Source organism: Curcuma longa, chromosome 19, assembly GCF_044706935.1.
Source record: "Curcuma longa cultivar G26 ecotype Majalengka, Jawa Barat chromosome 19, ITB_CL_G26_1.1, whole genome shotgun sequence".
Classification (NCBI taxonomy): Eukaryota; Viridiplantae; Streptophyta; class Magnoliopsida; order Zingiberales; family Zingiberaceae; genus Curcuma; species Curcuma longa.
Window position 1 is genome coordinate 6,373,567 of NC_133879.1, and position 144,179 is coordinate 6,517,745.

The window sequence follows — 144,179 nt, forward strand, 5'->3', positions numbered from 1 at the left end:
GAGTCAATGCAAGCCGATTTCTACTCCTATGGCGTTAAATGAAAATTTTCAAGTCAATGATAATAGTGAAAAGGTCGACGCCACTCTCTACAGAAAGTTAATTGGTTCCTTGATCTATCTCAACACAAGACCGGATATCACACATACAGTAAGTTTGCTCTCTGGATTTTTAAATGAACCAAGCAAGATTCATTTGACAGCGGCAAAAAGGATTTTAAGATACCTTAAAGGTATAAAGAATCATGGCATTGAATTGAAAAAAGAGAACAACTGCAAGCTTATTGGGTACACAGATAGTGATTGGGCTGGATCAATTGATGATCGAAAAAGCACCTCTGGATATATTTTTTTCCTAGGATCAAATGTGATATCTTGGAGCTCAAAGAAGCAGAAATATGTAGCATTATCTTCGGCAGAAGCTGAATATATAGCTACAACAGATGCAGCTTGTGAGGCAGTTTGGATCAGAAGAATTTTGAAGGACTTAAAGTTCAAGCAAGATAAACCAACAATAATTCATTGTGATAATATGTCCGCAATTGCCATGACAAAGAATCCAGTTTTCCATGCACGATCCAAGCATATTGAACTACGACATCACTTCATTTGAGATTTGGTTAATCAAGGAGAAATAAGTATAGAGTTTATCAAAACTGATGATCAACCAGCAGACATCATGACAAAAGCTGTTACCATTGATAAGTTCAACAAATTCAAGAAGCAACTCAAGATTACAAATTAAGAGGGGATATTAAATGGTATTAATTTGTAATCTTTGGGAATCTGATTTGCATGGTCAAAAACTTGGGAAATCAAAGAATGCATGGTCAAAACATGGAATCCAAAGAGGTGTGTCACTGCATGTTACTTCATTGCATGGTCAAAGCATCAGAAATGAAGTGTTAGTATTTGCATGGTATCTGCATGCAATCTTTGAAACTTGTTCAGAGTTAATATGATATTTAATGCATCATGTTACTTTTTGCTCTATAAAAACAGAACATGTGAGTTCTTGGAGCTAAGTGAGCGAGAGAGGAATTGTAAAGAGTGTGCTGTAGCAACTCCTACTTCAATCTAAAATCTCATTTCTTCTCATCTACGCTTCCGTACCCAATAGTGTAGTGCTGTAGTTTTCTCGACCTTGTCGCAAAGCTGTGTTGGTTGTTCCATTTCTCTCGTGCCCGACACATGCTCGGTCGACTATCCTCCTTGCTCACGCATGCCACACGCTCGGCCGCCACGTGGGGCGGTGATTAAGCTCACCGTGAGCTCGGCCACCTGCCACGTGGGGCGGTGGTGAATCTCTCCGTGAGATCGGCCCCCCGCCATGTGGGGCGGCAGCTGATCTCTTTGTGGGATCGGTCGCCTACGATGTAAGTCGACAGTGGACACCGCCTGCCACGCAAGGAGGAAGGCGAATCGTCTGATCAACGATCGGATGGCCAAGATTTCAACCAGGTTTTATAAATAGGATGGGTTGCAGGGCTGTAGATTTAGATTATTGTAAGCCTTTTGTTGTCCTGCAACATTGTCGTGTAAGTGTACCACATATCCCATCTCTGTTCATCATATTACACTAGGCTCATGGTCCCCTGGTATGAATCTACCCCTTCTACGTTCTGTTCGAAGGCGAAAGGAGAGTTAAAGGTAGTCTTCGACATCCCTACTGATCATGTCGTGAAGGTGCTCCTACCCTATCAATGACCTCAAGCTCCCCCATCAAGCTTCATTACTTTCTTTTCTGACCAATTAATTGGGGGTTTACGCTTCCCAATTCCTCAATTTTTTCAAAATATAGCCGCCTATTTTAATATTTCCCTTCTGTAGGATCGTTAGAACATGCTAGAGGGGGGGGGGGGGTGAATAGCATGTTGCATGCTTTTCGATTTTCATAAAACTTCAAACGTGTAAGGAAGCGAAAACAGAGATCGATGCGGAAACGTAAAAAGCTAGGGTAAAGAGGTGACACTTTTTGTTTTTACTTGGTTCACAGCGCAACGCTGCTACTCCAAGGCCCACGGTCCTTGATGTTGGGATGTATACAAGAATCCTAGCTATCTATGTAAATAAACATTCTAAAATGAGAATTATTCTTTGGTCAATGTTTGCATTTAGTTTTTATGCAAGTGTCCATTTAATCTATATTGTAGATAAACATGGTGTGCAGAGTCACACACAGAAGACCATGTTATCAGTTCCTTGTAGATTATAAACAGTGTTCACAACCAAGATGGATTGGACAAACCATTGGACTGGTTGTAGTGTAATTTGGTCTTAGTCTGTCTTGACTATAGAATTACACTAGTACACTTAGTGTGTATTGAGCAGGACCACCTGAGGATTGTTCGATTTATACTGACTATATAATCGAACTAAACCTCTGTTACTATCGATGTACATGCTCTTAATCCCAATATAATAACAAACACATGTACTTAGTATATACTTCTTTGATTCATCAACGGGTGAGATTTAGAGCGATAGATCAAAAGGCCCGATGAGTTGGGAAGTAGTATTATGTACATGGTGTGTTGTTGATTATAGAAGGAAACTGTGTCCTATAATCTAGGCTGATGATGTCCCCTTGAGGAGCTCATAAAGGATTATCATGTAAACCCTGCAGGTGGACTTAGTTCCGCATGATAACAAAGGTTGAGTGGTACTACTCTTGGATTAGAAGTTGATTAAATTCGAGTTGTCAGTAACTCATTTAATTGACGGACATACGATATCTTAAACACAGGGAGATTAATGTACTTATAGTAAGAAGGAGCCCATAATATAATATGGGATTGGTGCGGTAGTGCAATAATAACTCTCTAGTGGAATGAGTTATTATTGATGGACTTAAGCTGTGTGTTCAGGAGGAACATGGGAAGCTTAAGCCCATCGGAAGACCAAAACCAATTCCTCCTCGAGGTCCCTACTGTAGCCTCTGGAAATCCTCGAATCCACCTCAGGAAGAATTCATGGAGACCTTCGGAAGAATTCTTGAAGACCTCTTGGAGACCTTCGGAAGAATTCTTGAAGACCTCAGAAGACCTTGGAAGACCTCCGGATGAATTTGGAAAGAATTCTGAAAAGAATTCTGTGAGAAATTTCGGATAGGAAATTCTATTTATAAAAGAAAATTTCTGAAATTTTATTTAGAATTTTTTTGGGAAAAAATTCGGATAAGAAAGAAATTTTTTATAAGAATTTCCGCTAAGAAATTTCGTCTCTTCTCGTACAAAATTTTATTATAAAATTTTGTGAATTAATTTTGTTAAATTAATAAAATATTAATTATGGAATCTCGTTAAATATTAGCGAGATATAATTAAAAAGATTTTGTTAAAGATAAGAATAAAATTAATATATGTTAGGAAGTATACTGAAAAGACTTGTCTTTTGTATAAACATTTATGAAATAAGAAATCATGTTTTGGTCAAATGATTGCAATAGGTAATTTTGCAATAAAGTCCTCTTAATTCACATTGTAGATAACTTGGTGTCTGTGAGACACAGAAGACCATGATTATCAGTCCCTTGTGAATTATAAACTAAGGCTCACAACCAAGATGGCTTTGGACAACCCATCGGGAACGGTTGTAGTGTAATTCGGTGACTGTCTGTCTTGACTGTAGAATTACACTAGTGCACTTTGTGTGTATTGAGTAGGACCATTGAGGTTGTTCAATTTACTCTGACTCACAAATTGAACAAGACCTCTGTTATTATAGATTATGCACTCTTAATCCCGATGTAATAAATGGGCATCTATAGGTAGTAATTATTGCTTTGATTTACCAAAGGGTGAGATCTTTCCGTCAGATCAATTATTCCCGGTAAGTTGGGTGATGTTACTATCTATACGGTGTGCCATTAATTATAGAAGGAATCCGTGTCCCAGTAGGGCTGATGATGTCCCCTTGGAGAGCTCATAAGGATTGTCAAGTCAAATCTTGCAAGTGGACTTTGGTCCGGCTGACAATAAGGTTGAGTGGTACTATTCAAGGTCTTAGATGTCGATTATTGAGTTGTCAGTGAACTCAGATAATTGACGGACATACGATATCTTAAACACGGGGAGCAATGCATAAAATAATAAGAAGGAACCCAAAATGTAATTTGGGGATTGGATTGGTAGTGCAACAATGATCCTCTAGTGGAATGGATCGTTGTTGATGGATGTAGGTGTGTATTCGGGGTTGAATACGGGATCCGAAACCCATCAGAAGGCCAGATCCAATACCTCCTCGAGGTCCCCGCTGTAGCCTAAAGTCATCTTCAAAAGGATGCAATCAATCGGATGAGATTAGTTCTCAGCCGTCGGATGAGATTGAATCTCGACCGTTGGATGAGATTGGTTCTCAACCGTAGGATGAGTTAATGGATGAGATCAACTTGTATCCGTGGGATTAGATCAAGTTGCATCCATTGGATCAAAATAAATAAAGAGGAATAGAAGAGAATAGATTAGAACCGTTGGATGAGATTAAGTCGTCTCCGATGGACGAGATCTATCCGGTTCGGTTTTAATTCTCTTTGGAAGGAAGAACCGGTTCACGAGGTGAACCAGAGATGGTTCATGTGAACCTCACGCCCAAGACAAGGAATCATGGCCATTGGATTGATGAGATCAAGTTATATTAAACAAGATTATATCGTAACCGTTAGATGAGATTAAGTTGCATCCGATGGATGAGATCTCTTCGGTTCAAGTTTATTTTCTTTTTAATATAATTAAATCATGGAAATAAATCAATATATGGCCGGCCATAATTAGATAAAGATGGAAATAATTATTTTTGTTATTTCCATAAAGATCTAACGGCTAGAAACCAAGCAAGCTAATCTAAGGGCCTAGATTTAAGAAGTTTTTATAATTTGGAAATAATTCATGGAATTAATTCAAATTAAAATTATTTCTTAATGGTTAAGAAAGGGTGCTTGGTCTTGGGCATAAGGCTATAAAAGAAGGGCTTGAGGGGGTGGGCGGCAAACACAACAACAAGAAGAGAAGAGAGGTGGCCGGAACCCTCTCCTCCCTAACCTAGCTAGCCGCCGCCCCCTCAACCTCTTCTTCCTTCTTCCTCTTTTTTTTCTTCTTCCACCGCCCCTTCTTCCTTTCTCTTTTGTGGTGGCCGAACATCCCCAAGGTGTGGTGGCCGGATCCAAGCTAGGAGACAAGAAGAGGCCAAGTTACAGCAAGAAGAAGAAAGGAGATCCAAAGCTTCATCGGAGGTTGCAGTTCCTTAGTTCCTGGAGGATCGTTGTCCACCCAACGTTCAGGAAGAAGACAGGAATACAGCGGAAGACAGCGAGGTCGACAAAAGGTTCTGGTAAATTTTATTTATTCCGCAGTTTTAATTTACTAGAATTAGTTAAATAAACCGTAGACAATAATTTAGGAATCGGCGATCCTGAAGGATCGATTGATCTAGTCTTCCTTATAGACTTTGTCAATCGATCCAAGGCGGGATTAAATTTTTTTTGTTCTGTGGGGTTCTATGTTCTTCGGAGCGGATAGAATCCGGATCGCAGGACGGAGATCCAGATCGTCAACAGAACCAATTCCTATATATAGAAATTTGATCTTTCAATATATAGATAATAATAGATCAAGCTAACGGGTTCCTTAGGGCCGGCGGCCACAAGCAAGGAGAAGGAGAAAAGGTAGAAGAGAATACAAGACTTGGTAGCTTGCTAGTTTACCATCGGAAGGAAAGAGTTTTGGAGGAATCATCTCGAAGGAGCGTTGTCCACACAACGTTCGAGAAGAGGAGAGGACATACAGCAGAAGTGAAAGGATTCATCTTCTCCTTTTAGACATCCCAACCAGAAAAGTCCCAGATAAAGTTTATTATTTGGCTTTAAATAAATTGTTCCTTTTATCTTGGATCTTGTAAACCAAACACAAGAGCCCAATGATCTAAATGCGTTGATCAAACCTTAGTTTGATTAACTATGAGGGCAACTTAAATCCGTCGACTACTCCCCTGCAAGAGGGAACGGAATTTCATCAGAACAACTCCGAGTCTTAACTTCGGATCTCTAGTGAGACCCTGAGTTAGACCGACGCCTAATATTCCTCTTGGGAACGCGTCCTCACCCACTCTCCTCGGGAGAATTTACTGATTGCCAATTGAGTCCTCCTGACTCGTTGGACTTGTGCTCGGCTCTGTCTTTGCCCCCCAGGATTTGCGCTGCAACTGATCCTCCTAATCAGCCCAGTCTTCCGCTGCAACTTGGTCCTCCTGACCAAGCCCAGACTTCTGCTGCAACTTGGTCCTCCTGATCTTCTGCTGCAACTTGGTCCTCCTGACCAAGCCCAGACTTCTGCTGCGGCGTGGTCCTCCTGACCAGCCCAGACTTCACCTGGTGCACTTTGACTCTGCCAAGACTTCATGCCTAGCTGCACTAGGACTTAACCTGTCTCCTGTAAACTCAATTTCAACTTGGTTAGTCAAACCACATACTTAACTTGATCCTAGTTCCATAATCAAAACTCTGGTTCGATCTGCTAGTGCTTCTTGCACTAACAATCTCCCCCTTTTTGATTATGGCAACTTAAGGTTTCAAGTTAAGTTATAAACCACAACTTATATTATGCATCACAAGTAACAAGCATTCACAATTTATATTATGCATCACGAGTAACAGGCATTCATAAGTAAAGAAAACATGCATGTGTGTTACTCCCCCTGAATTCATTATTCTCCCCCTTTTTCAAGGAATTTTAAAAATCTCTAAACATATAAAAATTTGGCACATATACTATTTTAGCTAAAAATTTAACTTGAACCTTTTTATTTCTCTCCCCCTTTGACATAATCAAAAAAATATATAGTATTTTGTGGGTAGAGTCCAAGCGTAACAAAAATTAGATAGAAAAAAAAAATTTCCTTTTTGGGGCAAGTGTCTGACTTAGGTTCTAGCTAACTACTAGAAAGTAGTAGCTTGACCCAGTCAGCCAAGTTAAAGTGTATCATCCCAATTTAAAAATTTATCTTTTATTTTGGGACACTTAACTTGATCAATTTGAAATTAAAGTCTAAGCTTTTGGTTTGATGCACTGACTTATAGCATCTTTTGGCTTAGACTAGAGGCCTATACATCTCACACCGTTCTAAGTTTGTCAATCACAAACAAGGTATCTAGTGTGCTTTGTGAGATGTCCACCTAGATCTATAGGTACATGCTTTCTAGGGGGTTTGCTTCTAGTCTAGGGCTAAAACATTTCTTTTCTTTATTTTTGAAAAAATAAATTTAAAGAAAAATAAGTAAAGTTTTGAAAAATATTTATAATAGATTTGAAAACCATGAGTTTTTGAAAATCAAAAATTTCTTTTTCCTATTCTACTAAACATAACCCTAATTTTCTTCTAAGTATACTGAATTCTGATTCAGGTAGTGGTTTAGTAAAGATATCAGCTAAGTTGGATTTTGACTCGACGTAGTCGAGTACAATTTCTTCCTTAGCGAATGATCGCGTATGAAATGATGTTTAACTTCTATATGTTTGGTTCGTGAATGATGTACAGGATTTTTAGTTAAGTTTATTGTACTTATATTGTCAATTAGAACCTTTGTATTTTTATATTCTAAGTTGAAGTCTGTTCGACGGAAATATAAATCCGTCGCTAATAAACGATTTTTTTTAAATTTTTTTTCTTTAAATTAGCGACGGATTTTATATTTCCGTCGCTAATTAGCGACGGAAATATAAATCCGTCGCTAATAAATATTTATTTTTATTACTTTTTGATAATTTATTAGCGACGGAAATATATTTTTCGTCGCTAATTAGCGACGGAATTTATAATTCCGTCGCTATTAATTAGAGACGGAATATTAATTCCGTCGCTAAATTTAGCGAACGGAATATTAATTCCGTCGCTAAATTTAGAGACGGAAATTTAATTCCGTCGCTAATTAGCGACGGAATTTTTTATTCCGTCGCTAAAGTGACGTCAGCGACCAAATTTTACGCGACGGCCGATTTCCGTCGCTATTCGGTCGTTAACCTGTATTAGCGATCGAATAGCGACGGAATTGGTCCGTCGCTGTCCGTCGCTATTTTCGTTAATTTTTGTAGTGTTTGGATTCCTTTTCTCTCTCGCATCTGCATATAGATTAGATGAAATGAGTCTCTATGAATGTAGTGCAGTGGTAAAATACCTAAGAGAATAAATAAGAGGATTAAAGTTTAGAATTTTAATAGAAATAAATATTTTGGAGGTCGATCTTTAAATATGTATAAGTTGTATTCCGAATTTATTCAGTAGACAAACTAGGAAAAATGTCATCTACCTCCGGAATTAATTAGGCAAACCTAGATATTTGGATTATAAAAAAATAAAATAGATTTGATGAAATGAACTTCTAATATTATAGGACAATCAATAGGTTGCGTAGTTAATGGTGTTCTTAGACCTGGTTTAAGTGTAAGAAATTGTTACCCTCGGGGCATGGTTGAGTTGGTTGCTACGGGGCAAACTGCTGAAGTAGGAAAAGGTTGAATCTCGATAAAGCCGAGGCAATACCCTCTCTATAGTAGTCAACTGTAGCTTTCCAATTTACCTCCTCACAAATAATCGTAGAGTCGACCATGTGGGACTGTTGGGGTGGTGGATTCAACTTTTTACTGAAATGAAGTGTAAGAAACTGTTAAGGCAAGAGAAACCTATCTCACCACCTCTTTTGTCCTAAATTAAAACCTTAAATTTTCTCTAGCAACACTATTGATGTGGTGTTTCACCTAGAGCACAAAGAAAATATCTTAGAAACATGGACAATTGGAATATATATATCGGAATAGAAGCACATATCTCAGAATATTTCCAAACGGACGTTGATGTTATTGAGATCAATTCTATAAAAGATTGCTCATGCCCATAGTTATAGAAAGTCACACATAAAATCTTAACTTTTTTAAGTCTTTAATCTCCTTTCTTACACAAAATCCTAACTTTAGCGTTAAAATGATTTATCGTGATCCATCCCCAATGTCATTCTAAATCTCTTTTTTGAGTATTTTTTAGTCTCTCCATCTCTCCCAACGGCTATTTCCAAGAAGCACGTGCGTTAACTCATTCGTTGGTCGGTGACTTGATCATCTATGGTCCCCCTCTAGCGAATGCATCGATCCTAACAAAATCCTTACCTGAGTCGACTCCAGGCTGAGTTGGCGGAAAGTCGACGCGCTGACTTCCAGATTCCAGCTGACTCGGCTGGACTCGACTCCAGAACCCATCTGAGTCGATTCCAGACCTGAAAATCCAATTTTTTATCTAAAATTCACATTCGTTTGACTTTTCCTTCCTGTAAAAGATGTTAGCTAAAATAATAACACGCAAAGGATTAAGTTGGTTTACCGAACCAACTCCGAGTCTTAACTTCAAATCTCCAATGAGACCCTGGGTTAGACCGACGCCTAATGTTCCTCTTGGGAACGTGTCCTCACCGACTCCCCTCGGGAGAATTTACCTTATTGGCAACTGAGTCCTCCTGACTCGTTGGACTTGTGCTCGGCTCTATCTTTACCCCCCAGGATTTGTGCTACAACTGATCCTCCTGATTAGCCCAGTCTTCCACTACAACTTGGTCCTCCTGACCAAGCCCAGACTTTTGCTGCAACTTGGTCCTCCTGACCAAGCCTAGACTTCTGCTGCGGCGTGGTCCTCCTGACCAGCCCAGACTTCACCTGGTGCACTTTGACTTTACCAAGACTTCATGTCTAGCTGCACTAGGACTTAACCTGTCTCCTGTAAGCTCAATTTAACTTGGTTAGCCAAACTACATACTTAACTTGATCCTAGTTCCATAATCAAAATTCTGGTTCGATCTGCTAGTGCTTCTTGCACTAACACCTTCAACAATTTGCTCCTAACTCTTTTCATCTTCTCTGCGGGGTAGTCCTAGTATTCAGAGTCTACCAGATCCCACTTAATCCTACTTTCTTCCATTCTTTCTTTTATCTGAAGAGAATGGAAGAGAGCGTCTTCTATTTAACCGCTAAACTTGGGTGTAACTTCTTAGCCAATTATCCCACTACGCATAAAAGGTGGAAGTCACGATTTTTCTATATCCAACCCCCGATACCCATACATTTTTTGAGTGTGTGGCAGTCCGAACTACCGAATCAACCTCCTTTAATATCCGACAAGAAGGAGCAAGTGTTTATTGAGGTTGGTCAGTTGTTGAAAAGTCTGAAATTTGACATGAACAAACTCGTGAATGAAGAAGGTTTGTTATACCACGGAGGCCTGAGTCCTATCAAAGCTGACTTACCTCAACCACTTGATACGTGTCTGTATTGGTACTATATCTGTGATAACTAACTTAGCTTTCTGTTATATTTTGCAGAAGCTGTCTGGATGGATGCCTCGGTGAATAAGTATCTCAAGTGAGATAAAGCTGTCTTTGAGGAGTGGGTGACCCCTAAATGTGTTAGAGAAAGCTCATATAGAGGCTGAGCACACATGTGACGGACAGACCACTTCACCCAGACATGAGGAGCCTGCGGTTGTCCGAGCACTAGTGGGAGAAGGCAATTCTCCCTCCAGGCCGCCAAGGCCTAAGAGTACAGTGGACTGGGAGAAGGCAAAGAAGAAAACCAAAGTGGGTGAGTGTTTCGAATCCGACCCGTAGAGTCGATCGGCATCGGAAGGGAGATGTCAGTCCCCACAGCGGCTCCGTGAGTTTCTCTTGACCCAAGGAGATCTACTGAGGTTCTTAAAAGCATCTTGACCAACAACCGCCCTAATCTGTGTAAAAAGGTTGTCCCTCTCAATCTCGCTCCCCAACAGCTGAGGTGGTGACTCTGACACCGAATTCTTCTAGCTTGGGAGCAGCTCCTGCCACGGTGTCAGAGTCACCACCTCAGCTGTCGGGGAGCGAGATTGAGAGGGCCAATCTTTTTGCACAGATTAGGGCGGTCATTGGTCAAGATGCTTTTAAGAATGTGGACTTGATAGAGTTAAGTTGGCGGGCGAATAATTCCCTACTGAAGGTATGTGAGAAAAAAAATAGTGTGGCAAATGTGGCATTTTGTGCTTTCTAATAGTGGATAATTTTGCAGCTATGGGCAGAACATTTAGAGATCCACGGTCGCCTACCCCACCTGTTTCAATAATTCCAGAGAATGCAAGGGTGATTGTATGAGTTAGAGGGTATGACCGCCCGACCTTCCCCTGACTTAGAGGCAGTTACAGCCGAGCTGAAGACAACACAGGCCGAGTTAAGTGGGTACATGCGAGAGGTTGATCAGCAACGGCAAGTAGTTACCAGTCCACAAAAGGAACTAAGAAAGGCCGAGGATAAAACCATCACCATGGAGCAAGCGCTGAAAAAGGCCGAGGACAAATCCATCGCTATGGAGCGAGAGCTGAGAGATCAGCTGTCCGAAGGTACTTGGCAACTACGGCGAGTCGAGGAGGGCATAACCACTCTTCAAGCCCAAGCTATCGAGGCTATAGAAGATCAGGGACGATTTTATTCTTTCTTATAAAAGTCCAAAGTTTGAAAGGGAGTCTAGCGCAATGGTAAAGTTGCTGCCGTGTAACCTGGAGATCACTGATTTGAGTATCGAAAATAACTTCTTGCAAAGTTGGATAAGGTTACATATAATAGATCCTTTTCCGGGACCTATTGGCAGGAGTTTCGTGTATCGGGTTGTCCTTTTTTTTATATATAAAATCCAAAGTTTAAAATTTCAAATCGTATTGGAAATTTACTCTAACCAGATTATATTATATCGTGCCGCTAAGGTTTGGATATTTAGTTAATTTAATTGAATTATTAATGATAACATGAATTAATTTTACTTATATGTATATGCTATTGCTTTTATGTAATTAAATTTGTGAACTAAATTTCTTTAGTTAGGGAAAGATGTTGAATATGAAAATTTTATCTTCTTTAATTGTGCATCGTGATACATTTTAAATTTTGGACAATCAATTAAGTTGAACTGAACCAACTTATTAAGTATGGACTTATAGGATTGGGATCTAGTAATTAAGCTTTGGGAGACTTCATTGGGTAGGCACAAAGATTTTGATCGTGGCTTTAAACCAAGATCGATTTGGACTTATAACAACTAAATTATAACTAAACCAAGTTCATACTTCATATGAGCTATTCTAGGTGTGTCAATTAAATCAATGAAAAATGTCAATTTTTAGATTGGATATAATTTTTTATTCTTTTTCTACACTTCATATTTGTGCCACTTCACCTTATCTTCTTTTCTTACCTTGTAAAATCACGACCCTATCCCACTCACATTTGGTCGTTGGATCCCTTCCATGTTCATCTCCCCTCTCTTGTACAATTCCTCTCTCTCACTTAATTTTTCTCATGTGGCCTCTCTTTCACCCACCCAATCTCTCTCAGTGGGATTGTGATCTCCCTTATTGCACGCAATTCCTCTCTATCCCAGCCAGTCTCTCATGAGAAAGCCTCTCTCTCCCACTAGATCTTTCATGCTGAAGTCGCTTTTTGCCATTTAAAGCATCTCATGGAACTCGCTGTTGCCTCCTCGCACTACATCCTAGTCTGAAACACCTCGTGCTACATTAGCATCATCATGAATGTTTAAGTGACATGTTTTAAGATTTTAGATTGTTTCGTGTGCCATTTAGTGGGCAAAAGGAAATGATGTTCCTATAGTTTAAAATCTTATGTCGTACCAGACGGCATAGGCGAAATATATTATTCCACCCGCCGATCGACGATGCTGACACCGGCATGCTCTGCGTGAGGTCACGTAGAGGTCCCGGGGCCTCACGGTTGCTCCGCGTGAGGCCCGCGGCTGCTCGAGGCTGATTTTTTTATTTATCAATTTATAAAGTTTTCTTTATGTTTTTTAACTTATAATTTTTTTTAATTGATAATTTTTATTTTATTTTTAATGGTTAATTCTTACCCTTCTTAATTTTTTCTTCTTTCCTCCCATATTTTAATTTCTTTTTTTATTTCTTTCATCATCAAATACATGAAAAAATTTCTTTTTAAATTTTTTTCTTATTCTTTTCTTCAAATACATAGTTTCCTCCATAAACTGATTAAATTAAATTAAATTAAATTAAATTAAATTTAAACCTACTTTGTAATGACTGCCCTTCTTACCNTATTCTTTCTTATAAAAGTCCAAAGTTTGAAAGGGAGTCTAGCGCAATGGTAAAGTTGCTGCCGTGTGACCTGGAGATCACTGGTTTGAGTATCGAAAATAACTTCTTGCAAAGTTGGATAAGGTTACATATAATAGATCCTTTTCCAGGACCTATTGGCGGGAGTTTCGTGTATCGGGTTGTCCTTTTTTTTTATATAAAAAATCCAAAGTTTAAAATTTCAAACCGTATTGGAAATTTATTCTAACCGGATTATATTATATCGTGCCGCTAAGGTTTGGATATTTAGTTAATTTAATTTGAATTATTAATGATAACATGAATTAATTTTACTTATATGTATATGCTATTGCTTTTATGTAATTAAATTTGTGAACTAAATTTCTTTAGTTAGGGAAAGATGTTGAATATGAAAATTTTATCTTCTTTAATTGTGCATCGTGACACATTTTAAATTTTGGACAATCAATTAAGTTGAACTGAACCAACTTATTAGGTATGGACTTATAGGATTGGGATCTAGTGAGGGTTAATTAAGCTTTGGGAGACTTCATTGGGTAGGCACAAAGATTTTGATCGTGGCTTTAAACCAAGATCGATTTGGACTTATAACAACTAAATTATAGCTAAACCAAGTTCATACTTCAGATGAGCTATTCTAGGTGTGTCAATTAAATCAATGGAAAATGTTAATTTTTAGATTGGATATAATTTTTATTCTTTTTCTACACTTCATATTTGTGCCACTTCACCTTATCTTCTTTTCTTACCTTGTGCAATCACGACCCTATCCCACTCACATTTGGTCGTTGGATCCCTTCCATGTTCATCTCCCCTCTCTTGTACAATTCCTCTCTCTCACTTGATTTCTCTCATGTGGCCTCTCTTTCACCCACCCAATCTCTCTCGGTGGGATTGTGATCTCCCTTATTGCACGCAATTCCTCTCTATCCCACCCAGTCTCTCATGAGAAAGCCTCTCTCTCCCACTAGATCTTTCATGTTGAAGTCGCTTTTTGCCATTTAAAGCATCTCATGGAACTTGCTGTTGCCTCCTCGCACTACATCCTAGTCTGAAACACCTCGTGCTACATTAGCATCATCATGAATGTTTAAGTGACATGTTTTAAGATTTTGGGTTGTTTCGTGTGCCGTTTAGTGGGCAAAAGGAAACGATGTTTCTATAGTTTAAAATCTTGTGTCGTACTAGACAGCATAGGCGAAATATATTATTCCACCCGTCGATCGACGATGCTGACACCGGCATGCTCCGCGTGAGGTCACGTAGAGGTCCCGGGGCCTCACGGTTGCTCCGTGTGAGGCCCGCTCGAGGCTGATTTTTTTTTTATTTATCAATTTATAAAGTTTTTCTTTATGTTTTTTAACTTATAATTTTTTTAATTGATAATTTTTTATTTTATTTTTAATGGTTAATTCTTACCCTTCTTAATTTTTTCTTCTTTCCCCCCATATTTTAATTTCTTTTTTTTTTCTTTCATTCTCAAATACATGAAAAAATTTCTTTTTAAATTTTTTTCTTCAAATACATAGTTTCCTCCATAAACTGATTAAATTAAATTTAATTTAATTTAATTTAAACCTACTTGATCCTAATCATTATGTCTAGATTTTAGTTAATCCTGAATTGATTTTTATTCAATTTTATTTTTTAAAATATTAGTTTAACCTAATAGTAAGTATTTATAATAATTAAATATCATAATAATATTTATAATTAATATATATTTTAAAAAGTGTCAAAATCGTATCGGCATAGCACAATACAATATTGAAATCATATTGTTTCAATTATAAATCAAAATTCCGATACGGCTTGAAATTTTAAACCATGGATGTTTTACATGTGCTGACCAGATGGAAGGAAATTTCAAACATTGCAAAAATCTAGACTTGTTTTGCTAAAGTTATGTATCTCAGGTCAATAAAAGAGATGACCTTTCATTGTGTTCATCTTTTATTCAAGAAACAATAACCTTTGCTATTTGGAGATTTTCTATTCTTCATGAAAGTGCTATCATATCTGAGGCACACAAATTTATTCTTGAACTATGCCAAGTCCCATGAAATTGTCAGCTGAGGCACATGGTTCTTGCTTGTGCAACATTGACAAACCCATTTAGATTTATTTTTTAATGATCTAATTAGCATTGAGCAATATACTTTTATATATCATGTCGTGTTCATTATATGCTGGTGGCATACAAATTTACAGTGACAGAAGGCATAGAAAGAAGCAGCGTACAGATGGAGGAAGTGATCTGTCTGAAAGCTTTAAAGCTTCTGATGATTCTGAAGAGAGGAAAAAGAGAGGCAAGGATCCATCCTATGATGACAAAGATGATCTTGAAGAGCAGGTTTAATTTATGTTGCCAAGCTTTACTTTTAGGATATTGCTACTTTTTTTTTCCTCATTGAACTTCATGCAGTTAAAGCAACTCCAGTTGGATATTGAGATGCTTGATGATCACAAATACCAACTTGAGGTAAATTTTAGGTTTATCTTTGAATTTACCATTTTGTTTGTTCTTTTATATGAGCCCTCTCAAGAGTTCATTGATATGTAACTTTTTTCTTTTATACTTTAGCTGTTACTTTCCTGTGCTATTAGTTCTTTGCTATGCATCATCAGCCATATTAATTGCACTATGGTGATATTTTATTTTGTAGCTACTGCCACTTGATTATATATGCTGAATTCACTTTGTATTGTTCTTATTTATATAGCTCTTGTATTTTTTTTTTGCTTAGGAATTTTATAGTTGAAATCTTTTGGGTTGTAGTTCTGGCGTTACAATTACTACTGTTTCCATGGAAGTGGCTAATGTAGAGAATGAGAAGGAAGATAAGATGGGTTTCAAGAAGGATAATTCAACAATTGATAACAAAAGCACATATTAGAATTCAAGAACACTTTAGAATAATGGAAACCTTGACAAGCCATACACAAATAAATACCTACTGACAAACATACTTTCTATAACTAAAGAAACTCCTTTGAGTCCTTTAAACAAGGCCATTAATTAATTAGAACAAAACTTGATAAATAAAACATTAGTTCATTTTCCCTTCATTTCAAATTCATTAAAAGGAAACACGTTCAACTTTCACTTTTTAGGAAAGGCAAATATCATCCATTTTTTAGGATTTTTCAATGGTAATTTTTTTTTATTAATTTTTCACATTGAATGAGAGTCCCCTGTTCTTGTTGAATTAAGTAAAGCTGAAAGTTCTTAGTTGGAAACTATTTTTATTCCTTTTAGACACATGTACAAGTTTCTTAATAGATGAACTAGAGCATTAATTCCATCTGCAATTGTTGTTAGAAAAGGGATCAATTTTATATTTATAAATTGTATCGCCACACTTATCCATGTGGGTCTAATGGGTTTAGATCATCCTAGCTTCGACAAGCCACTTCCCCATGATGACTCAGAGGAACGAGCCATTTTTTAATTAAATTTGAGATAGGGTATTATCTTGTAATTCAATTGATTTTTCATTTAAATTTTCAATTATATTATTTTCAGAGTTTTGATTTTTACTATTAATAACAAATTTATCAAGTGCTGTTCGTTTTGATACCACATATTTATATTTAAAAATATGTTCCTACTATTTTATGGAAATAAAAATATTTTAAAATTAAATAATAATAAAACCTAATTTATGTCTTATAATTTTAATCTAATGATATTTCAAAGTTTGACAAATGACCCACTGAAATTTCACATAATTAAAATATGAGAGTAATTTAGAAAGTTTGAATAAAAAAATCTAAAATTTTGATAATAAAGCAGAATAAAAATGAAATATTAAGATAAATCACAAGTTTTTAATGTGAACTGAATTTTATTTTTATATATTAGACCAATGCACGTGCACTTATCCATGTAAGACCAATGAGAATGGAAACATATAAGCTTCAACAACTATAAGAAAGAAAAATTTGATATTCCTGTTCCATCTGCTAGGGCAAAATGCTTTATTTAGTACATTGTTAAAAGTAATTTAATGCTAGTTAAATGAATTTCTGAATTGTCTCAGAAGGCACATTTGAGAAGCAGATAAACAGAATTAATGAACCAATAACAACCACCACCATCAAGCCTTTATCCCACTATGTGGGGTCGGTTATATGGATCATTCTACATCATTGGGGCTAGGTCCCCTACTATATCGTCCTTTATATTTTGGTTTAAATAGAATTAATGAACCAAAATAGAAATAAAGGCAATTAATGTAAAAAATGTTTATCTTGCAAAGAGATATCCTTGTTATATTCCCTGCATAGTCCGTCTAAACTTCCAATTTTTTTGAATCATATTGAGGTCCTATCCTATCTTGAACCAAATTGAAGGACCCGTTCTAGGTATAAGTGGGCATCTATAATTCAAAGTTGATAAACCAATCTAAACTAAACCAAGCCAAATAAAATTGTTTTGATTTATTGGTTTGGTTTTCAATTTAGATACTATGTCATATTATTAGTTTCAGTTTAGTTTGGGTTTGAACTTTGCACAACTGTTCAAACCAAACCAAACCAAACCAGTAAGGATATACAATATATGTGTGTGATATATTCATATGTATGTATGTATGCATATATGTATATTGATAAATCAATATGTTAATTATTATGGATTTTTATTGTTATTTACTTTTTGTGTTCTCTAATTAATATAAACCTTAAATTATAAATCTCAATAAGACCATTGTTTGGAACTAATTTTTTATTAATTTTTATTTATTTTTTGAATATGAGTTTCAAACCAAACCAAATTGAAAATTTCAGTTTCATTTCTAACTAAACCAAAATGGTTTTCTTTTTGATCTTTTCAAATCAAAATATTTTTATTTGGTTTGGGCTTACTATACCAACCAATAAACCAAATCATGCTCCCACCCCTAGTCCTAGGATAGGTTGGGTTATGTTTGGGTCAATCAAGATCAATATGATCTTAAAGAACAATTGGTTCAGTTGTTTTTTTTTTTTGTTTAAACTTCAAAGTGAATCAAAATTGTTGAATTGATTTAGCTTAGTTAGATCCAAGAAATTTTTAAAGGTTAATGGGAAATTATTCAACTCTTAAAACCCTAGGTAGTCTCTATTTATTTCATATATATAATATGGTGTTGGCACTTTGCATCCTATATGTTATTTAGGATCGACTCCTTAACATTTACAATTTGCTTTTGAATACTTTCCCTCAAGTTGGTTCAAAGAAATTGTGGATGTCACGACCCAGAGGCGTCGTTCCTGCACATCGGGAGGTACCTCACTCGGTGACAATATAAAAAAGAACCCCAATTGAAAATCAGTACGTCAAGTCTCTGAACAACTCTAAAGCAACTCAACCAAGGTAGTATTAACTCTGTGCCTGCAAAACTAGAAGCCAACAAATGTAGATAGTTAGCCAAAGGCTAAGTGGGTAATCAGAATAGATGTGCATGAATGTACTCTTAATTAAAAAGCCAAGAAATTAGAGTTGATCATAATTTCATATTTTCATTTTAAGTTCTTGTATAATTCTCCATTGTACATAATATATATATATATATATATACATCTCGTTATCATTCTCTTCATTTATTATTATCTAAGCAAATTATATCATCACCATTATTATCTCAATATGGTTAAATGTTATAAGCAATATCAACATTTATATAACTGATTAAAAAGTGCACAATATGAGCCAATATCATCAGAGTGTAATCAGATCTCATATATCTCTAGGCTATCAGCCTCCTCAGAATATACTGTCGCATACATTATCTAACGTACGGGCTTTCTCTCTAGCCCTCACCGGTGGAAGACAAGTTAAACACTGACCATGGCCTCTGCACTACCATAATAATATGTGATCAGTCAGTGCTCTGGATCGAGGGCTACATCACGCCACCACTCCTCAGGTGTACGGTCCAGTACTCTGATAAAACTCTGGTATAAAGCTAGGCTCTTAATTAACACCTTTTAATTTTTTTATTATTTTCTCTTATCTCATTTCTTGTTATATCTCTTTTTCATCGATTATCATCAGCATTATATTCTCAATAGGTATATTAATCATTTGGTCTAAACGACCACTCAGATCAAATTATTTATTGTTCACTCATGTAGGTATCACAATCATGTTTACAAGTAAAGGTGAGTATCAATAGATAAAAGCTAAGTATCAACAGGATGACATATTAACAGTAAGAACTAAAATAGGTCAAGTAATGTAATGATAAGTATCAACAGGCAGAGTAAGTCAGAGTATCTCTTTAAATTTTGAAAACATCCTTTCCCATTTTAATTAACCCCAGATGAAACCCATGTGTGAACAGGAAGTAAAGCAATTATTTTTACCCTTTTATGATTTAATTCTTTTAACCCTGTTTCAGTATTTTAATTATCACTTTAATCCCTTTTTAAAATAGATGTATAATTATACATGATCAATTTTAGTCTAGTTATTCATGCACAAAAATATATACAGAGTCAAAGGACAGAAGGTACCCACATTTGTATCTATCAAGCTTCGAGTATCAACAGATCAACGTGCTCCACTCGAATCAGTATCTACACATAATATTAAATAATTAAAATAATTAAAATATTATCTCATAAAAATAATAACACACAAATCTAAACATTTGAACAACCCTAAGTCAAATATTCGCTTCCTCGTAATATTTTCCATCTCGAATACCTCCATCCCCTTACTCTTCTCTCCGTAACCATCCTGATTAAAAGATTTATATCTTCTAAGGGCTAGGGTTGTTGGCTAGAGAGAGAGACGGGTTGGATTTCATAGATATAGATAAAGGAAAAGGGAAGTGTTGCCGTTTCCTAAATCAATCAATACCAAATTAAAATCCTAACCTATTAAACCAGCCAACCCAAAAAGGATGCGGAAAGGGAAGGTAAAACAGAGATCGAGAACCTTACAGCTGGGATCGCGAGCGCGGCAGTGACATCGCAGGCAATTGGTGGGTGACGTCGCTTGGACGCGGTAGGCGGTGAGCAGGGCGCGACGACGGCGATCGCGACGCGTGGTAGAAGCGGCGTCGGCAACAGCATCGCGGCACAAAGCAAAAGGGGTGGTCACGTGGGAGAGGCAGCTAGGGTGAAGTAGGGTCACGGTGTGCTAGGGAAGGTGCTCGGGTGTGGGAGGAGGCGTCGGCAGAGAGGGAGGCGGCGGCGTGGGGAAATAGGGATTTAGGGCTAGGGGTTTTTTTTCCCGCCTCCTTAAATCGCCTCCTCACGATTTCTAGTCCGAGGGAGGCGGAGACCACGTCCCTCGTGATCGCGACTTCGTCGGGCATTTTTTTTTTACCTATTCTAACAGTGGAAGCTTAGCACATTATAAATATATTTGATTTTTGGATCGCCTAAGGATTTAGTTTGCCACAATTAGTGGAGATGACAAATGATGTAACAATTTCATTGGACTACTGAGAAAATGACAATTAGCCTTTGTTTCTGGTTAGTATTTGAACTGAATTAGAAATTATGTGCATGGCAGCATGAGTTCACTAAACAATTTCATTAGCTCTATGGGTAATTTAGTCATTAGTTTGATCTAAATGGTCTCATATGTGGATAGGATGGATGTCTGATAACCTTATACTTTGTTCCGACACTTGACTTGCTATGACAACCTACATTTTACTCTTTAGGAAATTATTACCTCACAGAATAACTCGATGCTTTGATGTGGATTGTTATATATGGGGGAATCCATCGTATCAATATAAGTATATTTGACAATTTGAACAAAAACCTTAATTCAAGTCCTTAGGTCATTCGTCATAGAATTCCCATAGTTGCCATCTGATAATATTTTACATGGGGTCTCAGAAAAAGTGACCATTTGCATTCACTTTAATTTGGTGTTTAATCTAAGTGAGCTCACATACTGATCAGGTCATACTCTTATACTATACTCTATCTCTGCACTTGACTTAGTTCTTTAGGAAATTAGATTACCTCTTAGAAGAACCTAATAGTTGGATATATATGTGTGTATGCATCTATCTATCTATACACACATATAATAGTGTATCAAATGATTTATGCAATTCAAAGCAAATAGTTCATTTTAGAAGGGGCACCCGAAGCTTGCAACTCATCTTTATATGTATCAAATGATTTATGCAATTCAAAACAAATAGTTCATTTTAGAAGGGGCACCCGAAGCATGCAACTCATCACATGGTTCATTCAAATAATATCATATGACAGTGGTGTTGTAGTTCATCTTTGCTGTCCATAGTGATAGTGGATCCAACAAATTCCATTTTGGTAAATGAGCACCATGTGCATTGTGGTTTTCCTCCATGATTGAAAGAGATTCCCTCTAACATCAGAGTCCAAGATGAAGTGTGTATTATAATTGTTTCTTCAAAAGTAAGTATGATAGTAGTTTCTTCAAATGTAGCAAATATGAACACATCTGAACCCTTAATGCCAAGATTTGCCTTCCCCACTGTCTTTCTACTATGAGCTCTCTAGCTAGTTTCTCATAATATCCTTCAGTAATCCAATTTAGCTCTACCCTTACCATATGCAAATTTCCTACCTTGCCATCTATGTATTTATGAAGGTGATCCACTTTTGTTCTTAACTTCCTCCACAGGACTTGTTGGATGAGAAAATAAATGAAACACACAAGCTTTCTACTCGAATAGAGGATCTTGAATCACAACTTCATAAAGAACAAGATGATTGCAAAAGGTTGTAAATATTCCTAATCCTGGTGTTTAATCATATTGTATTTTCATTGTAATTTTGAAATATATATATCTTTATTTATCCCCCCCCCCCCCCTTTTTTAACGAGATGCAGGGTCTCTTTGAAAATAAAATGGTTCATCAAAGCTCATGGACGTTACATAAAAGCACAAGAGGAGCTAAAACGGCAAGTATAATTTTTAAAACAATAAAATTCTCTTCACTTCTACCTGTTTTAATTTGAAAAATGTGTTTCATTGGGATATGATATTATGTCTTCAAACTGTATTCCTCGATTTTTTAGCATTCAATTGCCAGATTAGCCCTTTAGTGATTAGCGGGTCTTGCACTTGGCTGGTTGTTTGCTTTAAATATTCTTTGAATTTGACACCTAATACTTAAGCATTGGAATGTGATGCTGAAACTTTTATCTACTTGCAGGTCACAGACTCGTCTGCAAAAGATTGGAGATCAACTTTTTTCAGATACCCTAAAACTTAATGCTTATAATATGAAGATGATCCAAATGTTAATATTATTAGTGATGGGGAGGCTAATGCTAATGGTAAAATAAGCTCAATGAACAATTATCTTTTAAATAATGTTTTATTTGTCATGAAGAGACCATTTAAATATCCAGCTAACTAGCAAAGAAGTAGAAAATGGTAATTTGATGATAGATTATGGTGTAAGAAGTTTTGAACTGGCTAAATTGTTCTACGTGTTGTAAAGTATGTCTGTTGTTTGTTTTTGGTTAATTTAATGTCTTGTCTTCCTCACCTTCACGGAAGTAATTTTGAGCAATTTAAAGTTCTATTGACATCGTGCTGCTGTGTGGGGCGACCCCAGCACTCTCTTTTATGGTTAAATTTTGGCACTGGCAGTATCATCATGACGAATTTGTTTGCATTGTTCCGTTCCATACTTCTGGGTTTGTGTTGTTCACAGTTAATAACTAATATGTATTGGGTGTATAAGGTGAAAAACTTGATGTCACTTGAGGCTGCTGCACTGGTACTAATACTATTCTGTGCCTAGGTTGTATCCATGCACAATTGAGATTTTGAACCATGCTTTTTACAATATGTAGTTGTTCCTAATCGATTAACTCTCATTTGAGCATTTCTATATTGAGATATAATTTTACAGTATAGAATAAATTATGTTGTGCTGCATGTTTATTCTAGACTACAGTATGCAACCTCCAGAGAATCTTTCCATACTGCATCCAATACACACCATATTTCTATTCTCATAATGGTGTTATCATTTTCTTGTTGCAGGTAATTCAAGGAAGCGGGAGATGACTTTCAGATCAGAGAAATTACAGCGGTCTGAAGGACCTGCACCCCTGCCAGAAACTACCATAAAAAAATTGAGATGATGAAAGCAATCCAAAAAAGAAACAAGTCATCAGTAGAAGATCACAATCACAAACAAGGAAGAAATGCTTCTAGCATTCTATCTTTGGACAAGGTCAGATGGAGCTTTTCACGGGTCCTTTTTCTTCCACATCTAATGCATTTAAACTGTTTACTGGGTCTGGCACAATGCCATCAATATATGAATTTAATTTCCTAACATATAAATGGTAAAGTTTGACAATACGACTAGGTGTAAAAACTAATTATCTTAATTACTTTGAATGTATATTTTCAAAGGTACAAGTTTGAACAAAATTGAAGGATATTTTTTTCTGTTCTCTGGGATTTTCTTAAAAATATATATTTTTAGTTTTCTAAATGTCCTTGCAAAATTTTCTTTTATTCAATTAAGTATGCTAAGGCAACACCTATCACTAACAGGGTAAGGGTTCCGAAGTGCATCATACCTTGCCTTTGACTGGTATGGCTGCTCATGCCTTAGATGAACTGTTAGAAGCCAATGAGTTTGATGAGAAATCTGAAGCTGCAGAAACTACTGCAGTCAATGAGAGTGATGATGCCAGGCATTCAACCAAGACTACTTACATACCTCCACCACCTCCTCTGACGTCTCAAAATGCATACAAGCAGATGATGTTGCAATCTATCCTTGTAGGTTCAGACAGTTTTAATGTTGGCTTTTAAGGTGGCCTCATGCATCTCATAACTTTCTCATTTGACAATCGCAAATAATTGGGCAAATTTGGCTTGATGATCATTCTATTTCATTGGTTAAATCAATGGATGGAGTTTGTCACAATCTTCATCCTATAGGCCTTTATATAGTTAACACAATTTCATTTTTGAAAATTTCAAAGGGCGTTCTCGTAAACTTAATGATATCAGTGACCTGCCGAAAGAATTCCTTTTTATATTGTACTTGGCCATGGAATTTAAACCTCTTGCCTCTTGACATAATGCTAAGGCTTGGTATACTTGGTTGGAAAGATAGGAAGGGAAAGGCAGGGGAAATGTCACAGGACCTGCATTTTTTTATGCCATTTGTTTTTCCCTCCTAGTTTTCCATCCAAGTATCCAATCTCAAGTCATCTATTTAAATGTTATAGTTCTGATACGCATTATCCTTTTCCAGTACGAGGGCGATGATGAGGAAGTCGACGTGGAAAAGGTGGATTCGGAAATGTTGGACATAGACATCAACAGTGAGGCGGATATCTAGCTCGTATGATGTTATGCTCGGTTGGCGATGAAGCTGTATGCTGCCTTGCAACTGTCTATTTACCCTTTTTTTATTTCTTGTTTAATTCCTCGTGGACTGGTCGGTAACCAGGAAGTAGTTTAGCAACTGAAGTAATCTGTTATCCTCGTGCTCATTATTGCTAATATACACATATGGCGACTTGTGTGGTTGCGTTGAATGTTGTATTATTTTTGTACCCCCCTGAGTTGTCATCGTTACTATAATAAATTCAGACATTTATGAAATTATAACAGTAGCTGTTTTTCGTTTCAAACAAGATTTAAGAATTCAGATTTCTTGATCTGAACTATTCTATTCACATCTTTTTAATACGAGCTGGAGGCTTCAGTTGTCTAAATTGTTAAATATTATTCTAATAATTGATTACTGGGATTCATCCTCCAATTATACTCAAATTTGGTTGCCCATAATTAAAATTCGACAAAAGTGCATCTCCAAAGTAAAATTATTGCTAATTTGTATCTGAAATTTGCGTGGTTCAACAATATTACGGATTTTAACTTCCACACCAACTGTGGAACTTCCTTGTGTGTCTAGGAATTGCTAAGCGGAACTTTCATGTTGCCTTCCTTTCTCTACGATGATTTAAGATTTGAAGTATTTTACTTTTTTCTTCTTTTTGTCCTTGAGTATCCCTTGATGAAATTGTTATTATTATTATCATTTTTCCCATGGTATCTGTTACTCTCAAGTGCTTGAAAAACATACTCCGAGCATGATGCAACAGTAGGACATTTAATAGATTAATAAGTATTGAATTTCAAATATGACGCATTATAAGATATTTTCTTTCAATAGGATGGATGAAATATTTGAGACGTTGACGGTTGGATAAAGAGTCGTTCATATTTTTGAATTTACCTAATGGGCGAATTAAGAAAGACTGTTCACTTTCAAGATTAATTGAGTTCAAGACATCAATACTTAGTTTATAAAAAAAATAATAAAAAACCTATTTGAAGCATTTCACTATTTATTTATTTATTTATTTTTGTCCTTGAGTATCCTCTCGATGAAATTATTATTATTTTAATTATTTTTCTCACCATATGAGCATGTGCTTTTCTTCTTGTGCCGCAAATACTATTGCTTTTGCTTTACTTTTGATGTTTTGGTTTGATTTTTCGTAGAGTTTTATTTGACAAAAAAAGTACATCTAAAGGATTGGATTTGAGATCCTTCAATACCTCGTAGGTGTCTACCGTTGAAGTCCAAAGAAGTTTACGAGGGAACACCTTCAAAGTGAATCAAGCAAGTTTAATCTATGGTTCCTAATTTTCTCACCAAGTGCAATGAAGCCATTATGATTTGCTTAAATCATCCATTCCATGCATTTAATTGATGTTCTCTCCATCTTGCTTTGCTTTGTGAAGTTTTGCAGTTGGATAATTAGCAAATTCTACAATCTTTTCCAAACAACTTTTGTATTTAGAAATTAATTCTTCATTTTGATTAATTCCTCTATTGATAATTTGCATTCAAGTGCTATAATAAGCTTGACATTTGCTTTGATTTTTTTTTTTCACTTCTCCACTCAAACAATCCAGATTGATCTCCTCATCATTCTTGTCTCCTCATCATTCTTGTCAATGGGAACTTCAAATTGTTCAGTGATGCCCATTAAAATTGTTAGAAGTCAATAGTAAGTAATATCTTACTTCAATTTTTTTGTGTTGGATTTCCTCTTGATTAATGAGTTTAGTACTCTAACATGTTGGGTTCAATCAGGAAGCTCATTAACAAGTCAATGGCTCGAATAGGTGAGGTGACGATATGGCGACATAAATCATGTCCCTTTTAGATTCTCGACACACCCCTTCGACTGTCAAGGCATCTTTTTTGATGGTAGATGCATCGATCCTCCATGACATGTATATACTTCCTCTACATGCCTAACATTAATTCCTTGTTATTATGTATCACATGACTAACATTAATTCCTCATTAACCTATTAAAACTTCTATCACATACATAATATCCAATTAACTTGACTTGTTGAGACTTTGTTCACTTGTCTAACATTTAATTAACTTTTATCTATTTGAACATCCACTTACTAATTCCCTATTGGGCTTCCTATTTGTCAAGTGTTAAGTCAACATTGACTCACTTTAACACTTTCATATGCCAACTCCTTATTAGATTTTCCATCTATTAAATGTTCGACCAACTTTATCGTACTTGGACTCAAGATTGTCAAAATCGCGAGTCAACTCGGCGAGTTTACGAGTTTACGAACTATTATTTCAATTCCGTGTTGAATCAGCTTAAAATCGGGCCCCCCTTGTAAACTCGTAAACTCGCGAGTCAACTCGGTAAACTCGCGAGTCAACTCGGTTAAACTCGGTAAACTCGATAAACAAAGGAAATCTTTGTTTGATGTTTCCTTTTATCAAATTTGGACAATGGAAGCTTATTTGGTGTATCTATTGGACTATTTTTGTATGAAATTTTAAATTTGTCATTTTGTAACTTGATGTTGAAACATAAATTTTGAAAATTTCATATCTTTTCATGTTAAATTTTCATGTTTAGTCTTTTTTTTATATGTGAAAACATGTTGTTGATAACTATATTTATGCTTTTTTATTAGATATGTGAAATAGTGATTGTTCTTATGAAGTTATGATCAAATATATATTATTTGACATTTTATAACTCTTTTTTGGATTATCTGTAAACTCGTACGAGTTTACGATACGAATTTACGATACGAGTTTGTGCACCCCTAACCGAGTCGACACTAAAATAGCGAGTTTGACAACCTTGCTTGGACTTCATTCAATGTTAAATATTCAATCAACCTTGACTTACATATCATATCCTTCATATTGATACATATTGCTCAAACATCAATATACCAAACCTTGGGCAATCTAATAGGAACCAATTACACTAACCAATCACCCTTGCAAATTCACTAACAATCACTCCTTTATATAAGGTAGAGTAAACCTTTTACAATCTTAGAACCTTGTGAAGGATTACAAGTCTCTCCTCTCAATAATAAATATAAATGAAAGCTTAGGAGAACAATACGAAGAGCTTGTAGAATAAATCCAACACTTGGAATCTTAAGCCCTTCGAGTGTTATTCAACTTAAGCAATAGGTCTCCACAAAACCACAAGTGTTTTAATGCATTCCTATACAAGACAAATAACCTTGAAAGACTCCAGAAGAGATGATCCTATGACTTTATTTTTTTTCCACCTCCAATTAGTTGGAAACACCTTTAATTGAGTCATTAAGCAAAAATATTTATTAAGTAGCCAATGAGTCTTTAGGCACTCCACTGAATTCTTGTCCAATCAATTGGATTTAGATATAATGGACTAAATCCCAAACAAAAGTATTTTCTCCTAACCCTTATGTTCAATCAATTTTGAAGTCGAATGAACACTCAAGTCAACTGAGGTTTCTCTCCTATCGACTAAATTTGATCAGAGATCCCAATTTCACATAGCATACACTCTCGTAAGCTTACCAAAGTTTAGGATTAAGCTTAAGTATTGACTACAACTAGAATTTGTTGTCCTTTGGTCAAAGACCTTGCTAGTCATACACATCATTTTTAATGATGTTGCAAACCCCAAGATTAAATTTCACTCATAATATCTCATAGCTCAAATTGCTTTCAGGTCTTTAGCCTTATTGATATTTTATGTTGCCCTTGAGTTCACCTCACATTATACTCTCAATCTTTCGGATGAAACAAGCCCTTCAAACTTGCTCCAACATATCATCCTTTGTTGTTCACCTACGAATTCCACCAATTGTTGTGCTACCCTAGAGTATGTATTGTTACGAATTTTCGATCCCTCATTTGCGCGCTCCATGCAGTGTCTTATGTGCTCATCTCATTATAGGTCATCAAGCTAGCAATCATTTCATGCTTCTCGTCCTAGAGTCCACCTTACAACTAATCTTTGGTCCTTTAGATACTTCAAGCCATCCTTCACAAATCATACCAAGTCAACCTTAACAACTCGACCATATTAAGTCATGAGTTTTATAAGCTCCATGTGCACTTTGCCAAGTCTATGCACATTTGATGTACACATTAGGATAAACCTTATATAAAATCATTTTCAAATACATCAAAATAACAAAGTCAAAACTGATCACTTTGAAGCATTATTTGATAAAAATTGATTATTTAAAAATATTTATAAATCTTGTCTAGTTGAATAATCATGATATTAAAATTAATATTTTTATTATATAAAACTATTAAAAATATTTTTAAATAAAAATATTATTAAAATTGATATTTTTATTAAATACTATTTAAAATTTTGATATTGATATTATTATTTTATAAATAAAAATTTGATTGAACTCAATTTGCAGGCCATGTCGAGCCTGATCTCATGCAGGATCGGGCATAACCTAGTTTGAGTCTGTGTTAACTTGAGCTTCTAGGTTAATTACTACCCTAGCACCTAATTTGGACCTAATAGGCGTGTCAAGTTGAGCACAACACAAGTTATATCAAGTTATGCCACAAGTGACATGACCTAATTTACAATTCTAGATACAACCTATGTCGTAGCAACAAGGATCTATAAGGATAAATCCATGATCTTAGTGAGATTTTATAGACTTTGCACATTGACAATATCTTTAAAAGGTTATAGGATTTCTTCCCATGCCTCATGGCATAATCATCTTTGAAAGCATATGTCCTAAAACACAACTTGAAAGAAAAAGGATAAGTTAGATATCTTGTATGTTTTAGCAACTAGATCAATCATCATGATTTGTATTACATATGGTGTATCATATGCTTTGAGCATACGCACTCAATACCTAGTCAACCTTAGTGAAGGTAAATATAATTTGGTTAAGAATATCATTAAGTAATTGAGAAAGATTAAGAATTTATTTTTAGTGTATGAAGATAGACAAGGAGACCTTATCATAAAGGAGTTCATTGGTGCTAGTTTCCAAGCTAACCATGACAATTTACGTTCATAGTTAGTGATGAGGTAGAAACCTATCGTCTCATTTGAGATCACTGACAAAGATTTAGAGATTGTTGAAGAGGCTTCCTTATTTCGACGTGGTCAACTCTACAAGGAATAACATGCATTAGAGGACTCGTCAGGAGTTACCTCGACGAGGTGCCTTCGTTGCCTAAGTTAACATGGTTCTTTAAATAGTATAATATAAAGGGGAAAAAATAAGAGAGAGTGAGATAGAGAGAGCCAACCCCCTTTACTTGATATTTATTGGTGCGAGAGGGCAAGATACCTTGGAGATCATGGGAAAGTTGATATTATATCATGGAAAAGTGGAGAGTACATCCTAAGAAAGTGGGGAGCACATCATGACGACCTATGCCTTCTTGTAGTTTGTTGAGTTTGGCTAAATAAGTTCGAAAGGCTCGGAGAGCTCAGCCTAATGACTTGACAACTTGGCCGGTCATACTAGCTCGGTAGGTTGGACTAGGTTAGTAGGTCGAACTAGCTCAACAAGCTGACAGGTTGGCAAATTGGCAAGTTGCCAAGTTAGCAAGTTGGCAACTTAGATCAACTCAGCTTAACAACTTGGTAGCTCAACAACTCAGCTAAGTGGGACCTAGATAATGGTGACTCAGCAAAATGATTGGGCTAGCTCGACCGAGGGGGGGGGGTTCATGTAGGCACGTCCTATGCTGACCTAGACCAGGCCAGATACTAACAGTATCATGAGTCCCCCTCCAAGTAGAATTGAGGAGCTATAGTGTGCAAGATACGATTAAAGTATTTAAGTTATAATGTTGAAGTGGAGCTGAGAAATTAGGTTAATATGGTCGAACTTGAGAAAAGCTAGAGGAATGCTTTCCCTAATAGTGGATCCGGAAAGGCGAAAGGCCGAAGTTGGGGAGGTTGACAACTAGTAACAGAGTTGGAGGAAAATATATAGATTTTATTTAAAATTAACCAAATATGATCAAATTTGGTATAAAGATGCCGACCCTAGAGTCTAATGAAGTTAGGGTGAACACTCGATCTATGACTAAGTCCCGGTCAAGAGAGTATGATGAGTTGACCTTCTAAAAGGGATGGAGATCTTAATCTATGACTATGTTTGAGTCGGGAGAGTATGATGAGTGATAATTGACTATTTGATCGGGTAAATTATGATTAAATTGGGCTATCTTGATTATATTTCTTATCAATAAATTAGATTTTGGGTTGATATTAATGTTGGGTGAATTTTTAATGCTTAATCTATTTTTCCTTGAATTATGAAAATTTTTGGTTATTAATTTGTGTATTGGATTTTTTTTCAGAAATTAGGATGAAGTTAACACTATTTGGAGGTTCAAATTGTAAGAAAATCAATCTTGGCTCGAGTTCAAGTCAAATCAGATTCAAAGTGGTTCAATCAGATCCAAAATCGAAGGGAAAATCAAATTGGCTCGAGTCGGGTTCAAATCAGAAATCAATTTAACCCAAATCAGATTGGATTCAACCCAATTCAAATTGGATTTAGCTTGAATCGGATTAAAGCTAGCCAAATTCAATTGGTTCAACCCACATTTAGTTGGTTCAATAGCCCCATTACTATGGACTCAAGCTAAGCCCAGATTCAAGCCCAACTCAGATCAAACCCGGTTCAATTTCTTTAGCCGGTTCAAGCAAAGTTTAAAGGCTAATGTCGGTTCAATTGCAAAGGGGGCGCGGTGACATTCTCTTCCGCGATTTTCCCAACCGCAATCGAGGGTTTCCAAGCTTTCTCCTCTGCGATTTTTCTCAGCCGCCACCCAGGGCTTGCGCCAACCACCGTGTTTCTTGTCTATGACTTCAGCAAGTGCGCCGATCTTCGCCGTCCATCTTCATTGTCATCGGAAATAGCAGGTAGATGTGTTTTTCTGTTTCTTAATCTGATATTCTGTTTGTGATTTCAGCAGGTATGAGGTTGGAATAGGAGAGGCTTCGTGCTTTGCTGCTCCATTCGTGTTTGCCGTGGGTGATTTCTCCGGTGAACTCATCATCACTGTGTCATTGTCTTTACTGGTGCTGGACTGTTTGGGGTTGAATAGGGAAGGAAAAGGAAGGATTTCCCTAACCCTAGCATAACTAAACCCTACTTGCAATATTCTGTTTGATTCTGTGGTTACATGTAATTTTCTTGTTTAGTTCTGTGTTTACACTTCAAAACCCCCATGAACATTGTAAATTTTGTAAATATGTTTAATCATAACCCTAATTTCTAGATTAGTTTTGATGTTAATTGATTGTTGTTGTCTCCTCTAATCTTAACCCTGATCCTAACACTGATTTAATCCTAACCTTAATTCTAATTCTAACCCTAATTCTAATTCTAACATTAACCCTAATTGTTCACCCTAATTCCTAATTCTAACCCTAACTTCAACGTAATCTTAATTGCTATTACTAATTCTAACAGGTTGTGTAGTGGTTATATGAGGTTATTTAGGTTATTCTTGTGGTTGATGTATGATATATTGTTTGATTAATGTTTATGAATAAACCATTGTATGTTGTATGCTATTGTAACCTAGTTGTTCATGTGTTTGTATATGGGATTCATGTTGTATGTATGTTGATTGTGTGTTAATAAAATGATCCATGGAAAGTGTAACAAGTTGTATAATGATTTAGTGTATAGATTGTGTATTATTCTATGTTGTGTGTATGAAATTCTTGTTGTATGATATTACATGTTGTTGTATGATCCATGATGTAGAATTTATGTTATTTAATTGTATATGTTTGATTAGTGTTGAGCTGTGTAGGGTTATATTGTAATATTGTATGTTATGATTCATCTTGTATATTGACTCATGTTAATAAATGTAATTTGTATAATAAAATATTTGATTCATGATTTCTGTGTTGTTGTAATATGATAAATAATTCCTTGATTTGTGTGCTTCTGTAAATATGATTGTATATTGGTTGTTGTTGGTTATTGTAAATCATAGAATTTAATTGGAATAATTGGAGTTGTAAATAGTTAAGAATGAATAAAACACAATAAAACCCTCGTGCCAAATGTCTAAAATAACATCCTATCATTGAGTCCGAGAGAGACGATCTGGACCTCCCTATTCTACTTAAAACGATAATAAGAAGTTTGGTAATAAATAATTAATTAATTTTGATGGGTGTGAGTGACAAAACAAATAAGGAAAAAATGTATATAAATAATTCTCATACAAAACAAAGCACATCAATGAGTCGATCCTTCAAGAGGGGATGGAGAGTTTGATCTACGACTATATATGTCCGAGTCAGAAGAGCATAATGAGTTGACCCTCCGAGTGGGGATTAAGAGCTCGATCCGCGACTATATCTATTTTGTGAGAGTATGATGGGTCAACCTTCTTGATGGAGAGTTCGATCTGTGACTGTGTTTGAATCAAAAGAGTTTGATGAGTTGACCCTCCAAAAGGGGATGGAGAGTTTAATCCGTGGCAATGTCCGAGTTTGGAGAGTACGATAAGTCAACCCTTCAAGAGAGGATGTAGAGCTCAATCCGCGATTGTGTGCGAGTTAGGAGGTTTGATGAGTTGACCCTTTGAGAGGGGATGAAGAGCTCAATGTGCGACTATATCCAAGTCGGGAGAGTTTGATGAGTCAACACTCTGAGAGAGGATGGAGAGTTTGATACGTGACTTATGTCCAAGTCGGAAGAGTTTGATGAGTTGACTTTTCGAGAGGGGATGGAGAGCTCGATCCACGAATGTGTCTGAGTTTGATGAGTCGACTCTTTGAGAGGGGATGAAGAGCTTGATCTACGACTGTTAGAGTCGAGAATTTGATAAGTCAACCTTCTAAGAGAGGATGGAATGCTCGATTCATAACCATGTCTGAATTGGAAGAAGTATAAGTAGTTAAGCCTTATAAACGATCAGAAGCATCCCAAAAAATTAAGAATCTCTAGTTCATCACATTGATAATATAAAAATAAGAAAAAAATCAAGGAAGAAGTTTTTCTTATCAGGGATGCCCACAAACAAATTTAGAGCTTCTGTCGACAATGGATTATCAAGGAACCGTATCAATCAAAATAATCAAAATCGTTGGATTGCCCTAGCGAGTATGCTATAAAATCATCTCGGTCCTTATTCCTTGGTCTTGCTGTAGTTGTAGGATCATCATTCCGCTGTGATAGTGATCAATAAATTGACCTCATCACAACAAATATGATTAGTGACAGCATAAAAGCAATAATTTAAAATTGCACAAGCAGTAGCAATAAGTAACTAAGAACCATGAAACTAATGTCCCTTACAAACAGTGTAGAAAACCCCATAGATAGAAATACCGAAAAGGTCATGCTCCTGGTAGAGGAGCTCGATCTCGTGGTGATCTAGCATCTTTGGAGAAGTCAAGGCGGCCGGGAGGGCTATGATAAGCAATCGTGTGCCATACCATGATTATAAATTCAATTTAATTATCGAACTCCTCTACACTAATGTAGCATAGGGATGACTGGGATCATCTCCTAACGAATGTAAGATAAAATGATAATATTTAAGATTATATTATTTGTGATTTCGAAATTGAACCGAATTAATCAATTTTTTAAGAAAAAATAACTGAAATTCTGAAATAACCGAACTGATTTTTTAATTCGATCGGTTCAATCGATTTATTCGATTTAACTAAATTTTTGCTCACCCCTAACTGAATGTCGTGAGGCGAGCAGAGCAACTGTTAGTCAACGATCCATATGTTCACTAACTTATTTTAAATTTGTAACATACAGATAGGTGTGATTATGATTGATGCATGCATTAGTGAGTTGACATTCTTACAAGAAGAGTAACCTACAGTAGATTGTGATGGTTAAATTATCTCAAATTGTAACTTCGATCTATATATTTACGTTGGTTTGCATTCCTATACTTTTTTCTCATTGATAGTTCATGATCACTCAATCTCTACTAGTTGTAGAATGGTTGGAATATTTTCACTATATTATTCAAAACTTTCTGAATTCTTTTGTTGGACCTATATTTATCCACTATGCTTGATGTACCAGAGTGTTGGTCTATTAGGTAGCAATGTGTGAAAAAAAGGACGTACTGATGTAGTTCAGATTTGAGATGAGATTGCTAAGACTGATGTGAGATTACTAGAAAGGATAGAATAGTTAGATATAATTTAAAAGATAATAAACTAAAGCTCTCTTTGACTATCTACAAAGCATTTTCCTTTGAATCATGTTTCTTCTCGATGCTTGCCGTATCTACAAAGGGATCAGATCTGATAGCACCAGAAAAATTGACTTCCAGTGCTGCAGTTTCTAAGCTTCCATCTTCATCTTTGCTGTGATTTCCCTAGGACAAGGCTACCAATTCAGAACACTGATGAAGGGACGACAACAGAGGGTTGCGATCGCTGGAAAGTTCATCACTTTCCATTGGGATCGATGGTTTTCCCAATTCGTTCATTCGTGCCCAAACAAGATGTCTTCTCTCTCTTCCTTAACTCATTGTCAAACCCTATCCCTCTTAAGGGGCAAGGCGGCCTAGCTGGTCCTGGGTTTGGTCGGCGTGGAGACAGTGTAGACTACCAATTCAGACCTAGCTTCACCATCCTCGAGATCGATCTCCAGGTCGGCGATGGCTGAGAGTTCAGCACGAAGCGGGGAAACTTCGAGCCTTCTTGGAGTGATTTGAAGGCATGGTTTGATAAGGAAGTGGAGCTTGTGAAAGGCCAAGGAAGGGTAAGATGAGGACAACGAGAAGGAGGCGAGACGAAGTGAGGAGTGGCGAGCTTTTGGGAGGCGAGGGTTAGTGATGGCGCAAGGGTTAGCGATGGTAGTCATCTGTGGTGTGAATTCCAGAGAGGGTAACGGTGGCGGAACTCCATCTCCAACATCGCGGCGAGGGAGGAAGGTGAGGGAGGCAGTGGGATTCGCTAAGGTTCAGACTTCGGAGAGCGAGGCAGAGGGAAGCGAGCTGGCGGACATGGTCCACGACCTCGATATAAGATATTCTCAATGACAATACTTTTTAAAAAACTGTTATCTTTGATCCAAAAAAAGCGCTAATAGACAACACTTTCTGAAAAAGCATTGTCTTTGACTCAAAAAAGCGTTAATAGACAACGCTTTCTGAAAAAATATTATCTTTGATTTTTAAAAGACAGTGTTTTTGACTAAAAATGTTGTTAAAGAAAAAAGACAACAGTTTTGGCAAAAAGTGTTATCTTTCCAGTGTTGTCTATTTACTTTTTTCTTATAGTGGGGGGTCATTTATGATCATGTGATGATCCCTAGGGTCAGGAGTCATCCCAGCGGATCATCTACTAGAGTAGAAGCCCTAAAGCAAGAAAATATTACATTGAAGAATCGACTCTCCATATTAGAGCAAGAATTTTAAGAGTCTTGCTAAACCCAGTTGAGATACGAAGAAATTGGGTGAGAAATGCGAGGATTCATGGCTCGCATGAGTCAAATGTTGCAGCTGCCACATGACTTTGACTCTCAAGAGACTCACAACCCTCACGACCTTCAGGACCCTGATCAGTAACTACATGAGAGATATGCTAACATTTTTAACTTTTCTTTTTTATTTAATTATCACTCATGAACATACAAATTAAATTTATTAATTTTCATAATAGATACATATCCTTGTTTTATTACTAACTTATCTTATTATATTTTTTATAGGATTCAATACTACTAGTTGGATATTTTAGATATTTCATAGGTTGTGATTGTATTGAGACATTTAATATATTATCATTGTATTCAGGTATTTGATATGTTATCATTGTATTCAGATATTTGATATTTGTGTTTGTATTATGATTTAATTAGTTTAACATGAGATATTTGATATATTGATTGTATTCATTTGATATATTTGATATGTTGTGATTAGATTGATTTAAGATATTAAATTTGTTAAGTTGTATTGGTTTAACTTGTATCGTGATTAGAAAGATATTGAATTTGCTATGTTGTTGGATCGATTTGTGATTGTAGTGTCGTTTATTGAAGTTATTGGATTGTATAAAGGGAAGCCCGGTGCACGAAGCTCCCGCCATGCGGGATCCGGGGAAAGGATCCATTGTACGCAAGTTATTGGATTATATGTATTGTCAAAATCATCACCTATGATGGTTTATGATTATTTATGAAAATGTAAATAGAGAACTATGATAACTGAAAGATGTTGTAAAATTTTACTTGCTATTAGCGATAGAATTTTTAAATTTTCATCGTTAATTAGCAACGAAAATTTAAATCATATCTAAAGTTAGCGACAGAATTAAACATCCGTCACTAGATCAGAGATGGAAAAATACATTATGATTATAATTTTAGCGATGAATTAAAATTTTTATCTCTACGATTAGACGAACATTATATATTCCATCGCTAATTAATGACAAAAATAAAATTCCGTCACTAAATGACATCAGCAATCAAATTTTTAGAGACGAGAAAAATCGATCGCTAAAGCTTGTTAGCGACAGATTAGCGACGAAAAATTTCATCACTAATATTGATTGTTTTTGTAATGAAGTATTGAATGCTCTTTGAGCCAAAGTTTGCAATGACCTAGCTACAACTTTAAAATACAATCTAGTTAATTTGAGCTTAGAACTGATCATGGTTTATAATACACAACCTGACAAAACTAACTTATCTCTACTATTAAGCTAATAGATTTAGATTAATATTAAGTTTACTTGGATAGATATAAGATAGAAGAGAAGATAAATGAAATGAAGACATCATTCAAATAAAATGGAGAATAGAAATGAAATGAAGAGATCGTTTAAATAAAATAGAGAAGAGAAAGCAATTTATTTTAATCTAATTCCTCTATTTTATTTTTGTTCAAAATCACCGAAACTAAAGGAAAGTGAAATTAGCATCCAATGAATATAAGTTTGAACATATATTATTTATGCTCAATCCCATCCAAGTAGAAGAGAATAGCATAGAGAGGGAATAAGATATCATTGGCAACTCGAATTTTGGAGAAGTCGAGGCAATGTCCTCCTTCATCGTGGTTAGCATCCTGCATGCTTCCAAGTAGAAGAGAATAGCAATTTACCTCACAAATGATCTTGGGGTCAAATGATCTTGGGGTCGATCGTGTGGGGCTGCTAAAGTGGCGAATTTCACGTTTTGTTGAAAGGAATAAGATATCATAGTTCTAACAAGAAGTTATATCATATATTGCGATTAATAAAGTAACAATGTATATCAATTATAAAATGCCTTTCTAAATAGTGTCTTTGCTAATGAAAATTTCAAATATAATGTTCTTACAAGGAGCGCTTAAATAAGTTCTCTTAACTTTTGGAAAATATATTTTCCTTGTGAAACTATCTAACTTAAATACATTAGAACACCTAGCTCTTTTTTGTATTCCCCCTTCATCTATCCTACTCATGGGCACTTCTTTATCAAAGTAATTTGAAGCAAGTATATCACCATCAATGGTTCTATTCTTTTCATAATTTCTACTTTTATTCCTAATTTATAATTGATGCAACTCACATTTGTTGTCTATATTTTGAAAACAAGCTAGCATTGCAACCTTAGTTAAAAATGATGAAGATAACTCATTGAATGTAAGGTATATCAAGACATATTGGATATATTATTAATGCCAATATTTTTTCAAAATAATCTTTGTGTGTTTAAATAGTTTATGAGTTACATTTTACAAATTTAACTCATTATAAAATCAATAATTTATGTTTACTCAATGTAACCTTTGTTTTATTAGACCAACATATTTTGACGTTTAGCTATATGCTTGGTCAAAGATATGTTTAACTCAAGTGGTTAAGTTAGCACAATGTGTTATATTTATATGATGTGTCAAGTTGGTCAAAATTAATTGGATACTTCATATAAGATGAAGTTTAAGTGAGTTAAAATTGATTAAAAATTGGTAGTTGAGAAAGTCCAACATGTCTAGAAAAGTTAGTAAATATGGAAGTCTTTATATTTCAAAGTGAACCTAATCTAAGTAAGAAGAAGTCCTAGAAAATCAAAATGATCTTAACAAGGCAAGAGAAAGTTATGGTGGATTAAAGTTGACATAAGAATAGACAAATCGAAAGGTCTTGGAAGGTAGGTCAAAATTGATATAAGGTTGAACAAGTGGAAGTCATAATAAATCAAGGTCGACTGCGATTCAGATAAATAATGAAATCTTAATGACAAAGACTTTTGGTTGAGGAAATCCTAAAGGCTAGGTCTCTTGGTTAGTGAAGTCATGGTAGATTAAGAAGTTAAGACAAAATGATAAATCCATACTATGTAGATATGGAAGTTCTTAAGACAAGACTCTTAATGAAGAAAATTCTAGAAGTAAGGACTCTTAGCTAGATGAGGAAGTCTCGAGGGTGTGGCTCCTTGGCAAAAAAGTGTAAGTAAGACAAAAATCTACGAAATGACATATACTTTAGGGTTTTAGTAGACTTGATTTAGGTAAGGACTTGGTTTTAGAGTTGATTGAAGTTGATAATCTAGTTGACTAAAGATTGAATTTAATAATTTAATTGATTAATCATTAAGTTGACTAGACAATTGACTTTGACTGATTTGTTAGCAAATAAAATATTTTCATTTGTAAGTTAGTTGACTAGACAATTATTGAGGTAAACTTAGTTGACTAAAAATTTGAAAGAAAACTAATGCTATAACATGATAAGACTACAATGACCTATAAGTTATAGTAGATCAGTCTACTAAATGAAAGATTAATTAACTCAAGTATAGTTAGATAATAGATTAGATGTATGCACAATAAATTTAGGTAAAATAATTATGAGATCAATTGATTGAAATAAATTGACAACCCACTAATTAGGGGAGGGGGAATAGTAAGTAATTGTTCAAAATAAAAAATAAAAAATAAAAAATAAAAAAACAAAAAAACAAAAAAACAAAAAGAGATTTTAATAGTGCACAAGTAATTTAATATGAATGAAAATAAATAACAAGAAATGAAAATAAAGTAGAAAAAGAGAATATTATTCATTTATTATAATTGCTATTATATTTATATTTATATTTTATTATGTTGTACATCATATCATATATATCATAGTATATGGTTATAAGTCATTTATAAAGAGCTTTATTTGGATAAAAAAGTTTTCTTTTGAAACATCTTTGTTAAGCTTGAGTCTTTCAATCTATATATTTTATTATATAAGTTGATTTATGATTTTAAGTTAGACATTATTTGCATGGTAGTTTAAACACAATATATCATGATATTTATTAATTTTAAAATAAAATTAAATATTAAATTATATTTATTTTTAAAATAAAATTATAAATAATTTTTTATTTTATTATTATTATTTTTTAAATAGATGTATATATTTCAAAGATTATTATTAAAGAGTTGAGTTGGATGGACGGGCCACGATAAGTTGGCCCATCCAGAGGCGGCGGCTAGACTTTGGCCCACAAATACCTAACGGTGCCTAAAGAAGCTAATAACGGCTCGCAAAATCTCAATTCGAAAGAGGGCGTCCGTTCTTGGGGCTGCGATGAATACCTCGTCGGTGGAGAGAAGGTGAGTAAGGCAGTGGGTGAAGACGCTAGCAGATTTCCTCAAATCCAGGTTGACTGCTGAGGTCGATCTCTCCCTACTTCTTTCTGTGTGTTTTTTTCCGTTCTTTTAACCTAGGGTTTTTTTTTTTTTTTTTTTTTTTTTTTTTGCAACAGATCCTATTGTTTCTGCGTATCTCTTTGGGTTTCTATCTTTTTGCATATTCATTTTATACTGAAGTCTGGTCTTGAACTTGAATCTGATATTTCTTCTTTCTATGAAATCTTTTCTTTCTCTTAAACTTAGGGGTTTCCTTTTTTTTTTTTTTTTTTTTTTGCATTGGAATCTGGTGTTTTCTTGCACGGGAATTTGGCCTTTCGTCTTTTTTATGATTTTTTTTTCTTTTCAAAATAGAGTTTCACATTTTCTTGCATTGGAATCCGTTTTAGACAGCAAATCATTATTGAATTTGTATGCTTTAAGCACTAACGCTACCTAAGAACTTAAAAGTGAATGTCTAATCCAATGGCTTTATCTGGATACTCTCATCGTTCCACATCCATAATTTTATTAAAAATTATGAGGTGTGCAATTTGTTTTTTACATCATCTATATGAGAAACCGTAGCAATTTTGTTACCTATTCTATGAAAGTAATGATTACGATGTGTATGCAAAGGTTGTTAATAAATTAGAACAAGATTTATAGAAGCCTAGTGAACCAATGTGTTCCATCAAGGAAATATGAGTAATAGATTATAAACAAAAGTATGAAATGGATACGTTGAATCCAGTTTTTTATTTTATAGATGAAGGGATCAGAAACATTAAATAGCTAAAACTACATGTTATAAATGTCGCTCTTAATCAAGGTTCAAAATATCGAGCCGTATCGGAGTTTCGGTCCCAGACCGAAACGATATAGTTTTGGTACCGTATCGTACCGTGCCGGTATAGTTTCGGTATTTTTAAAATATAAAATATATTAATTAAAATAAAAAATTTAATATAAATATTTAAAAATAAAAAATAATTTTTTTTGATAATTTTGTAGGTTTTAATAAAGCCTATTTAAATTATCCCAAATAATAGCTTTCAACTATAGCTAGAAATTGATTATTAAAACCTAATTAATCCCTAAGTTTTAAAAACCACAAAAAAAAATCGCGGACAGTGCGTGATCGGTACGCGCGGTCCGATCGCGCGCTGTCGCCGACCCCGGGTGGCACCTCTGGCGGTGTCTCCGACCCCGAGCAGTGCCTCCGGCGGAGTCATCGAGCTCAAGCGACACCTCCGGAGGCGTCGCTGACGCCTTGGGAGGCGTCGCCGAGGTCACGCGACGCCTTGGGAGGCGTCGCCGAGGTCGTGCGACGACTCCGGAGGCGTCGCCGAGCCCAGGCGACGCCTCCAGAGGCGTTCCCCAACCGAAATTCCTGTGCCGGTGTCGGTGTCGCGGCGAAATGAAATTTTTCACCAATATTGTCCGATACGGCACGAAATTTCAATCCTTCCTCTTAATACGGTTTATTGAATTGGTGTTTGAGGGCATGAATACATTTAGGAGCATTGCCAAAGCACATAAGACCTTGTTCTATGTCATTCCAAGATCTCTATATCCATTAGCTACTTTTGTGTAGTCAATTTTGTGTATCTATGTCCTCAAACACCAATTCGATACATCGTATTGAGAGTAGCAGATTTTTGAACATAGAAGACTTAATCAATATTAAAAAAATAATTTTTTTAATCGATTATTACAGTGTAACAATCGATTAAAATTACTGTTCTTGGTCATAGTTACAAATTTAAGCGATTGTTATACTATAACAATCAATTAAAATTTTTTTAATGAGGGACAAAATGGGTATTGGGTATGTGATTTGGTAATTTTGAAAGTTACCTAGGTGATTTGGGTATTTTGAAACTTTGGCAATATGGTTCAGTAAATTGCCGTGTTTGTTATCTTTATGTTCCTCTTCTAGTTTTCTTGTTTTTTACTTTTATTTCTTTTCGTTTTTATTGGATTAATTTTCAGTACAAACTATCATCATGTTAACATTACTGCACACTTTCATCTTTATGCTTTTTTTGTGGAAGGTGATGTTTATGAAAAATAATGTAATCTATTACATAGTTGATTTCCACTTGATAGTGGACGTAGTTTGACCTTGTGGTTTGATCAGCTAGGTTAGCATCTTGATCATTTTGTTGACCAAATGCTTGTTTAAACTTAATTTAGTCTAACTAATCTTACTAGAAGCAACTCCTCATTATCGACTTAGACTAGACTCTATCTTGCATTGCATCCAAGGCAATCCAAAGAACATGACTTTCATTAAATTAACTACCTATCTAGGTTATTGGCCATCCTTGTCTGCCATATGGTATCTAACTCTTGGATTTTTTTAGGACCTCTAATAAAAAACACAATAAATGCCACTTTCATCTTACATCATTGTAGAATGGAGCTTACCTACTAGCATGAATTTCATCCATACAACATAGAGTTGGGGAGACAACATCTCACCCTTTATTTATAGGGCACTCTTCTATAACCTATAAAACCCTAGGCCTTTATTTCATCCTTGCGAGCTAGTGCCCTTCCCCCAAAATGATTTCCACAACACCGCTTTTGAATTTCCCACAACACACACTTAGCTTCCACTAACCCCAAACATCACAACAAAGGCTAGGTAAATGACCTTTTAAAAAGGTCCCATCAATTAGCAAGAAATGTTGGACCCTCTTTCATAGAGCCAACGATACACTCAGGTTTGCTAGAAGAATCCTTTCTTATAGATACACGAACAATTTCAATCGTCAATCTTGGCTCTGGTTCCTATGTCTGCAAGATAAGCGATGTGGCAGAATCAAACCTCAAGGGGTCTCTTGAGATCCTAGTTTGTCGGTGAGCTAGATAAGCCGACCAGCTCATCAGCCTTGTAGTTTTCATCTCGGAAGCTTCTTTAAAGTTCCCTTGGACTTGCTTGTATGCCTTTATATACTTGACCACCCACTCCTCCTTAAATAAAAATGAACTATTCACCTAGTAAGTTACCAATTGAGAATCAAAATTACCACCACTCGGCAGTCTCCTACATTCTTCAAGTTATTTTGTGCTAATTCTTCAAGTTCTTCAATATAGTTTTTCTTTTGAATGTTGTTAAACTTTAGCTTTTGGCGACTTATTAACTTATCCTTGAATTGCAGCATAGTATCCCTTCCAGAATTAAGCAGTAATCCTTCTTAGCTCGATACCTACATCATCATTATATATGTAAATTATCATCTTTGTTTTTTAATTGTCAATGATTATTCTTACTTACCATATTTTAATGATTTTACATTTTCAAAAAGAGATTTTTATTATAGTATGCCATCGCATCTCCTTGTATAACTCACAAAAGGAAAATGAATGTTAGTTAGAGAACTTTTACAACTCACTTAAGCTTTCAGTGCCTTGCTAGAAACCCTCTTTTCATGAACAATTGGATGTAGCCAACCATGCCTCACTAATGAAATAGTATGAGAATCCGAACTAGTACAATAAACCTAGAAAAAAATGAATTCATTAGACTCATAGGCCATAATAATGATTAGTTATTCTGTGCTTATCCTTAAAGTTTGTCAATATAATTTTTCTTTTTGAATGTTGGTTACTCATTAACTTTTCCTTGAATTGCAATATATGTTGGTTAAGCAATAGTTCTGTCCTTAGCTCGGTACCCACATCATTATTATATATGTTAATTATCGTCTTTTTTTTGAATTGTCAATGATTATTCTTACCATATATTTATGACTTTATATTTTCAAAAGAGATTTTTATTCTAGTATGCCATTCGATCTCCTTGTACAACTCACAAAAGAAAAATGAATGTTAGGGAACTTTTACAATTCATTTAAGCTTTAGGTGCCTTGCTAGAAACCTCTTTTCATGAACAATTGGATAGGAGCCAACCCCCTCTTTTACCTCTTGAATGAACAATATATTTCTACAGGCACCTGTACAACAATGTGTTATGCTAATAATTCCTATAGTGTACTCAAAGTTTAATGCTCTCTTTTGAATCATCACTTATATTTGTAGCTCTTGGAATGTAGCTCCAATAGGGAAGATCTTTCCTGTCCTTTAAATAGCTCTACAACTTGCTTCTCGAATTTAATGCTATAGCTGTGGGAGTTGGGTATAATTCACTTCATATTATATATTTACTTCATCATGTATCTGATGCTAATATTATGAACTTGATAAAAATAGCATCTTTCTATTCATCATGTCTTCTAGCTGAGTAGAAATTCATGCTTAAATTTTGTTATTTATCTAATTCCTTTAGATAAATAGTTTCTTTAAAAAATATGTCCAAAACATGAAGTCCCTTAGAATGAAAATTAAACATGAAGTCCCTTAGAATGAAAATTTTAGAAGTAGGAAAACATGACTAAGAAACTTTAGCATGAATATAAGTTTCGAAAGCAATGAAATTTATGATGGGAACAGTAAATTCATCTTTTAGTTGTTTTCTTTTGAGTGTTACGTACTCGGTCACTTACTGACATTCTTCATCTTTTTTTCCTTATTCTTTTATTTTTGTGAACAATGGGCAGACAAATTAGTCAAAACTAGTCTTCTAGAACATTCTCCGAAGAGGACAATGCTAAAGGAGTTATACACGGTACATCAAATATACCAAGCTTAATTTTAAGGGAATTATATGCTCTTTTGTCTTTCTTCTATCATATTTATTATTTCTCTTCATGTTTGTGCGATGCATTTGCACATCCATTTGGATTGTCTATTTTTATTTGTCTTCCAAAATGTCTGCACAGTAGTAGGTATGCAAAATACAAGATAAAATATTGCATTGCTTCTCATGCTCCATGCTATATTGAGATGTTAGTTCAAGTTTAGTGGTTGGTGAAGTATCAACTAGAATTCTTTGCAGTATAATTCATTGGACTTAGGATTTAGTTTCCAACGAAGCTTATGTTGTATTTTTTATACTTTTTTATTTGTTTCTTGTAGATAAGGCATGCTTTCTTCATTATGTTGGCAGCATCCTCGAGCAATTGTGCCAATACTTTAACCTTCTTTCATATGTTGATAATTGTGATTTTATATTGTTCTTATTTCAAATTTGATAAGTAGATACAAGAATTCTAGTAGTAGGACAGCTAGTCATGGAGCTTTCTTTGGGAAAGATTATAGCGAAAACACTTTCCTTTCATAGCATGCAATAATTATCTTGTGCCATCTGATTGGACTGGGACCTACAAATATAAATTGGATATTATCTTACTTTTTTTTTTAATTATACACCAATTTGTTCGATAAAATATACAAGTTGGTATACATTTTTTTAGTGTTTCTTCTATGTATTCGCTTAGGCTATATTTACCTATAAAAGAAGAAAAGTGAATTGAATTCCATGATGGAATCAATGGTGGAAAATAATTTGGATCAAATAACTTGTCTTTCAAACCTTGGCGGATAACCAATTTTCATAAGGAAGAGAGGACAAGGGTAATGACCAATTACACCACTTAACTGTCCTTCCCTGCCTTGTTCGATTGCCAAACTTGATTGACGGTCCTTGCCTTGGTCTTAATTAGTAATAACTTTTCTTGTACATACAAAAGGAAGTGATTTTGCAGGAAAATCATGAAATGTTGTTGAGATGTATTAAATAAAAATCGGGTTTTAAGGATTGTAGTCCAGTTGTGGTTTGTGCCATATATAATTCTTCATTGTCATGCCTTTGAGGTTGAAGGGCAGCTATTTTTGATTTTGTTATAAAGGGAATTAACAATGTTCTAGAGGTTTGTTTTGATTTTTTTTACTTTCTCTTCTCAGTTTCACTATTGAAGCCTGAGAAGTATTGTTTACTTTCCCCCTATATTTCAGGTAGATAATGAACATTTAACTTACCATATTCTCTATTTAATACTTTTGCACTTCTATGCCTCTTACAAAGGAATCTTCTATCAAAACAATTCTTGACAATACCTTCTAAACACTCTGGATCCTTATGTCTTAATTGGAGAATTGTATGTGTTAGATATTATGTCTATTTTGTTAGATCTCATGGGTCCTAACTATTGAATGGTGTTTGTGAAAATGATGTTTATATTATATTCTTGTTTAGAAGAATTCACTTCCCTCCTAATTTAATTAGGGAAACACAAACCATGTCAGAAAATTTCTACAACAGACCTCCCTACATGCGTTATCAGTCACATATGCTTAAATTTAAACTTGGGGACTAACACTCATTGTGAAAGAGTCTTTTTTTTTTTCAAAAAGGTTAGCATAGACATCAACTATGTCCAAAGATCCCCAAAATCTCTATATACTATAGGTAATCACAACACAGTCTTAGCACTCTATATGCTAACTCAACCTCTAACCTCTAGAATTGACCCTATGATAAAAGAGAGCTCACTGTACAACAACGGTAGATTAATCCTCGTGACTCTAAATGCCAAATTCTCCTATGATGTGTCTGCTCTAAATTTTCAATTACATAAATAATCTTTAGGTCTTGTCTTTTGTAAAAGGGCCTTGTGTAGCCGTTAAAGGTCCCTATACCTCAAACAAACAAACAAACAGAAGGAATGATAACCATGCCATATTTAGATCTAAAATAAAACCTCCCATTAATTGTTGCCATAGCCATCCATCATCACCAACCTTCTTGATGCCAACAGAAACCGAGGAAAGTGTCCTCAAAATTTATGCATTTTTGTGGAATTTATTTTGTTTCATGTGATAACTCAACAGGTTGTAAAGGCTATTCTTGGTTGTGGAAACCTTGAATTTAATACTTAGGCACATGGATGTTTACTTTTCTCTTTATAAAACTCTTCATTATCATATGATTTGTCAAACAATATGACATTTGCTGTTTGCTGTCTACAATTATCTAATATAACTTGAGCATTCAGATTATTTTAATTGTATTATGAAACTGTGGTGGTATGAACAACAAATTCTTTGTAGGTTAAATGGGTTTGTTAGTAAAGATGCATGGCATAGAACAAATTAATATGGTAAAGGTGATATGAGAATGTTTTGGTTAAAAATAGTTGTCACAAAAAAGCATCAAAATATTTGAATTTGTTGATTAATTCTATGAATTATCCATTGTTACCTTAACTGATTCAATTAGAATTGAATGCTGATTCAGGTAGATTGGAAGGTATCAAGGAGTAAATGATGCCCTTAGAAGTCTCTAATTCACATCATCAAAAGAGATCTGATTAACATTGATAATATGGCCTTATATAAATCTATTGATTCATATGTAGCATCCCAAACGCATGGATCTTGCTTTTCATTTTGAATGATTAGAGAAAAAAAGATCAAGTTGAATATATATAGTCAATTGCAAATATTCACGATGTTACTATTTATTCACCATACATTCTTATTCCTCATCCTAGTTAGTGAATGTTCCGTAAGAATTTTGTTTGCCTTCCGAAAGGCTCAGGGGTTAGGAATAGTGTATACTATAAATGCAATATCTTAAAATTGTGTTGGTGTTTTTCCTTTCAGTTTGGTGGAATTTGCACTTTTATGCTCACAACTTTATGAGATCCAACTACCTATGAAAAGTTCAATAGTTGCTCTATGCATAGTTTATTTGCAAAGCTTATTTCACTTAATTAGATCTGTAAATCACTGTGGCATGCGTTGATTAGTTTGCTTGCTTGTCCTATACTATAATGAACTTTTTTATCAACCAATTTTAATATTGAACTATGTAATTGGCTACATGGATCTTATCCTTCAACTCTCTATACTAGACTATATCATTAGAATATAGATCCATTGAACCACTTAAAAATGTTAATTAGTGTTTCATTTGTCTACCCCTATCCCTTACACCTAGATCCCAATTAATTTTGCTTGTGATCTAACTAATTGAACCTAGTGGTCATCTTTCAAAATCAATTGCAACCTTTGTTACCTCACAAAACTTCTCTTTCCTTGTTATTTCTACTTGTGAAATCTTTAATCCCATATCAGTGCATCTTTTGCTTCTTGGTTCTTTAAACATTAACAAAGGCTAGATTTATTTCTTATAGGCAGGGAGCAAAATTATTGGCAGGATGAGAAGTTAACCCAGCTTGCAAACAAATGTTGAACATTTTTCATGCTTTTCAGCCTGTTGCATACAGGGTTGCCAATATTTTATGGCCTTTCTTGATTCTTCCCTATATTGATAGGATGTTGTGATGTTGAATGTGTTTTTTAATAGCTAATTAATATCGTTACCGTTTACCTTTTGTTTTTGCTCAAATATGCACATCTATTTTGTAGTGAGAAATATTTGATGAGTCTAGGTTGTGCTTCATACAGAATAGAGCCATTGATCTTCAAGGAGTAGATTTGCCGATGTTCTGTTATTATTCCTTACCATAGGGGTTGGAAGCGGTTGCATATTGGATTTCAAGAAATCCATGCTAACTTTTGATAAGGATTAAGTGTTTTGGTGTGTTGTAACAATCTCTAATCTCTCTCATATCTTATTTTCTTGATTCTTTTGTAGGAATTTGCAGAGGAAGTAGCTATATGCATTCTCAAATTATGAAAAATCAAATAAATTTTATGAGGGTATTTGGTTACTTTAGTCTCATTATTTTAATGCACTTTTATTCCTTTTAACTTCATTCGTTGTGCTAGTACCTTATATATTGAATATCTAACTACTTTAACTAGCACGTTGAGACAATTTTATTGGTGTACTCCTTTAAATAGGTTAACATAGTTTGCATGTTTCAATCCAAGAACAAGAATAAAAATAAAGGTAAATGATGTTGTATTTTTGGAAATATTTTCAAGATGCTTTTGACTCGTAGAGTTTGCAGGAAAGGTTTTAACTAGAAATTCATACTTTGTAGATATCTTAGATGCCTTTAAAGAAAATGAGAGTTTATATGGTTTTATAATGATGGAAAAGTTGAATGACAGTGAAGATGGTCAAGTTGATTATGCTCTCCAAGGGGAAAAACTTTCTCAATGCATATTCTCCATTTATATTTTTGGCATGCTGAATTGATATTTTTTTAGTACTTTTTGTTAGGCTTTGAGAACACATGCTTGCATTGGAGGTAATGACTATGTTTCTCTTTACAAATTTATTTGATGGACATTTTTTGTGCTATGAATTGTGATTGTGATGGTTTTGTTGCCTCAAAAATTCTCTTTTTTATTTTATTACTCAGGTTGTCATTAATATCTTAGAAAATTTTGATCATATTCTCATTTTCTTTTCATCACTGTATGCATGATGGAAAAGTCGTCTGATAGTGAAGATGGTCAAGTTGATTATGCTCTCCAAGTAAGGGGAAAAACTTTCTCAATGCATATCCTCCATTTCTATCTTTGGCATGCTGAATTGATATTTTTTAGTACTTTTTGTTAATATCTCATATCAGTTCTCTAAGCTTTGAGAACACAAGCTTGCATTGGATGTAATGGATATGTTTCTCTTTATAAATTTATTTGACGAGCATTTTTTATGCTATGAATTGTGATTGCGATAGTTTTGTTACCTTAAAAATTGTCTTTTGATTTTATTACTCATGTTGTCATTTATATCTTAGAAAAATATTGATTATATTCTTGTTTTCTTTTCATCGTTGTTTGCATGGTTTAAAACCAAGGATTGAAATTTTGAACCGTATCGTGCGATACGGGCGAAATTTGTTGTTCCGCCGATGGAGCGGCACCGGAACAACATCGACTCCGCGTTTTCGACCGGGAGATGCCGCCGGAGGCGTTGCGCAACCTCGACGGCCCGGCGACGCCACCGGAGGTGCTGCGTAGGCCCAACGACACCACCGGAGGCGCCGCGCGGACCCGACGACACCACCGGAGGCACTGCGCGGTCCCGGTGATGCCTCTGCGCGCAGGCCGCGCGCAAGGCCGTCGCAGTTTTTTTTTTGTTTTTTTAAACTTGAGGTTTAATTGAGATTTAAATAATCAATTCTTAGTTATAGTTGGGGATAATTTAAATAGGTTTATTAAAATCTATAAAATTATCTTATTATTTTTTAAAAATATTTTTATTTTTTATTTTTAAATATTTAGATTAAATTTTTTATTTTAGTTAATATATTTTATATTTTACAAATATTGAAACTATATCGACATGGTACGATACAATACCGAAACTGTATTGTTCCGGTCCGGGATCGAAACCTCAACACAGCTCGATATTTTAAACCTTGTTTAAAACTTGATTTAAAATTTCAACCCGTGCCGAGGTTTCAATCCCTAACAGGAACAATAAAATTTCGGTACTAATTGAGTTTCAGTATTTTTTAAATATAAGGGTGTAAACGAGTAAAGCCGCTCGTAAGCTAATCAGGTCTCAATTCGAAAAAAATTCGTTCGATTAAGTTAATAAGTTGAGCTCTAATCGACCTTGAGCTTGATTTCAAGTTTGAAAACGTTATCGAGTCAAACTTGAGCTTAATAATATTGGTTTGCGAGCTTGTGAACGTGTTCGTTAAGATACTCGTGAATATGTTTGTTAAGATTCTCATATATATATATATATATATATATATCACATGAATTAGAAATAATATGTCAACGAGTCGAGCTCGTTGACACATGAAGGGGAGCCTTGGCGCAACGGTAAGGTTGCTGCCATGTGACCTAGAGGTCACGGGTTCAAATCCTGGAAACAGCCTCTTGCCAAAGGCAAGGTAAGGCTGCGTACAATGGATCCTTTCCCCGGACCCCGCATGGCGGGAGCTTTGTGCACCGGGCTGCCCTTTTATGTCAACGAGTCGAGCTCGAATTAAGCTTGTTTTACTTTTAAATAAGCTATTTTCAAACGGATCTCGGATCGTTCGTGAACTATTTAATTTCATTATGAATCAAGATCGAGCTTACGGAAAAACGAACCGAGCCGAGCTTGAACCTCTTACTGTTTGGCTTGGCTCAATTGGAATACACCCCTATTTAAATATAAAATATATCAATTAAAAATAAAAAATTTAATCATAATAATTAAAAAAAAATAATTTTTTAAAAAAAATATATATTAAATTAATTTGATAATTTAATTAGATTTTAATTAAGCTTATCTATATCAAACCAAGTTAAAAACTTTTGGCCCCTTATTATGTGACGCCTCTAGGCCTGCACGACACGTACGGATGCGTCACCGAGCCAGCATGATATGTTTAGACGCGTTGTCAGTGGGATGCGTCCATAGGGTCTTTGAGCAGAACGAATTATTTTGCCTGTATAGGAACGATACGAGATTTTAAATTATGCTCCATACTACTTTTGTATGCTCCAAATCCTACTCGGAAAATTGCCATAAATACTATCTGATCAAGTTTCTGCCTTGTTTTCTTCAGAAACTACTTGACTGCAATGATTTGCAGTTTTCTTATGTGCTCATGTGAATTCTCACTCTTAGATATTTTTAGGCCTCGAGGAAAATATCCATCTTTGTGAACTCAAATATTCTTCTTGGAGCTATCACTGAAGTTGGGTATCTTTGTTGTGCCTCGATTTTTTCAAACTCTGAAGAGGCAACAGTCCACCTTGTTAAACCAATTTTAATGACAATATTTTCCTCTTTTGAAGGTTCCCCAGTTACAGGTTTTGGTGGTGAAAGGGATTTTAATGCATCTCTAACTATGAAGGTTTGCCTATACTTTTTATGTTTGTTTTGCTGTCATATGCACTCTTAGAATTATTGTACATGCAGGCTACTTTCGTCTGCACTTGAAATAACATTGGATAATTCTGCTATTTCAGTTTCGGGATGAACTGAAGTTAACAATTGGATATGCATTTCAGGTCCCATCCTGGAAAGTCTTAAAATAATTATTATAGACAACTTCATTTTATAGCCTGACAACTGGTTTAACTTTTTGATACTTCGAGGGTTGGTAAAAATGATTTGGTTGTGATATGACAGGTAATGGAGTTGCCTATGATGTCCTTAACTCCTAATTATCCAACAGCAGTTTGTTTTTGTCAAGCAACTTACATATGTACCTTATTCCTGCCTGGCATTATGGTTGCACAGGGGATGAGAAGGAACATTTGAAGGTCACACTGATCCGTATTTACTCTTCTTTGCAAGGTGTAATATCATGCTTGCCTGATAATGCACTTGTCCTGCAAAAATAGAGAAGCCAAAGTAGTTGATTTTGATAGTTCTGTTATTGTTGGTGATGATGGACCAAATATTGCTACTGCACTAATGAGGGAGAGGGTTGCTCAGCAGATACATGCAGGTATGCCCATATCTAGCTATGTGTATCTATCTTGACCTAATTTTCTGTTGTAATTTTGACAGATATATACTGAAAGAACGGTCTGAAGATGGTCTACTTCTAATACTTATCATTAATATAATAGATGCTTTAGGAAATTTTGGTAAGTGGTCTGCACTATAGATATATATCTAGCAATTCCTTAATGATAATGATATCCTACTGATATAAATGGTTTGCCATTTGTTGTCCTTTCTTTTTCATAATGTAGCAAGCTTGGAATATGACAAATGGTCAAGTCAAAATCAGGCATGGAAATTGGAGTCAGCTGCTACAATTGAGCCTCCATGTAACTTCATTATATCTACTCATGCTAGAGGGAAAAAGGTACTTGCTGTGAAATTATTATCATTGCACTTACCACCCAGTGGCTATTACTTGGACTTAGGTACTAGTGTTTCTATTGTTGGCATTGAAGGTATGGTGGTGGGTAGATGAAGAGTACAATGTGAAGTAACCCTTACTAGTTGAAGTACTAATTTCTGTTCAGACTATTGTATTTGTTGTGTGCTGTCACTTCTAAAATTTAGTAGGAGAATGACATTTACTCATTTGACTGACGATCTTGTTGATGTTAAGATAAAACAATCAATTCAGTTAATTTTTTCATTGTTTTCTAATCTTTAGGCTTGCTGAGAAGATCTCTTTCAAAAATGTTGGAGTGATGGTCATCATTAGTTTCCAAGTGTGTCCTCACTCTTGAATGCAAACTTGCAGGATTCAAAAGCTCCAAAACATTTAGTACTAAGTTCTTGCTTAGTTCTTTCAACTCAAACTCTTTTCAGGCGTTTGGCAGTGGTAGTGTATTCTTCTACTGTTGTATTTATGTTATTTGTCTTAAATACATTGCATATCTATAAAGCTCCCATCATGAGTCATTGAAAGCTTGAAAAGCTATTATTGAGGAATAGGCCATCTGGGCATCTCATAAGTTAATGCATTTATATTTTCTCTCAAATGCAAGTTTTGCATTCTTTCAATTGTTTGTTAAATACAACAATCATTTCTCTAGAATATCGAGAAGTTTTTTCAAGGCTTCAGGTGTTGAATGAGGGAAGTTAGAAATTATTAAGTTAATATCCCAAATTAGTTCCTTGAGCTTTGAGAACACATGCTTGCATTGGAGGTAATGACTATGTTTCTCTTTACAGATTTATTTGATGAGCATTTTTTATGTTATGAATTGTGATTGCGATGGTTTTGTTGCCTCAAAAAATGTCTTTTGGTTTTATTACTCATGTTTAGAAAATTTTGATCATATTCTCATTTCCTTTTAATCGTTGTATTTATGGTCTTAAATCTCGACCTGTGTCGAGGTTTCGGTTATGGACCGGAATGATACAGTTTCAATATTGTATCGTGCAGTTATTGATATGGTTTCAATATTTTTTAAATATAAGGGTGTAAACGAGCCATGTCGCTCGCGAGCTATTTGGTTCTTGGTTCAAAAAAAGTTTATTTGATTTAGTTAACGAGTCGAGCTTAAACTTGACTTCGAGCTTGAAAACATTATCGAGTTGAACATGAGCTTAACAATATTTGGATCGTGAGCTCGCGAATATGTTTGTTAAGAGGCTCGCGAACATGTTCGTTAAGAGACTTGCTTATCATATGAATTATAAATATTATGTTATTGAGCTAAGCTCGAATTAAACTTGGTTTAACTTTTAAATGAGCTATTTTTGAACCAAGTTTGAGCTATTTACGAACTATTTAATTTCGTTACGAGCTGAGCTCGAGTATAAGAATTAAAGCTTGAATCGAGCTTGAGCCAACCTCGAGCTTAGGGAAAAACCATCGGAGCCGAGCTCGAATCTCTTACTGTTTGGCTCGATTCGGTTTGATTACACCTTTTATTAAATATAAAATATATTAATTAAAAATAAAAATGTAATCTAAATATTTAAAAATATAAAATAAAATATATTTTTAAAAAATATATTCGTAATGAGATTAAATAGTTTGCGAATAACTCGAGCTCGTTGCGAATATAACTCGTTTAAAAGTTCAATGAATATAATTCGAGCTCAGCTTGTTAACATATATAATATTTATAATTCATGTAATATATATATATATAGAAAAGGATATGTTTTTGGTTGTTTTTTTGGAATAATATTCCCTGTAGATAGCTTACTGAGGTCTTTGGTTAAGAGGTCTATACTATTCTTCCACTCCGTTGTTTGATTGTTCTTTTATGCTTGAGTTTCTAAATGTAATAATTTATTTTCTAATAATGTTATCTAATGGTTTAGTGAAGTTAGTAGTGCTATTATAGTATTATTTTATTGTGTTAAGATTTGATCTCCTTTCTTTAGAAAGTCTACCTTATAATAACCGTCCTCTTTGGTTTTAGAATATTGTTGTGTAAAATTTAAAGCTTCTTCATAATATGTATTATTATATTGTTGTTTGTTTATTTATATTTTAATTCATCTAAAATACCATGTATTGTTCTAAAATCGTGTTCTATTTGTTCTTTTGTTTTTTCTAAGAAGTTCTTTACTTGGATCATTAGATCTTTAGATTGTAATTCAAATTGTCTAGGTTTATTTTCTTCTATTATCTTAGCTAGTATGAGAAAATCCTTTTTCTTTGGAAGTGTAAGTAAATTAAGTTGATTAAATCTTCTATTTAAAGAGTCCTGAGTATCTTTCAAAAAAATCAATATTTCTTTTTAGATCTTTTAAGTCTTAATTTTGTTACTCTTCCGTTTGTATTAGTTGTTCTAAAGTTATATGGTTTTGGTTTTGGTAGATTTTTATGGTTCTTCCTAGTTCTATCTGTAGATCTGTAAGTGTATTTAGCTGTGTAGAACGTGTAAAACATGGTTAGGGGATTTCATCCTTATGTAACAATGATGTTTATAAAAGTCGGCTGTGGTCGCTGTTCTAGTTGGATAAAGAGCTAGGTTTAAGTACTCTAAGCTAGGAGTAGGGGTTGACGTCATATATTGTCATGGTCCAAGGTCTTAAAGCTCTGATACAAATTCTTGCAGGCTTTGTATTTTGTGTTGATTTTATGTTGAGTTTTTTTGGTTGGGGTTTTTGGATTTTTATGTGGTTGGTACAAGTTCTAGGCTAAGAAAGTAGGATTAGTCTTCTTGTCCTATTTATCTTCCAATGAGCCTCGCCTGTGAGAGAACTAGGTTTGGAACTCTGTACCGGCTTTATTCAGGTCTTATGAGCTTAACTTCCAGTTCTTTTCACAGTTACTGTTCATCTCGGTTGGAGATTACTTAGAGAAGGATTGAGGATAGAAATAGGATCAGAGTCTTCCTTTCTTGGCCTAGAAGAAGTTCTACTTAGGCATTAGTAAACCAAGCTAGTATTAATATATGCATAAGATTACATAAACTTGAAGACTTACGAGACTTTCAAGCAAAAGAAAAGCCAAAGAAAGAACACACTTACAATACTTGGTAGCACATTTGGACTAGTAACACTCCAAATACACTTAGATTACAAGAGAAGGAAGAGGGATGGAAGGGTGTGGAGAACTTCAGGTAGGAGGTCTTAGATGCCTTGGTTGTGTAGAGGAGGAGACTATTTATAGAGATTTTTCCTTAGAGGTGAAGGATGAAGGGAGAATCTTCTTTTGATAATGGAGTCTTCTTTATTAGTAGTGGAGTTTTCTTTTTGGTAATGGAGTTTTTTTTTTGGGAGTGGAGTCTTATAGAGTTTTTGTCATCGGTTCCTTGTTCTTATCTCTTGGTGCCTCGTAATGCTTGTTATTTATTCTTCTTCGTTGTTAGTGGTGACGTCAACCCTCCATCATGTTGTCTAAATTTGTTTGCTAACAGAATCTAACGAGGGTATAGAACTGGAGCTGGCAGACCTACGACGAGGGGTAGGGAGCCTGGTAGAGGCCATATGACTGCGGGCCAAGTATGCGTTAATAATATAAACTGACGATTAATGACTGCGGACCAAGGGATAAGAACAAGGAACCAATGACAAAAACTCTATGAGACTCAACTCCCAAAAAGAAAACTCCACTATCAAAAAGAAGACTCCACTACCAATAAAGAAGACTCCAATTATCAAAAGAAGATTCCCCTTCATCCTTTACCCCTAAGGAAAAATCTCTATAAATAGCCTCCTCCTCTACACAACCAAGGCATCTAAGACCTCTTACCTGAAATTCTCCACACCCTTCTATTTCCTCTTCCTTCTCTTGTAATCTAAGTGTGTTTGACGTGCTACTAGTCTAAGTGTGCTTGACGTGCTACTAGTCTAAGTGTGCTACTGAAGTATTATAGTGTGTTATTTCTTTTGCTTGAAAGTCTTGTAAGTTTTCAACTTTATGTAATCTTGTGCATATATTAATACTAGTTTGATTTACTAATGACCAAGTAGAACTTCTTCTAGGCCAAGAAAGGAAGACTCGGGTTTTGTTTCCTCTATTTTTGTCCCCAGTCCTTCTCTAAGTAATTTCCAAACGAGATGAACAGTAAATGTGAAAAGAACTAGAAGTTAGACTCATAAGACCTGTGCGGGCTTAGTAAAGCAGGGCTTGAAGCCATAAGACCTGAATAAAGCTGGGGCAGAGTTCCAAATCTAATTCTCTCACAGGTGAGGCTTACTGGAAGATAAACAGGACAAGAAGACTAATCCTACTTTCTTAGCCGAGAATTTGTACCAACCATATAAAAACCCAATGACAAAAACTCAACATAAAATCAACACAAAATACAAAGCCCACAAGAATTGGTATCAGAGCTTTAAGGCCTTGGACTATGACAAGATATGACGTCAACCCCTACTCTTAACTTAGAGTACTTAGACCTAGCTCTTTATCCAACTTGAATAGTGATCATAACCGACTTTTATAAACATTGTTACATAAGGTCGAAATCCCCTAACCATGCTTTACACTCTGGTTCTGCACTGCTAAATACACTTATAGATCTACAGATAGAACTAGGAAGAACCAAGGATTGAAATTTTGAGCCTTATCGCGCGATACGAGCAAAATTTTTTGTTCCGCTGACAGAGCAGCACCGGCACAACACCGACACCGCGTTTTCGTCCTGGAGATGCTGTCAGAGGCGTTGCTTGGGCGCGGTGACGCCACTGGAGGCGCCGCGCGCGCCTGACGACGCCTCCGCATGCGGACCGCTTGCGAGGCGTCACATTTTTTTTAAACTTAGGGTTTAATTGGGATTTTAATAATCAATAGAATTGGGGATAATTTAAATAGGCTTTATTAAAATCGCTAAAATTATCTTATTATTAAAAAAATATTTTATTTTTTATTTTTAAATATTTAGATTAAATTTTTTATTTTAGTTAATATATTTTATTTTATATTTTAAAAATACCGAAACTATATCGGCACGGTACGGTACCGAAACTATATCGTTCCGGTTCGAGACCGAAACCTCGGTACGGCTTGATATTTTAAACCTTGGGAAGAACCGTAGAAATCTACCAAAATTAGAATCATATAACTTTAAAACAACTAATACAAACGGTAGAACAACAAAATCAAGACTTAAAAGATCTGAAGAGAAACATTGATTTTCTGAAAGATATTCAGGACTCTTTAAACAGAATATTTAGTCAACTTAATTTACTTACACTTCCAAAGAAAAAGGATTTTTTCATACTAGCTAAACTAATAGAAGAAAATAAACCTAGACAGTTTGAATTACAATCTAAAGATCTACTGATCCAAGTAAAGAATTTCTTAGAAAAAACAAAAGAACAAATAGAATATGATTTTAAAACAATACATGGTATTTTAGAAAAATTAAAATATAAATGAACAAACTACAATATGAGAATACATATTATGAAGAAGCTTTGAACTTCACACAACAATATTCTAAAACCAAAGAAGACGGTTATTATAAGGTAGACTTTCTAGGGAAAGGTGATTAAATCTTAACACAACAAAATAATACTATAATAGCACTACTAACTTCATTACACCATTAGATAGCGTTATTAGAAAATAAATTATTACATTTAAAAACTCAAGTACAAAAGAACAATCAAACAACTGAGTGGAAGAATAGTATAGACCACTTAACCAAAGATCTCAGTAAGCTATCTACAAGGAATATTATTCCAAGAAAACAATGAAAAACATATTCTTTTCTAACTTATACAAAATGAGCCTTACAAGACAAACTCAAACCCAAAATGAAACATTTACTGGTCCTTCTAGAACCCTTAGGGACCTTTAACACAATACAACAATACCTCTAGTCATCAATTAGAAGAAACAATTGATGTTGAAAGAAATCTAGAACTATTTTCCAATGCACAATTAAATTCTTTAAATCCAAGACGCTTATATAATCATGGAGCTTTATCCGTCACCACTTTAGTTTTTAGACATCATAGAACCGAAGCCCTACACCTTCCAGATGGAGTAGAAGAAATACTTACCCTTATGATAGAAGAATCTGCCAAGCCTCTAAACGAATATGTTCGCGAGCTTACGATTCAAATATTGTTAAACTTGAGCTCGACTCGATAATGTTTTGGAGCTCGAACTCAGCTCGTTAACTTAATCGAACGAATTCAATCGAACTTTTTTTCGAACCAAGACCCGAATAGCTCGCGAGCGGCTTGACTCGTTTACGTCTCTAGGTGGAATGAAACTTTTCACTTGTATCAGGCGAAACGAGACGACATTTTAAACTATGCGCCATACTATTGTATGCTCCAAATCTCACTTGGAAAATTGCCAAAAACATCATCTGATGAGCTTTGTGCCATTTTTCTTCAGAAACTACATTAATGCAATGATTTTCAGATTTCTTAAGTGTTCATGCGAATTCTCACTCTAAGATATTTTTTAGGCCTTGAGGAAAATATCCGTATGTGTGAACTGAAATATTCTTCTTCGAGCTACCACAAAAGTTGGGTTTCTTTGTTATGCCTCAGTTTGTTCAAACTCTGAAGAGGCAGCAGTCCACCTTATTAAACTAATCTTAATGACCATATTATCCTCTTTTGAAGGTTCCCCGGTTACAAGTTTTGGTGGTGAAAGAGATTTTAATGCATCTCTAAACTATGAAGGTTTGTTTATACTTTTTATGTTTGTTTTGTTGTCATATGCACTCTCTGAATTATTGTACATGCAGGCTATGCTTTTGTTTGCACTTGAAACAGCATTGGCGTATCATCTAAAAGTTCTTGCAATAGCCATAACTTATGGAGGACCAGTGCTATTGCAGTTTCAGGATGAATTGAAGTTAGCAATTAGATATGCATTTACTGTAAGGTCTTAAAATAATTATTATAGAGAACTTCATTTTATAGCCTGACAACTAGTTTAACTTTTTTTATACTTTGAAGGTTGGTAAAAATGATTTAGTTGTGATATGACAGGTAATGGAGCTGGCAATGATGTCCTTTGCTCTCTTCTTGCGAGTCTGATTCTCTATTACCCTATCGACCAATTTAAGCATGCAGGAATTTCTGCCCTTAGTATTAAGGCTTATGCAGCTATTTGTTATGTATTGCTTGATTACTTGTTGTGGATGTGTGGGTTGTCTTCTATTAAGCTTGCTATTTCATTGATAGAAGAATAGCTTTGTAGCAAAGTTAGTGAGAATGAAATGAATGAAAAAGTGGTACCCCCTTCTTTGTTGGCATATTCCTACTCATGATGAACTCTCCTTTGTAACTGAACTCTTGGATATTCATTTCCAATCAGCTCTTGATGTTCTTTTCAAGATTTGCCTTACAAAAATGCCCATGGAGGCAGGTGATATAAAACTGCCTTAACTCCTACTTATCCAGCAGCAGTTTGATTTTGTCAACCAACTTACATATTCAAGCAAGTTTTTTAAGGTTGATGGCTTAAATTTGGCTTGAGATTTGAGTTCCATGTCCTGATCCCTACAAGCCATATATATATATATATATATATATATATATATATATATATATTTGAAGACACTATTATGTATTTACTTTTCTTTGCAAGGTGTAATGTCATGCTTACCTGATAATGCACCCTTCCTGCAAAAATAGAGAAACCAAATTAGTTGATTTTGATAGTTCTGTTATTGTTGGGGCTGTTGGACCAAATATTGGCAGTGCAGAAATGAGGGAGATGGTTGCTCAACAGATACATGCAGCATGTAGGTATGCCCATATCTAGCTATGTGTATCTATCTTGATCTAATTTTCTGCTATAATTTTGACAGATATTTACTGAGAGAAAGGTCTGAAGATGCTTATCATTAATATTTTCTAGCTATGTACTTCTAATACTTATCATTAATATAATAGATGCTTTAGGAAATTTTGGTAAGTGGTCAGCACTATAGATAGATATCTAACAATTCCTTGATGAGAATGATATCCTATTGATATAAATGTCTTGCCATTTGTTGTCCTTTCCTTTTCATAATGTAGGAAGCTTGGAATATGACCAATGATCGAGTCACAATCAGGCATGGAACTTGGAGTCAGCTGCTACAATTGCCTGCATGTAACTTCATTATATCTTCTCATGCTAGAGGGAAAAAAGGTACTTGCTGTGAAATTATTATCATTGAGCTTACCACCGAATGGTTGTTACTTGTACTCAGGTACTAATGTTTTTGTTAAAGTGTTGGCATTGAACACAGGTATGGTGGTGGATAGATGAAGAGTACAATGTGAAGTAAACTCTTACTAGTTGAAGTGCTTGAATTTATTAGTTCATTAATTTCTGTTCAGACTATTGTATTGTGTGCTGGCAGTCCTAAAATTTAGTAGGAGAATGCGATTTTCTTATTTGACTGACGATCTTGTAGATGTTAAGATAAAACAATCAATTCAGCTAATATTTTCATTGTTTTCTAATCTTTAGGCTTGCTGGCAGATCTCTTTCAACAATGTTGAAGCAATGGTCATCTTTAGTTTCCAAGTGTGTCCTCACCCGAGTGCAAACTTGCAGGATTGAAAAGCTCCAGAACATTTAGTACTTGGTTCTTGCTCAGTTCTTTCAACTCAAACTGTTTTCAGGCATTTAGCAGTGGTAGTGTATTCTCCTATTGTCTTGTTTATGTTGGTTGTCCTAAATACATTGCTTTAACCATGCACATTCATTCCTTTACTTATGTCTCTATGTTTAGGATGCAGTTTTATTCTCAACATGCATCATTGGTTTGCTAACTAGGTTAGTTTTTAATATTATGTCTTCCCCATGTTATGACTTTAATGCCCTGTTTACTTGGGAGGGCGGAAAGTAAATCAGAGGAAAACTTTCCTCAGGATGTATCCATCCATCGTTTACTTTCATAAATTTTTAAGAGAGGAAAGAAATTTTATCCATCAGCGGATCATTTTCTCCTCAAAATCTATTCCTCCGAAATCGGGCGGAACGTGGACGGACGGACGAACAAAATAAAAAATCTCTCCGATTTCTTCTCCTCTGCCGCTGGCGTGAATAAAGAATCTCTCCGATTTCTTCTCCTCTCCCACTTGTTCCCTACTTCCACACTCTTCTTCGTCTTCGTCTTCCTCTTGATTTGATCTAGCTCTGAATCGGATCATCGGGCATGGAGGTGGGAGAGGCGTGGGAGAGAGGAGAAGGCTGATCAGGTTGGGATAGTCGATCGGTTTGCTAGCTGAGGAGAGAATTGAGCTGCAGGGCGGCCGGGGAAGGTAAGGAATGGAGGAGGAGGAGGAGGAGGCGGCGCTGAAGGCGCTGTCGATGGACTACCTCAACCTGCTCATCAACGGCCTGGCGTTCAGCGACGTCAGCTTCGGGGTGGAGGGCCGCGTGGTGCACGCGCACCGATGCATCCTCGCCGCCCGCTCCCTCTTCTTCCGGAGGTTCTTCTGCGACGGCGCGGCCTCGCGGTCCGCGACGACGGCGGCGACGACAGCGATGGCGGCGGGACTGAGCCCGATGCCGAACTCGCCTGGGGCACGCTGCGCTGGCATCATCGCGGTCACCTCGTCGACGAGCAGCAGAAGATCCGACGGATGCGGCGGGCGCTGGACAGCTCGGCGGCACCGACCATCACCTCGTCGACGAGCCATCAGTTTTCTCACGAACAGGTCGACGCCTGTCGACCGAGCATCCTCCGTTTACTCTCCCTGCGGCGAGCTGCGGCGAGGGATTTCCTTTCTCTCCCCAGGGATTTATTTTCCCTAGGGATTCCTTTCTTTTCCTCATCCGCACTATCAAGTAAACAGAGCGTAACTGCTACAGTATTTGAATCTCACCTACACTGCATATCTATGAAGCTCCCACCATGAGTAATTGAACGTTGAAAAAGCTATTATTGAGGTATAGGACATTGTAGAATGATTGGGCATCTAATAAGTTAATGCATTTATATTTTCCCTCAAATTCAAGTTTTGCATTATTTCAGTTGTTTGTTAAATACAACAATCATTTCTCTGGAATATCAAGAAATTTTTTCAAGGCTTTAGGTGTTGAATGAGGGAAGTTAAAAATTATTAAGTTAATATCCCACATCAGTTCCTTGGGCTTTGAGAACACATGCTTGCATTCGAGTTGAAATATTTCTAACATGTAGTTAATAAATTGGTATACCGGCACCGCGCCGGTATAGTTTGGCACGCACCATAACCTAGTTCATCAAGGTGATCATCGTGTGACCAGGGATTAAAATCTCGTGCCGTATCGCCCGATACGCACGAAAAAATTTGTTCCGCCGTGGCACCGGCACCGGCACCGCGCCGGCACATGAATTCCGGCCGAAAAATGCTCCGGAGGCGTCGGCCGGGCTCGGCGACGCCTGCGGAGGCGTCGCGCGGCCTCGGCGACGCCTCCAGAGGCGTCATGAGGCCTCGGCGATGCCGCTGGAGGCCTCGCCCGGGGCCGGCGACGTCGCCAGGGCCCGACGATGCTCCACGTGGGCGCACCGATCGCGATTGCGCGATTTTTTCCATTTTTTTATTTTTAAAACTTTAGATTTTAATTAAATTTTAATAATCAACTTCTAGCTATAGTTCAAAGTTATAATTCGAGATAATTTAAATAGGCTTTATTAAAACCTATAAATTATCAAAAAAAATTTATTTTTTATTTTTAAATATTTAGATTATTTTTTTTATTTTAATTAATATATTTTATATTTTAAAAATACCGAAACTATACCGGCACGGTACGATACGATACCGAAACTGTATCGTTCTGGTCTGGGACCGAAACTCCGGCACGGCTCGATATTTTAAACCTTGCTTGTGACTATCATGTAAATGATTATCTTGTTATAATAATAATGTATTATTATTTTTCTTTATTTATTCACCTTCCTCTTATATTGTTATAGCGAGATTACAATAAGATTAAGCACTCATCTTCATTGTATTTCATTTTTTCTTTTTGACTTAATTTTTTCATGATTTTTCTCCTTATATGGTTATGTAGCTCACTACACTCTTGTTCTTGTTGTTCTTCCTTTTCTTCATTCTTTTTTCTTTCCTCTTTTCTTTCTTTTGGCTAATTTTCTTTTTCATCATATTGGTTTATTCTATTTTGTGTTCTTCTATGTTCTCTTCTATTTTAGCCAAATTTTCTCATCTTCCTATCTCTTCTAAGTGTCATCCTACTCTTCTTGTTATCTTTTTTAGTTGCTTCTACTCTTCAATAATTTCTATATGAATTTTCTTTTTTTTTTAAAAAAATTCTTTTATTAATATATATCTTTTTTTACTTTTCATCTTCTTTGTACTTTAGAATTTTCCTCCTTCCTCTAATTTGTATTCTCATCTTCATCTTTTTTTATCCTCTTAGATTCTCAATGTTCTTATAATTCTTTTCCTTTTCCTTGTTCCTTGTTACTTTTCTTCTCTTTAATTTCTGCTTTTGTCTTCATTTTTTTGGCATATTCTACATATTCTTATTTTTTATCTTGTTATTTTATATATTTTTCCTTTTGTTTTTTTTTCTTTTTTAATTTATCTTTTTTTTTCTTTTCTCTATTTTCATTATTTTTTGTCATAAATTTTTATTATTTTATTTATCATTTTAAATCTAAATAATAGATACATAAAGTTAGCATCTCATATCCATGTAGTTATTGAAAATCTAAAAGTTAGATATATAAGCATTTATCATTGTTTTGTTTTGTTTTATCTTAGTTCTTCTATTTTTCTTTTTCTTTTCCTTTTCATATACTCTCCCACCCTTTTTTCTTTTTATTGTTCTAGTCTTTTTTCCCCATATTTTCTTCTTTCTCTTGCTAAATTCTATCGCTTTAGTTCTTCCTTTTCTAGTAGATCATTTTTCTTTGTGTTCCTTCTTCTTCCTCTTTTTTTTTTCTTTTCTTCTCTTTACTTCCTTTTTATTTTCCTTTTTGTTATATTTTACATCTTATTCTTCTATCTTATTACTTTTTTCTACTCTTCCCTCTTCACATCTTCCTTTGTTTTAGTCTATGTTTTCATACGATCATTTTCTTCCTTTTTCCATTTGCTTTGGCCTCTTTTGATTTGTACCCTCCTATTCCTCTTCTTATTATTTATCGATCTCTGTCTTCTACCTACTGTGTTTATTTTTCTTTCCCATTTTTCTAACTTCTATCATTCTTATCATCTTTTTCTTTTTCTTTTCCTCATTATACTTTTCATCACATTTCTATTCTTGTTTTGCTACTTCATTTTTTTCTTTTCTTTAAAATCATTGATCTTTGGTTTAGTTTATTCTTCATCATCTTGTAGATGCAGTGTTGTTGCTCTTCTTCTTTGTATTCTTATTTTCTTTTTTTGTTGTGGATAATAAGAGGAAAATATGAACTAAACCTAATTTGAATTGAATGCTCTAGACAAGTGATTGATCATATCCCATTACTTAACATGAAAAAACTAATTTCCTATGCCTCAATTTGAATTACTATGGTCAATATATACTAAAATGGAGGCATAGAAATGCTCAAGCGACATCATAATATTTCTGCTTTTCACATTTCCAATTTAGATTTGTTATTTATTATTATTCTTGTTGATCAGCTACTAAGGAGACTTTATAGTGATACTCTAAACTTTTATTCTTTGCTTTCTTAAAGAATATCATTAAAAGATTTTTTTTCTGTATCTCCTATTTTTCTAACCAAATCAGATTGGCTTTTCTTAATGCTGAATATTCTTTTTGATGAATTGAATTGTTTACTATTACTTTAATAATGGCCGCAATTAACAATTTAATATTTTAGGGGCCTAAAGGTTAAAAATTCACTATTTTCAATACGATATATTGAATTGGTGTTTGAGAGTATGGATACATTCAAGAGCATTGCCCAAGCACATAGAATTTGGTTCTATGTCATTCCAATCTCTCTAAGTCCATACACCACTTTTGGACGAAATCGGTTGATGGACCTTAGCCATTCAAAATATTGAAAAATTTATATTTTCAATGTGAAAAAGGAGAGTCTAAAGATCTTGATTGTAGTGTCGATCAATGTGTATCATCATCGTATTATTTATATGAGCTTCCAACATTATTTCTCATGCTTGATTCATGTTTAAAAATTCGTTGCTCTTAATACGGTTTATCGAATTGGTGTTTAAGGGCATGAATACATTTAGGAGCATTGCCAAAGCACATAAGCCCTAGTTCTATGTCATTCCAAGCTCTCTAAGTCCATTAGCTACTTTTGTGTAGTCACTTTTGTGTATCCATGTCCTCAAACACCAATTCGATACACCGTATTGAGAGTAGCAGATCTTTGAACATAGAATACTTAATCAATATTAAAAAAATAACTTTTTTAATCGATTGTTACAGTGTAACAATCAATTAAAATTACTATTCATGGTCATAGTAACAAATTTAATTGATTGTTATACTATAACAATTGATTAAATTTTTTTAATGAGGGACAAAATGGGTATTGGGTATGTGATTTGGTAATTTTGAAAGTTACCTAGGTGATTTGGGTATTTTGAAACTTTGGCAATATGGTTCAGTAAATTGCCGTGTTTGTTATCTTTATGTTCCTCTTCTAGTTTTCTTGTTTTTTACTTTTATTTCTTTTCGTTTTTATTAGATTAATTTTCAGTACAAACTATCATCATGTTAACATTACTGCACACTTTCATCTTTATGCTTTTTTTGTGGAAGGTGATGTTTATGAAAAATAATGTAATCTATTACATAGTTGATTTCCACTTGATAGTGGACGTAGTTTGACCTTGTGGTTTGATCAACTAGGTTAGCATCTTGATCATCTTGTTGACCAAATGTTTGTTTAAACTAAATTTAGTCCAACTAATCTTACTAGAAGCAACTCCTCATTATTGACTTAGACCAGACTCTATCTTGCATTGCATCCAAGGCATTCCAAAGAACATGACTTTCATTAAATTAACTACCTATCTAGGTTATTGGCCATCCTTGTCTGCCATATGGTATCTAACTCGTGGATTTTTTTAGGACCTCTAATAAAAAACACAATAAATCCCACTTTCATCTTACATCATTGTAGAATGGAGCTTACCTACTAGCATGGATTTCATCCATACAACATAGAGCGGGGGAGACAACATGTCACCCTTTATTTATAGGGCACTCTTCTATAACCTATAAAACCCTAGGCCTTTATTTCATCCTTGCGAGCTAGTGCCCTTCCCCCAAAATGATTTCCACAACACCCCTTATGAATTTCCCACAACACACACTTAGCTTCCACTAACCCCAAACATGACAACAAAGGCTAGGTAAATGACCTTTTAAAAAGGTCCCATCAATTAGCAAGAAATGTTGGACCCTCTTTCATAGAGCCAACGATACACTCGGGTCTGTTGGAAGAATCCCTTCTTGTGGATACACGAACAATTTCAATCGTCAATCTTGGCTCTGGTTCCTATGCCTGCAAGATAAACGATGTGGCAGAATCAAACCTCAAGGGGTCTCTTGAGATCCTTGTTCGTCGGTGAGCTAGATAAGCTGACCAGCTCATCAGCCTTGTAGTTTTCATCTCGGAAGCTTCTTTAAAGTTCCCTTGGACTCGCTTGTATGCCTTTATATACTTGACCACCCGCTCCTCCTTAAATAAAAATGAACTATTCACCTAGCAAGTTACCAATTGAGAATCAAAATTACCACCACTCGGCAGTCTCCTACATTCTTCAAGTTATTTTGTGCTAATTCTTCAAGTTCTTCAATATAGTTTTTCTTTTGAATGTTGTTAAACTTTAGCTTTTGGTGACTCATTAACTTATCCTTGAATTGCAGCATAGTATCCCTTCCAGAATTAAGCAGTAATCCTTCTTAGCTTGATACCTACATCATCATTATATATGTAAATTATCATCTTTGTTTTTTAATTGTCAATGATTATTCTTACTTACCATATTTTAATGATTTTACATGTTCAAAAAGAGATTCTTATTATAGTATGCCATCCCATCTCCTTGTGTAACTCACAAAAGGAAAATGGATGTTAGAGAACTTTTACAACTCACTTAAGCTTTCATTGCCTTGCTAGAAATCCTCTTTTCATGAACAATTGGATAGGAGCCAACCATGCCCCACTAATGAAATAGTATGAGAATCCGAACTAGTACAATAAACCTAGAAAAAAATGAATTCATTAGACTCACAAGCCATGATAATGATTAGTTATTCTGTGCTTATCCTTAAAGTTTGTCAATATAATTTTTCTTTTTGAATGTTGTTGAACTTTGCTTTTAGTTACTCATTAACTTTTCCTTGAATTGCAGCATAATCTCCCGTTTAGAATCAAGCAATAGTCCTTCTTAGCTCGGTACCTACATCATTATTATCTATGTTAATTATCGTCTTTGTTTTTGAATTGTCAATGATTATTCTTACTTACCATATATTTATGACTTTATATTTTCAAAAGAGATTTTTATTCTAGTATGCCATTCGATCTCCTTGTACAACTCACAAAAGAAAAATGAATGTTAGGGAACTTTTACAGCTCATTTAAGCTTTAGGTGCCTTGCTAGAAACCCTCTTTTCATGAACAATTGGATAGGAGCCAACCCCCTCTTTTACCTCTTGATTGAATAATATATTTCTACAGGCACATGTAAAACAATGTGTTATTGCTAATAATCTGTATAGTGTACTCAAAGTTTAATGTTCTCTTTTGAATCATCACTTATATTTGTAGCTCTTGGAATGTTGCTCCAATAGGGAAGATCTTTCCTTTTCGTCTCCTTTAAATAGCTCTACAACTTGCTCCTCAAATTTAATGCTATAGCTGTGGGAGTCGGGTATAATTCACTTCATATTATGTATTTACTTCATCACGTATCTGATGCTAATATTATGAACTTGATAAAAATAGTATCTTTCTATTCATCATGTCTTCTAGCTGAGTAGAAATTCATGCCTAATTTTGTTATTTATCTATTTCCTTTAGATAAATAGTTTCTTTAAAAAATATGTCCAACACATGAAGTCCCTTAGAATGAAAATTTCAGAAGTAGGAAAACTCCATGACTCAGAAACTTTAGCACGAACATAAGTTCCGAAAGCAATGAAATTTATGACAGGAACGGTAAACTTCATCTTTTAGTTGTTTTCTTTTGAGTGTTAAGCACTCTGTCACTCACTGACATTCTTCATCTTTTTTTTCTTATTCTTTTATTTTTGTGAACAATGGGCAAACAAATTTGTCAAAACTAGTCTTCTAAAACATTCTCCGAAGAGGACAATGCTAAAAGGAGTTATACACGGTACATCAAATGTTTTTTTGTCTTTCTTCTATCATATTTATTCTGGTTGATGTGAATATTTATTTCTCTTCATGTTTGTGCGATGCATTTGCACATCCATTTGGATTGTCTATTTTTATTTGTCTTAACTTACTATTATATATTATATATTTTCCTATCAGTTTGATACATTCTTTGATGTTATATCATCTCTTGGTGTCTTTTTCTAGCCTTCCAAAATGTCCGCACAGTAGTAGGTATGCAAAATACAAGATAAAATATTGCATTACTTCTCATGCTCCATGCTATATTGAGATATTTGTTCAGGTTTAGTGGTTGGTGAAGTATCAGCTAGATTTCTTTAGGATTAAGTTTCCAACGAAGCTTATGTTGTATTTTTTATACTTTTTTATTTGTTTCTTGTAGATAAGGCATGCTTTCTTCATTATGTTGGCAGCATACTCGAGCAATTGTGCTAATACTTTAACCTCCTTTCATATGTTGATAATTGTGATTTTATATTGTTCTTATTTCAAATTTGATAAGTTGATACAAGAATTCTGATAGTAGGACAGCTAGTCATGGAGCTTTCTTTGTGAAGGATTCTAGTGAAAACACTTTCCTTTCATAGCATGCAATAATTATCTTGTGCCATCTGATTGGACTGGGACCTACAAATATAAATTGGAGATTAACCTACTTTTTTTTTAATTATACACCAATTTGTTCGATAAAATATACAAGTTGGTATACATTTTTTTAGTGTTTCTTCTATGTATTCACTTAGGCTATATTTACCTATAAAAGAAGAAAAGTGAATTGAATTCCATGATGGAATCAATGGTGGAAAATAATTTGGATCAAATAACTTGTCTTTCAAACCTTGGCGGATAACCAATTTTCATAAGGAAGAGAGGACAAGGGTAATGACCAATTACACCACTTAACTGTCCTTCCCTGCCTCGTTCGATTGCCAAACTTGATTGACGGTCCTTACCTTGGTCTTAATTAGTAATAACTTTTCTTGTACATACAAAAGGAAGTGATTTTGCAGGAAAATCATGAATGTTGTTGAGGTGCATTAAATAAAAATCAGGTTTTAAGGATTGTAGTCCAGTTGTGGTTTGTGCCATATATAATTCTTCATTGTCATGCCTTTGAGGCTGAAGGGCAGCTATTTTTGATTTTGTTATAAAGGGAATTAACCATGTTCTAGAGGTTTGTTTTGATTTTTTGTTTTTACTTTCTCTTTTCTGCACTTCAATGCCTCTTACAAAGGAATCTTCTATCAAAACAATTCTTGACAATACCTTCTAGACACTCTAGGATCCTTATGTCTTAATTGGAGAATTGTATGTGTTAGATATTATATGTATTTTGTTAGATCTCATGGGTCCTAACTATTGGATGGTGTTTGTGAAAATGATGTTTATCTTATATTCTTGTTTAGAAGAATTCACTTCCCTCCTAATTTAATTAGGGAAACACAAATCATGTCAGAAAATTTCAACAACAGACTTCCCCACATGCATTATCAGTCACATATGCTTAAATTTAAACTTGGGGACTAACACTCACTGTGAAAGAGTCTTTTTTTTTCAAAAAGGTTAGCTTAGACTTCAGCTATGTCCAGAGATCCCCAAAATCTCTATATGCCATAGGCAATCACAACACAATCTTAGCACCTGAACTCAACCTCTAACCTCTAAAATTGACCCTATGATAAAAGAGGACTTACTGTACAACAATGGTAGATTCATCCTCTTGACCCTAAGATGCCAAATTCCCCTATGATGTGTTTGCTCTAAATTTTCAATTACATAAATAATCTTTAGGTCTCATCTTTTGTAAAAGGGTCTTATGTAGCCGTTAAAGGTCCCTATACCTCAAACTAAACAAACAGAAGGAATGATAACCATGCCATATTTAGATCTAGAATAAAACCTCCCATTAATCGTCGCCCTAGCCATCCATCATCACCAACCTTCTTGATGCCAACAGAAATCGAGGAAAGTGTCCTCAAAATTTATGCATTTTTGTGGAATTTATTTTTAGTAAAGCATTATTGGAGATAGCATATTTGAGGATGCCATGTTGGATTTGGGAGCTTCTATTAATATTATGCTTAGATTTATGTCCAGTCACTTGATATTGGACATCTGTAGGTGACGGGAGTAGTAATTCAATTGGCCAACAAGAGTTTTGCACGATCGGCAAGAGTGATTGGGGATGTCTTGGTCAAGGTGAAGGAGTTGATCTTTCAAGCAAACTTTTATATCCTGGATATGGAGGGGGATTCTTCTTCGAGTCAGACATCGCTTATACTTAGGAGACCGTTCCTTAAGACAACCAGAACAAAGATAGATGTTCATGCAGGGACTCTTTCAATGGAATTTGAGGACATGGTGGTGCAATTTAGTATACTGGATGCGATGAGGTATCCTGTTTGCTTAGCATCGATGTATCAGAGGAGTTGGATTATGAGACTTGTGATGACTTATTATCAGATTTTGCCTTAGTATTTGGTTATTTCAAGGATAATTCTGAGCTAGATGACATCAATGTGATGATAATAGATGAGTGTACACGGGTCTGTACAACGGAAGTAGGTCATGGAAAATTACTTCCTTCAGTTTTGCAACCACCATAGTTAGAGCTGAAAATTCTTCTTGATCATTTAAAATGTGTATTTGGGAGAGGACCAGAAACTTCCAGTGATTATTGCCTAGAACCTCGAGCCTGATTAAGAGAAGAGATTGCTAGGTCTTATGAGGTAGTACCAGAGAGCTATCGGGTGGACTATTACTGATATACCCTGTATAAGCCCCTCCATTTGCATGTATATGATCTTTTTAGAAGATGACATGAAACTAGTACAACAGCGACAAAGGAGACTAAATCCCTACTTTTAGAAGTGGTAAAAATGGATGTCACAAAGCTTTGACAAGCTGGTATCATTTATCCGATCTTAGATAGCCAGTGGGTGAGTCCAGTCCAGGTGGTGCCGAAGAAGTCAGGAGTGATCATGGTTGTGAACAAGGACAACGAGCTGATTCTCACTTGGATTCTGAACTGTTAGAAGATGTGCATCGATTATAGGAAGTTTAACCAAGCCACTAGGAAAGATCATTTTCTGCTACCATTCATTGATCAAATGTTAGAGAGATTAACGGGCAGATCTCACAATTGCTTCTTGGATGGGTACACTGGATATTTTCAAATTCACATTGTTCCAAAGGACCAAGAGAAGATGACATTCACATGCCCTTTTGGGACCTTTGCATATCAGAAGATGTCTTTTTGGTTTGTGCAACGCTCTAAGTACATTCTAGCGGTGCATGGTAGGTATTTTTTTAGATGTTTTAGAGCATTGCATGGAAGTATTCATGGATGATTCTATTGTTTATGGCTCCTTATTTGATGCATGTTTAGATATCTCTCTCGGATTCTGCATCATTGTGTTGAGACTGACTTGGTTTTGAGTTATGAGAAGTGTCACTTTATGGTTGAGCAAGAGATAGTATTAGGTCATATTGCCTCACAAGATGGTATTTGAAGTAGATCCGACAAAAATTAATTTGATTTCATCTTTGCCTTATCTTGTATGCGTATGAGATGTTCGATCTTTTCTTGGCAATGCAAGGTTCTGTGCTTTATTGGTGATTTTAGTAGGATTGCTATTCCACTTTCATGCTTGTTGCAAAAGGGAGTGGAGTTTGTTTTTGATCAATCATGCAGGGATGCTTTCGACCGACTTAGGGAGGCCCCTACCTATACTCCTATCATTCGACCTCCGAATTGGTCCTTGCCTTATGACTTATGTGTGATGCTTTTGATTTTGCAGTGGGAGTGGTTTTGGCGTAGAAATTGGAAGGAGTATCTCATGTCTTTTGTTATGCCTTTAGGACATTGGACGCTACCCAAGCCAACTACACTACCACGGAGAAGGAGCTTTTAGCTATTATTTTTACATTAGATAAGTTCATATCATATTTACTATGTTCTCATGTGACGGTTTTTTCTGATCATGTAGTGTTGAAATTCCTCCTTAAGAAGTCAGATGTGAAATCATGATTAATCAGATAGATACTTCTGCTCCAAGAATTCGACGTGGAGATACACGATAGGAGTGGGAAGAAGAACATGATGGTTGATCACCTGAGCAGGATAGAGAGGATTCTTGAGCTTACACCGATAGCAGATTCTTTTCTAGATGAGTAATTTTTCCAACTGCGAGGTAAGCTCCATTGGTATGTAGAGATCGTGATCTTTGTGAATTACCTAAGTCAATAAATTGAAAAGTATGCTAAGTATTATGTTGGGATGACTCGTCCTTGTGGAAGTTTTGTAGCGACTAGGTAATTAGGCGATGTATTCTGGATGATGAGTTTCACTATATACTTATATTTTATCATTCTTTATCTTGTGTGAGATATTTTGGTCCACAAAGAACTGCTAGGAAAGTCCTGGATGCTAGTTTGTATTGGTTTAGCTTATTTCATGATGCCTTTTGAGTTTTATAGAGTATGTGGACGTTTTCAGCAGGTTGAGAACTTATGTGTACTAATGAGATGCCCCAACAATCTATGTTATTTTGCGAGATATTTGATGTTTGAGGTATTGATTTTATGGGTCCGTTTTCTATTTCTTTTGGTTTCACATACAATTCTTTTGGCAGCCGATTATGTTTCAAAATAGGTGGAGGTCATCTCTACTACGACTGATAACTCTTCACTTGTCATAGATTTTGTAAGGTCTCATGTCTTTTATAAGTTTGGCTTATCCAGGGTGATCATCAATGATAAAGGGTCCCACTTCTGCAATAGACACATGAAAGTTTTGTTGTTAACAAGTATGGTGTTATGTACAAAATATCTATTCCCTTCCATCCTTAGACGAACGGACAAGCAGAGGTTTTGAACAGGAAGATTAAGCAGATCTTGGAGAAAACAATGAGGCCAGACAGGAAAGATTAGAGTTAGAGGTTGGAGGATGCTCCTGTGGGCTTATCAAACTGCTTTCAAGATACTTATTGGAATGTTGCCCTACAGGATTGTTTTTGGTAAAGCATGTCATTTACCAATAGAGATCAAGCATAGAGCATATTGGGCAGTTAAGACTTGTAACCTGGACATGGATCAAGCTGGGGCTGGGCGGAAATTACAGTTGCATGAATTGGAGGAGCTTCGGCTCGAAGCCTATGAGAACTCCAGAATTTACAAAGAGAAGATAAGGGTTTTTCATGACAAGCATATCTTGCAAAAGGAGTTTCAAGTAGGTGACGAGGTGTTACTATATAATTCTCGTCTCCGGCTAATTCGTGATAAGTTGAGGTCCAGGTGGGAAGGTCTTTATCATGTTACTCATGTTTTCCCCTATGGTGTAGTAGAGATACAAAAGATTTCTAAGGGGTGGACCTTCAAGGTAAATGGACACTATCTCAAGAATTTTATGAAGGTGTTGAAGAGATGGAGGGGGAAAGAGCAAAGCTTCATGACTTCCGACTTAAGGAGAGTTTGTGCTTTTGAATATGATGAAGAATATTTTTTCCCCCATTTTTTGATTTCTTTTCTTCCAAACTCTAGTTGAATAACTCACTCAACAAAAATTCATCTTTTGTCACTTTGCTTTGCCTTAATTCAATTAAGAGTTTGGTTGATAACTTGATAGATTGCCCTAGATGGATAAAAAGTTTTAAGTGTGGGGGAAATTGCTTATGGTTTAATTTTGTGGTGGTTCCCTACTACCAATTGTTTGAAAATTTTTTAGATTGGTGAGTTTTGGTTTGGATGCACCAAGCATAATTTGAAAATTGAAGAGACACAACTTGGGTGGATTGTTTGAAGTAAACATCGGTTGATTTGAAGGGAATTGTTCTTGAGTTATCAACAAACAATTGCTGTAAAAACACATCTCTAGGATCCTAAGGAAGTGCAAGTCTGTACAGCTACAAGGGTTGAAGAATTAACAGAAAAAACCCACAACCAAGTTCAGAATTCAGAAATGTTGGTGTAGATGCTGGAATTGAAACCTGCTGATCAATAAGAGCAGGGTATTGAAAAAAATCTGAAGAACCAATTTGTGCCAATTCTTTATGCTGCTCCTTGCCAGAAACAGTTTGAGCTCCAGTTTATTCAGTACTAAATAAGATCCTTCTTTAAGCTGAGATCACCATGACTCAAACCAAAATAACTTTAAACTCTCAGTTATGAAACTCATGTCTAGAATTCTGAAGTTGTAACAACAAATGAAAAAAAAACTGTTAGTGACAAACCTTCATGCTGAATTTGAGTCCCAGTTATTCCAGAGACAAATGATAAACTCCCCATAAGCTTAATTCTTCATGACCTAAGCTGAAAACCCTTTGAATTCAGAATACTGAAACTAATGTCATAAAAATAAGAGAAGAAGGAAGTGAGACTAGTGGAGTTACTGATTTTTGAGCCATCTGCTGAAAAAAAAAAAACTTGCTCAGGAACCTATTTTGGGTTAGCTGTTTCAGCTAGGCAATTTCAGATGTCAGAACCTTATTGTTGTTCTTCCTTATTATGCAAGAGAAAACCTTGAAGAGATAAATGAAGAAAAGAAATGTAAGGAGCAGAATTCAATCAATGAAACCATCAAGTTGTGAAATGAATGTATCAATCTCAGTTTGTTTGTGCCAATCTCTTGCTGCAAGTTCCTGACTAGTTAAATACTAAGGTGAAGCTCTTATTTACCCATTTTCAAATGGTAATATTTCTTTTACAAGCCTCCACGATTCAAAAACTTAAAACCTCTTTAAATCTGAATTCCTGATTTGTTAGAATCTATTTGAACTAATTGCTTTTGATTATGTGGGTGCGGAGTTGGTGTTACAAGCCCCTGAACAGCAAGAAGTTCAAGTGGAGCTTTTGATCTTTAATTGCCATCTGGTATTATATTCTTCCCAAGTTCCCTGAGATTCAAAATCCGAGGATTACCAAAATCAGAATTCTGTAACTCAGAAATTCAGAAATCTGGAAAAGAGAGTTACTGCAGAAACAGATTTGAACCTGTGATGTGCCAATTTTTGCCTTGCAATTCTCTGATCATTGGGAAGCTCTAGTGAAGCTCTTCATCTTTCACTGTCAATTGGTGTTTACTTATCCCAAGTCCTCTATGATCCAAAAAAAAACCTACAACCCCTAGAATCAAACTTCTGAAGCTTGCATTTTGTAATCCAGAATTCAACTGGCCTTATTTCTGAAAAATTCAGAAGTTGGATTCTAAATTTGAAAGGCAGGGATATGATCTTGGATGATTGTTCAGACAATACTATGCTAACAACAGCAGCAATGTCTCGAGTTGAATCGCAAATCAGAAAATATTAGCAATCCCTTGAGTTTAATTTCTGAAACCAGAATCTTAAAAATCAGATATCCAGAAATTAGTTTTATTTCTGGAACTGACTTTTTGAATCTAGCTTCTGAAATGTATAATGCAGAGACTGATTGCATGTTGGAGGCTTCTTAACTAAACTTGACAGCACTATCGCAATTCTGAAGAACCAGGAAGATCTGCAAGGGAAAAGAATTTGACAAATTTCAGAAACCTGGAATGATAACTGAATTTAGGGCATCAGTTCATTGAAAAAAAATGAACGTTGAAATAACAAAGGGACTGGTCAGACTTATTCTCTCAACTTCATTGAAGCTGAATTTTAAATTCTGGAAATGCAATAGAGTTTTTGTGATCAAGAAGAAAAAATAACAGTGGTACAAGGGGTATTGTAACCATCTAAACTGTTCAGTACCAACTTCCTTTTAAACCTTTGGGACAGTGATTAAGTTAAAGTGAGTTCCTAACTAGCTCAATGCCATTTAGTGTATCATCTTTCCCATGAAGCTACTCTTTATTGGCTTCAGAGCTTTGAGAAAAGGAGTCACTAAAAGTGTCAAGTCTGAATTTAGCAGTAGTTGAGATGTTTGATTCCAGATTTGTTCTCTATTTCTGTTGCTCGGAAATCAGCTTTGTGTACCTCTCCAACTTACAGAGGAGAGTAATTCTTCTGTTGATCAAGGAATAAGAAACAATTACAGAAAAGAACTGAGAAATCTGCAGAAATAAACCAGAGACGATGTCCCAACCTAACCTATTGCATGCCAAATTGCCTGTGTAACTCTCTGTTAAGTAATGAGCTCAAGAAGTAAGGGAGATTCACTAATCCAATTACTGGAGACTTTACAAGAGGAAAATCCAGGAATCAAACTCAAAGAAATCAGGGAATCAGATTCTGAAATGCAAGAATCCAGAAACATCAGATTGCCCAGAAACTATTTAGGCTTTAAGCTGAACTTGTCCTAGAATTTTAGTTTTGAAACTGAGAATTCAAATTGTAGATTTCAGAACCCAGCTCATTTCTGAAAATGCTGAAATTGGGCTTTGAAAGGCAGTAGCTATGTGGTATTGAACCAGAATTCAGAATCTAGAATTTTGAATATCAGCATTTGTAGAATCTAGAATTCAAGCTGCCAAGTTTTTTGTTACCAGCAATAATTTAAATTGGAGCTCCTTCTGGATTTTAGTCTTGTGTTCAGAAATAAATAGGAGACCAAGAACTAGAACTTTGAAATCCTGAATTCCCCAAATGCTGAATTCTGAAACTGTACCTAGAAAAAAAATTAGAATTTCAGAGGTTTAACTCTATTTTTGGAGTTCTTTGGGTACATGGGATCTTTAAAAACAGTAGCATAGGGATTGTATCAAATTGAAGAGTTAACGTGCCAAGATTTCTAGGTAGCTATCAAATTGAAGGAGAACTTGGCTAAATATCTTGTTCTAACATTTACAAATGGTGTAACTCATCAGGTTTATTCTTCCAAACTCTCGTTCTCTCATTACTTTCTTTTCTTGTAATCATTTCATTTGCTTCCTTTAGTTGTTTGACTCCATTTTAACTTTCAATAATGTTTTTTTGATTCATGCATGCTATGTTTTTATAGTGATGGAGAATTAGAAAAGAAGCAAGCCTATGGTAGTGATATGTTACGAGTGTCATTGAGTGAGCTCTACCTCCATATATATTTTTGAGAGTTTGAGTGATTACCTACCTTGTGAGATTGCATCTTTTTTAATTTTTCGAATGGATTGATATCATCATTCTTATTGATTATTGTAGGGATTTAATTCATGATTGTCTTGATCTTTAGATGATTTTAGTTAAATTTCTTTTATTGTCTTCGAGGTATTGCTAGGGAATAATTTGGGAGATGCATTTAGTTTTGTGTTTTATTTGTTTGTCCAAGACGTATAAGAATAAGTGTAGGGGATTTAATAATCATCATTTTGTAGCGATATTTTGACTCTTATACTCATGTTTTTGATAGTGTTTATGCTACATTTCATGAGTGGACTTGTTTTGGGGCTTTAATGTAAATTATCTCATATTTGTGGTATTTTAGCTAACTATTTGAATGTGATCTTCATAGGAGATCAAGGATCAAGGATTCAAGTCAGATTGAACCAAATTAGGAGTCAAATCTAGGACTAATGGAAGAGAACCAATCGAGAACTAGTTTTATACTGTTCATCAAAGATTAGGGGTGATCTAAGCCATCCCTTAAAGATCTGATCCATCCAGGTTAAGTGGGAATAGATCATGACCCTTGATCTCGATCTAAGCTTTTGGGTCAACTTCAGAGCGACGTCCACAGTTAGATCCGATCTGAAGAAATATCAGCTGTCCATTCAGATCTAGTTCATTTGAGATTGCTATAGTGATTGAGGATCGCAATTTTTTCTCTTTAAAAAGGGAGGGCGCGAGGAAGGGAGGAGGCAAGCGTAAAAAAGATCGCCGACCATCTCATTCCGTTAGGATTCTACACTGATGATTGGGATTGGATCACCGGTGAAGTAGGGCCGCTATACTATAATAAATTCCTTTCTTATCCAAAGTCCGGTTCAGAGTTACCGCTGATCAATTCCAGCCATTGTCATCTCCATCACTCCTCCGCTAGCATCACTATTGCCGAGCCACATCAACTTCCACCTGAGTTGTAGGAGTTGCAAGGGGATTCCCTACTCTTCTAACAGATCTGTTTACATCTTCCTTCCATCAGTCCGACTCTAATTTCATCCTGTCCCACACGTTGTGCTGATCGCAACATCGTTGGCTATTCTTCCTCGATCCAAACTCAATTGAGCTTGGGGTTGCCCTAGCTCATATTGTAACAATTCCTAGTTGTCAATCTCACTTCCCATTTAGTTCGTGATTAAATTTTGTAAAGATTCTTGTGTTCTGATCAATTTTGGTTAGTTACCGTTCATTCGGAAGGTTAATGGTTGGTTGATTGTTAGTGCCACAAGTCAGCTAAGGTTTAGGTGTTGTGCTTTTTTTATAAGTACAGTTTAGTGGTTTTCTAGTAGATCTATGGTTTGTTTCTCTTATTTCACATGGTATTAGGTTAATTTCAATTGTTCACTTCTTTAAAACAAAACCCCCTATTAATCCCGCTTTATATAGCGATCACAAATTATTCACAATGTTTCTTGGGAGACGATCTGGGTCGTACACTATACTACACTAGTGTAGAAGGGGTTTGGGAAAATAATTGTCACTTGTGGTACGACACATGAGTGGTATTAATGCCCTATTAGGAAAAGGATGGTCAATTGTTCTCCCAATTCCAAATAAATGTTATGAGGGAGAGGATGATGACTGGAGTAGTATTCCTACATCTCAACCAATTGATGATCTTGATACTCATTGTATTCTTGTTCATGAAAAATACTTTAGAATAGAAAATGAGGATGTCTGGGTCACGAACAAGAAAAAATGATATTCTACACTTTTATGTCATGTTTATGTTATGAATAAGAAAGGATGCTTTATGCACTTTCAAAAATTATGTTATGCAATTTTATGTCATGTTTATGTTTGTGTTATTGTTATTATATATGTCATGTTTATAACAAACTCGCAAGCAATTTAAGCTTATCTATAGTCTGTCTGACCTACTATGCTTACTTAAGTCTTACCCTGTAGGCCTAACTTACTAGCTTACTCGTGCTTAATTCCCCGTTAGGAGTAGTCACTTCCATAGGTAGACTTCTCATTTGCCAAATATCCAGTTTAAACTTTCTCTAGCCTAACTTCCAATTAGGACTAGTCATTTCCTTAGGTAAACTTTTCACCTGCCAAACATATAGTTTAGACTTTTCCTTGTCTAACCTCCAGTTAGGACTAGTTACTTCCCCAGATAGACATCTTGTTGGGATGTATACAAGAATCTTATCTATCTATATAAATAAACATTCTGAAATAAGAATCACATTTGGTCAATGTTTGCATTTAGTTTTTATGCAAGTGTTCATTTAATCTATATTGTAGATAAACATGGTGTGCGGAGTAACAACCCTAGATTGCTATGTGTCACGAGTAGGGTTGCAAATTAGAATTTGTAAATTTATCGAAAACCCGCAGTTAATGCAAACAAATCAAAATGAAGTATAGGGGCCTCGAGTCGTATTTTTCAATGGACTAATAGATAATTGCTTAAATTGAGCTTGGGTGTCGTTCTTTTTGGGGTTTTCTATGAAAATTGAGGGTTTTGGAGTTTTTCAATTAAATTGTGAATTCGAAATCAATGAATGAAAACAAATTAAACTAGGTAACTAGGAATGAAACAAAACATGCAATTCAAGAAATAAGGAAAAGCAAGAATTGAGCTACGGTTACCAATTGCTTTTAGGGCAACAACTTAACTAGCAAGGCAATTATGCAATCCAATTATCAAATTCCACTTGACTAATAGCAAGATCACTGACTAAGCCAATTTAACCTATCTAACTGATACACGGAGTCAAACTTGGCACGGAACAGTGTAAATTTGGCACGAAACAGTAATGAGCCTTTATCAGAAACTGAAATCAGCCAATAGAATGAAGTCGAAGCTAATAGCATGAGATTAAATCCAAAAAAAAAAAAACTAAACTAGCATTAAGAATTAACCAAATTCAAACAAACAGCAATTGTTAGGTGAATAATGCAGTAAACATGAGACCACAATTTGAAATGTTCAGTAACAGCTAAGAAAATCAGAAACTGATAAAATCATCCCTCCTTCCCAATTTCAATTGCATTATTCACAACTTAGTTGTCAATCAAGTTGGTAAACTGATAATGCAGATTCACTGATCTCTCTGGAGCTTGATGCTGGTCTCCGGAGTGTTTCGCTCGCTGCCAGCACCACGATTTGCCCGGAAAAACCCTCTCCGGCCAAGACAGACACTGTGCGAAGCGTTTTCAGCTGGCAAAAACTAGATTCCGTGGCTTCTCTTGCTCCGATTGAGTTGCTCGTGGCTCCGGTGTGCTACACGCTCCTCAGAGAACCCCTCAGAAGACTTGCGGCGTCGGATGGCGCTGTGGATGGTCGGAACAAGAAGAAACAGGGTTGTTGGCCGGTGAAGAAACCCTCTCCGCCGCGCCAACTCCAGCTGCCGGGATATACCCAAAGGACCGGCTTCGAACTCCTCAGAGACCAAGGAATGCAACGGAATTTGATTGGGAGGAATCAGGCTCGCCGTGAGTTACGTCGCGCAACAGGGGAGATGCTGTCGCGGGGACGAAGCACAGTGTCGGGCGGCCACTGTTCATCCTGAAGGTTGTGGCTTATATACTCTTCATTAATCAAGCAATCTCAGCCGTTGATCTTGGAATCCAACTGTCAGAATTTGATCTAGCTCTAGGGCAGCTTAGGACTTCCAAAAAATTGAGGGATCTTGATCGGGCTTGATCTAGGTCATGCCCTCCATGTTGGCTTGATCAATTTGGGCAAATTGGCTTGACTTGGCTTGACTTGATGGCGATTGAGCTCGAGTTTAATCCGATGTGAGCCCTAAAACTCAATTAATGTAAAATTTGCTATTAAATCACAGAAATTATAATCAAACCTTCAATTATACCACATGACACAAATATAATCAAATCGATTCAATTAACAATTTATTTTCATGAAAAAATCCAAAAATGAATCGATTAAAATGCATACAAATCCTAACTCATCAGAAGTCTACCTAGGGAAGTAACTAGTCCTCACTGGAGATTAGGTAAGGGAAAATCCAAACTAGATGTTTGACAGGTGAGAAGCCTACTTATGGAAGTGATTAGTCTTAACGGGGAGTTCAGCATGGGTAAGCCAGTAGGTTAGACCTACAAGGTAAAGCTTAGGTAAGCTTAGCAGGTCAGACAGATTACAGGTAGGTTTAAGTTGCTTGCATGTTTGTATGTTTATCTTGCAAGAACCAGGAGCTGGAAGCAAGACGAAGGAAACATAAGAGGAACATATAGAAGAAGCCGAACCAAGAACTCAGGTCAAACCCGAGTTGACAGGATCCGGGCGCTTGGATATTATTCCAGGCGCATGGATGGTCCAGGCACCCCTATGGGTTCTAGGTGGCTAGATCCAAAAGAATCGACCCAGATAAAATCGAGGAGATCGGATCTGATGGGATCTTTTCTAGGCACCCGGCTAAAAATTCAAGCGCCCGGAAGGGTCTTTATAAGGAACCTCAGCGTGAAGCACTAGATATAATCTCTCTACGTCATTCTCTTCATCCTGTGGTACTGTTGAATGCGAACGGGGTCAAATTCGTGGAACCGGAGAAGTTCCAAGAAAAGTTCGCGACGCTCAGGACTTCCGGATCGGCTACTACACGTGTTTGATTTATTCTTTTCTTAAGTCTTACATTGTATTTACATTTATATATTTTCTAGACTATAAGACGAGTTTCTCCACCTTCGGACAATCATTCGAAAAGGACACCACTAGTGGACGAGTGCCTCCCAAACATACACCTTTGATGTACTAACCATAAGGGTTAGGAACAAAGTAAAATCCGTAAGTCCCTATGCTTGTTTATTTAATCCGTTGGAAGTGTCTTTGATAGCAAAACCAACGAATGTCGAACGTGCTATTCACCCCCCCTCTAGCACACCCCAACAATCCTACAATTGGTATCAGAGACGGCCTGCTTTTAATCGGACTAACCGCCACGGGAGCACGATGACAATGATAGAGGGGGAGAAAGGTAATTCTTGTAATGTTCATTTTAAAATTCATATAATATGTTATAAGTGCAAGAAGAGATGACATTATAAAAATCAGTGTCCTACTCGTAAGAATTGGACGGCACCACCTGCGGCAAAGGAGGATCCAATGCTAGCAGCCCAACGATTTAAAAAGCATGTCATGTGCTTCAAGTGCCAAAAAAGCAGCCATTACAAGAATCGGTGCCAAGAGAGGAAGACGACAAAGAAGAAATCGGAATTAGGACAAATGATTTCGGTAAGTATGTTTAATTACAAAAATACCCCTAAAATTTTGCATGCTAGATTTAATTTTATTATAAATTTAAATAATTTAAAATTTTTAAATTTAGAAATTATAAAAAACTCAAATCTAGATAATTTAGAAAATTTAAATAATTTGAACCATTCAAATTTAGATAATTTAAATTTAAATAATTTGACCCATTCAAACTTGAATAATTCAAATATTTTCACTAATTCAAATTTGACCAATTCAAATAATTCAAAATTAATTAATTTAAAATTTTAAACTTAGATAAAAATTAACAATTAAAATCGACCTAATTTGAATAAATTTGAACTAAATAATAATTTAACTAATTTAAATTCAATCATTAATAATTCAAATTTAATTAATCAAGGTTTAATACAAATAAATAAAAAAAATAAACTAATTCTTTAACTTATTCAACCAAGTTAAGTCACAATTGAATAATTCAACTTTAATTAATTTAATAAATCTAAAAATTAATAAAAATTTAATCAAACAAGATAAAAATAATAACCATCAAGATAAGTTGAATAATTTAAATTTAATTAGTAATTCAAAATTAAATAATCAAGATAATCCGAATAATAAGATAAATTTAAAACCCATCAAGATAAATTCTAAACTTAATAATTTAATCACAAAAAATTCAAAATTAAATTCTTATAATAATGTGTCACAATTCAAAATTATAAATTCTTATAATAATGTGTCAGATTAAAGGAGAGATTCTAATTTAAAGGATGATAAATAATAGTTTTTCGAAAAGTATCTATTTTGGAAATACCTTTCAAAATTTACTTTTGAAAACACTCTTGAAAAACTATTTTAAAAATCATTTCAAAATTTATGTTCGAAAAATTCTTTCAAAACTCATTTAAAAAATCTTTTGAAAAATTGATTTTAAAATTATTTTAAAAATCTTGAAAAATTCTATTGAAAACTTTTATGAAATATTTTGAAAAAGTCCTTCAAAACCTGATTTGAAAATTATTTTACAAAATTATTTGTGAAAACTACTATGATCTTTCAAAAACTGTCAAGACTAAGTTGTGACCATAAGGCATTACCATTATTGTTAATGCAAAAGAAAAAAATAATCAATCTTTTTGATGTGTGAAAAGGGGAAGAAGAGACTTAAGTTGAAAATATAGAATTCTCTTAGATTGTTAAACTTTGACTTGAATTAACTTAAGAAATTGTCAAACATCAAAAAGTAGAAGATTGTTGGTACAAGGAGCAATAGGTCTCACCTTAGAGTTTCAATAATTGACAATACATCTAGGTCTAATCAGTTTGACCAAGGGTTGATCCTAACAAGACCTAATATTTGAATATGAGTGTAGTCTAGTTAGATCAGTTTGACCAGAAGACTAGTGAGAAGTCATAGTCGATTAGATTAGGCAAGGAGAAGTCCTAGTTGAAACTAGACAGGGTAAGTCCTAGTTGGAGGCTAGGCAAAAGAAGTCCTGATCTGAAAGATTTGGTAAGAAAGTCCGGAGAAGTCCTGATCTGGAAGACTAGGCAAAAAAGTCCTAGTTGGAAGCTCGGCGGTCCTAGTTGGAAGTTAGAAGAAATCCTAACTGGAGGTTAAGCAAGGAAAAATTCAAACTAGATGTTTGGCAAGTAAGAAGTGATGAAAAATACTAGAAAAGTCATTTCGGTGAATTCTTGCAGAACAAAAATTTTTTTGGAAACGATTTCAAGTTGCCCTCATAGTCGATCAAACAAAGTTTGATCGACACATTTAGATTATTGGACTCTTGTGTTTGGTTTACAAGAATCGAGATAAAAAAATAATTTATTTAAAACGAAAAGTAATAAATTATACCTTTTCTTTGGGTTGTCTTAAAGTAGGTGGTTAACCCCTCGATCTTTTGCTGTATATCCTCTCCTCTTCTCGAACGTTGTGTGGGCAATGGTCCTTCAAGAAGATTCCACCAAGTCTCTTCTCTCCAATGGCAAGCAAGCAAGGAGCCTTCTCTTCCTTTTTCTTCTTCTTCTTCCTTCTTCTCTTCTTTCTTCTTCCTCACTTGCCGCCGGCCCTAGCCAAGAGATAGGGAGTGCTCCAGCCCTAGCAAGGCTTCGTAGAGGATGAACCGAAATCAAAGAGGGAGGGATGGAGATGAATCGAAATCAAAGAGAAGGGAGAGGGGGTGTTGGCGGCGGCAACAAAAAGGGAAAAGAACTTTGGTGTCGCCGGCCCTAGGGGGAGGAGAAAGGAATTTTTGTGTAATCTTTTGCCTCCCCTAAACCCCTCATATAGATATGCCATCTTAGAAATTTTAGAAAAATCTGATAAATTTTTGACAAGATCTAATAAGAATAATTCTAATAGAATCTTTAGATATAAAATTTATCAGTTTTTAAAAAAACTTCTTTTCTATTAATTTTATTCTTAGACAAAATCTTTTAATTAAATCTCATTATTTTTTAATAAGATTCCTTAATTAAATTTTGTCGTCTTTAATAAAATTAATTTGCAAAATTTTTATAATAAAATTTTGTACGAGAAGAGACGAAATTTCTTAGCGAATTTTTTTTTTAAAATTTCTTAATTCTTATCAGAATTTTTCTTGGAAAAATTCTTAATAAAATTTCAGAAATTTACTTTTCTAAATAGAATTTCCTATCTGAAATTTCTCACAGAATTCTTCTGGAATTCTTTCAAAGGTCTTCTAGAATTCTTCCGGAGGTCTTCGAGAATTCTTCTGAAGGTTTCCAAAGGTCTTCGAGAATTCTTCCAAAGGTTTCCTAGAATTATTCCAGAGGTCTCCCGAGGTCTTCAAAAATTCTTCCGAAGGTCTTCAAGAGGTCTTCAAGAATTCTTCCGAAGGTCTCCATGAATTCTTCCTGAGGTGGATTCAAGGATTTCCAGAGGCTACAGTAAGGGCCTAGAGGAGGAATTGATTTTGGTCTCCTGATGGGCTTGAGCTTCCCATGTTCTTCCTGAACACACAGCTTAAGTCCATCAATAATAACTCATTCCATTAGAGAGTTATTATTGCACTATCGCACCGATCCCATTTTACAATATGGGCTCTTTTTTACTATAAATACATTAATCTCCCTATGTTTAAGATATCGTATGTCCGTTAATTAAATGAGTTGCTGATAACTCGAATTTAATTAACTTCTAATCCAAGAGTAGTACCACTCAACCTTATTATCATGCGGACAAAGTCCACCTGCAGAGTTTACATGATAATCCTTATGAGCTCCTCAAGGGGACACTATCAACCTATATTTAGGATACAGATTCCTTCTATAATTAACAACACACCATTACATAATACTACTTCCCAACTCATCGGCCTTTTGATCTATCGCTCTAAATCTCACCCTTTGATGAATCAAAGAAGCACATACTAAGTACATGTGTTTGTTATTATATCGGGATTAAGAGCATGTACATCTATAGTAACAGAGGCTTTGTTCGATTATATAGTCAGTATAAATCGAACAATCCTCAGATGGTCCTGCTCAATACACACTGAGTGTACTAGTGTAATTCTATAGTCAAGACAGACTAAGACCAAATTACACTACAACCAGTCCAATGGTTTGTCCAATCCATCATGGTTGTGAATATTGTTTATAATCTATAAGGAACTGATAACATGGTCTTCTGTGTGTGACTCCGTGATGAGTTAGGGTTTGTATGCATTTTAATCGATTCATTTTTGGATTTTTGCATGAAAATAAATTGTTAATTGAATCGATTTGATTATATTTGTGTCATGTGTATAATTGAAGGTTTGATTATAATTTCTGTGATTTAATGGCAAATTTTGCATTAATTGAGTTTTAATTGATTTTAGGGCTCACGTCGGATTAAACTCGAGCTCAATCGCCATCAAATCAAGCCAAGTCAAGTCAATTTGCCCAAATTGATCAAGCCAACATGGAGGACATGACCTAGATCAAGCCCGATCAAGATCCCTCAATTTTTTGGAAGCCCTAAGCTGCCCTAGAGCTAGATCAAATTCTGACCGTTGGATTCCAATATCAACGACTGAGATTGCTTGATTAATGAAGGGTATATAAACCGCAACCTTCAGGATGAACAGTGGCCGCCTGACACTGTGCTTCGTCCCCGCGACAGCGTCTCCCCTGTTGCGCGACGTAACTCACGGCGAGCCCGATTCCTCCCAATCAAATTCCGTTGCATTCCTTGGTCTCTGAGGAGTTCAAAGCCGGTCCTTTGGGTATATCCCGGCAGTTGGAGTTGGCGCGGCGGAGAGAGTTTCTTCGTCGGCCAACACCCCTGTTTCTTCTTGTTCCGGCCATCCACAGCGCCATCCGACGCAGCGAGTCTTCTGAGGGGTTCTCTGAGGAGCGTGTAGCACACCGGAGCCACGAGCAACTCAATCGGAGCAAGAGAAGCCATGGAATCTAGTTTTTGCCAGCTGAAAACGCTTCGCACAATGTCTGTCTTGGCCGGAGAGGGTTTTTCCGGGCAATTTGTGGTGCTGGTAGTGAGCGAAACACTCCGGAGACCAGCATCAAGCTCCAGAGAGATCAGTGAATCTGCATTATCGGTTTACCAACTTGATTGACAACCAAGTTGTGAAGAATGCAATTGAAATTGGGAATGAGGGATGATTTTATCAGTTTCTGATTTTCTTAGCTGTTACTGAACATTTCAAATTGTGGTCTCGTGTTTACTGCATTATTCACCTAACAATTGCTGTTTGTTTGAATTTGGTTAATTCTTAATGCTAGTTTAGTTGGCTTTTTTTTTTGGATTTAATCTCATGCTATTAGCTTCGACTTCATTCTATTGGCTGATTTCAGTTTCTAATAAAGGCTCATTACTGTTTCGTGCCAAATTTACATTGTTCCGTGCCAAGTTTGACTCCGTGTATCAGTTAGATAGGTTAAATTTGCTTAGTCAGTGATCTTGCTATTAGTCAAGTGGAATTTGATAATTGAATTGCATAATTGCCTTGCTAGTTAGGTAGTTGCCCTTAAAAGCAATTGGTAACCTTAGCTCAATTCTTGCTTTTCCTTGCTTTTCCTTATTTCTTGAATTGCATGTTTTGTTTCATTCTTAGTTACCTAGTTTAATTTGTTTTCATTCATTGATTTCGAATTCACAATTTAATTGAAAAACTCCAAAACCCCCAATTTTCATAGAAAACCCCAAAAAGAACGACACCCAAGCTCAATTTAAGCAATTATCTATTAGTCCTTTGAAAAATACGACTCGAGGCCCCTATACTTCATTTTGATTTGTTTGAATTAACTGCGGGTTTTCGATAAATTTACAAATTCTAATTTGCAACTCTACTCGTGACACATAACAATCTAGGGTTGTTAACTTCTCACCTGCCAAACATCCAATTTGGACTTTCCCTTACCTAACCTCCTGTTAGGATTAGTCACTTTCCTAAGTAGACTTCTCACCTGTCAAACATCTAGTTTGGACTTTCCCTTACCTAACCTCTAATTAGGATTTCTCCTAGCCTCCAACTAGGACCGCCTATCCTCCATTTAGGACTTTCTTGCTTAACCCTCCAAATCAAGACTTCTCTTAGCCTCCAACTAAGACTGTCTAGCCTACAACTAGGACTTTCTTACTCAATCCTCCAGATCTGAACTTACCCTGCCTAGCCTCATCTAGGATTTCTCCTTGCCTGGTCTAACCGACAATGACTTCTCGCTAGTCTTCTGGTCAAACTGACCTGACTAGACTTCATTCATATTCAAACATTAGGTCCTGTTTGGATCAACCTTTAGTCAAACAGACCAGACCTAGGTGTATTGTTAAACATCAAAATTTTGGGATCAGACCTAGTGCTCCTTGCACTAACAAAAAATAAAAAAAATAAAATCTAAATATTTAAAAATAAAAAATATATATATTTAAAATATATATTTATAATGAGATTAAATAGTTGGCAAATAACTCGAGTTCGTTGTGAAAATAACTCATTTAAAAGTTCAATGAGCTTAGATTGAGCTCTGCTTGTTAACATATATAATATTTATAATTCATGTTATATATATATATATATATATATATAAAATAAGATAATCGAGCCTCTTAACGAGTATGTTCGCAAATCTCTTAACGAACACGTTCGCAAGCTTCTAAACAAATATGTTCGCAAACTTACTATCCAAATACTGTTAAACTCGAGTTCGACTCGATAATGTTTTCGAACTCGAAATCAGACTCGAAGTTGGCTCATTAACTTAATCGAACGAACTCGAACAAACTTTTTTTCGAATCAAGATCCGAATAGCTTGCGAGCGGCTTGACTCGTTTACACCCCTAGGCAGAATGAAACATTTCATTTGTATCGGGCGAAACGACATGACATTTTAAGCTATGTTCCATACTATTGTATGCTCCAAATCCCACATGGAAAATTGCCAAAAACACCATTTGATGAGGTTTGTGCCATTTATCTTCAGAAACTACTTTAATGCAATGATTTTCAGATTTCTTAAGTGTTCATGCGAATTCTCACTCTTAAGTTATTTTTTAGGCCTTGAGGAAAATATCCATCTTTATGAACTCAAATATTCTTCTTGGAGCTACCACAGAAGTTGGGTTTCTTTGTTATGCCTCAGTTTGTTCAAACTTTGAAGAGGCAGCAGTCCACCTTATTAAACCAATCTTAATGACCATATTATCCTCTTTTGAAGGTTCCCCGGTTACAAGTTTTGGTGGTGAAAGTGATTTTAATGCATATCTAAACTATGAAGGTTTATTTATACTTTTTATGTTTGTTTTGTTGTCATATGCACTCTCTGAATTATTGTACATGCAGGCTATGCTTTTGTCTGCACTTGAAACAGCATTGGTGTATCATCTAAAAGTTCTTGCAATAGCCATAACTTATGGAGGACCAGTGCTATTGCAGTTTCAGGATGAACTGAAGTTAGCAATTGGGTATGCATTTACTGGAAGGTCTTAAAATAATTATTATAGAGAACTTCATTTTATAGCCTGACAACTAGTTTAACTTTTTTTATACTTTGAAGGTTGGTAAAAATGATTTAGTTGTGATATGACAGGTAATGGAGCTGGCAATGATGTCCTTTGCTCTCTTCTTGCAAGTCTGATTCTCTATTACCCTATCGACCAATTTAAGCATGCAGGAATTTCTGCCCTTAGTATTAAGGCTTATGCAGCTATTTGTTATGTATTGCTTGATTACTTGTTGTGGATGTGTGGGTTGTCTTCTAGTAAGCTTGCTATTTCATTGATAGAAGAATAGCTTTGTAGCAAAGTTAGTGAGAATGAAATGAATGAAAAAGTGGTACCCCCTCCTCGGTGGCATATTCCTACTCATGATGAACTCTCCTTTGTAACTGAACTCTTGGATATTCATTTCCAATCAGCTCTTGATGTTCTTTTCAAGATTTGCCTTACAAAAATGCCCATGGAGGCAGGTGATATAAAAATGCCTTAACTCCTAATTATCCAGCAGCAGTTTGTTTTTGTCAACCAACTTACATATTCAAGCAAGTTTTTTAAGGTTGATGGCTTAAATTTGGCTTGAGATTTGAGTTCCATGTCCTGATCCCTACAAGCCACACACACACACACTCCTCGGTTTGGAAGTTGTTTATTCTCTGTACATGATGATAATATGGTTGCACAGGGGATGAGAAGGAACATTTGAAGGCCACACTATTACGTATTTACTCTTCTTTGCAAGGTGTAATGCCATACTTGTTTATTCTCTGTACATGATGATAATATGGTTGCACAGGGGATGAGAAGGAACATTTGAAGGTCACACTATTACGTATTTACTCTTCTTTGCAAGGTGTAATGTCATACTTGCCTGATAATGCACCCTTCCTGCAAAAATAGAGAAGCCAAAGTAGTTGATTTTGATAGTTCTGTTATTGCTGGGGCTGTTGGACCAAATATTGGCAGTGCAGAAATGAGGGAGAGGGTTGCTCAGCAGATACATGCAGCATGTAGGTATGCTCATATCTAGCTATGTGTATCTATCTTGATCTAATTTTCTGCTATAATTTTGACAGATATTTACTGAGAGAATGGTCTGAAGATGCTTATCATTAATATTTTCTAGCTATGTACTTCTAATACTTATCATTAATATAATAGATGCTTTAGGAAATTTTGGTAAGTGGTCAGCACTATAGATAGATATCTAACAATTCCTTAATGAGAATGATATCCTATTGATATAAATGTTTTGCCATTTGTTGTCCTTTCCTTTTCATAATGTAGGAAGATTGGAATATGACAAATGGTCAAGTCACAATCAGGCATGGAACTTGGAGTCAGCTGCTACAATTGCCTGCATGTAACTTCATTATATCTTCTCATGCTAGAGGTAAAAAAGGTACTTGCTGTGAAATTATTATCATTGAGCTTACCACCGAATGGTTGTTACTTGGACTCAGGTACTAATGTTTTTGTTTAAGTGTTGGCATTGAACACAGGTATGGTGGTGGGTAGATGAAGAGTACAATGTGAAGTAAACTCTTACTAGTTGGAAGTGCTTAAGTTATTAGTTCATTAATTTCTGTTCAGACTATTGTATTTGTTGTGTGCTGGCACTTCTAAAATTTAGTAGGAGAATGTAATTTTCTTATGTGACTGACGATCTTGTTGATGTTAAGATAAAACAATCAATTCAGCTAATTTTTTCATTGTTTTCTAATCTTTAGGCTTGCTGGAAGATCTCTTTCAACAATGTTGAAGCGATGGTCGTCTTTAGTTTCCAAGTGTGTCCTCACTCGAGTGCAAACTTGTAGGATTCAAAAGCTCCAGAACATTTAGTACTTGGTTCTTGCTCAGTTCTTTCAACTCAAACTGTTTTTAGGCATTTAGCAGTGGTAGTGTATTCTTCTACCATCTTGTTTATGTTGTTTGTCCTAAATACATTGCTTTAACCATGCACATTCATTCCTTATGTCTCTATATTTAGGATGCAGTTTTATTCTCAACATGCATCATTGGTTTGCTAACTAGGTTAGTTTTTAATATTATGTCTTCCTCATGTTATGACTTAACTGCTGCAGTATATGAATCTCACCCACACTGCATATCTATGAAGCTCCCACCATTGGTAATTGAAAGTTCAAAAAGCTATTATTGAGGTGTAGGACATTGTAGAATGACTGGGCATCTCATAAGTTAATGCATTTATATTTTCCCTCAAATTCAAATTTTGCATTCTTTCAGTTGTTTGTTAAATACAACAATCTTTTCTTTGGAATATCGAGAAGTTTTTTCAAGGCTTTAGGTATTGAATGAGGGAAGTTAGAAATTATTAAGTTAATATCCCACATCAATTCCTTGGGCTTTGAGAACATATGCTTGCATTGGAGGTAATGGCTATGTTTCTCTTTACAAATTTATTTGATGAGCATTTTTTGTGCTATGAATTGTGATTGCGATGGTTTTGATGCCTCAAAAATTGCCTTTTGATTTTATTACTCATGTTGTCATTTCTATCTTATAAAATTTTGATCATATTCTCATATCTGTTAGTCTAAGCTTATATGATTTTTCTGTTGGATCAATGCGATAGTTGGAGTAGTGAATAATCGTAAACTACAGTTGAACTTGACAATCTTTAACTCAAAATCAATGATAGTAGCACTATGGAAACAATAATACAATAATAAGAAAGGTAGACGATGCTAACAAGGGTCTTTTATATGGTTCAAAACCGCCAAGTCCTACTTCATAGCCTAACTCATAAATTAAGTCAACCCTCGAATCCCACTATAGAGTGGAGAAACCTATTACAATTCCCTTCTTACAAAGATGAAAACATAAGTACAATGTGTTGGATCAAGGTGGACCGGCAAAAGGGGGGGTGAATTGCCTCTGAAAATAAAATACGAATCTCTTGTGTTTCCTTACAAGGATAGAAGTTAGCAGCAATCAATTAAATAAGCAAACATTAATTAAACTAAACAAATGATAAAAGACAAATACACACAGATGTACTTGGTTACAACCTAGGTGGTTGTAAGCCAAGGCGGTTGAAGCTCGACTATGAAAATCTCCTTCTGGCAGATAAGCCTTTTATAGAACTTTGAAGCACAAGACAGAAGCTAGAAGAGAATACAATTTCAGTGTTAAGTTTTCTTCTAACTTCTAAGCCTATTTATAGCCTAAGCCAACTGATCTTGACTGTTGATCGCAGATAGACTTTGCTCGTAGCCGTTGATTAAATAAGGATAAATTATCCTTAATAAAAATTAAGTATTTATCTTTTATATGACAAAAGATAAAATTGATCAAATCTTATCTTTTCAAAGCTGCCACTTTTGGCTTGATGAAGGCAAATTTCGAAGCTGCCATTTTTGGCTTGATGAAGCCACGTCATGCTAAGCCTTCAAGCTAAGCGACTTCCAAGCTTTATCCAAGCTTGTATTCATGATAAGTTTAATCTTTGATGATGTCATCAAAGATTAAATGTTGTGAAGCATGGGCGTGCTTTACTTTGTTTTTTTTTTCAAAAGCCACGTCCAAAAGGTCCAAGTCTAAGTCTTCTACTCTGGTCAAGGTCAACGGTCAAAAGTCAACATGTTTGACTTTTGTTGACTTTTTATAGAATCGTCGGTTGGGTGATTTCTGGCCAACCAGAGGCTCACCCGAACTCGACTCCAGCCTTTTGCCTCTCGAGTGTACTTCCTTCCGGCTTCTCGTCCCTTGGACATCGCGCACGTCCTTCTCGCTCCATCGGTGTACTCTTCCGCAGCTTCCGTGCCCCTCGGATGCACTGAGCCCGTTGGCTTACTTCCCCGTGCCATCTTTCTCATCCGCTGCGTCTTATGCTTGACTTCCTTCGTTCCTAAGCTTCTGCACACTTAAACAGAGGGATCAGAAACACACAGGACCTAATCTAACTTGGTTGATCACATCAAAACTAATCGGGGTACCAACACAATGGAATGTAGAATATAAGCACTTTTAGTAGTTTTAACGAGCTTCCCTTCCTCCGTATTTATAACCTCCAAGTTGGCTTCAATTTAATCTCAGAATAACATCCAGATGGAACCTTCTGCCTCCTTATCAGTTGAAACATTTCCTTTAAATCCAATCATTCTGTTTCTGCTTGTAAGGACATTGCACCTTTACACCACAGCAGTGCAATTATTAATTGTATAACTCACTTCGACTATTTGGCTTCCTTAATATTGCTCGACACCATAATGGTCCTTGAGTTGTTCTTCCAACCTATCATTGTAGGCTCAAGAAATTGCCACTTTCATAGTAAGACTCATTTACATAGTTTCTTTCTTTCCTTTCCAATTGTAATTTATTGTGTTTCATAGTCAATAGTTGTTTAGGAGCAGACCTAACATGTTTAAGATAACACAGACAAGTTCATAGTCAATAGTTGTTTAGGAGCAGACCTAACATGTTTCATAGTCAATAGTTGATCAAAACTGCAAAAAATAATAAGATGAATCATCTTCATATCATGTGTTGATTTTGTATTGCTGATTTTTCATGGTATTTTTCAATCAACTCTTTGTATTAATTTGCTCTCAAACACAAAGAGGTTCTTGCTCTCTCAAGAAAAAAGATAAAATGCATTTTGATTTCTCATGTTATTTGGTAGACTTAGGCCAATATTTTTCTTTATCTTGAAATTTTAGTTAGTATAATCATGGAAATAAAAATTACTTTTGCACAAAGAGATTAACAATTTTTATCGTCGACTTCATGACTAAACAAGTTTTGCTTTTAGCTAGACATGATTGAAACATTATACATAAACCTAATCTACATAAGACATTTGATTAGTTAATGCCTTGGTTATAATACTTGCTTGAAAGTTTCTAAATCCTTACACAGATGTTGGAGAATAATAATGTTTTCCATGGCATGTGAAGTTAATCTTTGTACATTCAAATAAACAATTTCTCACTAGGGACATCATACATACAGTGATAAGTATTGCAAATCTAACTTTTCTCTATTGTGTTTTCTTCAACTAGAACAACAAATAACACAAATTCCAACCATATGAGATCTACTACATGGATATTGAACTCTATATAAAATTAATATCACAATTCACTATCAATATCAGTTCCTTAACCCATTTTTTACATGGATTAAGTAGAGTCTCCTTTGATCCCTTTCTACCCTTCATACATTCAATCCCATATTAAGTTTTCTCTAATCATAGAATTTATTGGTCGTCTTCAAGCATACCTACCATATTAATGGTTTTCACTCATCTTATAATCTATTGGAGTTAATCCCAGTTGCTCTTATATAATTAGTATTTTTAAATTTTTTGTGACCTTATATATTCATTTTATTATTTTCATTTTTTTTAACATTAATTTTTAGTATATATTATTTCCTAACTCCTCAACATCCTTACTCATAAAGAATGATTGCTCATAATACAATCTTATAAAACTTATAGTCTATGGGTGCATGACATTATATAAAAATTTGAAAATTTCTCCATTTTACCCATCTATCCTTTATCTTATTGATGGTATTTTCATCTATATTACTTCATTGTTGATAAATCAAATATATTTGTCGTTTGTAGCAATTTCTTAACCATCCAACCTAACTATCCCGCATATTTTTTAACATTGAAATTATATTTGTGTATATTCAGCTTTAGTTCTAGATAGTTCAAAATGTTTAGTTTTTAATTTTTCACAAAACGTTTAATTTTATTCTATTTAGACTTTCATCAATTAGCATAATTTCACCAAGCAAAAACAAATATTAAGAAGCTTTATCTTTAATATTACAGATAATTTTGTCTTTTACTAATAACAAAATAGTTCTTAAAGTATTAATTTTTAATTGCATCATTGTGCTATACCATATCCATATAATTACTAAATTTCTCATCCCTTTGTAAAATTTATTCTGTGCAATAAATTGTCAAATTTTTTTCTAAGGCAATAAAAATAATATGCAATTCCTTTCTAAAATTTTATTTATAAGTGTTTTTATTCATTTCTAAGTAGTTGATTTTTATTCAGATAGGCGAAACTCTTTGTTGGCAATATGTACTAGATTGACATTGCATAATTACCATTCAATGCTTAACTATGGGAATGTGGTTAATGCTCAACTTCTTTGATCATATATCATTTGTCTTTAAACTCTTTGTAATAATTCCATCGGTTAGTCCTTACCTAGTTTGTTGTCAGTTATCCTTTGTCTTTGAATAATTAATGGTGAACTTCTTGTCGAGATTTCAATATGTGCGTGTTTCACAAGCATAGATTTGTATCTTTATAGAGGTTTTTTAGGCATTGTATATTTCTAAATATGAAATCTTAGTTGATGAATTTTGTGTTATTTTCATGGCATAAAATCATAAATATGTTTCTTTCTGTTTGTATTTTTGTGAATAATGTAGTAGTAGGTTGCTTTAAGAAAATACCATGTCAAGCCTAATAAAGCATTTAAAGGAGCCCTATCAGCAAGAGGTTGACTAAACAAGAATGTTTTTATGAAGAAGTGGACCATTCTCATATAATGTGGTAGAAAGATGTACTTGATTAATATTTTTTATGTATAATATATTTTTTTTCTTTTACTTCTATGATTCTCACTTTCTTTTTGACTGAGTTTTAATGATTTTAATTCCTCAGAAGATGCAACATTGCAAAAGCCTTCTACTGTTTAGCTGATCTAGATGCTTTATTATTCAAATTTACTAGGATTAGATGTAACTTGAGAAATGGAAGGTAATCAAACATTATCCATTATATGACAAGGTTTAATATACTTCCATCACCCCTTTATCATACTTTACCAAATATACAATAACTACAAACCTCAAGAATGAGTCTCAATTAATTGGGATCATCTACTTGAATTCATTCAAATTATTCAAACGTATGTAGGTATTCACCTAGATATTTTAAATGCACATTTGTAGATTACATTTCTTGTAACCAATATAATGTCTGTTATATAAATTGCTTCTAGTGAATGTGTTTGTCTTAACATATACTTTGTTGCTTATATATATCACCCCTTGCCTTTCCAAGGAAAACATCATAGGAGGTTGATTGTAAAATTTGAATTCAAATTATTCAAACGCATGTAGGTATTCACCTAGATATTTTAAATGCACATTTGTAGATTACATTTCTTGTAACCAATATAATGTCTGTTATATAAATTGCCTCTAGTGAATGTGTTTGTCTTAACATATAATTTGTTGCTTATATATATCACCCCTTGCCTTTCCAATAAAAACATCATAGGAGGTTGATTGTAAAATTCATTTTCCATAATTAACATTTATATGTTTATGTTGTAGTTGGTAGTGCTACACTAATATAACTACTTTGAGTTATGTATTTGGAGTTTATTATTGCGTTGATGTTTTTTTCTTATTTCACTGCATGCTTGCTGTTAAAAACTTTGACACTAATATTCTATATTATCAATGATGATTAGCTTCTAAACTTTTTGAGTCAATGAAGCTTCCATACTAGTTAGAAGAACCTTATTTTTCTAGAGTTTTGTGGTTTTACCATTTATGGTTGTATCTTGTTTTCTTATGTTTTTTGTGTACTTAAAATTGATATTTAGAATTAAATAGAAAATTTCTTTTCTAAAAGGGTGAAATTGTGAGGGCAAGCCATGTTTCAACTTGGAAATGAAAATTATCAGTTTGTTTTTTCTTGATCATAGAATTATTGGTCTTCTTATTAGCTTCTCGATCGAAGAATCGAGTTCCTCTCCCTTGTCGGGATAGGATAGGACTTCTTTGTTATTCAAGATATTTTCAGGGTTATTATCTTCCCCACTGAGGGATCAAGTTTCACTCCTTGATTGGAACAGGATGTGACTTTTGAAATTCTTGGTTTTCTTATTACCCTCTTCGATTGAATGATTTTGAGTTCCTTTCTCCGGTCGGGACAGGATGACACTTCTTTGTAGTATTCAGGACATTTTCAGGGTATTCTTGACCTTCTTGTTATTATTCTCTTGATCGATGGATCAAGTTTCTCTCCCCGATCAAAACAAGATGGGACTTTTGACATTCTTAGCATGAGCATGGTTTTATTGATCTTCTTATTACAAATCTGACCAAAGGATTAAGTTCCTCTCTTCAGTCGGGACATGATGTGACTCCCTTGTGGTATTTAGGATATTTTCAGAGTATTCTTGACTTTCTTGTTATTATCTTCCCGATCGAGGGATCAAATATCTCTTTCTGATCGGAACAGGATTGGACTTATGACATTCTTGGCATAAGCATGGTATTATTGATCTTCTTATTTGAGTTCCTCTCCCTGATCAGGATATGATGAGACTTCTTTATGGTAATACAAGACACAATCTTTTTGTTGGTTTATAAGTGAAACACAAATGCTAGCCTAAAAATCAATGTGTAGGTGACTTTTGGATGACATCTAGTAATTGTTGAATTTTTTTATATATCTTTATTTTAGACTTAAGAAGTACTCCTTACACTATGCTATCGTTGCACCATCATCATCGTCATTGTCTTTGTTTTTGAGTAGGAAATGATTTTTCTTTCTTACTATATATATTTTTGATTTTATATTTCTGAAAGTGTAATAAGTCATTAGTTATCTTTTGTGGAATAAATAAGTTTCGACAAACAACTTTCTCATCTTTCTTTTAAATGTTTATTATTGTTTTGCCATCATTGTGTAAAGGTTCTTGAATAATTTTAATTTCCATACATAGCAGTTTATGATTCTAGAGGTGGATGGATGCATGGAAGTCCCACCTGAAGACTGTTATATGATTCTAGAGGTGGATGGATGCATGGAAGGCTGGGGAGGCGTATGCAAATGGAAGCAAAACAAATTTGATCCAAAGTCTACTGAAAGGATTTGCGCCTACGCCAGTGGGAAATTCTCTCCAATCAAGACAACAATTGACGTCGAGATTCATGCTGTAATGAACTCGCTGGAAGCATTAAAAATTTACTACCTAGACAAAAGGGAGTTAATAATCCAAACTGATTGTCAAGCTATAATTAGTTTCTTCGGAAGGTCTTCTAGCAATAAGCCATCTCGAGTAAGATGGTTGGCTTTCACAGATTACATAACCGGCACCGGAATCCCCATCCTTTTTGAACATATTGAAGGGAAGGATAATCAATTAGCGGATGCTTTATCCCGTCTAATTAATTGTCTTATGATTTCAGAATGGCCGGAAGAAGGGATACGTGGCAGACTAGAGCTTGTGGCGCCAACCATCCTGAAATTGAAGGAGAAGCCCAGCATGAAGGCCCAGAACCAGTTAACACAAGGCCTCAAAGTCCTATGCACCTCGCTGAGCAGTACGAGCAATTGTTGCAAACCATGCACCAACGGATGCGGACTGGAATCTTCATGGACGAAGCAGACGACATTGACCAAAGACTTCACGAGCTGCAACAACGAGTGTTACTGCCTTACCACCTTTAGTTTGCTCAATGATGGTTTTAAGATCCGTTTGGATATCTTTAAGTAGCTCTGCTATCTGGGCCAGTAACTGCAGCTGCGTATTGTTCTGCTTAATGATGGCAGAATTTCCAGAAGATGGGCCTTGGTATTCGCTAGGGTTTGCGAACCCAATGGCAGGGGATTCTATTTGCTCTGTAGCTTTAACTGCGTCTCGGTATGATTGAGTATTTCTTGTTATGACGTAGTTGTTCATGAAGCAGTCCACCTTTCAAGCCTGTGGAGCAGGTTCTCTACTTGATTAAGTCTTTTGTCGAGCTCTTCAATTAACTTCAAGGCTGTTCTTTCAGTGAGCTTTGGTTGCTGAGCAATTTCTGCAACAAGCTCCCGCACTTCCTGCTTTGTTAGAGGTTTATTGGCCGTGTAGACAGCTGTTAGATTTTTCAAGGCAGTTTTTAATTTTTGAACTTCCTTCTCAAGACTCTGACACCTTTCTAGGATTTATTTAAAGTTTCTGAAGTTAACTCTAGCTGAAAGGCAGGTTTGGTCATATACTACGGCTAGATTGTTGGCTAATTGGTTTGTGGTTACCTTGGTAGTTATGGCAAGGTCAAGGTATTCCAAGTTAGAGGTTCGGGTGTTATCATACCATTCTTGGATACTTTGCGGAAGTGGTGGACCCCATAGAGAATCAAAGGACAAAAACCACCAACTTATGTCTAGCACTAAGAGCTTGTCAGTTTGTAATAATTCAGTCACTTTCGGTGGAGGATCACTAGCTGTAAAGTGACCTCACGAGCTATAAGATATGTGAGTCATAAAGCAGATTCCTTCTTATCCGAAGGAGGCAAGAGCATGTGATGATGGAGCCCAATGAGCACCCAACATCTCTGCCCTCTTCTATATAAGAGGATCAAGCTAACCCTTGCAGAGGCATCAAGCAACCCTTGAGCTCTAGTTGGGTATTGTAAAGAAGTTTTCGCAAGTAGTAGAATCTGTGAGTTTCTTGCATCTCTTCTCCTTATTTCTATTATTTGCTTTCAACAACTTCTCACCTAACCTTATGGTATCAGAGCTAGTTTAAAGAGATGACTATGGTAGCCTAAACTGTTTAGGTCATGGTATGAAAGGAAGGAGGTAAAGGTTTTATTTTCTAATTAGGCCTCAGACGAATAAACTTTTATCCTAGTTTATTGGATTGTTGGTATTACGCAAACTGGGTATAGGCAAAAGAACAGGTCCTAACTTGGCAGTAAGGCGGGACGCCGTTGTAAGCCCAAGGGCACACCTGTGTGAGCCAGCCTGGGGAGGAACTGCCTTTTAGAGGAAAATGGATAATTGCTTTAAAGGTACGGAAAATTTTATAGTCGTCTACAGAGATGGCATTCTTGTGTTCTCCCAGAACAAGGAGGAGCATGCGCGACACCTAAGAGTCATGCTAGACATATGCCAGAAAAATGGGCTAGTAACTTTTATTACTCGAGGTAGTTCTAGGCAATCGCAAGATAAAACTTCAGCCCCATATTATTACTGCTTGTGTTATTTGGATGTGAAAGTGACTTGCAAAATGGTGATATATAAATTGTTCCACTTCCAATAGCCTAGTTCTATAAAACTTTACCTCCATGAAAAATTGCTTTTCATTTTCATGCATGCATTCCTCTATGGCTGCTATGACTCTAGTAGGTTTCTCATCACCTAGCCTTTTGTATTGAATACTTATTATATGATAATTCTGATTAAGCTTTTCTTGTTCAATGATGATTACTTTTTAATTCTGACGAGTATCAGCTACTTGTATTATTCATTTAATTGTATTATTCATTTAAATGATAAAGAAAAAGATAACAACACCTATTGTACTAGTGTTTGATGGTGGAGCAATGGTGACAACGTTTGGAAGGGTTCTTCCTTGGTATATTGGTTCTTTTGTACAAGAAGATTGATCAAGACCGCCGCCTCCTCATGTTAATTCTTTTGTTTTATAGGGTCTCTTTCAATCTATCTAGCAGACAAGTGATTGAGAAGAAGATAATTATGGGAAAGACAAGTTGCATGTCAATATGTATTCTTTACTACATAATTTCTTACTGTTAGTGCTCTTGTTTTCTTTTCTTGTTTGTTGTTAGATTCTTGTGCTTGTAGTCGGAGTTTTGCAGTGAACTAATAGAATACCTCGTCCACTAACTTTTAGTTTTTTTTCTTTTGTTGAGAGAGAGGACCATATATCTTACCTTATTCTATGAATTTACATAGTTTATATACAATATGCACATAATTTATTGGTTAGTATTGATTGTTGTCAATTCTCAACTCAATTAGTAGACAACCATGTTAATTGCTCATCTCAACATTAGAGTGTTTAAACCACGTATTTGCTTAACTCAGTGTCAAAGTGATTAACTATTGATCAATTAAAGTACTTAAGCTTTTGTTCTTACCTTATGCTTGCTTGTTTATTCCATATATATAATTTTCATTGTGATTTGAACTTTATGTATGCTTTGTTGTTTAGAATTCAATTGTGTTTAGTCCGCTTAAACAAACTACCTCTTAACCATAACAAAATCTTTTAAAGTGTTCTTTTTGATTGCTTTGCATTTTTTTGTTGGATTTTTAGTTCCATATCTTCTTGTTGAGCTTGCCCTCCCACTTTGTGTTTTCTCAACCATAACTAAATCTTTTAGTGTTCTTTTTGTTTGCTTTGCATTTTTTTTTTTTTTTGGATTTTTAGTTCCATAACTTCTTGCATCTTCTTGTTGAGCTTGCCATTCTACTTTGTGTTTTCTTCATGGAATAGGGTTTACGCTTGGTTAAATCAATGAAATGTGTTGAGATAATAAGATATTAAAAATGGATGCTCAATAAAGAATTAAAATTTTAATGGTTCATTTTGAAATCATTTTTTTATTCTTAGTCTAGTGCATGGAGACGGCTCCAACAAATTAGAAATTAGGCTAATGAATTGATAGGTCGAAGAGTCAAATTTGAGAGTTCAATCTTCTTTGTTGATTGAGATGGCTTAAGCCGTCTAATTGATTTCTTTCCTACAATATAGTCCTTTAGGCAGTCTTTGCTTCCCTAATGTAGTACTGTTGTGTGTGCCATATTGTGTTAACTTCTTTACTGTTGGCATCTTCTGATCCCTGGTCCATAGCTACCTCTTTATAATGGACTTGCCCATGGTTTTCGTGCTTATGCAAGCCTGATGCCAATCTGAAGCAGGGAGTGCAGGAACAACAGTCAGTGTTGGTCCAGATTCTTGTATAATCTGTGTATTAGTTTGTTCCCTGTCTGAATTACTAGAATTGACGGCAGCTACTGGTGGCTTTCTCCGGGAAGCTCTTGATCTTGTTTGGACTGTCCATGGCTCTCATTCCTCATCCAAGTTCCCATCTAGAACTGCAGGAACATCTACATTGAGAGCAGTAGAGGTAGTTTATACTGAACTTGAAATCAGACATTGTTGCTACCTATTCTATTCAGGCCGGTACTGTGTCAAAGATTCTCCTGCTCTGTAATGGGAGATTTAATGCTGATAGCAGTTGGCGTTGGTGATATATTTGAGAGGTGTCATAAGTCAATCATCTTAGATATTGTATTATTTATTAGATAAATAAAATCACTATTAGAATATACATTGTCTATATATTTGATTTGATCTTAAACTTAATTACTGATTTATACAATACAATGTATAGCATGAGAAAAATTATTATTAGATCACAATTAATGAGTATCTCTACATGTGCAATTATGTACGTATTCCCTAATCGATGAATTGATAAGATTGAATATCGTCAATTCTGTGAGATTAGCATATGTTAGATTCCTTGGTTTTATCAAACAGTTGATCCTCACTGTTGAAAATATTGGGATGTTGAGAGTTAACATATGGATGCTGGTTAAGGATAACTAGTTTATTAGGAGTGACCTGCTATGAGATTTCATATGCTTCTATGAATATCTATGATGATCTCATTGTAGCTCAAGTGCAAGTTTCTCGGACTTGAGGTATTCAAGTCATTTTGGTCATGAAGATTAATACTTTGACCTCTCAAGCAAGTGTTTCTACGGAGGTGTAGACATGGGCAATCATTTCTACAGAGGTATAGACCTGGAATGATTGGGTATAAGCCAACAGAGGATTCACCACTCCTTTAATTAGGAAACGTATACCCTATGACCACTTATCAAGATTATTATTCGTAATTCTTTGGCCAAAGCAATAACACGTCAAGAAAATAATCCTCTTGGATAGTTGTTTTGAGTAACTTGAATCCACAGAATAAGGAACTACAGCTTGGGCTAGATATGACGTAGTCAGCCTAGTGGGCACTGACCATATCCTGAATTAAGCGGGTATAAGATTGTGAAAGGAAAAAAGACACAATCAACCGTAGCTGCTAAAGGGTTCAGAAGTGGTTCTGCATTCAACTGTGATTTTCTAGTTAACTGGAGGTTATGATGTACTATTAGGTGCTACTTATGATCGATCCTAATTAATGGTTAATTATGGTCGACCAATATAAACCGGAAATCTATAAGGTCACACACTCTACGAGTTTCTCCAAGAGACATAAAATGAGTTTGAAAATTAGATTTTTAGATCAAGAGAGATTGAGTCAAATTGGACTAGACGAAGGGCAAATCTGGAAAATATTTTGTCAAAAAGGAAGCGTGGATGGGCCACGTCTTTTGGTTTAATTATAAATCAAATTAGTTTGGTTTAAATTAAAGGTGGTTTGGTTTTGAATCAATGTGGTTTGGTTGTGAACCAAACTTATGTTTAGCGATTTGGACTTTTGGGTTAATGGATGTGGATTTTTGGTTAACGAACCAAATTCGTTAGAGGTTTATAAATATAACTCTTATTAAGATTTATTTATAAGGTTTAAAACCTAATTGCCCTCTTCGTCCTTACGGCCTAAGCAACCCGGTTTGATTTTGAACCAAATTTGAGGCTAAAAGATAGGAGTTTGGTTTAACAGATTCTGTTAATATTTCTTAATGAATTTTTTTCTGTTAAATACCTATAAATATATCTCTTATGAAGAGTTATTTATAGGGATTAAAAACATAATTATTAGGTTTTAAAAATTCAAAACAAACTCTCCTCTTCTGCTCTTGCCACCACCCACAACAAGGAGTTCCCTTTTTGTTGCCGTCGTCAACAAGCTAGGGCTTTTTGTTGCCGCCGACCAAGGAGCCTATTCCAAAGATTACCTCCGGTTATCAATCCACCTAGGATTAGTACCTTCCAAGGGCCATTCGTTCCCGAGCCAAAGGAAGTTGCAAACCAATGGAGGAAGCAAGGAACGCAAGGAGAAACAACCGAAAGGTATCATTTCTTCCTTTCGATTTGGTTTTTGTTTCGTGGCAATTGTTGCTGCCAGAACATCCACAACATATTGGTTTGCTGCCCCTTCTTGACAACGAACCATACGACTTTCGAACGGAGGCGTGATCCCATCTGTTCAATCCGATTCGTATCGTTGGGTTGTTTTGAGCTGCCAAATACGGAATCAGATCATAGGTCCTCTCTCGGATCGCTTGTCTCCTCCCTTCGACTGGTATCACAGCGGAGACACGACACATGACTTAGAGAAGTCATCTCGAGGAGATCTCGACGTGGATACAAGTAGAGATAATCTTACTCAAGGTTGCTAGTTGATACTATGTAATTAGTGATAAATTTGTTTATTATGCTTTCGTTGCCATGATTTATGAAATCAAAATTTTAAATTACATATATAGAAATCTAACAGTTGGGCTGCTTGATGTTGCTGAATACTTCCCACATAGTTGTGGTGCCCTTCATTTAGTTGAAACTGCAATTGGGACTGCACAGTATGTTCAGAAACAGGTTTATCAGTATCAGGCTGCAGATCAATGAGTGCCTTTCTTTGGCTCCATTGTCTAAGAAGTGGATTGGTGGGCAGCCCTTGTGTGTGCTCAGGTGCTATTGCCAATGCAGTAGTAGCTTTTGCAATTGGGTTGCATCCTTTGGACTCCTGTATTTCTGATTGCTGAAACTGTTTCTCAGATTCTTTTGCTGCATGCCAGAGATTGTATCAGTCACTAGGCATGCTGTAGTAGCTGCAGTTGTATTAGAATGCCTTGTAGGATCAGCTCTAGCTTTGAAAGTTCCCTAGTTCCCTTCCGTTGTGATGACTTCCCTTGAGTATTTGTGAACCTTTTTTAGAATCTGATTTTCAGGTAGCTGTATATCCTCATTTGATACTGCTAGAGATTGGGATAGTTTGAAATCGTTACTGTCCCTAGGTGGGCACATGTCCTTCTGGTTCTGACCATCTATTCACACCAGGGTCGGTAGGTCATTCTCCCCAGGATCTTCTACCGGTGGTAGTGAAACGTTGATGTTGCAGTCATTGTCTGTTTGCTGATATGCAGGTGGCTGACTATTCTGTCTGGTTGTTCCCTCTATTGCAGGACTCGTGCTCTCTTTCACTGGCCTCAGCAGTAGCACTATCCAGGTCTTCATGGTTCTCACCACTTGTGTTCATCATTTGTGGATTCCGGGAGGCATCGTAGTGCGCCAAATGGTGTCCCAGTTGCCGGCAGCCAGTGCAAAGCTTCAATGTAGATTCAAAATGCAGCCGTAAAATCCACTTCACTCCCATCTGGTAGGGTTGCTTCAATTGTGGCTGACAGATTGATTACTTATTGCTATGAAAGGAGGTGCTCATTTTTGAATTGGAATTTCCTTTTATCAATTATACAATAAATTAACTTTTAATTTTTTTATTTCATATAGGAATTTTTGTTCTTTTATCTATTGACATGTGAATTGAATTGTGCAAAATAAACTGATTTTTTTTATCCTAGTGACCTTTCAATTAATTGAGAAACAAATTTTGATAAAACGAACACTAGAATCTCATGTGCAACTAAACTATGAACTGGCAACTCATCCAAAACATTGCTTTACTATTTAAGACATACAATTTTTTTCTATTTTTAGATGCAACAGTTGAAGATAAGGCTATTTTTAAAAGTTATAAATAATGAAAACCACTGGTTTGATCTCTAATTTTTGTAGATGTTGAATTATCATTCTGTAGGACAATATTAGGTACTCAAACTGATAGAATTTACATATAGATCTAAGAAAGTCAAAGTACAATCATCTCTTATATAATTTCTTTATTTATATCCTAATTGCACCTCTTACACTGAATGAGACAAGCTAAATGCACACAAAAAAATAAAGGTGCATTTGCTTGATACCTTAAAAGGAAAAAGAAACTTTGGTGTATCTATCTGATTCAATCTTTACCTTTAAATTTTGTCACTTGATATACTACATGTGTGGTATAGTCCAATGGTGATGTGTGGAAGAAATTTGATTCTCTATTTGCAAGAAATGGAAAAAAACATTCAATACACTCTTTACTCCTAAACCTTAAGATAAAGAAAACACAAACACATTCTCTCTTTACCCCACTCCAATATGACAGTGTTCCCTCTCATAATTTTGCCCTCATGCCCTTTTCCATATTTTGTGGTCACCCTCCCATGGTTTCCTTTGAAGCTCAAGAATCGACCTCTGTGGAGGAAGGAAATGCGTAGGAAAGATATTTGCGAAGAAGGAAGCACCAAATAGAAGCCTCCATTAGTGATGGCTCCCATCACTTCGCCTCGCTCTGCTCTCTCGAATCTCTAAGAGCGGCACAGTGGAGGAGGATCGATGACGCCTGCTTCAAGTCGAGGACTATAATATCGCCATGAAGCGCATGATGAGGAACCCCTACGAGTATCATCACGATCTCGGTTTTACGGTGTCGTTACTCTAATTCCCTTGGAAGACCACCCTCTTACTTCCGCTTCATCTTCCTCCACAGGGATCGAGCAGTTAACGCTGCAGGACAATGACAATGGCTCTCCAATCAGGTTCCTTGTCGTTATTTATATATTTTAATATGTTAAGTCATGTTTCATTGAAATTAGATCCTTATTTTTTGTATTTTCAATTATCCAAGTTCTTATTCGATTTATAAAACTTATACGATTTAGGATTTACAAATTCTTTCAATCTCATGTAGCTCGATGAGCCACACATCCTCCACTTACTACCACTCTGTTTCCATCGGATTGCTTGCCAATGTCTTGTGCACATGCCTTATCTGCACTCTATAATATTCTAAGTTCCACAACTGCTTTAACAAGTACTTCAGTAAGCATTGCCACAACCAACAAGTTTTGTTGTTTTTTATGCTTTAAAAAGTAGTGCTTATGTGGTTACAATTTTCAGATGTGTGAATTAGAATTGAGCAAATTTCTTCAATTAAGGAGGTTAAAAATATAAGTTTTATATCAATGCTAGTATACTATGTTCTACAATGAATTAGCTGAACCTTATAGATTTTATATGTGATTTATTTGTGATTTGTTAAGATTATTGTCTTAAAATTTTGAGATTACCATGCTTGTGGTTTCAACTTTTTTATCCATTAAATCTCTTGCGTGTTATGATTAATAAACATTATCATCTAATTAATTTGCAACTAAATTTATTTCCTGCTGAAGTTTTAGTAGTGCACAATTAGAAAGTTAGGAGGCTAATGGTAATGTAATTAGGGAGTAGTATATATGGGGATTCAAGGCTGTTGTGAATGTTGTTGATGATTCAGTTACTTAGGTCCCAAATTTCTTCTCTTTTGTTTACTTATGAGCATACATATGTTATTTCTCATGGCATTATTGTCTTTAACTAATTTTATTTCATGGAGGTTTGGTATTAACCTATTTAAAATAAAGATAGTTGATACATTTTTGTATTTATGCGTAACAACCTTGTCCTTCAATTTGGAGGTTTTTATATGCTTCTTGCTCATCCGCTCTTTAGTGCATGATAGTTTGGAAGCATGTAACATCTGCTAACCCATTGACATAGAATTTTAAGTTTCAACATCTATTGATGGTATTCTCCTAGTTTCCTTGACTCACACTATAATAAGCTTGTCATTCAAGTTTTATAATCTTTCTGGATTTGGTGTTTAGAAAGACCTGAGATTGTAATCTATAATGATTGTTTTTATGATCTGTTTCATGATGAGAAAATTGAATGTCATTGTTTCTAGAGATAGAACCAAACCTTTCTAAGATTGCACATTCTAGAAAGGTATATTTTAAAAATGCAATAGACCTATATACACAAATATATAATACAAATACAAATAATTATAACCTGCTCAAAGCTCTAACATTTAAAATCCAACATATAAATATTAGATAATATCACATTCATAATTATAAAATCATAGTTCAAATATTCTCCACAAAAACTCTATCAATCCAAACTTTCCAATAAGATCCACCAAGAGGGACATGATGTACTTTTGCTTTTGGATCTGTGGATGCAATTCGACCTTCTGCAACAGCTCCATCAACAGACCAATGAAGCAGCTTACATTTAGCATTAACACTGATATCTCCAGTAGTCATCTTTTTGAGTTTTAACTATATCACAATAAACAATAATTAATGATTAAATAAATTTTATAATTGAGCATGCTATAAATAATTAACGAAAGTATAATATTGGGTTAAGATAGTTACCTGAGCTGCAATATTACTATCACCACTAATATAATTTCCAGCACCGCTTCCAATAAGCTTATCTTATAATATCAAATGTAGTATGATAAAATATATATGTATGCACTCTATATAAATCAGATTCCATACATAACATACTCTAGTGCATGTTCTATCATTATTTGCCTATCCTGTTGCTACTCATGTTATTTCCCTAATTGATACTTTGAGTTACTCGTTGTACGATACTCGCCAGTTGACCTTTGAATAATCTATTCATTGACCATATAGTCTCAAGTTGTATTATTGACCTGCAAGGACTCATCCTGATTCATGTTGATTATGTTGAGTAATTGTAGTTATTAATTGTTGAGCTGAGCATCATACATCATAGCATGTTGAGCATTGATGCACTGCCTGTGTGAGTGCGATCATTGTAACACTGTGTGTGTGTGATCATTGTAGCACTGTGTGGGTGCGATTATTGTAGCACTGTGTGGGTGTGAACATTATAGCACTGTGAGGGTGTTACCAGGACTGGCCCTCCTGAAGACTGCCCTTCCCCTTACGTGTAGTTGTTGTTGGAGTGGTTGATTCCTGTTGTGTGCCCTAGTTCATTGTATGGGTATCTAGGGATATTGAGTGCAGACAGTGACCAGGCCAGAGATAGCTCCTCTATGATATTTTCTCGCTCCTCACTCACGTGTAGTTGTTGGAAGGTGTGCAGTTGTCCTATCATGCGTCCCAATTCATTATGTGGATGTCTGGGGGTGACGAGTGCAGACAGTGGTCATGCATGTTGCATTTGATGTATGTTGCATTTGTGCATGCAGTTGCTGGTAGATTATTTTACCGCACTATTATTTACAACATCTTTGCATGTGGTTATTGCATTTGTTTGATATATTTACTGTTGGATTTTATGACATGACATGCATTGTTGAATGCATATGACTCCTATTCATATGATTATTATTACCATGATTTCTGTTCCCATGATTCCTTTTTACTTAGATTCCTGTTAGATTAATATTTACCTTTTCTTTATATATCTATCGTAGAGACTGTATGCATTTTCTTTACCTCAGTTGATATATCCTGTTATCTATTGATTAGTAGTGTAGAGATTGTATACCATTTATCATTTTTGTTGAAATATATATATACACCTGTTGTGTACTTCTATTCTGTATTCCATTGGGGATTTCCCTTATTCTTCCCCAGGTAGCAGATAGAGAGATTTATTTGGAGCTTGGAGATTCTGCCAGGATACTTCCATCTCACAGCAGGATACTTTATGGTTTGGTTTGTATTGGTTCTAGTTGTATTTGGATATGTGGATCTTGGTGTGTATATGGATCGTTCATGGACTTATAGAGTTTTTGTGCTTATCCGTGTTTTGGATTTACGTTCGTAGTTGTGTGGACTCGGATTTTGTTGTATTCTATTGCGGAGTTCTAGTATCATTACTTGTCGATGTGTTGTTTGTTGGATTGTGATGCATATCGTAATGTTTTGGTATTTTTGTTGTTGTGTGGATTATCTGTTGTGGTGGTTGTATAGTTGATGCATTAGTTGTATATGTGATGTATATATTGTGGCCGTGTAGGCTTTATTATGTTGTTGAGCGGCCGTGTCGGCCTTGTACATATGTATTCAGGGAAATTGTCATAGTTACAGGGGAGATACTGTCGAATTTTTTCGGACAGTCATCTCTCGGGACGTGACACTTGATATATCTGTTGAATTTATGAAGCTACATTGGTTATTGTCTAGGCATCGAGTTGTTTTTATTCATAAGTATCATCAAGTAGAGATATGTGCTTTCTTATGTCTATACTTTTCCCTTTTATACTTTTGTAAAGTTTCTTTTATAGTGTTTTTTCTTTGAGATATGGCCAAGGTTACCTTGATGTGTGTACCTTGTTTGATAATAGAAGTTTGCGTGCAATTTTACAAAAACAAAATAACAACTTTATCATAAGAACATCATGATTGCATGAGCTACGGTTATAATTAGTGTTGCATTTTAATAAAAGTTAATCTAACCTTTTTTGGATTGCACCTTTAAAGTTGCTTCTTGCACTCTCTTTTTATAGGTCTTGGGAGCTAGAAAATAGATGGTTGGAAAATTACAACTATTAGATAAGAGGAAACTTTTTACAGTGTATGTCCTTCAATTATGCAAGGTATCATATAATTAGTAGTATGGTAATAATGAAGTTATTGCGCATTGAGATTGTTGTGTTGTTGGCTCCCTTTCCCTATTTGCTGAAGAAATAATCTATTTTTTCACTAAATTCATCGACAATACTTCTTTCAAGAATTTTTCTATTACATGTGTCGTATATGGTTTATGAAATTAGGAAAAATTGATCATCTTTGTCCTTGCTTTCTTTGCTTACTAAGTTCTTCCTTTTACCATTATGTGCATAAGAAAATTATTTCTATAAAATTACATGTGCATAACTAGAAAGAATTTTATCTTCTAGTTACTATTATGCTTGAACTTGGACAAGATGTGTAGTACTTTTTGCAGCAGTGCAAAAACATTATATTCTTTATTTTTATAGATGTTGTACACTAAAAGGAAATCAATTAATAATTTTTTTTTACATCATTGGCTTACTATTTACCCACATCTCATGCCCTTGCCTAAAATCCCTCCAACAATGATATTTTATGTTTTGTTATTCCTGATGATAAATCAATATCTAGAATGTGAATCTTTGTAAAGTGTTGTATGATATGCATTGATCTTATATGGTTTATGTGTGTGTTGTAGGCTTGAGCTTCATCAACAAGGTGCTTGCATGGTTTCAAGCAAAGAAGACATTGTCATTACTTTCTACAAGGTTCACTTCTTGTTGTGTTATATTATGGCCACGTTTTTATTTTCCATCCTATGATATGCTCAACACTAGGCTATGTTTGTTTGTGATGAAATTGCATAACATGGTCTAGCTTGCATGTTAATGACTACTTTGGGTGATGCTAATGGCATGCTAACACTAGGCTATGTTTGTTTGATTGTGATATTTGTCAGCTACAAATTACCAATTGGACATCAAGTCTCATCATTAATTCAAAATATTTATGGTGTAGGATATTATTTTATTCAATATATCAAATTTTATTCACTATACAAAATTTTTATATCTCTTGCCAACAGATAATTTATATTTATTGTTTTTAAGGGGTAATGGCCATTTGATTTTAGATAGTTACAAGGGATGATCATTTATTTGGTAAGGTATATATTTGTATATTATCTTAAATATGAAGGCCATTACCATGATTTGGATAATTGGTCTATGTAAAAAAAAATTACAATTATGGATGAAACTCATATATCAGTAAATTATGTTCCAAGAACTAAATAAAATATAAAATCTAAAACTTAGATCCATTAAATCTCATATTAAACATAGAGCTATGCTATAAATGGATATAAGAATACTTTTATTTTCTTGCACAATCATTCCTAGATTTATTTTGCATCATAATTATTTATATAGATTATTTGAATCTCTTTTAAAATAGAGTACTAGTTTAGTAATTTTTTAGTTTAGAATCAAAGATATGTTTTCATCCTTTAAATAAATTTTCTTTATCATGAATTTTTAATTAATTATACTTTAGTCGTTTCTCTTTTAAAAATGAGAAAAATAGTAACCAATATCAAATAAGAGTCCATAGAACAAATTTAAAATTTCTTAATCTTTTTATTTTTTAACTTTGTGGTTTTAATATCTTGATTCAAACTTCTTGTTCTAAGCCCTTTAACATCATTTCTAGTTTCTTAAGATTGAAGGTTGACATTTTGTCCCTACTTTAAAAGGTCATTGAGAATTTGATTATGATCATAGTTGTTATTAAAGGTGCTCGCCTAGTTGTGCCTAGGTGCAAGGCACAACCAAGCGAGCCTCTTGCACTTGGGCAGTGATGTAGATGCACTGCTTGAGTGAAGTGCGCATAAGGGCAGACCTTGTGAGATGACAGGCACGCTTGAGGTGCGATTTTTCTTGCCTCATTGAAGCGAGAAGTATAGATGCAAATCAGTCCCCTAAAAAACTTTTTAAAGCCCATCTCATACGTTTAATTACCCTTTTAATTAATTATGTAGCCTACATGTGACACTGATTTCTCTGTGTGACTCCTCTCCCCTAAAAAATCAACATCAACCTCCCTTGCAGGCTTATTTCTCTGTTGATCCTATTTCTTTGGATGAGATAGATGATAGCAATGAATGGTTGATGGGGGGATTGAATGATAACACTATGAAGAAAATGATTTAGTATTTGATGATGACAGCTTGACTTGGAGTAAAGTTGCACTAGCTTCTGTGGAGTTCATAAAGATGCTTACAGTTTTAGATCTCGAGCTTCATCTTCTTTAAAAGAAGGGAAACTATATTAAAAGGAACTAAGAGATCTTCTATAAGTCAACTTATTGATGAAGAAGAGGAAGAAATTGGTCTTAGGAAACTGATGAAGATTCAGTCGAATACAAATCTGAAACATCCACGATGATAATGATATGATTGAGAAAGATGAACATTTTGATGATTTAGATATTTTGAAGTTTTTTTAAAATTTAAATTATACATATAATATATTTATTTGCTAGTGAATTTTATATTTACATTATTGTTTAATATTTTATGTATTATAATTTTGTTAGTGAAATATTTTGACAGATATTCTTCTATATATGTTTGAATTATAAAAATTTATACTCAAAGCACTTTACTTCTATAAGGCATCCGCCTCACCTTGAGTCGTGCGTCTCGAGCCCCACAATATCTAATGCGCTTTTAGGCGCTTCACGCCTTAAATAACTATAATTATGATCAAGTTTTTTCCTTTGAAGTCATTTAAGATTGACAAAATTAGTGTTTCATTGTGAAACTGATTGTTCCCTTTAGATTCATTCAAGATTGGCGAAATTAGTGTTTCACAATTGAGTATTTGCAAGTTGATTTGTTAGATTGTTCATGAGGCATCTATTGGTTGGTGAAATATTTATCCATTTTGACAAGCTATTTATGTTTTTTGGTTGTGAGTTTGCTTATTCATATCAAGTATAAGTATATCAGGAGAAGCCATATCCTATTGATTTGTTTGCTCTACAATTTGATCATTTCAATAAAAAATTTTGAGTTGCTTTCTTAAAAGTCATGTTCTTAGATGCTTTTTTTTTTAAATAATAAATAAATTGGTTTATGAGGCCATAGACAGGCATGAAACGCCTCCAGTGTCGACACGCCTCGAAGCTCTGCAGACTTGTCACGCGAACCTGACGACATTACATAGGCATGTTTTGGTGTCGGCGCACCCCGAGGCTCCACGAATGAGTTCGCGAGCTTGACGACGCATATCGATGTGACGTGCAAACTTGACGAGCCGTCTGGATGCGTTGTGCTAGCTTGATGACCTGTCCAGATGTGTCACACTGGTATGAAGGTCACCGCGGACGCTTCGTGTGGAACAGGCAGGAGGGGGAAGGTTTTTATGAAGGTTTTAATTTAGGTTTAATTAAATAACTTAGGTTAATAATTTTAATCAACTCTTAACTATCATTGGGATAATTTAGATAGATTTAATTAAAACCTAATAAAATTATCCCATATTTTTTGAATTTTTTTATTTTTTAATATTTTTAAATATTTGAATTAAATTTTTTATTTTTAATTGATATATTTTATATTTAAAAATACTGAACTATATTGGTATGACACGATACAGTACAAAAACTATATTGTTTCGATCTGAGATTGAAATCTTAACACGAGTTGAGATTTTAAATCTTGCATCATATATTTAGATATTTTACTTTGATGATGCAAGATTTATTGATTTTTGAACACAATTGCTTTCCTTATAAGGCTATTAGGTTGTTTGCTAATCTTTTCCTATCCTAGTATGACTATTAGGATTCTCTTTTACAACTATGATTTTCAAAATCTATAGTCAAATTTAAGATGATTCATTAGAATTGTATTTGTGTATAGGATTGATGAATACTTTTATAAATTATGTTGTACATCTTCCCATCGCTTATGTATTCTCAAGATGTAGATTTAACTTGAGTAACAAACAAAATTTAAATTTAATTGACTATTATTTTCAATCATGGAAACAATCTTTACAATGTAAGATAAAATTGCGTATAATAGACCTAATGTGATCTGATCCTTTTTCGAGATCCAGTATTGACAGGGAGCTTCATGCTACCCCTTTATTATTTTCAATGTTTGTTCTTAGGGTCTTGCTTTTCTTTTTTTATGAAGGGTAAATAAATCATCAAAGGAAAATGCACAAGTATACAAAAGCACCGATAACGTCGGCTCATATCATGTCCGACAAAGTGTCAGATCTGAGCAACTGCCAAAAGTATACTATACATGTGCCCACATAAATGTTGGTGTAGGAAGCACCAGATGATCGAACCTTAGTTTTGATAATGGTAGGAAGTTCAAGTTAAGTGTGTGGTGATTACTAATGAGTTAATCTAAGTGTGCAGAGAGCACAAGAAAGTCCTAGTTGAGGCTAGGCACAGGCAAGTCCTAGTGGATACTAGGCAGTGGAAGTCCTGGTTGAAGGCTGGGCAGACCTAACTTGGAGGGTTAGGTGGAAAGTCCTAGTTTGGAGGACTAGGCAGGAAGTCTTGGTGGATCAAGTGCACCAGGTGGAAGTCTAGGTAGGTCAAGTGGACCAGATGTCTAGCAGTGAAAGTTTAGGCATGTCAAGTGAACCAGATGTCTAGCAATGGAAATCTAGGTAGGTCAGGTGGACCAGATGTCTAGCAGTGGAAGTCTAGGCAATTCAGGTGGGCCAGATGTTTAGCAGGAAATCTTGGGGGCCGAGGATCAAGGCTAAGTAGAAAGTCCAACAAGTCTAGAGGACTTGTTTGGCAAATAGGTAAATTCTCTCAAGTGGAGTGGGTAAGAGCACTTTTCTAATGGGGGAATAGTAGACGTCGGTCTGATCCAGAATTTCACTGAAAATCCAAAGTCAAGACCAAAACAGTTGTGAAACTGTTATCTTTTCTAGTTAGTTTTTTGGTATTGTGCTAACTTGTAATGCAGGAAAGGAGAGGCTAAAACTTTTATTTTGGACACCCTTATCTAGATCCAGATGACCAAATTCCAGGCAATCGGACGTCAGTGGAATAAGGCCAGCGAAGTAGTGAAGTGGCAGAGTCCCAGTGGCCGGGATACCTGAGCTTCCAAGCGCCCGGATCGGTTCTAGGTGTTAGGGATCTGGATAGGCATTGCGGAGTCCAAGTTTCATCGGAACCTCCACGTCAGCATACAAGTGCCCGGAAAGGGATACAAGCACTTAAAAATGAGTCAGCAGCGTCGATGGTAGATCGGCAGACAACGTGGAGGCGCTTGGAAAGACTTTTAAGTGTCCGAAAAGGCTTCCAGGTGCTCGGATAATTCAATAAAAGAGCATCGAGGAAGACCCCTCAGAGCATCATTCTACATATAAGCGATGACTGTCTGCACGTGAAGCATCAACTAGGAACGTTGTCGTAACGCCGAAGTGCTGCACAAGAAGTCAACATCTTCATTCCTTTAGTAAATTTCATTTTGTACTTCATTTTTAAAAGGATGGTATCGTTATTATCGATCCTATATTTTGTATTCGCTAACTCCTTCTTGTAAGAGGGGAGTTATATGTTGGATTGAGTGCACGTGAGAAGGGGGTGAATCACATGACTTTTAGTTTTTTTTTAAGTACGTCGAAAATCGTGCACAGTACAAAAATGAAATACGACAAATCCCAACACAAGCCAACACGAAGATTAATTTACTCGTTCGGAGCCTTCAACGACTCCTACTTGAAGGCCCAGGTCCCTTGGACCTTTCTTGTGGGCAATCCACTAAATCTCTCTACCAGAAGAAAACCTCTGTTAGAGTAGACGAATACAATGAATTGAAAGTGTGACAACCCCACACTTTCAAATTTTAAATAAGTGCAAAAAATAAAAATTAAAAATTTCTTTGTTACCCAACACGTAGAAAATTCTGGATGAGCTCAGATGTTGGAGATGATCTTCCGGCAAAAGTTGGACGTGGTCGTGTCGAAGCTCGGGCCGCTGCAGAAGGAGGACGTTGGTTGAAGCTCTATTATTCATGCACTGATCGAAACTTTATATAGATATTATTGAATTTATCTAGATCTGCAAATGTTTAAAAAAACGTAAAACTTAATCCACACCTTGCTTGTGATCTTATCCAGGATCAAAGAATAATTCAAATAACATTTTTTATAAGAAATTTTATCCTGCTTAAATATTTATTATAGGTAGGAATAATTTTATCATTTAATTAAAATAATCTGATTAGCAAAATGAAAATTAATAATACAAAAAATTAACTTAGTCCATATACCAAATAAACCCTACAAAACAATAAAATATACTAAAATATGGAATATTCAAAGTTAATTAGATCCTGTCAATCTAGACCAGGCCTCAACTTAGATCATCCAAATGAGTCTAAGTTGGACCGCGCCTAATGTTCCAAAATGTAACTTGTCCTCATTGATTCGCTCCTCCTGTCACGTCCCGAAAGACGGCTGTCCAAAAACTTTGATAGCATCTCCCCTTTAACAGTTCAACTTTCCTGAGTACATATCAACATAGAGGCCTACACGGCCGAAACAACAATACAATATATGTAATTAACTACTAACGCCACTACAACAACAAAAAACCGACCACGATTATACAAAAACTCAATGTATACCAAAATCTACAACAATGCAGTGGAAGCATAACGATAACATCCACAATGAAATCCATATAACGAATACAACTCAAAATCCAAATCTATACAACATAAAACCACAAAAATCAAAATCTTCTTCCTACTGTGAGAAGGGGGGCAGTCCAACAGAACTCCAAGCTTCGTTATCCTTATCTACTACCTAAGGAGACAGAAAATCCCAAGGTCTGGGTGGTGAGTATAAAAATACTCAATGGGTACTAGAATGAAAGTGCACAACATAACAAGGTATCAAAGGAATATAAGCATGGATATCAAAGGTATACAGTCTCAATATGGACAAGGTCAACTACGTACAACTAACAAGTATCATATAATAATGTATGTCATGTCATACAAATGCAACAATCATATTTCAACCAAGTGCAACAACCACAATCATATAAAAGCAAGTGCATCAGCTATAAATACAGTAAACAACAACAAATGCATGCATGGTCACTGTGTGCACTCGCCACCCCTAGACGCCCACACAATGACTGGGGTGCACGACAGGATAACTGCACACCCTCCAACAACAGACCACTACACGTGAATGGGGAGCGGGAAAAAATGTCACCATCTGTTGTCATCATCCCCAGACACCCACGCTGTGTAGTGAACTAAGATGCATGACAGGAATCACCCGCTCCAACAACAGACCATTACACGTGAGGGGGAGGGGTAGTATCCCAGGAGAGCTATCTAGCTAGTCTTGGTCGCCCCCACACAGTGCTATAATGCTCTCACTGAACCCCTATTAACAATGATCTAGTGAGAGCCAACAACAACAACATGTTGTGATGCATGCTCAATTCAACAGATAATTACTACATCTACCAACATATATTTAACATTAATCATGATAAGTTATTACAGATTAATAACAATTAATAGGACTGTATTGAGGATCATATCAGGGTCAACGATAAGTGTCAAGCAACGAATGCAATAAGGGTAGCAACATGATAATAAACAACGGATAATAAATCATGCACTATGAAAAGACTTGTGTTGACCAAACACAGGAGTACCCACCTGGTAAGACACACGTCAAAATAAGAACCTCTCCGTATAACAGGATCTATAAATTACGGTCCTGCAATTTACACAAAATGCAACATCTTCTTAATACAATATTGTATTAAATTTTTACAACCAAGTAAACCCCAACCAAATCTAGACTAACTCAACCAAGTCCAACTAAACTCCAGTTAACCTTAACCAAATCAAACACCAACTTAACCCATATATCTAATTATCTTAACTTGGCCGGATTAATCCAACCAAGTCCAATTAACACCACTCATCACACACACCCAATTAAGTTCAATCCATGCTTAACTATTTTGTTTCCAGTTCATAGATGCTTGTCCTAGCCTATGTGTAAAACATTCATTCTAGATTGAATTTTAATGGAGCTAAAGTTCACGTCAAGCATTAAAAACTGACAAAACTATTAAATTTATTGCGACTAAAATATTCTACTCTCTAGATTATGGAAGTCTTATCTACTTATAAACTTGCTTATGAGCCTACAAATGATGCTATAGAAACACACACATATAAGGTAATTGATGTGGTTATAACTCAAATTCTACACATAAATCTCTGTGATTATATGAACTCCTTATAATCACACAATAGAAGGTTTTGAATGAACTCAAATAATCTTCTATCAAGATTAGTCCCAAGTGACTTATAAGTAGTTGAACAATCTGCGGTTATATTCCCAATCTTTCAAAGTTCATTCAATATTAATATATCCACTAAAATTTAGCTTTCGCAATAACCAAACATAATATACAATAATCTAACACCTCACCTGTTCTATATGTCACAGTACACATAATATACAATAATCTTATAAGTTTGTGTAAGATGATTTTTCAATTTTACTTGATTAAAATTAATTTTGAATCTGAGGAAGGTTATTTGACCTTGTGTTAGATTCAAATTTAGTCTTTAATCAATTAAGTGGGCATTTCTAGACTTGTCTTCTAGGTCGTGGTGAGGACAAGTGCCTTCTTAATTGGGTCAATGACTACTTAGACAAAGCCAACTCTAGAAATTGTACACTCAATCAACTTACTAAAAACTTTGATCTAACTAGTTCAGGATGTAACTAAGTAATTTCAATCAATTTCTCTTAATTGAGTGCACCAAATAAATACTCTTTATCCAACCCGGGCACACTTAGAATGAGTATCCCTAAAGTACTATCATCTCGCTGCGTCCTAATACTATATTGTCAAATATCAAACAACTTTTTTCCTATCTAATCATTCCAAATTTAAGGAAGAAATTGAAGGGCTAACATGAGACGTGACACCCATAAGCAAAAATAATTAATTCACCATATGCATGAGCTTGACAACTATGTGTGTTAAGTTAAATAATTAATAATTGATTTCTAATAATGTATAAAATTCTTAATTTTATGTATTTTGTGTTAACCCGCACATTTTAATTTTTATTAAGTTATTTATTTTCTTATGTATAATTTTATTAATTGGTTCCATAACTACAGGATACTTGATTATAATTGGGTTTATCGATTTTAATTTAATCCAAGTCTATGTTTTTAATGTTTGTAGTTTTATTAATTTATTTTTTTTAATTTTGAATTTTTAAAAGGTGAAGATTTAATTTTTAAATTTAGATTCAAATTAATTTTTATTTCATAATTAAAAGGAACTTTATGATAATTAATTTTAAATTTTAATTTCAGATATTTTAAATTTAAATTTGATTTGTTAAAATTTAAAAATTTATTTTGTTAAATTTTGATAATTAATTTTAAGATTTAATTTTGTATTTTTAGGATTTAATTCAAGGTTGGAATTTATCGTATTAAGATTTAAACTTATTTTCTGAATTTTGAATATATTTAATTTTGAATTTTGATTTAAATTTATCAATTTAAGATTATCTTAATTTTTAAGATTTGTATTTATAGATTTATCTTTTGAGTTTGCTTTTTTAGGATTTATCTTTTGAATTCTTAAAGTTTAAATTTTTTATATTTAGTTTTTTCTGAATTGATAAAATTATTTTTAAAATTATCTTAATTAATTAATTTATTACTTAATTCTAAATTATTTAATTTAATTAGATTTGAATTGTTGGGCACGAGGAGAAGGATTGAAAAATCCTAGCATCAAAACCCTAATCGTGTGAGACGCGATTTAAGGGTGGTGGTTGTAACGCCCGTAAATTTTTTCATAGATTTTTTTTTTAAAAAAAAGGTTCATCATAGCTAGGATTCGAATCATGAACTTTTAGATTGTGAGATAGCCTTGATACCACCATGCCATAGGATAAATCTTATCTAAAATATACCTAGAATATACATAGATTATATAATGTAAGTATGAGAAGATGAAGAGTTGTTTCATCTCCCTAAGTATAAAAGGAGAAATTTGTTTCAACTTCTTCATTCTTCCTTCTTCTCCACCGAATTTTTCTTCTTCCTCCACCAAAATTAGGGCTCCTTGTTTTGGTGTTCTAGAGAGGGGTTTTCAAGGGTATTTCCTCACAAAGGCTTGGTAGATGCAAGAGGATCACTCTAGGGCTAAGTAACGGGTAGAAGATCTTCATCTCACAAAAGAACTCTAGTGGTATATTTAGTGAAAATAACAAGAGGATGTAAGTACTCTCACCTGCAGTATAAGTAGCTTTCGATTGATATATATATTGTTTTCATTACCATGGCTATATCAGATTCATGTATGTTTTTTCTAGAAGTAAAACATAAGATGCTTCCCATATGAGTTTTGGGACTAAGAGCATATTAAACATAAGATCTTAAAGATGCTTCCCATATGAGTTTTTTTGGGACTAAGAGCATGATCAAGTGCTTTGAAATGCTTCCCATATGAGTTTTGGGACTAAGAGCATGTTAAACATAAGATCTTAAAGATGCTTCCCATATGAGTTTTTTTTTTTGGACCAAGAGCATGATCAAGTGTTTTGAAATGCTTCCCATATGAGTTTTGGGACTAAGAGCATGTTAAATATAAGATCTTAAAGATGCTTCCCATATGAGTTTTTTTGGGACTAAGAGCATGATCAAGTGTTTTGAAATGCTTCCCATATGAGTTTTGGGATTAAGAGCATGTTAAGCATAAGATCTTAAAGATGCTTCCCATATGAGTTTTTTTGGGACTAAGATCATGATCAAGTGCTTTGAAATGCTTCCCATATGAGTTTAGGAACTAAGAGCATGTTAAGTGTTTGTTAAATAACAAAGTTAGCATAAGTACAGAATATATATATTAAGAAAGTATTTTACTTTAAAAGTGGCATGTACCGGGCCATTAGACCGCCCACGGGCCCCTAGATCGCCCTTAGTAAGTTGCCTCTATTTTGAAGTATATATATAGTACAAGTTTCCAAAGTTAGCTATTTCCTTGACTAGTGCAATGTTTACAAGTTTAAGTATATCTCATGTTCATGTTTTTACAAGCGAAGCATATTTGAAGATCATATATTGCAACTCATATATTTCTAGTTCATGCATTTCTAGTTAAACCATGGTGCTATGTACAAGTATTTCTTAATGCAGAATTTTTCTTACAATACTTATGTCAAGTACAAGCATGTGGTTGCATACAAGTACCCTAATAGCATGTTTTCTTATGATACGTTGTTTTGCGAGATTAGGAAGTACTTACTAAGCATCATTGCTTATAGTTTGCATTCCTTATACTACAGATAAAGGTAAAAGAAGGCTTGAGTAAGACGGGGCAAAGAATGAAGTGCTTGGTGTGTGTGGCGATGGAATCGTGGATTATGATTCTGAACTTGCTAGGGGTTATATTATGTCATGAACTTTTGAAATCTGCTAATGCTGATGTTATGTCATAGATTCGAACTTGCTAGTGTTCATATTACGTCATAGACTTTTAAACCTACTAGTGTTTATGCTATGTCATTTAGTTGCTTCCGCCTAATTGCTTCTGCATGTTTAGAGTACGATAGGTTGTGTTATTCGATCTGCACATGATATGAACATAGATTGATGTTATATGCATAAGAATGTTGTGTAATTTATAGATTATATTTGGGGTGTAAATATCCAAGTAGCAGCTCTAAAAGACTTGTTTCAGATTCACCAGTCGACTGGTGTAGCACCAGTCGACTGGCCATGGTGAGATCGAGCAAACAGAAACTTCAGTCGAGTAATCAGTCGTGTTGTAGTTGACTGGTAGTAGTTGTTGAAGATCGGAGATGGCTAGAGAGGGGGGAGTGAATAGCCTCCTTTCGAAAATCGATTTTCTCCTACAAAAATGTTAGTGCACAGCGGAAAATAACTAACAAAATGAAATCAAAGACACAAGATATATGAGGTTCGGGGATAACTTGCCCCTACTCCTCGGCGTGTCCGTAAGGTGGACGATTCCTTGATCTTTGGTAGATCAAACCCCGGATGAATCCGGCTAAATGAATCTCCTTCTCGGTGGAGTGACCTCTCCACAACCAATCTCACAGATAGATGTTAAGCACAGAGATTATAGAAGGAAAGATTAAGGCCAACAAATACAACTTACAGCACAGCCTTAATCAAACAGTAAGAAACCTCAAGCTGAGCTTCCCGAGAGCAAGGCACCACTCCTTGCACCACCTCAGGCCGAGAGCTTTAAGGAAGAGCACTGATCGTGAGCAAGCAGAGAACACCACAAGCACAAGCACAAGCACACACAGCTGTTCGTTAGAGTTGTTCTCTCTTCTCCTTCCTCTCTTCCTTTTAGCCTCTTGTTCAAACGGTCTCTGAGTCCACTGCACTCTGAATTGCTGAGCCATCTGAGCTTACCATCACTATGCTCCTCTCAGCTCACTCATTGATCATCCCTGATCATCCTCCTGTGCAGCTCAGAATCTCGCCATGTCTTTTATCTGAAAATCAAAGCTCGACAAACTGCTACGATGGAAAGCCAAACATTGACCCTTCCTGTTCTTCATACAAATTCAAACTCCACCTGCAAACCTCAGAGACGGATTAGCACAACAACATCAGAAATAATCAGAAATCAGAAGATCGGAGCAGAAACCTGAACACGATCAGAAATGCCTTAATCGATCAGACAATCGATTAAACGTCGTAATTCTCTCCTCTGTAAACCGTGTAATCGATCAAGCAGTCGATTACCCAAGCCCTTAATCGATCAACTGATCGATTAGGGTATGATAATCGATCAGGTGATCAATTACCAATCGCAACCTAAATTTCTCATTAAGATTGTAATCGATCACCTGATCGATTACAGTTCACCATAATCGATTGCCCAATCGATTATGGTGTGTTCTGTGGGTTTTACGAATTCTCACAGAATGCTCTGTAATCGATCATCAGATCGATTAAACACTAACCCTTGATTAATCGATTCACTCATCGATTAAACCAAAGGTGAAGTCAAAACTCATGCAATCTGATCACTTGGTTAACTTGGGTCTCACCCGAGCCAACCATATTGGATCATGTATTCAGAGAACAGACTCTCAAGCCTTCTCTGACACTGATCCGGTCCGAAGACAGGCTACCATGCCTTCTTCAACCATAGTCCGGTACAGAGAACGAGCTATGCGCTCAAATTCTCATGCATTATCTGAGTGTTGTTACTTATCCATGTGAATGTTACAATTTGTTTAGTCTTATTTCTTTCTAGGTGAATTTGAACAAGTTATAAAATTGACTTTATTATGAAAATGAATATGGTTTGACTAACCATGTTCAAGATCACTGATCCAGAATGGAGTTAAGACAATTCCTATGCTGAAACATAGAACAAGTGCTAGGATTCTAGTCCTTTCATTGAGTTACCTTAGGCTAGAAGGTTTTGATTTATGAAGGATTCGGTGGATTAAAAATAACAAAAGAAGAGAAAAGAGAGTAGGATATTAGAAGCACTCATTTGTAATTAAAGGATTTTATATCTGAAAATTGTGAAAAGTAAATAGCAACAAGGGTGGCTTGGTAGATAAATTTGCACTGTTAAGAATTATTGCTTATTTTTCTTCTTGAGAGTAGAGGAGTTAGAGGATTGAGATCTTCAAAGTTGAAGATTGAATAGACCTAATAGGATTTACCATATGCTATTGGAGTGAAATTTAAAACCATGCTTGTAATAACCTATAATTAAATCTTAGAATAAAAAAAAATCCTATATCATATGTCATAACTGACCTTCTTGAGCACCTGACCAAACTCAAATATATGGTTTATTAATGGGTTAAACTGCATACCTATTTCAAAATATTTAACATTAACATCATATATATGTATGAAAACATGATAATATCTAATGCAAAATATTGAAAAATTAGAACCGAATAGGGCCAAGTTAGCTCAACATAGACTCGATAGACGAGTTGACCATGCCATTTTAGTTTTTAAAAAAAAAATTCTTGTGCATTCCAGTTCATGGCGGTGATCGAATTACATGTAATTCATTTCCTTGCTACTATACGGATGAGCTTTTGCTATTTTATTCATTCAATCAGCTCTTGTGTTTTTTCTTGTTACTAAATGTGAGACCTTCTTGGTGTAGATTGAGTACATATTCTTTAACAAAATAGGAACATTAACTAGAAATCTAATGGAATTTTTCAAGCGCTCAATTGGTTGACTATCATATGGAGTAGGTATTACTGAAATTGAAAAGGGTAAGCACATCGGCAAGGGAGAATATTGAATGAGGTATAGTAATCAACAATTATTCACTTTGGATAACTGGATATTACTTATTTCCTTTATTATTGGTTGTAGATTCAAAAGTCAGACAACTATTTATGAAAAAGGTTTCAACTTCAATGATGATAGGATCATGCATGGTGCTGGGAGGAACTAGCGTGATCCTGAGATATGCAAGGTTAATCTAGTGATCTTCATTGAAATATTTCTTTGACATTTGATTGTAGAGAATCCCTTCTGGGAGTTCAGTCAAATGCATCATGTCTTCTTTATTGGAAAAAGTAACTAATCATGAGGAGTTACCTAAGCCTATCTTGTTATTAACCCACTAGACATAACATTAGGTAGTTCCTTTTGTAATGGTTTAATAAATATCATATACTAATTATCAGGAAAACCTTTTTCTTGATGTATTGTTATGATTAATTAGTATCTGCAGAAGCCATATTGATTGCTTTATATATGGTAAAGTAACTAATCATCGTGCTCTAAAGACATTATAAAGGCTACTACTTATTGTTGTATTACTAGAATATTGACCTATCATGAATTTTGCACATGCTAACAAAGATTCAAGTTTCTTATAAACAATTTTTAATTGACGGTAAACTAATAGCTAAATGGACATTCGACTTTCTTTTCTAAATTTCATGTAAAACATGTATTATAGTCAAGAATCCACAAGATAGTTTTTTCCTCTAATTTAAGTTCTTGCAAACTTGATAACCTAATAGCTCTTCAAGTGATCGTAGATGTATGCTTTCATATGAATGGAGGGAAAAAGCAACATCAACCTGGAAGAAAGACGAACAAGAAATAATCTCGTGTCTAAGAACACATTTGTCTCTCAATTCATCCATGCTCTCCAAAAATGTTAAAATGCATAACTTCTATAGGATTTTTTATGCTATCTTTGTAGCTCTTTAATTTTTCTTTGTGGGTTTTAATTTTCGCCTTGATTTTGTGATTTAGAATTTTCCTTCATTTTAAATTATTTATCTAATGTTCTTATTGCTTCTCAACTACTAGCCTTAGTCTCCTTTATGTTTAACTAGGCCAACATTCAGTCAACACAATGACATAAAGATAAAGAAAAATATAAAGGTCAAACAATTTGATTATTGGGCAGGATGTATGAGATAAATCTCATGACAACTTTATTTTTTGATCCAATTATTTAGGTAATATTGTGAACAGACATATGTTTCCATCTCATTTTAGATTCCTTTTAATGACCAACCTGACAAAGAGCACTACATTGGTCCTATTAACAAATTGATTATTTTGCTCCCCCTTTTTCCCATTATATCTATACCAATGGTCTTGCTTTTAATATCTACTGCTCCATATAATTATCCTAGTGACCTTTCAGTTAATTGAGAAACAAACTTTGATAAAACGAACACTAGAATCTCATGTGCAACTAAACTATGACCAAGTATAGTTTTTTCAACTATTGATTCCATTAGATTGTTCATCTGCTTGTAAATTAGTAAATAGAGTGGCTGTTGTAACTTATTTTTTTTACACCAAGAGTTGAGTCCATTGTCTAACATAGAGTTTATATCATATAAACAATGGTAACAAATTACCTTTTTAGCCAATTTATTTTACCAGTTTAACACAACGAGGCCACCAACTTATGACAAGGGAAAAATCTCATAAATTTTGTTTGCTCTAAGTTATAATTGACTATGTTATGTATGCCAAAACTTTGTAATTATGTTGAAAAATATTGAGTGACGATCATTTTGATTGTGTATAGTAAATTAGTTTTGGAAAAAGGATTTCCAAATCTAGATTTTTTTTATTATGTCAAAAAATAAGTTAAGCTACAACTTTGTAATTATGTCAAAAAATATTGAGTGAAGGTCATTTTGATTGTGTATAGTAAATTAGTTTTGGAAGAAGGATTTCTAAAGCTGGAATTTTGGTTCAGATGTGGCTTTGTTTCATTTTCTTGCAGAAATATTGAAGCAACTCCACCACACTATTACATGTGCCTCATCTATCTCCTATTGCTAAAGCTAGCATTGCCTTGTAGGCTTTGTTTGCAGTCCTATCACAAGTTGCTATTGTGCTTGTCTTGTTGGAAAAGAAGAGAATACATCAATGGTCGATCATCGTTGGACATTCGAATTAGGTAGGAACCACACTTAAAATTAGTCTAACTTAATCCTCTTATTAGTTTTGTTTGCCACAAGTTGCCTTTGTTTGCAGGATATATAAATGACTTTACTCATTGGCTGTAATTAGTCTTGTTTCCTTTTCTTATATTTTTGGGCTTGATGATTTAGGAATGTGATGAGTCCAAGTATCCTTTCCATTTTCTCCTCTCTAATTGCAACATAATTATGTTGTAGATATATGTGAGAACTACGAATTCAATTATTTGATTTTGCAGAACTACTTGATAATTCTTCATCACAATTTTTTTTTTTGTTGAGCTGAAATGGAACAATATAATATTGTAAGTGCATTATTTTGATAGGAATTGAAACACCAAAACAAATGTGATTCTAAACCTTGCTCCTTATATAATAATTGTTTGAAATATCTACACCTTATTATTTTGGAATTCATTTATGAGTATATAATTATTATTCTCGAAGATTTTACTTTAATTTAATGTATTTGCATGCAACACACTATTGATTATTTCTTGAATTGTTTGCAATGTTTTGATTATAACAAGAGAAATAAACGATGGTTGTTAGAGTTAGTAATTCGGATAAACGTATTGTACAAAAGCATTGTGTAAGTCTATTATCTTTATGCAAATTATATATTTGAATTATTGTATCTCTTAACATCTTAGAACATAATTAAAATCATTGTGTAACTTGAGCACCATTTTGATTATTAAAATTGTTTCTCTAATTCATCTGAAGGACACATATACATGCATTATTCAAGTAGTGACCTAACATAAAAAATATAGAATTTTCTTGTATTGAGAAAAGTCAAAAGGATTATCCAAGCATGCAATTGCAACTCCTATAAGAAACTAGATTTGTAACAAGCAATTATTTCTTTCAGTGCATGTCTTATTCACATAGTTTTGAAAGAATGGCACAATTTTTGCATTTGTCTTTTTACACCTTTAAAGCTTTTGCTTACTCTCTCTCCCTAACTTGTTTTTTTTCCTAATATATAGGAATGTGAAATTTGTGATGTTGGTTCATAGCTTGCTCTATTAGCCTATTTGCTTAGAAGGTCACCTTGATTCGATCATTCCACTAAAATTTCCAACACAATAAATTCCTTGAGCTCCAACCTTTATTCAATGAAAAAAAGACCTATCAAAAATTGAAAACTTAACATGCATTAATATTTTAAATCTTGATACTATATATCATCATTCTTCCTAATTTTCTTTCCATTCCTTATTGCCGTCCCTATTTTTGTTTGATATTTTTATGATATTTTCCATCAATTTTATTTAATATTGTATTTTTTTGGGTGAGGAAACATGTGTTCTATAAATACAAAAGTAAAAGCTAATGTGTGATTACATCCCATTAAAATTGCGCTCGAATTATTTAGATCTATTAAAGCATCGAGTAAGTAGAATTTATTTCATTTAATTTTTTATTTTATCATGAATATTCATATAATTGAGATGAGATGTCGGACAGGATAGTAATTATTCCATCCCATTAAACGCCTAAAATAATCTTCTAAAACCTATCAATTCAGAAGCAGGAGATAGGAAAATTCTTTAGATCTATTAACCAAAAATCTCTTCTCCCTAAGCATCAACTCATAAAAGATGTTTATATAGACCCAAAACCCTAACTTATAAAAGAAAGACAAAATCCTTATAAAAAGAAAATCTTTTTAATGGATTTTTTCTAAACTGACTTAAAAATCATAAAATAAAAACATAAAAATTTTCAAAACTATAAAATCAAAAATTCAAAAATTATAAAATTGTAATAAAGATGATCCTCCATCACTTTTATATCCAACATAGAGTCATTCCCTTTTATAATTTGATACAAACTCAGTGTAAAATAAAATAAAATGTGTTATACATTCATCTCTATGTGTTATTTTGATTAAATAAAACAAACTCGATACAAAATGTGTTGCAATTCTATATGTCGCCCTTTTATAAAATAAAATTTTGTTGGATATTCCTAACCTCATCAACCATTAGTCACATGCTAGGCAATTTTAAAATTTGATAATTCCATGAGTTGATTCCTTTGAACATAGAAAATAATATAAAAATGGTAGCACAAATCACCATTGTCCTTTTTTGTTAGATCACAATTTTATGATTGATAGAATATTCATTTTCAATGTGAAAGATGGTGGCACATGACTTTGTGGTATAGTCAAAAAATCTTCTTTAATTAGATAAATTTTGATTTAAAATGATAGAAATATTAGTAATTTGGGGGAATTCTTTTAGAATTTTCTACAAAAATCAAATATCTATTAAAACTATTGATTTATGCAATTTAAGAAAGTAAGCAGCTAAATTGAGTATCTTTTTCTCACTTATTAGTGGGATTAGAGTTTGTCTATGGGTCGGTCCCTAGCGAAGCAGGACAATCTGTCAAAAATTCATCTGTCAGGTCTGGGCGAGCCAACTCGTCATCCTAATAGGCTGGAAAATCCCCAATCTAGCCCAAGTCAAGGTGGGTTGTGGGTTAGGCAGGTCGACCTATTAAAAAATAAAATATCTATTGAAACTATTGATTTCTACAATTTAAGAAAGTAATTCTTCGATCTAAAAGAGCAGCTAAATTAAGTGTCTTTTTCTCATTTATTAGTGGGATTAGAGCTGTCTAATGGGTCGGCTTGTGGCGGAGCAATCCGTTAAAAATCCTTCTGTCATGCTCGGGTGGGCCTACTCGTTATCCTAGCAGGTTAAAAAATCCTCAATCCAGCCCAACACAAGGTGGGTTGTGGGTTAGGTAGGCCAGCCCATCAAAAAAATAAAAAAAAATTAAAATATTGAAAAAATCCTTATAATCCATTGAATTTGATTATTACACCCGAAAATCACACTTATACATATTAGCTAAAGCAATTTAGCAACACAAGGTGGGTTAACTCGAGCTCGCCACGAGTCGACTCACCTGGACCCACAACCCACGCGGGTTGACCCATTTAGGTCCATTTTTAAATGAGTTGATAATATTTCAACCCATGCCATACAAAGAAAGATTATATACATTATCACTTTGTATCATGTTGACTTTGAGAATGCCACAAGTTAATGATATGCTCAATGATATTTTAAGGTAGTGCACATATTAATTTGATTAGCTGTTATGGTGTGGTATTCTGGGATTTTTATTCTAAGTCGTGGGATCGAGCTCCTCTCCCTGATCGGATTATAATTGATATTCAGTAATTGTGGACATTCTTATGCTTATTATCTTCATGGTCGTAGGATCGAGCTCTTCTCTCTAGTCGGATTATAATCGGATTCAGGTATTCCGGACATTCTTATTTTTAGCCGTGGGATCAAGCTTCTTTCTTTGGTCAGATTATAGTTGATACTTAGGCATTCTGGGCATTCTTATTATTTTCATGGCCATGGGATTGAGCTCCTCTCCCGATCAAATTATAATCGATATTCAGATATTTTGGGTGTTCTTATGCTTATTATCTTTATGGTTGTGAGATCGAGCTCTTCTTCCCTATTGGATTATAATTAGTATTTAGGTATTCTTGACAATTTTATTCTTGGTTGTGAGATCGAGCTCCTCTCCCCAGTCGGATTATAATCGATATTCAGATATTCTGGACATTCTTATGCTTATTATCTTCATGGCCATGAAATCGAGTTCCTCTCTCCAATCGGATTATAATCGGTATCCAAGTATTCTGGGTATTCTTATGTTTATTATCTTTATGGTCGTGGGATAGCTCCTCTTCTATTAGATTATTATTGGTATTCAAGTATTCCTGATGTTAAGATCGAGCTTCTCCGTGGTCGGATTACAATCGGTACTCAGACATTCTAGACATTCTTTGTTTTATTATCTTTATGGTCGTGGGATCAAACTATTCTCCCCGGTCAAATTATAATTTTGATACAAACGGATAATCATATTTTTATTCTTCTCTTCGGTCCAAATGAAACGTATTTTCTGGTATTCAAGACATTCTTATTATTATTCTTGCTTGTGGAATCAAACTCTTCACCACGATCCAAATGAAATAGATATTTTGGTATTCTTGATATTTTTATTATTATCCTCACGACCAAGAATCAAGTTCCTCCCTCTGATTGTGGCAAGATTGGACTTCTGATATTCCTTAGAGGTAGGAAGTGGGCAAGAAAGAAGGGAAAGTAGAATGGAAAGGGAGCGAATGGATATAATGGAAAGGAAAGAAAAAAATTATTTGTTTCATGGATTAAAATCTCAAGTTATGCTGGTATTTTAGTCTTTAATCAGAACAATATAGTTTTGGTACTTAATTGTGTCATATCAGTATTATTTTGAGCTTTATTATATATGTATATATTAATTGCGTATACTTATATGTACATAGATAAATTATACATTTTTTATATTTTTGTCTAATTAATTATATATTGTAATTATACTTGATTATATAGTATTAATTAATAAAATATTTAATTTATTATAATTAATTACATGCAATTACATATAACTAAAATAGATAAATAATTAAATATTGTAATTAATATCTAATTGAAAGGTAAGAGGTAAAGTTGCGGTTGTGACTTTGTACTCATGAGTCCACCACCTAATTCACTACTCACCATCATCGGATCGCAATGTTGACAGTGTTGCAAGAAGTCGCCTCTAATGCTTGCATAAGTTTTCTTTTTGTAAAACTTTGTGTGAATTGTCTGTTTAACTCCTCTGTAGATCCATAGTGCACCTTCCTCTATGATGTCATCTCTTTCAATTCTTTGTTAATTTTGGGCATGTCTTATTAAGTACATTTTGGTTCCATTTATGTTGTCTTTCTTGTCTCCGCTTCCCGCTCCTTGATTTTGATTCTCGATTGCAAATTTGTCTTTGCCCATGACTTCTTTGTCTATGTCAGTAATGATGCTGCTCTGCGTCTCAGTATGGTAACGGAATGGAAAATATTAGCTATGTTAATTGGTACGGTTCCAAATTGTAATCTATGATTTATTTGATACTGATCAAATAAGCACACCCCTTCATCTTCCCTCATTCTCCTTGATGAATTCAAGAAACCATCAACAAGGAGCTTTTCATGGTGAGGATATGCAAAAGAACTATGACAGTGTGATGGATCTCCAGATGCTATAGATGTCATCGGGGACTTGTGGGTGGATGCTTTCAGCACAATGGAGGAATGATGTCAGGCTTGGAAGTGAACTTGGAGTTGAGGACGGTGAGATATGCATTGACATTGTCAAGCTTGTAGAAGAAGTCAATGATGAGGCATTCCTCTTGTTGCTATGTTGGAAGGCCTATGCTCTGCGGAGGGCAACCACACTGAGCGTCAACCAACATGGACGATACTATGCATTCAAATGTTTTGGAGAACTTGGTTGGGTACTTTTGACATTTCAGAATTGACTGGTCCATTTCCACCAAATCTGCCCAATATAGTATGAACATCTTTTCTGGTGTTTGGCTTCCGTAGATGGACATTATCTTCTCTTTCGTTGTTCAATTAAATCAGTGAAAGGGGGCTTCCATATCGTGAGCTTAGTTTCCTACTCAACTAAAATGTGGAATTTGCTTGCCCTATTAGGCAGACCCTCAATGTTGGACCTTATAGTTGTTTTGGCTTAAACCACTTTTTATATACTTAATCATGAATAGTCTGATTTATTCAGATTATCACCAAAATTGAAGAATTTAGGTTTTTCCTATTTTGGCATATTAAAGATTCATTGCAATTTCCTCTAGGTTCTAAATGAATTAGCAGTTTGGACCATGGTTTAAAATCTCGAGTCATGCCAAGGTTTCAATCCCGGATCGGAACGATACAGTTTCGATATCGTATCGTGCCATATTGATATTTCTTATCAAAGAATAATCTCCAGAACTTTGTCTGCATGGTATCATCTGGTAAAAGTAGTCTTGTCTTGGATTCAACCAACTATGATATGTTAGTACAATGCTGGTTGCCCACACAATAATCACTTAGCATGCTACTAAATGTTTGCATCAATCATCAAGTAGTATTTATGTGTGGAAACCAAATGTTGGTTCCTATTTAGCTTTCTATTTTTTTGAATATAAAAACAAGATATTAAAAAAAGCTAGATTTTATTTGCTGGCCTCTAAATTCCTTAGTCATTGGCAAACTAACTTGTGCATGCCATAGGGTTTGTATAAACATTACCACTCTACACCACAGTAGACTTAGTATACTGTTATGATTATGTTTTTTTCTATCAGATATTATGCATGGAGGATACAAACTGATTGTATAACAGATGGTAGGCTTGAAGATGGAGCCTTAAGAAAGGCATAACAAAAAGCTGAATGGCAATTATTGGCAAGTCATACTCTAAGCACGTAGACTTAGAATGTGAAAAATATGCTAGGATAAAAGTGATTGTATTTGAGGCTCATAAAATGAATGGCAATTAAAGTCATACTTTAGAGGGCAAGGTCAGGTCTTTAAACTTTAAAAAGGTGGTTATATGATCTTACTGTTTGACTTGGAAATCAGTTTTTTAAACTTTTAAAAGGTAGTTATGTGAACTTGCTGTTTGACTTGGAATTGGGTTTGTTATCAGAAACATTTTGGCACTGTGATTTATAATTGAGTACTGCAAATATAATAGTGGCATCAAGATTTTTTATCCCTCTCTATATTTCTATGCCCATGTATTTTCTGTATCAGATTAACACCACTTTCTACAAACCCCTGTATAGTAGTATTTTTATTGAATGTTCTCACAGGCTTTGGCCAGGCATGGTTTACTGAGAGTAAACAACTTGAGGAAATGGTTTGATGCGACTATTCTATTAAACTATGACAAGCTATACTTGCTTTTTTATAGGATCTAATCAATGAAAATTTTTTTGCACAACTTCTCTATCTTACCTTGCTCTTCTTGACCCAGAAATCTTATCCTATTCTTTCATGTATGTTTTAACCTTACTATGGATCAGAGTCATTGTTTCAGATTTACCATATAAACTGTAACTATTTATGTTTGTCATTATTATCCTCATGTCCCCTAGAGCAATATCTAGTGTTCTAGATTATGAAACACTAGTTTTCTAGTGTTCTAGTAGGTTGGTCATTTAGTGAACAACAATTAATGACAGAATCCAAATATTACGTTACTGTCAATACAGAAATTCTGTTGAATTCATTTCCATGCTCCTCAGTTCCATTTATTGATTCCTTCTTTCCCATGGCTAATATTGAGAATTACACAAGAACCACAAATTATCATGAATATGTAGCTATAGTAGTTACAGTTGTAGTGTGGCTTGTGCCCTCTGGATGGTTTCTCTTAGCCATTGTCTCAAAAATCTTACACCATGTTTTTCTTAGTTCCTTGTTGTTTTAGCATTTGATGGAACAACTTTAATTCCTTTAGCAAGTGGAGGCATTTTTGATGTATTTGGCCCATGTCAACCTGTGGCTATTCATCGCCATGTATTGAAGATTTCACTAAGAACTAGGTTTCAGAAACTCTCAATGAATTTGTATAAATCCAAAGATGTGGCATTTTATACCCAAAGGGAACTAACTAAGAAATCAACACCAATTTAACTGATGCATTTGGGACTTATGTCCAATTGATTTGGGTGCAAACAAGTAGAAAAGGGCATATCAGGTAAGTCTATACTTGAGATATTTCTTTTTTGTTTTGTTCTTGAAATCCTTGTGAAGTTTGATAATAAATTAGTTGGGATTTATTATTGCAGTTAAGAAGAAAAAAAATTAGTGAAAGGATAGAATTATTCATGGCTACATAGTAAATAATCCTTAAAGTGTAACCTACATCACAGGGAAAGGAGATCATAAACTAAGTTCAGTAATTTGAGGTACTTTATTCCGGAACTACCATTTTTCTTCAAAGTATTCTATTGTTAGTTTTTTTTTTTATTCTCGTGCAGTTTCTGTTTGTAAATTAGTAAAGAGTGGTTGTTGTAGTTTTTTTTTTTACACCAAGAGTTGAGTCCATTGGCTGACATAGAGTTTATATCATATATACATTGATAACAAAATACCTTTTTAGCCAATTCTTTTTATCGGTTTAACACAATGAGGCCACCAAACGTATGACAAGGGCAAAATTTCATAAATTTTGTTTGCTTTAAGTTATAATTTAACAAGTTATTTTAAGCCAAAACTTGTAATTATGTGGAAAAATATTGAGTGAATGTCATTTTGGTTGTGATAGTAAATTAGTTTTGGAAGAAGAATTTCCAAAGCTGGATTTTTGGTTTAGATGTGGCTTAAGCTATTCTGAGTTTCTTCTATTTCATTTTCTTGCAGAAACATTGAAGCAGCTCCACTCTACTATTGTTGCATGTGCCTCATCTATCTCCTATTGCTAAAGCTGGCATTGCCTTGTAGGTTTTGTTTGCAGCCCTACCACAAGTTGTTATTGTGCTTGCCTTGTTGGAAAATAAGAGAAAACTTCAAATAGTCAATCATAGTCGGGCATACAAATTAGGTAGGAATCACACTAAAAACTAGTCTAACTTAATCTTCTAATTAGTTTTGTTTGTCAAAAGTTGCCTTTATTTGTAGGATATATGAATGGTTCTACTCATTGGTTGTATAATTAGTCTTATTTCTTTTTCCTATTTTTTTGGATTTGGAAATTTAGGAATATGATGATTTAGGATATTTTTGTGCTTTATAAGGTAATTTCTTATTTCACTAGATATTTGTGGCTAGAGATACTGAAACAGGAGGATTTGAAAATTTTTATTAGTATTTTTGAGCATTTTTATTTTTTTGATAATTTTTGAGTTTTTTGGTATTTAGAGAATTTTTGATAATTTCTATCTTTTATATTTTAGAATTTTGAGTTTGTTTAGGGTTTTTAGAGTTTAGAATCTATTAAGATTTTTTTCTTTCTGTTAAGATTTTTTCCTTTCTTTTACATTTTATGATTTTGGGTTCTATTTAAATAATCGTTTAGTTGATGTTTATGATTAAAAGTTGTTGATGAATGATATTTTTCGACAGTGCCGTTTATTTTCCTTTTTCCTGATTTTAGAAGATTATTTCCAAGGTGGAGAGAATCTACAATGGTATACACGAGAGTATTAGGAAAAAGAAACAAACTTCAGGTTAACCAAGTTACACTTCGTGATGTTCAGATTTTTTGCTTTAACTATTCTGGTATGCTCTCTCCATGCAAACTGCACTTTGTCCAATATTATTTTATTTACCATATAACAAATTGAGTGCCTAGTAGAAGGCATTTTTAATATAGCACGAATGGAACCAAATATCACATAGAGGGAGACAATGTAGAAATTTTATTAATAAAAATAAAACATGGATTTTATATGGGATATGAGGATATTTATAAACTCAATGTTACAAAAACTAAAAAATAATTAAAAATTTAGGAAATACAACAATTACCATTAATTAACTAACAAAATAAATGAATTGCCAAGTGGCACGATAGATTACAAAACAACTCAAGATAATTTATTAATTCAAATTATTTCTAATTTGCTTCATTCTGCTGAATGGGGAGATCATCTGTTTTGGCATTTGAAGGTTGCAATGCTTATGCGACGGTGTGAGTGCAGCTGGTGCTTGTCTAGACCAGTTTTGTCACAACCTACTTCTTTCTTGTATTCATTCTTATAAATAATCACATACGAAAAACTTATAAATAATCCCGAAAAACCCCGAATCGCAGCGGAAAATAAAACATATATTCATGGCAGGAATTTCATATGTAATATATAAAACTTGTAGTGCATGCATTGTCTAAACATTAAGTTCTAGTTATCAACTTCTAAGCATAGCATAAACATTCAATTATAGAAACATCCAGACATGCACATAAAATTCATTAAGTTGCCAGGATCTCTGTCAAGTCACCCCACACACATCTTTATCAGCCCTTTCCTGCTGCTTCCTCATTGCTTAATGACCACTACATGGATCTGCAATATAAGAAAGAAATCTATAAGCACGAATGCTTAGTAAGCTCCTTTCCTACTCACAAAAACCAACCGTCTCATTAAGCATAGCATTTACATAAATCATGCACATACATTAACATTACCTAAAGCATATAAACATGTCATTTTCATAAGCATAGCATTGGCATAAGCATAACATTTCTATCAGCATAACATTTAGCATAACATATACTTTCCATCCGCATTAACATCTTAAGCATACAATGATGAAAATGCTTTTTAAAACTTATTATCATAAATATAATCATCATCATTATTTGGGGTCCCCGGCTTGTACCCATTCATTCATCATCTTGCTAGGCCCGTACTTTAGACCATCGGCCTAGCGACATCTTGAAGCCCATCTCCTACTAGGTCCGTACACCAGACCGTCGACCTAGGGGACTAGGTCCGTACACCAGACCGTCGACCTAGGGGCACTAGGTCCGTACACCAGACCGTCGACCTAGGGGCATCTTGGAGCCCATCCCTTACTAGGCCCGTACTTTAGACCATCGACCTAGGGGCGTTCTTTAGGTGCCCATCCCTTGGATCCCTTTTAAGATCCGATACAAGCCGTGCCTTTAAAGTAAAATAATGCTTTACATACTTCCTTTACATTTCCATTATGAATGTTCTTTTCATTTCCTTATCATGGCATAATGAACATTCATGCATCATTTTCATTTCATTTCATATAGCATGATACATCATAGCATAATCTCATTATATAGTCTTGGGATGAGATAAGACATAACATCATGGATAACATTATTTAAGCCCTACTTTGATCACCCTAATCTTCCTTAAGGTGGTCGAACATTTATAGGGTTCTAAAACATGGCATATCATTTCATTTCATTCGAACCTGTTTGAATACAACTAACTATTATACTTGAAACCCTCATTCAACTAACCCTAATTTCTTAGGATTAGAGTGTTCTTAGGGCTCTTAACATAGACCTGATCTCATTGGTTACATTCAACATATCTTTCAAGCCCTAATCTAGGTTTGGTTGAACTTTATAACATGCTGGCATGAGATTTAAACCTTAAACTAACCAAACCAAGGCTTAATCGATCAGATGATCGATTTCATAACTATGGGCTTCACAGCGAGCTCCGTAATCGATCAACTGATCGATTACAGCCCCGTAATCGATCAGCTGATCGATTACGGATCCTTAATCGATCAGTGGATCGATTAAGGATCGCTAATTCCATTCCTCGTCAAACCGTGTAATCGATCAACCGATCGATTACACCTCCTGGTAATCGATCAACTGATCGATTACCAGGCTTTCTGTTCTACTGTTCCCTACGTTCTGTCTGTTCTACGTTAACTTCAAACATAACTTTCTTCCTACACCTTTCAGGCATGTAAATCCCTAACTTAACTCCATAAACCTACATAACAAAAGTCTTATCACGAACACTTATGTTGTCATAGTCACAGATCATATAGTTTTACTCTAAAACCTACATTAATCATTTAAATAGAGAAACATGAAAATAGAACATGAACATGGTTCATCCTACAGCAAAACACATAAACCTTAACGATTATATTGCAGGTGAGAAGGAACTTACCGTAGTTCTGAAGTTTCTATAACTTATACCCCACAGACGAGCCTTCTCCTTAGCCTCCCTAGCCTTCCTTCTTTGCAAATCTGGTTGAGGGAGACTCAAGTGCCTTCGGCGGCCAGAGAAGAAGGAGAAGAAACAGGGAAAAGAAAGGAAATGAGAAAAACTTCTCTTTTCGATCAGGGGAATCTTATATAGGGAGGTGAACGAGCAGTTACCCTAACTCCCCATAATCTCACGTTGTAACCCCACTAGTGCCTCTCCGTTTGGTTTAATGGAATTTTATGAACCCTTAGGTTTAACAAGCATTTCCCTCATCATCTTCATAACCAAAACATGTTAGATCTAGTGGCTAACTCATGCTTCTTTTGGGTTTGCTTCTTACTTGAGGTCCAAGGTTCAATCCTTGGCACCTCCATTTTTTTCCCTTTTTTTCTTTTTGCAAACCCACATAAGGTAGCCCTTCGAGATCCATGTTTTACCGGGTGTTACAAGTACTGGTTCAATTGGTGCTCTGGCTGGGTAGAGCAAAGGACTGAAAATCCTTGTGTCAGTGGTTCGAATCCACATCCACTTGCGGTAACGTCCACGTACGGTTCTTTGAGAAGGTCGTATTTTATCTGAAGTGAAGGCTTCATTTCCGCGAACCCGAACCTACTAGGTAGCCTTTCGCTCTTTTAGATCGTCTAATGCAATCTCAGATCTTCACTTCCTATGCCCCGAAACCAACCCTATATCTGTGTCCTGGCACTTCATAGAAGAAGGAGCTTCCTTAAATACTTAACTACGCTGGATTGACTCTGTAAGCTGGAGCCACATCACCAAAGCAGGAGTGCTTGACTGGAAGCACGAAGTCTGCTAGAAGCTCATCCCGAGGAAGCTTCTTTGTCCACAGCTCTTCAGGTGAATAGCCTTGAATAAGTCAAGGAAATAATGCATTTTATTTTTTCTCTTCAAAGTAAATTGAGGAACTTATATTATATACAGAATGAATATAAATTCCGACGCCCAATATATATACAGGGCCATTCAAAACGTAGATACTACTGATCTGCAGCAAATTACTGGTATTACGTCAATGGTGTACCATTGACTCTTTCCTATGGTCGGCCCTTTGGTCGAGCTATCTGACCGCGTCGTTCTCGCCCCTTCATCCTTACCAGGTAGGCGGAATTTATATTTATTTTAGGCACCTTGAGGGCTCTTCTTAAAACTACTTTTCCACCGTCTTTTCCACCTTCCACCTTGAGGGCTCTCCTTACTACCAATAGGAAGCTCGGGCTCACCTTCGACAATGCAGGGATAGATAGTAGGCTAGGCTCGGGCTCTCCTTTCGATGCAGGTATAGACTCCCGAAGCCTGTATATAATATAAATTCCCAAAACCCCCCTCCCTATCCTAGTAGAAGAACGGAGCCCATCGTAGATCGATAGATGAACTCAGCTCCGCCCATCGTAGATCGCATGCCGCTCATCACGGGGCGTCACTGCGTTCGCTCCTACCGCTCGGATTCACTCACAAGGGCAAGATCAGTCTGCCGTGGGCTCTCACTCGCTAGTTCATCACACTCGCTAGTTCATCAATAGTGAGCTCCTCTAATGAATCTCTCCCTCTGCGCCGTTCGCTCGTCACGGGTTATACTCGCTTACTTCCTGACCTTCTTATAGTCACTGTCGACCTCCAACCAAGTCCGAGATGCGCATGTAGAGCGTGCCCTCTTCCCAGTCCCATTCAATACACGAGAGGCAGACTATGGAAAATTAGACAGACTATAATAATAGAACTACAGTTACTGATTCGTCCGGACTTAAAGATTCGGACTCAAGAGCTCGGCACCTTCCAATTAGGGAAGACTCGGGAGCCTCGGACAAGGGATCGGCACCTACTTTTCTCTACCACTTGAACTGCCTCTTTCTTCGCCTCGCATTCATTAGGAATGGTCCCGTACAGAATGAATAGGCCCCGCATCGAAGCTCTGCACCGACTCTGATCCCATCCTCACCGAGTCTGGTCTTTCCTCTATGATCTCTTCAGACCCGCCTTTCTCGCCTCTTTCAGACCCTATGACTTGAATTGGCATTCCTTTCTCTGGGAATCCCATAGCATAGCCCTTAGCTGCTTTCCCTCTCTCGGACCAAGGTCAGTCACCCTCCTATTTAGCTCAGAGCTCCCGACTCAGAGAATAAGGAAGGTCTGGCACGACGAAGAGAATAGTTGACTAAGATAAATTTACAACAGTGACACCAAAGAGAGATTGAAAAGAACGATTAGCTAAGCTACCTAGGAGGGTTAGGTCCTACTGCTACTATATATAGTTAAAGCTACCTGAACAAAAGCCCTATAAATATAAATTCCGAACTATGATATTTGGAATCGACACCCTCGATTGGTAGATCAGAGAATGGTGTAGCACAGGGTTGGTACGTACTGGAGAAGCTCTCTATTAGTAGGTAGTAGGCGGCCACCGAGGAAGAGGATTAGCTCTGAATCTTGCACCTCTCCGCTCTGCCCTATGCCTCTCCGCTCTGCCTTGGAAGTATGCTCCCCGGGTCATGGTCGGATTAGTCTACAATTGCCAGAGCTGCAGTCGCCTTATAGGCTCGACTATAAAGGACATCGCCCAAAAGGAGATAAATACTACTCACATTATACGACATTCTTATATGGTTCAATGACCAAATTAAAGTGCACATATCATCAATCTACAATGCAACTTAGTTTTAAGCATGGATAAATAATTTACTACGCATAAACCATTAAACGATCATCAATGCACTCTAACATACGGAAGCAAATAAATAACATGGAAGGGGTTTTTATTCCAACTTAAGAATGCAAATTTGAATATTCTTCCGCGGTTCCATTGCGACACACACCAACGTCCATCCTTGCCGCCTTCTTCTTTAGTTAGCTTTTCCTTTCCTTTGTCTGCAATAAGAGGAATGCAACTATAAGCGGATAGCTTAGTAAGCACTTTCTAACTCACAAAAACACGAAGAAAAGCACATGTAACTGTTAAAACTTTCATGCTCTTAAAAGAAAACACATGCTTTCTACATTCACAATAACTTGTATTGGGATTCAAGTAACATGTAAATAATGAACTTGCTTAACCTTTTACTTCATGAACCTGTAAATAATAGAAACTCGCTTTTACTTATAAATTTACTTCAAAATACATAATCAACTTCTCTTGGGCCCTAGGCATAGTACCAAAGCGCGCTCTCTAATAGAAACTGGGGTAGCGAGCCACCAGTCCTACGAGGACAAAGACCTTGGTCTTACCAGGGCCAAAACCTTGGAATTGGTCATCTGGATTTGTTTTACGACAACCTTGGAAGTCGGGTACCAGCCTTTTCAAAGTAAAATAACTTTTTATCTTTTGTACTCATATGCTAAAATGCCTTGACATTTCTTCAAACACTTGATATGTTTTTTTTTTCATTCTACATGCATATAAATCTAGGTTCTATCATTCCACATGCATATAAATCTAGGTTTTATCATCCCACATGCATATAAATCGAGGTTCTCATGTGTGATGCGAAAATAACTCTTTAACATTCTACTATAGCAAGGAAAAACTTTGAATACTACTCTTATTGCAGGTGAGAAGTACTTACCCCTTGTTCTTGTACTTACAACGAACCCTAAGGTCGAAGACTCCGAGAAAACACTAGCGTGTTTAGAGGATCCTTGTCGGCGTGTCCGAATCCCACCAATAAGGCTCCCTAACTCCCTTCTCTTGATTGCCCACCACACGGAAGGAGAGGGAAGAAGAAAACCTAGGGTTTCTTCTAATTTCCGCTGCCCAAGGAGAAGGAACGAACCCAAATGAAAAACCCTCATTTTCTCTCTAATTCCCCTTTTATACTAATAGAAGTTAAAACATCTTTTCATCTGTAACTGGTATAATTATAATCGCTTCCCCTATTTGTTCACAAAACATCTATTGCATTCTTGGCTAGTTGAAATGAGTTAGGGCGCCCCTTGGTTAGGGGTCTACGGTTCAAGCCTTGGCTTGGCCTTTTTTGTGGCAATTTTGGTTCTTTTTGTAAAAATACCAAATGACCTCCAAAAATTACATAAAAATACTCTAAAAAATTTTAAAAATCTTTAGAATATTTCTATGACATTTTCAAATATTTTTAAGTACTTTAAGGACTCAAAATAAGGGAATTTGAGATGTTACACTGACTACGAGAGATCTCAGTGAACTTGCTTAACCTTTTACTTCATGAACCTGTAAATAATAGAAACTCGCTTTTACTTATAAATTTACTTCAAAATACATAATCAACTTCTCTTGGGCCCTAGGCATAGTACCAAAGCGCGCTCCCTAATAGAAACTGGGATAGCGAGCCACCAGTTCTACGAGGGCAAAGACCTTGGTCTTACCAGGGCCAAGACCTTGGAATTGGTCACCTGGATTTGTTTTACGACAACCTTGGAAGTCGGGTACCAACCTTTTCAAAGTAAAATAACTTTTTATCTTTTGTACTCATATGCTAGAATGCCTTGACATTTCTTCAAACACTTGATATGTCTTTTTTTTCATTCTACATGCATATAAATCTAGGTTCTATCATTCCACATGCATATAAATCTAGGTTTTATCATCCCACATGCATATAAATCGAGGTTCTCATGTGTGATGCGAAAATAACTCTTTAACATTCTACTATAGCAAGGAAAAACTTTGAAAACTACTCTTATTGCAGGTGAGAAGTACTTACCCCTTGTTCTTGTACTTACAACGAACCCTAAGGTCGAAGACTCCGAGAAAACACTAGCGTGTTTAGAGGATCCTTGTCGGCGTG

The 144,179-nt window shown here is 35.2% G+C and overlaps 1 protein-coding gene, 3 long non-coding RNA genes and 1 pseudogene across 4 annotated transcripts; all 5 read left to right on the forward strand.

Annotated features, from left to right (window-relative positions):
- Window positions 1–11,159: 11,159 nt before the first annotated feature.
- Window positions 11,160–24,668, forward strand: LOC141812479 (zinc finger CCCH domain-containing protein 13-like; annotated as a pseudogene).
- A 26,955-nt stretch (window positions 24,669–51,623) lies between these two features.
- LOC141812635 (uncharacterized) lies at window positions 51,624–52,030 on the forward strand. Its single transcript, XR_012600315.1, has 3 exons — window positions 51,624–51,682; window positions 51,798–51,839; window positions 51,961–52,030. It is a non-coding gene; the product is annotated as an uncharacterized LOC141812635 (long non-coding RNA).
- Window positions 52,031–52,152: 122 nt separating this feature from the next.
- On the forward strand, window positions 52,153–59,774 carry LOC141812634 (uncharacterized). The gene is made up of 4 exons (XM_074700649.1): window positions 52,153–52,282; window positions 59,296–59,355; window positions 59,449–59,555; window positions 59,668–59,774. The coding sequence occupies exons 1-4, from the start codon at window positions 52,153–52,155 to the stop codon at window positions 59,713–59,715; spliced, it is 345 nt and encodes a 114-aa protein (XP_074556750.1). The 3' UTR covers window positions 59,716–59,774.
- Window positions 59,775–90,045: 30,271 nt separating this feature from the next.
- Window positions 90,046–90,552, forward strand: LOC141812636 (uncharacterized). Its single transcript, XR_012600316.1, has 2 exons — window positions 90,046–90,180; window positions 90,288–90,552. It is a non-coding gene; the product is annotated as an uncharacterized LOC141812636 (long non-coding RNA).
- A 35,011-nt stretch (window positions 90,553–125,563) lies between these two features.
- LOC141812438 (uncharacterized) lies at window positions 125,564–127,774 on the forward strand. The gene is made up of 3 exons (XR_012600306.1): window positions 125,564–125,674; window positions 125,744–125,846; window positions 127,713–127,774. It is a non-coding gene; the product is annotated as an uncharacterized LOC141812438 (long non-coding RNA).
- The last annotated feature ends 16,405 nt before the right edge of the window (window positions 127,775–144,179 follow it).

What these genes read in the sequence shown, in the direction of transcription:
- LOC141812634 (XM_074700649.1), top strand. Translation starts at nt 52,153, where the DNA reads ATGCACTTGTCCTGCAAAAATAGAGAAGCCAAAGTAGTTGATTTTGAT. An exon ending in TGCTCAGCAGATACATGCAG is followed by an intron (nt 52,283 to 59,295) that starts GTATGCCCATAT and finishes CCTCTTTTGAAG; the next exon opens with GTTCCCCGGTTACAAGTTTT. An exon ending in CAATTAGATATGCATTTACT is followed by an intron (nt 59,556 to 59,667) that starts GTAAGGTCTTAA and finishes GTGATATGACAG; the next exon opens with GTAATGGAGCTGGCAATGAT.